Raw genomic sequence first — 144,179 nt, forward strand, 5'->3', positions numbered from 1 at the left:
CCCATCGAAAGCAAAGGCAATGCATGTGCATACAAAATACACCGTACCTTGTTCAATTCTCAACCAATTTTCTTGATGCTGACATTTTTGTCAATGCCTAAACTTGAGCTTCTAATACAGAACATAAATCCTTCATTTTTGTCGTTTTTGTGATGCCAATGAGCAAACAACACTTAGCCAGAACGTTGCAGAAAGTACATTGTGCACAGCAGTGTCATAGCTTGCCACTCGGCTCCCACATTGCGTGGCACAATAGGTTTAATTTATAAAGTTATATGGCTGTTAATGCTTGACATTTGTGTGTTCGCCGTGAATGTATGTCATATTTATTGCTCACATTTCTTTCTTTTTTAATTTTTATTATTTATTTTTTTACAAACAATGACTTTGGGTGCTTTCCAACTGCAATCCTTTGAGCTGACGTTATAATTAAAAGTTTGCATTTACTGCAAATGCTTCGTGTACATCATGGTTCAAAGAACAATTGATCACTTAAGGAGATCGATCAGCCATTAAAGGCTTTGATCAGAGAATACCAAAAATGCTTTTTCCCCACAAATATCAATCGATCATGATTGCTGGCATATATATATATATATATATATATATATATATATATATATATATGTATACATAAGTAAAAGCCACTATGGCCACCTGAATAACTGGCGATAATAACTGTTCATTTATTGTTTTGTTTTTTTCATTAATATCAAAGAGGGCGGCACGGTGGGCGACTGGTTAGCATGTCTGCCTCACTCCAGCCCTTCTGTGTGTGGAGTTTGCATGTTCTCCACGTGCCTGTGTGGGTTTTCTGCGGATGCTCCGGTTTCCTCCCTTATTCCAAGGACATTCATGGTAGGTTGAATGAACGCTCTAAATACTAGATGTGATTGCGAGTGCGAGTGGTTGTTTGTCTTTGTGTGCCCTGCGATTTGCCGGCAACCAGTCCAAGGTGTACCCCTTTTTTGAAAAGTTTTGCATACATCAAATTCTAAATGAATTGAGTATTTGCAAAAAGCCGTTTAATAATTTGGACATTACATATCTTTGTTGTGCATCTGATTTTATATAATGTCGGCCGAAAAGGATTTGCAAATCATTGTATTTTGTTTTATTTCTGATTTACACAACACCCATACTTCACTGGAATCGGGGGGGTTAATATTAAATAATGTATGAATAGTATACATGTTCTTATTGTTATTATATGTTTGTTACATGATTACATTAATTCAGTTATTAATGGAATTAATTTATTATCCATCATCTATGCTCTCACAATACACTTCCCAAATAGGACTTTGTTGAGTCCGGCACCAAATGCCTTTGGATAAACGTTTTTGTACGTTACATAGTCGCATGCGATCTGAACAGAAGCCAAAACCAACATAGATGCAATCTCTGGCATTCAAAGCTTATGGCAAAAACTTGATTCGTGGCTGATCATAATCACGATCAAGCAGACAGATCTCTGCACATATTTCATTGGTGATTAATAAAACATTACTTCAAGACAAAGTCTTTTTTTAAACGCATGAAATGTTGAAACTGAACAGTAGACAGAGTGCACATACAGCAAGAGAATACAAAAGAAGATTTAGCAAGTTGCCTTTAGTTCCTCAGAGATTAGAGGAGAGGGAAGGAAAGGAGATGTGTTGGAGGAAGCTGAAATGAAGAGAAATGAGGAGCAGACGCTTTGGAGAGGCAGCGCGGCAGAGAGAATAAAAGGAGGAGGTGTGGAGACCCATGCTGCTGTGTCTCTGCTCTCAGCATCCAGCATCCCTAAAGTGTGTATGGCTCTCGGCTGGCTGCAGTCCGCTCCGCGTGGACTGGCTGCGGGCCGCCGGAGCGGCTCCGAACGGTGGAGCCAGTAAGAGCGCAAAGCACACCCGCGGCCGCTGAGGGGCTCGCAGCTGATATTTTGGCCATGTCGTGCGGGAGAAGAAAAAGAAGGCAAGCAATCTACCACGCAGGGGAGTGAAGAGAAAGTGGGGGCTATGGACATGCCGGCGGATGGACCGTTGTTGAAGAATCAGACTGAACACGGGCCGGAGCCGAGCCGGGGAGGCGCGCGTCCTGCATGGGCAGTCACGGCGCTGGCCAGCGTGCTGATCTTCACAACTGTGGTGGATGTGTTGGGGAACCTGCTGGTTATAACCTCTGTGGCGAGAAACCGTAAACTCCGAAATGTGGGTAAGAAGCTAAAATCTATTGGTATGCACGTGTGCGCGCGCGTGCGCTCGTATCAACAAACAGCCTCGCGCCTGAGAGACTGAGAGACGAGCGTAACGTTTTTTTATTATTATGTGAATCAACCTTGACTGAGTGGATGACACTACGGACTTTATAGGAGTCAGTCGAAACGAATGGATTTGAATTCATTCACGTGCTTAACTGAATAGGGTTGCTCTAACAGATTAATTCATTTGAGACTAATTAAGTCTTACTTAACTTGTCTTGTCATGGAGCTATTTGCATTACACACTGCCTGGAACTTGACTCTTGCAGGGTGAAAGTGTCACTTATTTATGGTTTGGTCATGTAAAGTGGCCGTAATGGGATAATGAGGAGCTATGTATCCGATATGTACCACATAATCATGTGGACTTTATTCCATCGACTCGGTTAAAAAGCACATAGAAATTGTGTGATAATATGTATGTACGACAATGGGGGGGGGGGATATTTTCTAATCATAGGAAGTGACAACATTAAACAAGTACCTAGGCTCTCATATACCTGAAGCTGTTGTTCATTGATTGTGTGCATATTTATTTTATGACCACTGACAGCATGTGTTTTTGTGTTAAGCTTTATTTTCTGTCGATGAGGTATACTCATAGGAACTGTACTGGAATAGTGCCTGGATTTTTACTGAAGCAAAGCCATTTCAAATTTCTGTGGATTCAAATAATAAACAACAGCTCCGATTTAACGTTTTCCTGCAAAGTATATAGTATAATATAGTAACTCTAATCAATAAAAGTTGATCAATAACAAAACAAGCACCCAACGTCTATTTAGGCCATGAGATCATCCACACCTGTCTTTTCTTTTTATTCTCCTGTGGCGGTGCTGGAGCATTTCAGATGATTTTAGGGGAGAGGCAGACAGAGAATATTCATTGAATCAAACATGTTTTTGTGTACCAGAACAGAAACCGCTTTGGCACTGTGAAAAAGCACAAAGAGATATACAACCTTGGTTCATACAAGAACAAAGAAACCATAACGGTACATTTTGTAAGGTACCCAATATATTGGTTCACATGGCTGATCTTTGTGCATGGGACCAATTCTTACTCAATGTCCCATTGAGAAGCGCCCAACAATTGAATGTCAACCATGCAGCGCAGTTTGCCTTTTGTCTTATGTCACCAGGGACCGCCTCCATCCATCCCCTGCCATGAACCTGAACTAGATAAGTAGTGTAGAATATTAAAGGGGGGATGGGATGGATATTGAATAAAATCTTTGTTACACTAGTTATAATAATAATAACTGAGATGAATGAAATAAAAATTCCCAATCATGTTGAAGTGACAGATTTCATCATGCTGTGTGAATGATGGTCAGGCTAAAGTAGCACCTGATACATGGCTTGGGTTCCTATACACATCCAGAAGCAAAATCTCATATATATATATATATATATATATATATATATATATATATATATATATATATATATATATATATATATATATATATATATATATATAAATAAAAAATCAGTAGTTGAGGATTAATTCATCCATCCATCCATTATCCGCTTCTCCTCCCTAGGGTCAGATGAGATTCATTTCTTTCAATTTGATTCATTACAATGAATTGCTGGTCAATAAAAACAAACATTAATTTATATTATGCCAGGAAAACAATGCAGAAGATTTTCACAAATGTTCCCTTCTGTCTGTAACGGTCTGGTGGAACCATAGTGGTGAGAAAAGGACCCAAGAGCAATCGGAATTGGAGTTAGAATTAACAAGGTGTTTATTTTTGGGGAAGCAAGTAAAGGCTGCGGGTCCGGAGTTCGGAAGGCCAAGCGGGTGTAGTAGATGTAATCCGAGTTTCTTCAAGGGCAGGTGGAGGTGACACTGGGCTTGGGTGGACAGGCAGAAGAAGCACACAAGAACACAGGGACTATGGTTACACACAAGGCCAGAGGTAAACGCAGAGCAAAGTTCACAGGTCGCTGGTATGAGACAAAGTACCACGGTTAACGGGATAATTCGGCACCTCACTCCTGGCTGCATTGAGCTTTTATCCTGCTGTTGATGACGCTGATGAGCAGCAGGTGCGCAGCGGCCACCGCCTGACATGGGGGCGTGACTAGGAAGGGAACGAGGAAGCCGCCCAAGTCTATGCCAGTGCTTCTCAATTATTTTCAGTTACACCCCCCTAGCAAGAGGAAAATAATTCACGCCCCCCACCCCAACCATCCACTCTCCGCCACGACTATAAATAATACCATTTTTGTTGCAAAACAAACGTGCACCGTAGAGTTAATACTCGCTGCGCGCAATGGGAAAGGAGAGCACCACTGCCAACTACTGGAGTGGATGTGCAATAGCACTTTATTGTAGTACGGCGGGAAAAAAAGCATATTCCCCAGCTTCACATGTGCCCACCTCAGCCTCTCACCGCGCCACTATTTGAGAAGCACTGGTCTATTCATACTTAACATTGGTGTGAAAAAAAATTTACTTTTCTCAGCAACTTCAGTTATATGTACTTTAAAGATGTTTTAAGTTCCGTCATTGTCCTTTATTGATATGACCACACCATAATTAGCAGCCTGTGAGAAGATAAGAGAAAGCTTGTAAATAGTGTTTCATTCGGGCGTAGTATGTGTGTAAGTCAAAATATGACCTTAAACTTTAAAAAAAAAAAAAAAAAAAACATAGCAACGGCAGAATAGTGCCACAGATGGTGGAGTCAGATATATTGCCAAGAATGAAAAAGACCACATCAGTTGTACAATGCTTCTACTAATATATCTAATGAAAAAAGACAATGATCTTATGACTGATCCAGAATAGGTTGTAGTTTAAATTGATTTATTCCATACACTCAAGAAGGTAAGAGGATCAGAAAATCTGTTATGGTTCCTAATTTTCACTACCGACATTGAATGAGCGTGGTGAATGTAAAGCCACGTGCAAGTTTCAGTTAAACAGGCAAAGCTGCTGAAAGACCAACATCAGCATCCTCAGGCCAGAGTGAGGAGAAAGGGAATTTTTATTCCAGCGCTTCTGAAGCACTAATTAGAAATGCCAGATTAGATATGCTCCATGAAGATTCACTTTCCTCTGCTGTGTTCACATCGTTTGCTTGTGCACCAAAGTAAAGAACCTTGGGATTCCTCCCCCTCATAATACCACAAATTTAACTCTTGTTTAACTGTTCAGCAAAGCAGAGTACAGACACAACAGCAATTTGGCATCATCCGCAAATCATTCCAACTGGAGTTCAAATTATGGTAAAGAAACAGACATTTGTAGTATTTCCCCTGTTTGCAGCTATAGCATCTTCAACTCCTCTAGAAAGGCTTCCCACACTGTCACTGTCCCACTTCATTAAAAAGAATTTCAATGGACCAAATGCAAATCGGATAGCGGTGTCAAATCCAGATCCAGTAAGTATGCCGTGCCACAGTGTGTCTTTGGCCACAGGTGCTTCTACACAAGAGCTCGTTTACCTGCTGTTAAGTCAAAGCACCTGGGCAAAAGACAAACTGTGGCTGTTTACTTTCTGGACATGGATTTGACACCATGCATTTTGGCTGTCAGTCTGTAAGAATGAGAGGGGCTCACAAATTCAGTTCTAGAATACAGAAAATGTGAGATAATGGCATTTATGGCACCAGTCAATCAAATTGATCACAAATCAAAGCATTGGACACAGAATTCTACAAAACAATTGTGTCCAAATTAGTCAATGCAAATTGCAGTTTCCACAATAATAAAACATATTTAAAACAATAACACGACGAAAGGATATTGCTATTATTGTTTTTTTGCACTTTGTCCATAGTAGATTCCAGGGAACCTGTCATGTATTTTGTCTGTGGGAACCGGGGTCTAGTTGAGGTCTTGCGTAATTGTCTGAACCCCACAACACAATTTGATGGAGGTGCAGGCTGATGTTGAGCTCTGTTGATATGTGTGGTGGATGTCAAGGGATTTTATTTATATATATAACAACAGTGTGCATCAAATTCTCTGACTCATTATCGAAATAAAGTAATTGAAACTTTATTAGGATTTTGGTCACGTTCCTTTTATTGTCCAATCCCTCAAGCAGCAGCTTCGTTGGAACTCACATGTAAGTCAAATTTCAACTTGTAACATAATGCAAAAAAATTAAATAAAATCAACCTACCGACAATTTATAAATTGAAAAAAATCAGTTGGAGCACTTATTGTGTCAAAACATTATTCAAGACTCAGAATAAATGTTCTCTTCTGTGTCGTTTGTGGAAAGTAGGCAAGGATGTATAATTCATTAGAGTGTGACTGTGACAGTATTTGTTTAACTTTTTAACCATAAGTTACGTTTTAAAAAATATATTTGAGATAACGTATAAAACGGTTTTCAACTGAATCATTTCAAAAGTAGTGACACAAGAGCTCTTTCCCCTAGACAGCTGTGGGGGTCTCCTTTTATTGTGGAAAGTCGACCACCGCAAAGCCAACTGAGGGCCAAGCATGACTGTTGCAAAGTAGTAGAGGTCTGAATAAGAATGATCTTGTTGCATTGTTGGGAATTCTTGGGCAAGAGAAGAAGCAACTAAGCAGTAGTAATGTGTAATTAGATATAAGCAAGTCTAAAAAATACCAACTGTAATAGTAGTTACTTAAAGTTTGTGGAATGTTAATCAGTTGTTTTGAAAACTCCCCAATAATATGATTTCATGAGCTGCATTAATTCATTATTACCGTTGTATGACCCAGGATAAGCCCAAGTCAGCTGTAACTACAAACGTTATTAAAGAGGCTTGATTTTCACTCCCCGACAGAAACTGAGAGGTGCTTCCAAAAGATAGGCGCCAGATAGTCAAAGGCTCCACTTCTTGTTTTGCTTTTTTTTTTTTTTTTTTAATTCTGAGAAGCACATGTCAATATGAACTCTGCTAGTGTTGTGCTTTAGTGCTGGTGTGACCACAGGGTTGCAACCGAGTACCGTGTGGCATTTGGTATTGAGCTGCAGAGAAAGTAGAAAAGTGGATTAGGAGCAGAGGGACACATCAGCCACGCCCGACACACTGAGGGAACATTAACCAAACAGACACAACAACAGTGTCTGTACAGTTAATAAAGTGTTCATTCTTGTGACTGTATGGTCATTGAACAAAATGAACAAAATTGTGAGCCCGATGAATCCTCCACTGATAGATTACAGGCATGGAACTCTGACTTTGAAGAAGTTGTGACAGAGTAAGAATGGCACAGGGCGTGCCTTAAAGCCTAGAAACAAACTGTTATCACGAGAATGAGATTATTGGAACATAAATGGTTGATGAGAACGTACATCACGCCTGTAAAATTGAACAGCTGGTCTCCTGATATACCAGACACCTATATTAAATGTTTAAAGGGACAAGGCTTCCGCTTTCATTGCGTCTGGGAATGTTCGAAATTGCAAAAGTATTGGAGAGGACTAGGACAGATTTTGTCAATTATTGTTGGAATACATTTTTCCCACACCGTAAAACTTTTTTTGCTAGGCGTCTACCCCAAAGACTTTGTGGCTTGTAAAACTATTTTGATTGACTTTGGACAAAAAATGGATGCACCTTCATTGAATTATTTGATAAAAGAACTGACCAATAATCTACTTATGTCATCGGAGGGAGAGCAGAGGAGTTTGAGGAAATGTGGAAACCTTTACTGAACTTTGTTGGCCAGTGGGATGCACAGCCACCTTCTGTGCTATTATATACCATGAAGTTGACTGTTTGATCTTTTTTGTTTTGTCTGTTCCGTTAGCTGTTCGTCTTTTTAATTTGTTGTTGCCATGCATATAATGTGTGAAAAAGCAATTACATTTACAGGCCCCGTATCATACAGACACATTATAGGGGTTTGAAGGCGGTCTTTAAGTGGCCAACTTTACATCGTCTACAAGTGGAGATCGGATTGCAGTTCCTTAAAAACCTACTCTCTACGTGGGCCGTTGATCTATCCGGTGCGGAATTGAAAGTGAATTAGGGCAGCCTCTTTGATTGGCAAGGAATCAAGTCGGTAGGGTTCAGTTCCACAACGGCGCAAACGCCCATTTCTGCGCCTTTCAATGAAAATGACAAAAGAAAGAAAACTCCACCCATGGAGTTAGACTGCGCTTTGGGTTTGTCTTGCGCTGGGCCTGAAAATAGATCCTCATAGTTTTCATCTTTAAGTAGATTGTGGAACCCACAAATCAATCTCACTACTTTCTGCATGGGTCAGCATTCCCTCTATTCTCATGGTCGGATTCAGATATCAGAAGACTGCAGTGGGGCCTTCATTTGATATGGAGAAGAAATGCCACATGCTTTGACTTAAACTGTGCATATTAAGCCTGAAGAGAAAGTTAGGAAGAAAGAAGCTTCAGCCATCTTTCATTTTTCTTTTGTTTTTGTATTCGTTTTTGTTTTTTTTTTTGCTCCAAAGATAGTTTGTAGGGAGGCGGAGTGTGCTTGTTTATTTTGGGCCAAATCCCAAAGCAGGTTAGGTGTGATGAACACACAAATAAACGTTAATAAACAGACACACAGGGCAGACTGAAACTAAGGGCGGTTGTTCTTCTTCCATGTACTGTTTGGTGTGATACATTTCAAAATATATATATATATTTTAGGCAAAAGCAGAATCACCATACTAAGCAAAGTTTGAAACAGATGCATACTGCGCGCTCTCAGTCTGCCGGAATACCCAACAAATGAAGAGAGCCAGTTTTTGCACCGGGTGCACGTATGCTGTCTATGAAAATAAAACCCTATCAATTAAAGTTAAGCAATAAGACCTGCAAAATTCATGAGCCCCCCAAAAACTCAGGCAGGATATATTTCCAGGTCTGTTAGGCTTTTCATGACAGACACAAAGCAGCATACTGCTGCTCTGAGGGGAGAACTTAACAGAACTCAGTTGGTGACACATGAATAATTCCAAACAGGTCTGGCCACCACCTCTAACCCTGGGCAAGTATGTGGAAAAGAATCAAATCGCTTTCTTTGTGCGTCATTGGCTATGTGGGTGTGGGGAGAGCAGAGCTTTGGAAATGCATACGCCTTCCAAATAACCCCCAAACCCCCCACCCTCACCCCAAAGGATGTAGCAAATTTAGTTACGGGAGTAAAAATAATGAAATGAGTCAAATGAGACCATCATTGTCCAAGCCAAATAAAAGCATATGTGAGGTTCAAACTTGAGCATATTGGTCACGTTTATCTCTCTTTCTGGCTGTTTGCATCCAATTCTTTTCCATGTACAGGCCAAATTGGTTCAGTGGCTAACAAATCTTTTTATGGATGGTGGGACAAAGAGAGTCGTACTTACTGCATGCAAATCTACTGGGAGCAACTGCATGAACAATAATTTCTACAGCTAAATATCAAGCTAAGAATTATTGACTAACTGCATATCAACAATGTCTTCAAGAACAGTAAAAAGCATTCCAAGGTGAAATTGAAGTGACTTAGTCATCAGAGTTACTTGCCAGTGTATTCTACAACACATGAAAAGCGTAGACCATTTATTAGTGTTGAGTGCGGATATATTGAGCTCACAGCCTGAGTCCAGAAGTTTGGAAAACAGATTACTTTTGTTCTACCAGGAGAGAGTACAAGCTGGCTGAATGACATTTTACACCATTTTCATGAGACAAACTTCGTTCCATTTTGTTCCGCTTATCCGGGGTCGGGATGCAGGGGCAGCAGCCGAAACAGGGGGGTACCCCAGACTGATTTTCCCTTCCAGCTCTTCCGGTGCAATCCAGAGGCGTTCCCAAGCCAATCAGGAATCACAGGCTGTGTCCAAATTCACAAGCCACCGAAGGCTGAATTTGTCGGCCACACAACGTAGCTTTCAGTGCGACTCGACCACACTAAATTCTTGCAACCTTCAAATCCAGCTTTAATTTCCATGGGGACCACAAGGATTTAAATATGAATGGGCTCAATAGGCCCCTTGCAGCTGAAGCCGGAGGGCAGCCATCGTATGTTACCACTGTTAATGACAACCAAAAACAAAAACTAACTGAAACTCCATTTTATGTTTATAAAACTAACTAAAACTAAATATAATTGCAGTGATAATGTATTTTGTTTTAATCTGTGGCAATTAATTTAATATACAAGCCTTTAGGGTTGATGTTAGATGTATTTATTTCGATATTAATGCACAATCATTAGCCGGAAAAAGGCAAGGTTGTCTGGGAGTTGTAGTTCTCTGAATGTGTGTCGCACAAACCGTCATCAATACAAGCAGCACCCCATAAGATAGAAACCTGCAGACGGAGATTGGTTTGCGTGTGTGTTTTGGGTTGAATGGCTCACCTGAACTCATCCCAAAAAACAACGCTATAATAATGTAAAAAGGGCTTTCCTTTTTCTGTTTCATATATGAAAAATATGTAGACACAAAAAATAGTGCACTGTACAGCTTTAATAAATCTCAACAAGAATTCAATCCACTTTAGAATTTGGAAACTTGGCAAACAAGACATCCTAGCTTCATTTAATTAGGGTGCATGCATTTAATTTTAGAAGCAGTATCATGTTCCGCGCTGATTGTAATTCAACTATACCCTGTATTATCAAAATGTTTTAAAAATATTTATTGTGGAATTTTTACGATTGAATACTAAGTGTGCTTCTAATCTTGCACACAAGCACAACACCAATTTCTTTAAAAATGAAAACTAATACTAAAATTGTTTCTGAAAAAAATTCTAACTAATAAAAACTAAGAAAGTTGCCTTGAAAAATAAAACTAAATTTGAAAAGAAAATCAAAACAAAATAAAAACTAACTCTAATTAGAATTCCAATCCTATAATAACCCTGCTGACAACTTCTGTTATCTTTTTGGGTGAAAACACTGTTCAAGGTGTGTATTTTAGGCGAGGATGCCTGTTTGGAGTAATAAGAGCCTCTCAAAGAACCAACTTCACTCTTTTCATCGACCACTCATAATATATTATCTCAATTTCATGAAATCCGACCTCCATTTGTTAGGTTTACATTTTGCAGAAAATTTTGGCATAATGGACTTTGCTTTTATTTCATTGTTGATGTAGACTAAGTTTAATTTTTAAATTTAAATCGCACTCAGAGACATACCTTATAAAAGAACATTTTAAACACCGAACAACTGTCTACCCAGTGTTAATCAACAACTCTGATGTAATTTTCTTTTGACAGCAAGTGGCAAAATGGCCGCCGCCTGAGTTGAATAAAACCATGTGGCTTTGCTGCTAAATTCATATTCCACAAACGCAATATTAATCAAAATTCTGTGTTTAGACTAGTACAGCCACGTAGCAAATATTATTGTAAAGAAGTTTTTCTTTTGACTCTCCCTGTAAGTGTAAGGAACACGATTTTTTTGAAATGTTCATATGTTGCATTAAACTATTAAATATCCCTGTTGCCATGATGGACGGCTTCGCAAATTGATACACATTAACCGCGTATTTAATGGACTTAGCGTTACGCTTTGAAACACTTCCGGGTGGGGATAGCGCCACAGCGAAATCGTGAAGGTGCCGCATATGACATAATCGAGCCACATCTATGACTTGCTGGCAGTGAAGTGTTTTTCTTCTGATGCGTTTTTTTTTTATTTGTTTCACTTGGATTATGCCACCACGTAGCGTTGCTGGCTTTTGTTTGAACCGACAGTAGGACTATATGAGCCTGTTTTGGTTCCCCAAAGCTACGGTCTTAAACAAAAAAAGCAGTGGACATGTAGCTGCACTGGCTGGGCAGAAGCATTGATTGTAAGCCATTCGAAAAAGAGAAAGAAAAGAGGTAACAACTAAAAATCTAGTGACACATACACAGTCGTCCACTCATAGTCACCATCATCCAAGAGAGAACGTATGCAGTACATGAGCAAATAACTGCAAATGTAAAATTAATATAGTGTAGCTGACTTGTAAAAAAAAAAAAAAAAAAAAAAAGGAAAACATGCAAGTCCCATTTAGTAATTTTTCTAAAATTCTCACATTAATGGGATGTCTGTAACGCAGAAACCCCTTTCATGTAAAAATAGCAAATCGGAAGAAAATGGATGTAAATGTTTTTCACAGGGTAGCAGCGATGGGCTACCGTCTGAGCATTAATGAAAACGTACTGTGTTTGCTTTGCTGATGTGTACCGAACGGTTTTCAATAACTGACAGTATTTCTGTAATGAAGGTTTTAAAGGATTTGTGAAAAATAATTAGCTCATCACCTTGTTTTCAAATTTTTCATGTGCATTTACCATCGACATATTTACAAATTAAATTGTATATTTTTAATAATTAAAAGTTATCAATCAGTGGAAATGTCCTTAATTCTGACAACTTACAATAAGAATTTACACATTACACACATCGATCAAATTACAAGGCATGTTTTGCGTGTTTTCTGCATTAAACACTCCTATGACCTTGGTATTTTTCGTGCTGTGAGTCTCCTATAATTTGAACAATAAAAACAGAGCAACCTGACTGACAACTTGTCGTTAGCATCTTCAGAGTCTGAGGAAAAACCCGTTGCGCCAGTGGTATCACATACACACTCGATTGTGTGTGATATATCTAGATTCTTGAACCCACCCAAGATTCCCACATTCGTTCTATTCTTCATTCAATCTGCTGCTATAACTAATAACCTACTCATTTTGGTACTTGCTTATTATAATTGATGATACTGATGCTAATCATAATAAAAAAAATAAATTTAATGACATAAGTACCCTGAGCTGCTGGTACTTATGCCATTAACTTTATTCAAGAGCCTTGTACAGAAAGAAGACAAGATCCAAGATGGCCCATTTTGCACTAACCAGCTCAGTTAATAAAATGTTATTGAACAGTAAACTGAAATTAGTTATTTTCTTTTTGGATCTATTCATTTTGGCGAAATTAGGAAAGAAGTGATGACTTGAAAAACACATCCTTTAAATGAGGTATATGGCCGCGCCCCCCTCCGCTCTCCCCATGTTACCACTAGAGTCATAAGGGACCGATTACAAACCCTCCATTGTAAATCATTGTACTTTAATTGCTTATAACGTCCACAAACAGTGATCAATTGGCCCCATGATTCAGGCGGACATCCCTACCTATGACCACTTCAACATATCAAAGGGATTAACCCCAATTTGACTGATTTATATCAGAAGGAGGAACTGTGGAAGTGAGCAGAGGTACATAGATCATGCTGTTAGGACGCGCGCACTGCTTCCTTGTGGGTCATGGTGAGGATACGCGGCATAAAAGAACCAGTCGGGATATTTACAGAAACTGCAGTGGGAATGAGGAGACTGTACATTTATTTAGATGAGGATTTGCTCCAGTGTAACTACCATACGCCTTCTTATTCTTTGGAACGTAAGCGCTGCGGGCCACGTGGACACTAAATGTAGCGTTCCAATGCGGCCACACTTGACTGTAGAGTCAGTCTCCTTGCTGGAACTTTTTGTTCGCTTAACATCAGGGCCGGTCCTGCCTATATGCCAATAACGCAGCCGCTTAGGGCCCCAACTTCAAAGGGCCCCAATCTGGCAACCCATTGCAGACACATCCTCTTACTAATGCGTATGCACAACGTGCGCTCCATTTATGGCAAACCAATGAATGATGCTACATCTCACTTTGCTATGATTAGACCGCGAGACAACGTGCAATTGTGTGGAAACAAGGGCACCAAGCAAAATGTCAAAAAGAGTGATCGGTACGGAAAAAGAAAAGAAAAAAAGAAAAGATGAAGAACAAATTCGAGGTAAGTGCGGATAATGTTAGGGCCTTGTGTTTAAATTGAGAATAGCAACTTACATTGTCTACGTTGTCATGACACGACCTAACTTAATTTATTTTAACCGATATTTCAAAAGGAAAAAAGCTTGAATTGTGTCTGTGCGCTGTGCCTATTCATTTTATTTTCGGGAACGTTAGAGTTCACTAGCATTAACTAAAGATGTCCTGAACTCAACGGTAGAACTTGCATTAGGCTTGTTTGGCCATGTCTGTGTTATTTACTTCTGTGTTTATTTTTTGTTTTATATTTCAAAAAAATTGGTTGGCACCAATGTGCTTACAATATTAGACATTTAATAATTTGGCAGCCACAATAATAATAATAATGCAACTCCAATGATACATGGTAAATTTGATTTTATACCATGAAGAAAGAAAGAAAAAATGTGTACATAATTAGGTATGGGTTCTCATTTTGGTACTTCAATACTAATTTACTGTCATGACCCGTGTCGGTCATGTCAGGGTTTTTTGTTGTCATTTTCACGTCCCATGCCTTGTCTTTGTTTTTGTTTACCTTTGTCAGCTGAGTGGGGGCGTTTCCTTCTGCGCTCCTTCCCCACCAGCCACACACCGGTTCTCCGTTAGCCTCACACACCTGACTCCCATCTGCTCCCCTAATCAATGGACTATTTAAGCACCCCTTGCCGACGGTTCGGCGTCGGTGCATTGCCCCATTTTGCGGACTTCACTGTGCCCTTACGTTGCCTTGTCCTCATGTCATTGTTGCTCGTTACCCCCGTTCATGCTCATAGTATTTGTTACTGTCCCCGTTTCTTAGTCAAGTTTAGTCTCCCACAGCCGCGTTTTGTTCGTCTTCCTTGGTTTGCACTTGGTCACGTTTATTTATTCAGAGTCCCTTGTTTGTCTTTCGGTTTTGGTTTTGTTAATTAAATTCCCTTTTAATTACCCTTACCTTGGCTTCCCTGCGTTTCTTCGGTCCTCCTCCACCTCGCCTACCAGCGAGCCAAACATTTACCTCAGATACTTTCCATGGGCTTGTTTATCGTACAATTCATAAATGCATTAATTCTCACTCTTATCTGATATTAGGTTAAAACCATTTTGTTTGTGTATAAATATTAATCATCAGTCTATTGCATTAACGTGTAAATTCAATGACTTAACTCAGTGCTTCTCAAATAGTGGGGCGGCCCACCTTTGGGGGGACACGGTGCGATGCTGAGGGGGGCGCGCGTGAATCAGGGTAACATGCTTTTATTTCCACCGTACTACAATAAAGTGTAATTGCACATCCACTCCAGTAGTTAGCAGTGGCGCTCTCATTGCCTATTGTGCGCAGCGAGTATTAACACTACGGTGTAGGTTTGTCTTGCAACGAAAATGCTAATGTTTATAGTTGCGGCGGAGAGTGGGAGGTGGTGGGGGGGCGCAAATTGTTTTCTTCTTGCTGGAGGGGGGGGGGGCATAACAGAATATTGATTAATTGAGAAGCACTGACATAACTCAACTGGATCAAATTAAAAAACATTAGCAGATAGGAAAATGTCAATTTTTCTGGGGCGTAGTCCTGACTTGACTTGTCCAGTGGTAGCTGATTATAAAGGCTCCAATGTAATGACAAAAAGTATAAATGAAGAGATTGCTGCAGTCTCATTGACATGATAGGTTTTAGAGCGGCTCGATTGGTGCGGTGGATCAGTTAGAGGGCCCACAAAGGAAACTTTGCTTTGGGCCCCCAAAAGTCCAAGAGTTTTCAATTTTGTTGTGCTAACGTCTTTTGGTTTTACAGCCTCAAGCTAATTGTTGTTATTAGCCATGCCGTTATCCTACTGTTAACCGGGGAAGGAACACAACTTTAGCTTAGCTAAATATCCGAAATATAACCCGGTTTGTGTGCACATTCTTGCTTTTGTCCGCTTCAGCCTGTGTAAGTGAAGATCGGCATGGTATTTTTGATCGTGTGGAGGTGATCACATGAGCTCACGTTTGATGTCAATAAATCCAAACTATTGTGCAGAACACTTTTATACTTTCAGAGGTTGAAGTGGACAAGGGAAGTTAATAAGAGTAATAATGGGCATTTGCATTTGGGTGGTGATCGGTCGCCGTTTTAGACAACCGTTCTGACAAAGCGAGCAATATTACCTTGCTTGCCTCCCTGATGTGATGTGGATGCTGAAAGCGGAAAAAATAACAAAAGGGGACGTGCCAATTTCTTGTAAATCTCATCACACACATACACAAAAACTTAAATCACTACAGAGTCTTTGAGTGGGGGGCATTTTAGTAATTATGTCATTTTTATATGCATATCTATTATATAAGTGCCAAAGTTAACGCCAATGAAGCGTCCCTTTAACAATTTTAGTTAACCTGTAGGAAGGACTTCATAATAGGTGCACTATACTTTGGTGTCATTAATAGGCATGCTCAAACTCAAAACAAAACAATTCACGATCCATACATAATACAACTCCGGGATGGACTGCAATGTGTGTGTGGGTGTGCGCACGTGTGCGTGTGTGAATGTCAGGTGGGGGCAGCGGGCCCTCAGGAAGCGGTGTATATCTGCCCAGAATTTGATGTTACACCCCTGGCTACAACATACAGACTTGGGTAATAATGTACACTAAAAAATCATGAGCAACGTTCCCTCGCACTGCTTTCACCCTCTGCGTGCACAGCAAATGTATATAAAAATAATAATGAAAAAAAAAAAAGCAAACCTCAGCTGTATTAGCATTTTGCATTTTCATATTTGTCTCATACAAAGAAATTGAAAAGTTGATTTGGCGCATATGATGACATAGCGGGATGAAAGATGCATTACAACAGACAGAAAAGGGTGGCAAAGTGGGAATATTTGATATTAATGTGAAATGACAATCGTGGAGTTGTGGCTTGTTTATTTCCATGTTGACAAGTGCAACATACACTTCATGTTACGTTTGTAACCCTTGCTCAGAATATTAAGAAAACAAAAATTAATTGTGATGTATTTGGCCTTATTCAGCATAAGTGCCGTGCATCTGTCAGGTCACCAATTCCCTCATAGCTGACTGGCAAAAAGACCTTGAGTGAGATTACGGCTGCAAAATTGAAGCATATTACCACAACGTATGTTTGAATAAAGCCAAACGTGTTGTGCAATTCCCATCAGTTCTTGCGGTTCCAAGCTGCACCCTGTACTTCAGCTCATTTTGGACAAAATGTGAGTTATGTAACTTTGTCCCATTTTTTGTGTGTACAAATTACTAATAATTACCCCCCCCCCTTAAAAAAAAATCACATTTTTACTGTTCAAGGTAAAGTCCTGAAGGTCCTACTTGAGGATTATCATCTAACAAGTGTCGCATCTCAAGACGACTACAATAATTAAAATGACCAGGAAAAAAGGATGACCACTTGAATCGGTCCGATATCAGTAAATTAGGCCGACGTTGAACACCACCTCAAATATACCGCTGGTCTGGATCGTGTCACTTTAGGAGTCCAAGCATCTGCTGCATGACGTAGGAGGTAACATGGCGCCACTGCACTGGACTTCAGAAGTAAGAGTGAGCCATTTGTTAATGCAGCTTTAACTGTCGCAGAGTGGTTTATTTAAAACAGGACTCTCTAGGATGCGTCCAAATTTCATGATATGGCGACTGAAAAAAATTATAGGTCGTACATGTCCTCAACTCTCAAAACAATATTTATCATAAATGTTTGAATTAGGGGTGCAAATGTTGGCATCAGACGGCCCGTGGCACTGCCATGGGGGTGGACTTTATAAATATTGGACAAAGTGTTCAAATTGACAAGTACAAGTGACTTTCCACCACACTTTCTACATCCCAGAAGAAAGAGTAGAACATCCATGGATTGTTGATGAGTCTCATTGGCGACGTAGGCGGCAGAGGCTACCTAATTAAAAGTGAGGAAGCCAAGCCAAGGTGCGGCTAAGCTAATCGCTAATAATGAGAATAAGTGCTTTGGAAAAAGGATGGATGGTTAGCAAACATTATGCCACTACATTGTGTCCTAAGGTACTTCTTGGAATAGAAACCTCCACGGCTCGAAGTGAATCTACGGTGAGTAACATCTGTAATCATGCCTTTATTTAGAAATATTTGTGTTACAATGTGGAAATGTCACTGTTAAATAAACAACTATTATTATTCAATGCACATAAAACACTTGTAGGGGTGATAGAATGCGAGGAACTTGAATGAAAGGTACTAATACGCATCAGAGATTTTGAGATAGCTCATCGCCTCACCATCTGAAGTCTTTGAAGAGTTTACAAAGTAGCAAAACGTGCGACTGAATGTTTTCTCTGACTACTTTTTTTTTTATATCATCCTACGACCCTAAATTCCGAAGCGGGAATAAAATGTTTTATTATTTTAAGTTGCAACAACAGATACATTTGTACTACAGAAGGGAAGAAAATGATCAATGTTGGTTTGGGGAAGCAGGAAATGATCGTTCGTCTGTATTGGTGAAAAACAAAATCCCAAATAATTACTAATATACAGAAAGTTGTTTTTTTTTTGTTTTTTTAAAATCTCAATGTCTGAGCTTGATCTGTTTGCTCTTAAATTGATATCAACCCTGCAATTGGTCATGACTCATTGAGGTTAAATCCTAAAGTGTGACTGACTGACTGAATCCCTAATGATGCTCCAGTTGGCCAATGGGTAAAAATTTGACACTCATTGATATGCCAGCATAGTAGCCACGATGCTCTTAAATCCCAGAAATAATGAGGGAGCCAATTACAGAGCAGCACATTGGGAATAGTGGCGATTCCTGAGCCATACTGAGATACCTTTAGATACATCTACTGAGAAAAGAGAAAAATTTGCAATTGCCTCATTCTTTCCCTTGGTAATCTGTCCCCTTCACTCTCTCTGCCTCTGTCCTTGTGTCCCACTTTGTTTTCCCCCTTTGGAGATGTGCTAACATAAACAAATGAACCATTCCGCTATCAAGCATGGCCAAGATGCAAGTTTGCTAAGTTTTCTGCTGTTTTAACTAAGCTTTATGCAATCAGGGTTTTCTCAGCGAGCTTGAAAAAGCCAATACACATCACCGTTTCAATGAGATGATGGAGCAGGATACTGTATCTATTTAAATAACTGGTATATTATTTACTCTACAGTCGACCTCCACCATAGTGAAAATGCATTGAAAAAAGAAAAACTTTAAAGAAATACTGATAAACTCTATGACATGAAATGTACACGTTTACAACCTGAAAAAAAACAAAAAAACATTGCCAGGCATTCAGGTGGCCAGGGCTTTTGGTTAAACTATTGCTATCTCGGTTCAACAGCTGTAGACAAGTCCATATATTTATTGTCCCGACTAGCATGCTCCATTTTGGCTCATATTGGAAGCTGGCTGTGTTGAACAAGTCCTGGTGGCCACAGATGGCAATGATTGTTTGGCCTACATTATTTGTCCTCTTTTTAGCTGGCATATATGTGCCGTGTCTGTGATGAAGTAAACACAGACAACTGTACAGATTCGGCCCCATCTATGGCAAATGTATTGACTTTTTATGAAATTGTGTCACAGGAATAGCTCAACGCACATTCGGTATGACTACAGCATATCTCGTATCAAAAGTTTAGTGTATCTGTCACCAACGGAGATATTTACATTTCTTCAAACACGGCCTGTCTCCTGGTTATGTCTGTGATTGGGTGAATGTCCGTGGCCAAATTTTTGAGCAAGATGAGTGATGGAAAATATTTTGAATTAAAGAGATTAAGTAAAAAGTACTGTAGCTATTTTTTTTAAACGCAAAATAGATTTCGGACTAGCAGTTTAAAAAAAAACAAAAAAAAAACAATATGAGCGCTATTAGTTTCGAGGAACTTTCGTCTCCCTGCGAAAAAGCACTCAACAAGGGTAAAATTTAGCATTCAGGCTCAACTTATCAGGTTGTGGTTGAGTTTGAGGAGGACCCAAACGCAGGTAAGCGAGGCAGGGGTAACTTAAATGGTATTTAATTGAAAATAAAAAGCCAAACAAGGGACTGAGAAAAACAAAAAGATCAAAGTGCAAAATAACCAGGATCACCAAAACAAGGATTTGAAAAGAACTAAATAACTGTGACTATGACTGTGACTGTGAGTATGACTAAGAAAACTGAAAGACTCGAAGAAACAGGAGACAGGACACCTTGACATGAATAACATCTGACCGGGACAACGACAAGGGCAACTGACAAAAACCATGCGCCAACAAGAACTGAACGTAAAGAGGGAACTAAATGCAAACAAATTGACAAGACAACGAGGAGCACCTGGACAAGACGCAAAGGGTTGGAAGGACCTGATTGATTAACACTGGGTAGACAAACACAGTTGGACACAATGAACAATGACGAGACACACCAAACACAAGGAAAAAACATGAAACTAAATATGAAACCAACAACCACAAAGACAGATCATGAAACATCTACTGTATACACTATGGCAGCACAGAAGAACCCAGGAGTGAACAATGTTGTAGTGCTTTGACGTTCTGCTTGTCTTCTTATTAGTTGAAATAGGTTTATGGTTTCTTGTTTTCAGACAATGTTCTATTTTCCGTCAAGAGAAAATTTCTTGCCTTGCTGACAGTTTTGTCTTATGACATTACAGTCTATCAGCAATTTTGCATAAAATGCTAAATATTGACCAATATTGATCCAGTTGATCAGTTTGGTATAAAGTTTAGCTTTAGGACAGGTTGGAGAAATTTGAATATTTCTAAAATTAATAAAAGAAGCGAACATTAACGTGAGAACACACCTTCGTTCCCATACAGATGGAGGATGACACTGTGGCCACATTTTCTCCAACATTAACAATTTGGGTAACAAGATTTTGGGTGCTCTGATTTTCTCCTTCATTCCAAAACAATGCATATTATTAAAGGGAAAGTCAACCCCCCAAAAAATCTTTACAAGAATAGACAATATTGTGATTAATTTTGTGAGTTAAGCAGTAAAATCCACCATTTTGTGACTTCAATCGATTGAAAATGACATCAAAGTTGCGTAAGGCTCAACTAATGACCAATTATCGCTCAGCTTCAGAAAACATGTGAGCTATGATTGGTCGTGACCGGAACCTTGAGCAGCTGTGATGTCATTTACAGTTGACAGAGGTGACAAAATGAGATCGCTAAAAATGGGTGGATTTTGCTGCTTACCTCATATTCCACAAACGCAACATTAATCCGAAAGACTACTGAAGGCACACATTTTATTGCAAAGAATTTTTGGCAGTTGAATTCCCCTTTACATATTCATAGGACCAAAATTTCCAAATAAATAGTACTGTAATACATATATTTTAGTCTTCATTAGCAAATTTGGTATTGGAGTAATATGAAGTAACCATGTTACATTTTTTAAATTATGGTGCTTGGATTCCATCATTTTTAAAGCAACCCTGTGCGCTTGTCATGCTTGCTTCAGCTGTCAAACACTGGTTTGTGAATCATTGTTGTCGGGTCGCCCCACTTGTGAGTCTTGGTCTGATGTTTCACAATAAACTTTGCCAAGTTTATGTAAGAGAAAAGAATAGTTTAGTCCGACTTGTCACCTGCCACTTGGACCTAAGATCCAGCGGCACTGTGGTGTGGCTTCATCTTTATTCAGCATGACTATAAAATTTAAAATATTTAAAATTATAGAACATTATTCATCTTCCTTTTCACCTTTCATTTTTCATATGCATCTGAATATCCAGCCTAACATGTATTTCTTAGGAAATAATAACAACAAGAAAATTGTGTACGGTAAGGTTTGCATTTTCAGACTTTGTAGATAACACATTTCCCTTTATTTTCAGTTTAAAAAATTCTCATGGTTCAGTTTTTTTAGGTCATTTACTAGTAAGTAAACCGTGTGCATTATGATTTTTTTTTTACTTATTAAAATTTGCCAGACGAACTCTCAGTAGGATTTATTTTTTTATTATTTTTTTATTTATATTTATTTATTTGGCAATTTTCATTTATTTGGCTTTTCTGTAATAACTTCTGCCTCTGCTCATCTTCCTTTAATGGATTTATTCCCGCTCCTGCCTGTCTTGCAGTCTCTTATCATCTTTATGGACTCACTTCCTTTGTCCTTTCCTACTCACTGCCAAGGTCACTCTTCACTTTGCTTTCTCATTGACCCGGACTCTCTGCGGAATCTCAGAGTTGCTCTTTTAGCAAAATAAGGTTGGAGGTTATACTGGCGCTGCATATATCACCTGAAACTGCAGATGGAAAGCACACAGACAATATATTGTTACGACATGATAAATACATAATTTAACTCTTTGACAGCTGCTGAAGAAATTAAAAAGGGTGTCCTAAATTCTCTTCATCAATATTTAATTAAAATCTTTAATCAATATCTATGTCAAATTAGCTAAGACTTCACTCCATCAGGCAATTATGTCCTCTATGTTTTCAGATCATACATCAGATCCACACGCTTGTTTTCAACTACTTTGAGGGACTTTGCAGACCAGGATTTGTAATTTACAAGATCCCTTGCAAAAAACAAAATACCCCTGAATTCTATCCTTGCTTTGCAAGTCTATATTTAAGCATGGAATGAATTGACATACTGTAGTAGCTTTCTATTAATACCTGAGAGGCTGTCAGCAACCATCTATAATTAATACAACTACTCCTAGGGTTGCCCCCCGCCCCCTTCCAGAAAAAAAAAAACTCCCCCACCCCCTACATGGTGTACTGTGTGTTTTCAGGTCACACACACACAGTTATGGAAGGTGGAAACATGTTGTTCCGGGAGCATTCAGTCTTCTCTCAGTCCCATTACATAAGCATCATCCACAGATAAGATTGTGTGTGTACGCCTCTAAGAGATGTCCACCTCAAATGATCTCTCTTTGAGTCTCTGTTGTGCTACAAAGCTCCTTGCTTATCACTATTCAGTTTCTCTTGGTCTGCTTCATCTGCAGCATCCTATTCTGATTGACCCCTTAGACTGTATAAAAGACCTAGTGTGAAGTAATTAAAAAAGAATGCCAAATAAAGTCAAAGCAAAGTATTTTAACATCATACAAAAACTAAAACATGAAAAAAATATTCTATATACGACAAAAAAAAAATCACTTACCCGAAGTGAGATTGAGATCCTGGCAAGGAACAAATCCTGATATATATATATATATATATATATATATATATATATATATATATAGATGTAGCCTCACCGATGATACAATGAGAGCACGTCATAGTGGGTGGGTGTCCTACATTGTCAAATTAGCTTTATTTTTTAGTGATATTTTGATGTTTAATACATCATAAAATACAAGCAATTTCTCAGTAAGATAGACTCACAAATGGCAGCTATTCAAGAGGATGTGGCATGTTCATCAAACAAATTGAAATTCTATGACACCACAGTTTTCAAAATTAATTTTTCTCACCAGAGATGGCATTTTATCCCTGGGGCGGAATCATCCCAGACGGACGCCGATTTTTGAGACGTAGGATGAGAATATTTTTAAAATGACGGACTAAGTAAGACCGGAAGTGGATTTTTGTATGTCCCTTTAATAGTCCCTAAATGGGTAAAGTACCACGAGAGAGAAAGAGAGTGAGAGAGAGAGCAAGAGAAAGAAAGAGAGTTTACTTGACATAAGGTTTTCAAGTGTATCAGGCCTGTGACCCACAGAATTTTATCAACTGTTGCATTCTTTGTTTGGGATGCTTTCCCAGCCTTTCACCACTGCCTCCTTCAGTTTTCTTAGTTTTTTCTTTCAGATGAAATGTATGTGATATAGTATTTGAGTCCGGAGATTTACTTGGCAAGCCCATGTCATTTCAACTTCATGCCCCTGCGGAGGTTCTTTGTTCATTTGCTTTCTGATGAATGCTCGCCCAATCAGTTTGATTGTTTCATTTGGCAGAGAAAATGTTTCTTTTCAATTCATTTTGTGCTGTCGTCATGTTGTTCATCATTGAGTCTATACCAGAAGTGTCATGATCCGTTTTTGCCATGCTTCATGTTTTGTTATTGTCTGCCCAGCTGACGTGGGGGCGTTCACTCCAGCACCTGTTTCCTGTCTTGTCGTCACGGCTGGAGAGACGCGCCCACCTGCCACGCACCTGTTACCCATCAATGATTATGATTACCACGCTATTTAAACGCGCCACGCTGACAGCTCAGCGTCGGATTATTCCTTGTGCTCATGTTCATGTCCCAAGTGTCTATTCTCGCCATTCTTGTTATGTGCTTCACGTGTTTCTCGACCTCGTTTCCGTCCATTGACTCCGCATCTAGCCTTTGTCCTTCTTGGCCGTGTTTGCTCGCCAATTGGCTCAACTTACCCTTTCGTGGTAAGCTATTTTCATTCGCTTTATGTTTCTTGCCTTTTGCAAGCACTTTCTGTTTTTCGCGTTGTTTTCCTGGTGTGAGTTTTCCACCAGCACTTTCTGTTGTACTTTCGGCACCGCGTGATGATTTGTATAGTTCTGTTTTTGTAAATAGTTTGTCCAGTCAGAATAATAAATTCCTTGTCAACGCATCTTGTTTCTCTGTTTCTGCGTTGCCGGAAAAGCAATCCTTACAGAATAATCCGACCATGGACTCTGCAGACTCAGAAAAGATTTATAGAGCTCTGGCCAGCCAAGGACGGCTGGTGGGACAGCAGTCGACGGAGCTCGCGGACCTCCGCAACGCCGTCGGCCAGCTGGCCCACCGCCTTGAGAATCTGGACGCCCACCTTGGTAGTCTCCTGGCGAGCAATGCCCCGGGTTCCGACCCGATGGTCGCTACGACCAGTACTTCCCTGCCCGTTTTCCACAGACGGGAACCAAATTTGCCGCCCCCGCCCCGCTATGGAGGTGAACCCGGCCTTTGCGGGCAGTTCACTCATCAGTGTCGCCTAATTTTCGACCAACAGCCACTCACGTATGCTCACGACAGTTCCAAGGTGGCGTTCATGATGAGTCTTTTGACTGGCCAAGCTAGCGCTTGGGCCATGGCCGTGAGCAACGCCCGACCGGACCTCCGGTCGTCATTTCCGGCGTTCTTGACGGAGTTTGAGCGAGTGTTTCATCACCCGGTTCAGGGGAAGGAGGCGGGGGGTGAACTACTCGACTGCACTCAAGGCAATCGATCGGTGGCCGACTACTTGTAAGTTGACTGCCGACCACCTCGACCCTCCCGATTCCAGTGAGGAGGGCTCCGACGTCGAGATCCAGGTTCTCGGGGACATTCAAACCGAGGAACCGAAAAGACTCAAGGTAGACGGCGAGATAATTGGGACGGGGGGGCAGTATCCGAATACGGGCCCTGGTCGATTCGGGGGCTGACGATTGTTTCATCGATCCCGGGCTGATCGCCAAGTTAGGTTGCATAGTTGAGGAGCTAGAGAAGTCTGAGAGAGTTTGCGATTTAGACGGGCGGCTCCTGGCGGACGTTAAACGGGTTACGCAACCCCTAACCTTAAAGTTATCGGGAAACCACGTGGAGAAACGGTCGTTTTTTTGTCATGCCCTCACGAGCAGCTCCGATCGTTCTTGGGCTACCCTGGTTGAGGTGTCATCAACCGGCGATCGACTGGGGCAGGTTATCCATAGATAATTGGAGTTCTCATTGTTACGCGCATTGCCTACGCTCGGCCGAAGAAGGGCTAAGTCGCCCCGCCCGAACAGATTTGTTTAGACAATGTCCCCAAAGATTATCATGACCTCCGTGCTCTGTTCAGCAAAGATAGGGCTCAGTCCCTACCGCCACACCGTCCCTACAATTGCGCCATCGAGCTAATTCCGGGTTCGACCCCGCCAGCTGTCTTTTATTGTAGAGGTGGACGCATCCGATTCAGGAGTGGGGGCGGTGCTGTCCCAGCGTTCCCCAGTCGACCAGAAGCTCCATCCCTTTTTCTCCCGCCGCCTCACTCCGGCCGAGGCCAACTAACGACGTGGGAAATCGGCAACTGCTGGCCGTAGTCCTCGCCCTTCAAGAATGGAGACACTGGTTGGAGGGCGCCCGCGAACCGTTCACCGTGTACACTGACCACAAGAACCTTGCATACATCCGGACTGTAAAGAGACTGAACCCACGACTGGCACGATGGTCCTTGCTCCTCAGCCGGTTTAACTACACGCTAACATATCGACCGGGGTCCAAGAACACCAAGCCCGACGCGCTGTCACGCATCCATGACCCGGTCGAGGAGGGACCAGGACTCGACAGCGTAATTCCAGACCACCGCCTGGTAGGATCCGTGTGGTGGGAGATCGAGCAGCGGATCCAGGGGGCACAGGATGAGGCCGGCACTCCGTCCGGCGGTCCTGAGGGCTAGTTGTGTGTGCCGGTCCAGTTGCGCTCCGAAGTGCTGAAATGGGGCCACTCCTCCAGAGTGGCATGCCATCCCGACGTCCGCCGTACCCTCGGACTCATCGCTCAACGCTTCTGGTGGCCAGAGATGACAAAGGACATCACCGACCTCGTCAAGGCATGCCTCGCCTGCGCGTCAAGTAAAGCTTCGCATTAACCTCCAGCTGGACTCCTGCATCCCTTGCCGATACCACCACGACCCTGGTCTCACAACAAGCCCTGGACTTCGTCACGGGTCTGCCTGTCTCTAGGGGCAACTCCGTCATACTCACCGTTGTTGATCGCTTCTCCAAGTCTGCCCATTTCATTGCCCTACCTAAACTTCCGTCAGCCCTAGAGACTGCCAACCTGCTTGTGCTTCATGTTTTCAGGCTTCACGGAATTCCCATCGACATGGTGTCCGACCGAGGGCCGCAATTCGTGTCACGGGTATGGAAGCGCTTCTGCCGGTCCCTGGGGGCCATGTCAAGCCTGTCCTCCGGTTACCACCCTCAGTCCAACGGACAGTCCGAAAGGACCAACCAGGACTTGGAGGCCACCTTACGGTGCGTGTGCCTCGATCGACCGTCTTCCTGGGCCGACCATCTACCATGGGTGGAATACAAGCACAACACGCTGGTCTCGTCGGCCACGGGGCGTTCGCCTTTCATGACCGCCTACGGCTACCAGCCGCCGCTGTTCCCATCTCAGGAGGGGATGGTTGAGGTCCCTTCCGTCCAGCTACACCTGAAGCGGGCGCATCGCGTTTGGCGGGAGGTCAGGTCGGCCTTGTCCCGCACCTCCGAACGCAATCGGCGGATCGCTGATTGCCGTCGACGTCCGGCCCCGACGTACAAGGCCGGAGTTAAGGTATGGCTATCTACCCGCGACCTCAACTTGGCGGGAACGTTCCGCAAACTGGGTCCACGCTTTGTGGGTCCGCTGGAGGTGGACTCTGTCATTAATCCCGTTGCATTCAAGCTCAAGCTCCCCCCAACCATGAAGATTCATCCAGTCTTCCACGTGTCCCTGCTCAAGCCGGTCTCATCATCCCCTCTGGTTCCTCCATCCACCCCACCTCCGCCACCGAGAATCATCGAGGGCGGTCCTGTTCAGCAGGAGATCCTGGACTCTAGGCGCAGGCGCAGGGGCAGGGGATTCCAGTACCTGGTCGACTGGGAGGGCAATTCTTACAAGAAGAAGCCACGACATGACATTACTTGCTTGTTTGTTTGGTATTCCGAGCAGATTATTTCTTTCTCAACACTTTCCTCAAGGCTAAAGCTTTTCTTCGCTCAATAACATTCCAATTCTCCTTCTGAACTTTTGTTCATGAAGTCTTCTGTAAAAGATAGATTGTATACTTTCACTTCTGCTCTCTTGAAGTTGCTATTAATGTCACAGGCGCTGAATTTCTCTCCTGTACACTAGTGGTTTTGTTCTTCACACATTTTTAATTGTTGTATTGGCTTCGGTCATTGCTTGTGCAATGGGTGGATGTTCCATCATTTCCTTGATTCAAAATAGCTAGTTTTTACACCCTTTGACTTTCTGGATTTTATACTGATTATAACAAACAAAAAATATACACTTCAGAGCCAAAATCCAAATTTAAAAGTGAGAGCAGACCTTTAACAGTATATGTTGTTTGAATAATCATTGTAATAGGACACACCTAGACAATAAACATACACTCACTAAGGACACCTGCACTCTAAAATGGTTTATTATTGCATCTCTACTAAACAGTGGTGTGTGGCAGATTTGTATCAAACTAAGAATTCCTTCTCATTGGTTGCTACTCTTATAGAGTTCAACACAAAAACAAGACAGCCCCAAGAATAATTAAGTCATCCAAAATACAAATTAATTGAATGTCACTTTCACTTTGCCAGTGGAATGTGTTGTGAGTCCGTACGCATACAGGTCACCTAGAAGCAGTTAAAGAGGTTGATGGAGCAGTTCTGCTTTCCTGTTCAGCATTACAAACCACAGGGCTAAACAAATAATATGCACTGAAACTTATCTTAGTTTATAATATTCTCACTCTTACTTCATTTGGACTTAAGCAGAACATACACAGTACAATATTGTGTAGCCTGCTTATTGATTTTTTTCATTCTGATGCAGACATCGCATTCACATTACCCATTCAACATTGAATAATGAAAGTTTGTTTTTATACAGAACATCTGATTTACGACTTGAAGGCATTATGTTGTTGAATGGGTTGATGTCAATAGAGTCATGTGAACATTGAATGATCCTTTCCACAATGCCCTTGTTCTTACCGTTTCCCCTCACATTTATCTTTCTGCTCTACAGTTTTGCAATTCATTTATCTCTGCCTGGTCTGTATAAGCAGGTCAGATAAGAGTGGAGTGGAGGTTTATTGAGAGAAGAGGGCAGTTTCAGTCTTGACCTGCAGGAGTTGATGAGACGTTTGACTTTTAATGGGCGGATGTATCTGGGCACTATCCTTTGAGAACTGATTGGCAAATCTTAGTCATGGGTCCTCTCTCTGGGTCTATAGTCTTGAGCAGGAGTCAGCAAGCGTTGTGGGTGACAAGCGGTAATGTGTGGAACAGGTGAGATGCCATACACACGGCAGAAATGAGCCTGAACTGAGCTCCAGCCCCATGGGTTCATTGCAGTCCAATTCAGTGTCCAGCAGAGCGCTGGGGTGATGTTATCCTTTGGCAGGTAACAGTGGTGTTAGTTACCCACTCTGTAACACTTGCTGTGAAACGTTAACTTTGCTTGTCCAGATGAATAGCCAGCAGGATGAGATTTTCTAGTCAAGAACTTCCATCCCGATTTGAACGTTAATCTTTAAGGATTGAGGTTAGCCGTGATCACACCATGCCTAATCATACCATCCGCTTTCTGCCGATAAAATGTAAGCATTGGGAGCATATTTTGCGACTGATTATGTTCCGTTTCTTAGGCTCAACACCTGCCTCCTGAGCCTGAAGCGGTTGGTCACTATCCACCTTGTCCTCTCCACAAAAAAATAAAAAATTTAAGAGAAGAGAGCATCTTCGTTGCCATGGCTATGCGGCGGCTTGACCGAACAGGAATCACTAAGAACAAAATATTTAGTGACCTTTTTTAATCTTGCGCTTGACAAATACAGAATATAAAATATTTTTAAAAAATGCTAATGAAAAAAAACCTAAAACTATAATTTTTAGAAAAAGATGAAATAAAAAAAACCCAACTGAATTTAAATAAATCAGGCATGAAAAATCCCAAATTATTAATATTCCTGCTACTGATGAATAGGGAATAGATAGAATAGATGGCAAGGCATCTTTACTTACAAAGCACATTTCATCCACAAGTTAACTCAATTTGCTTCACTCAAGTTAAGACACAATTCCTAAAAGCATTGACAAACACAACAGTTAATGACATTCAAAAGCAAAGCTGCGAAAAGAAAAGTATCTTACAAAAATTACCAAACAAATGTACTGGTCAATTGGCAATTTTTAAAGTGTCACGATCTGTCTGTTGTTTTTTTTCTTGTGTTTGGTGTGACTCGTCATTTTCATTGTGTCCACATGTGGTCGTTGACCCAAGCCCCAGTGTTAACCAATCAGATCCTTCCAACCCTTTGTGTCTTGTCCATGTGCGCCTCGTTTTCTCGTTAATTTGTTTGTATTTAGTTCACTGCTCGCTTTCAGTTTTTGTCGGTTCATTGTCCCTGCCGATGTCAGAGTCTATGCCAGGTGTCCGTCTGCCCTTGCCATGTCTCGTTGTGTTTGTTTTTTTGTTTGTTTTTGGGGGTCAAGTTAAGTTGTTGTAGTTTTTTTTTTTTTGTTACGTTGATCCCAGTTCTTTTGAACTATTTGTTTGCATTATTGGCCTTTCTAATTAAATACCCCTTTTAGTTTCTCCGGCCTCACTTCCCTGCATTTTGGGTAGTGATGGGTCCAGCGACACTGAGGCGTCGATGCGCGCGCCGAGCTTCCAGGGCAAACCCCGTGTCGGTGCGCGTACCGCTTTAAGAAAGTCACGTGACCACTACCGGAATCGTGTCGACACAGCGGTCGCGCGCCAAACTGTGTTCATAAGGAAGCGCATCTGTCAACAGGATGGACGCTCAAAACAAGCATCGAGTTATTGGCGCGTTACTTTGCGTTAAATATCCGCAAGATGGAAGACGTCACTGTTAATGCGCACTCAGAGGTGCAGCGCTATATGTCCGCAGGACACGTTGCACGTACGGAAGACCCGCTCTTATACTGGAAGTCCATGAAGGCAACGTTCCCTCACCTATTTATATTAGCCACACAGGCGTTGTGCACACCGGCCTCTTCGGTGCCTTGTGAGAGGATCTTCTCAAAGGCGGGGGAAATTGCCTCAAAAAAAGAAATAGACTGAATAACAAAACGCTGGAGAAACTAATTTTTTGGAATAAAAATCTTTAATTACAATGAGTCCATTGTCATTCACAACACTTTTACTTGGGCATTCAGACAGATGTTCTCTTAATTTATCAACTGCGTCTCGAATATCAAAGTTTTTTTTTTATGAAATTGCGTGTATGTAAAAATAATGTGAAAGCAAATGCCTAATCAGAATCAGAAATCCCTTTGTCATTGTACTCAAGTGTGCAACGAGATTAGAGAGCTCCCCTCTCCAGTGCAATACAACAATAATTCAGTTAAATATATAAATTAGATAAATAAGAGAATAATTAGTGCGATGGAAAGTAATACGAAATAGGATATATAAAAACACATCACGTCGCTAATCAATGGAATTGGATAAAATTAGTTTGACAGATCAGTGTCAGATGACCCTGTCAAATGTTTCCTGCAAGTCCACCAGGTGTCAATATTCAGCAACACAGTGTCAATACATTGTGTCACTGTGTCGAAACGATACAGGATGCCTCATCTACCCATCACTAATTTTGGGTCCTCCTCTTCCTCAACCTCCACAAAAACCTGATATAAACACATGAACAAAGACAATTAAAGTAGGTTTCTAAAGTAATATGTACATTTGAAATGTTTTGAAAACCTAGGTATAGGGGGGGGAACGTTTTTAACCTGGATTTGAAATCATTTACAACCAGAGCTTGACTTCCCCTTGGTTGGCAGCTCATTTTATTTGTATGCGGCATAACAGCTAAATGCCACTTCACCATGTTTGTTTTGAACTCTGGGCTCCATTAATTGGCCCAAGACTTCAGACCTCAGAGGACTCCTGGGTTTATATTTAATAAGTATTTCTTTAATGCATTCATGACCCAAACTATTCAGTGTTTTATAGAGCATATTTTTAAAATCTATTTTATAGCTGAGTGGGACCCAGTGTAAAGCCTTCAGGGCTTGAGTGATATGTTCTGATCGGTTTGTTCTGGACAGAATTCGAGCAGCCTTTCGGAATAAACTGCAGCTATATGATGATCTTAGAGTTGAGTGCAGTATGAAGACAGTTAAAATAACCAAGTCTACTGAAGGTAAAAGCATGGATAAGTTTCTCTTGTAGTGCTTCGAACATGCAACTCTTTAGTCTGGATGTTTTTCAGCTGGTAAAAGGCTGTTTTTGTGACCGATTTGATGTTAGAAGTGTAACGATGTTTTTTGTTTGTTTGTTTTTTTAACCGATAAAATACATATCGCTTTATCACTTTTTTGTGAATGATACAATTTGATATGAGGAAGTCAATTACCATTTCAAAACTGTAACAATGAATTTTTTTGGTCAATAAACCTAACTCAAATAAATAATGCCATTTCCTTGGATTTTATTTTAAAATCAACTCAGGTTTATTGATTCCAATATGTAAAAAAGACATTACAATCAGAACAAGCTAGTTTTCGTAATAATCTAGCATAAACAAAGAGAAAAAGAACAAGCCATTTCTTTTTAGATATACTAATTACCTCATTAACAGGATAAGATGGCTCTTTTTATAAATTAAAACATCAATGGAAAACAACTTTTGGATAGAAGTGCTTCATATATCTGAACAATTTTCAACATTCTCTTTTTGTGGAACATTAAAATATAGTCAAATACAAAACTTGTATACTTTCACATTAAATTACCCGACTGTTGTGATTTATCTGTTTAAAGAATAACGATAAGAATAATGGTAGGAACCGTAAACAATTTCGCCAAATGCTTTGCATATTCTTCAAAAACATCAGCTGGTCTGGCAGATACTTCTTTGCCTGCTTTGCAATAAAAAGTAATTCTTTGAGCACAAGGACTTTTACGAATGACATTTAGAATAAATAAGGTAGCAACACCTTTTCGGTCTGTGCCACTACCTTGTACTGTTGCTGCTGCCGCTATTGATTCATGACAGGTTTGTTACTGTTTTTGATGGCATGGCCATGGCCTAAATGCATCCCATTAGGGTTGGGTGATATTTTGGTGATATGGCCCACGGTGTCTAAAAATAGCAAAGTTGTCACACTCAACACCGTCATATGTGAGTGTGTGCGTGCATGCGCGAGTGCGTGTGAGAGAGAGAGAGAGCTTGATTAAAAGTAAAAAGTTGACTACCATCCCGCAGGATTCTCGAAAAAATGGTCACCCTCTACTGCAGCAGCAATAATATACATATTTTACACCCTCGCTGTACCAAAGAGAGATTTCGCCGCTCCTTCCTGCCGACTGCTGTCAGACTTTTTAACAAGAACATTGGGTCAGGCCTACAAACAGGAGGGCATTAGTGCAACTGTGCAGTCCTAGGATGCAATATTAACTACTACTGTACTTTCAGCCAAGGGTGTACTTAAACATCGACCAATGATGTATTTTGTTTACCATTACAGTATTCTTATTACGATACTTCTATCACTGTAGTATTTCTACCACTGCAGGATGTTCACTATTACAGTACTTTTATCATTGCAGTACTTTTATAATTACTGTATTTCCTATCATTGCGGTACTTTTACTATTACAGTACTTTTATCATTGCAGTACTTTACCATTACAGTACTTTTATCATTGCAGTATTTTCTATCATTGCAGTACTTTCCTGTCATTTCAGTACTCTCACCATTACAGTACTTTTATCATTGTAATATCTTTATCATTGCAGTATTTTCAATCATTCAGTAGTTTTTATCATTACAGTATTTCCCCCTCTGTATAATGGACAGGCATTAGGAGTGTTTCCTTACACTAGATACGTTTATACTGTGTATATTTGCATGCTTTTTATGAATGTCTGCTGCTAATGTTATACATTAACGGCTACATTACGCCGCCGACTCTGTGTGATCTATATCTTTGCTGCTGTAACACTTCAAATTTCCCCATTGTGGGACTAATAAAGGACATCTTTATCTTTATATTGTTAAATTAATTACGTTTTCTGACACTGTCAATCAAAACAGATTATTGTCAATATATTTTGTCTCTGCAATTTTTGATACAGCTCTTGTAATGGAACTCAATAGATTGCAGATTTTCCCAATATTATGACTGGTTGGTGTGGGAAATACCACTAACCTTGTTACTAACGTTGTTATTGGAGCCTGATTGTTGTGTTTAACAGTTTTTGTGGTGCATTCAGATAGAATCAAACACATCTGCGATGGTGTGATCCGACGTGACCATGCAATAATCGGAAAGACAGGCACAGAATTGATGCAAATAGAGTGAAATTTCACCCTGCTGGGGCTTTCTCTCTCTGCTTAGTCAGACCAATTAATTTTTTAAAAAATTAATGTGATCAAATTTCCTAATAAGAATGACTGAATTATGTGCTGTTGGCCTTCAACACACTGCTCGGCAGCAAGACGTCACACATGGATGCATGGAGCCCTATTATAACAAGTACAAGTGGTTCAAATTCACAACACATGAAACAGATGACAGGGGGGGATTCTATGATCAGAAGTCACCTCCCCACCGCCAGACAAGATAGATTTCTCTGTTTTGTATATTTAAAGCATTTTCAACCTCACATTTCCTGTATCAAAGGAAGTATATCTTTTTGGACAAGTCTGTGATGTATAATTAAAGTCCAGTGATTCCCAACCTTTATTTAGCCAAGACATATTTTGAATATAAAAAAAAACTCACCACCAAACAAAAAAACGTGACGAACCGACAAAATAGGATAAAATGCCCATCTATGCGTATTATCTTTTCAACTGGTGACATCGCTGGTCAACATTTTGAAAGAAAGGGGATGGTCTTGACGAGACAATTGTCGTGTATAGCCTTTGCAAATACAGATTGAAATAGATTCAGATTTTAACACTGTTTCACTGTCTCCTCATTAATCTGTGATATAGGGTAATAGGTTGCTAATTTTAGACTAATTTTGTACCTTGCATCGACATCCATGAGTCTGTCTGGGCCCATAACCCAAATCCGCAATCAATCTTCATTTACCTTTTTACAGGTTACTTATTGTTTTTTGCTGAAAAATATGTATTCGTCCCCCCAAAAAATACAAAAATCTGATTTTATCATGATAGTAACTGGTAAATGAAGTGCAGTTATTGTGCTTTATCTACACTATTGTAGATGTATATGTTGTGCTGTCGGCATTTGAACTAAAAACAGAAAAAAACATTCCAAATTCCATTGGTTCACAGCGAGCAGTTGAAAACTAATTGCGTTCCTTAAATTTGTCGTTCAATTATTCAAAGTGCACCAAAAATGGAATACCAGTTGCGAAATTAATGTACTTGTACTTAATGTAATTGGAGCGCACTCCGAACACTCCAAATCTCAACAGACTCGTGCACATGAGTCGGAGTGAATTTCCGAATGCGTCCCTTGTCTCATCTTGCTTTATGGGCAGTCACGTGAGGAATGGAATGGCAATCACCATGCAGTTACAAGAAACATTATAGTTTAGTTTAGTTTAGTGTTAATCATGGAATTGGAAGAGTATAGGATAAAAGAGTTCATGGTAGCAGTCTGGAGCGGGCTGGTCCGTGACTGGGATTGGATTTTTTTCTTTTTTCTCTTTTTTTTGTGGGAGTGAGATTGTCACGATCTGTATTTGTGGTTTTTGTTTTTGCATCTAGTTTCATGTTTTTTCCTTGTGTTTGGTGTGTCTCGTCATGTTTATTGTGTCCACCTGTGTTTGCCTACCCTTGCCCCAGTGTTAACCAATCAGGTCCTTCCAACCCTTTGTGTTTCGTCCAGGTGCTCCTCGTTGTCTCGTCAATTTGTTTCTATTTAGTCTCCAGGTTACTTTCAGTTCCTGTCGGTGCGTTGTCCTTTTCAGCTATCCGTGTCAGTGTCTGTCCGTTGTCCTCTGACCTGTCTCGCTTTATTTTCAGTTAAGTCAAGTCCTTGTGTTTTGTTGCTCCCATTTGTTTTGTACTTTTGTATTTATTTATTCATTTACTTATTTTTTTAATTAAATGGCATTTAAGTTACCCCTGCCTCGCTTCCCTGCACTTTTGGGTCCTCCTCTTCCTCAACCTTCCACCACAACCTGACAGAGATGGTACGAGAGTGAAAATCCACTCCCATGTCACAGTGGTGTCTACTGCATCAAACTGAGTTACTTTCATTATTTTGACTTTCCATGTCGCTCAATGATGCAACTAGAATATTACTGACACTGATTGCTCAAATGAAATCATGAAGCATCTTTAATGATCTGAAGAAGAAAAAAGTACATTTTGTGTGACCCATATTCAGAGAAACACATTACAGAATGATAAGGGAACTGTATGCTGACTAATCACGACAGGCTGAGGAAGACAGGACAAGGGAAGAGTTGATTGGGTAATAACACAGGGAACAAAGCAGATGAGGGAAATGATGACGACACAGGCAGCATGGACAAAAAGGAACACATGAACACAGTCTAACCCAAATAGAAGTCCAACACAAGTCCAAAAACTACCAATCAAACCACAATCCTATGAGAGCTGGATGCAAATGGATGACAATGGATTCCACAGGTTTCCGCAGCAGGGACATCATTTGCCATTGAAGTATATGCAACTTGATGCGGCATTAGCTCTCACAAAAGTACTATACCTGGTGCATTCAAAGATATGGGAGCAGGAAATGCTCCGACATATCCGCTTGAATGTATTAAACAAAAAGGTTGAGGTCAATGCTAGCGCCTTTAATTTTCAGAACGCTAACATATGTTGTAGATAAGGAGCAGTGTTCACATTAACACCCCTAGGAAGCGAGCAGCAATCAAACTAACCTACTAGTTTCTTTCATCAACGCTTCCATTATGTCTTTTAAAGGGACGGTTTATTGACCTTAACATTGGCCCTTAGATAACAAGTTAGCATGTAAAAATGACATCAGTACTAAAATGCTCCCACCTAAAACATTCTGTAGTGATTTAAGGTTTTTTTTTGTGATGAGATTCACGACAAATTAGCACGCCATTTTTTGGAGCACGGCTTGTTATTTTTTTCTGGTGTCAGCGTCTACGTCACAGCAGGCAGACAAATGAGGTAACATCGCTCAAATTGTCAGTTCTGTTGTCTAAAACACCAACCGATTGCCACCATAATGCAAATGCAAATTACTACACTTGTCCACTTCAACCTGTGAAAGTATAAAAGCGTTCAGCACAATAGTTTGGATTTAATGACATCAAACGTTAGCTCATGTGATCACCTCCGAAAAATCAAAAATACTGTGATGATCTCTTCACTAACACAGACTGAAGCGGACAAAAGCATGAAGGTGCTCACAAACCCCGACTGGTTATATTTTGGACATTTAGCTATGCTAAAGTCGTGCCCATAAGCGCCACACTCCAGCTGTGTTGGTTTGCAAGGCCCAGTGACAGGTGTTCAGCTAATATGGTACAATATTTGCAAAGTGTGCAAATTATTTTTTAAGTAAATCTGAGTTAAAATTTATTAATCTCCAGAGTTAACAGTTTAATTTTGACAGCCCTAATATATATATATATATATATATATATATATATATATATTAGGTATACAGGAGGTCCTCCGATAACTTACTTATGCTGTTTATGATGCCTGAGTCTCGTCCACCATTTTAGGTTCAGCCTGCAGGCTTTTGTATCATATAAACGTGACTCAAATAGTCTGTATAGACATGTATCTGTATTTTTGTCCGTTTGTTTGTTTGTTTTTTGTCTGACAGTCTATTTGGCTCAATACTTAGTTTTATCAAATCCGACCTGGGCCACCTTCATATGTGGTACTACATCAGATTCAACATGACATTGTCTTAAAATAGAAATGTATTATTCACGTTAATTTATGTTCGTGTGTAAGATTTTAGTTACCGTTAAGTGTATACTGTGTGTTATGTCAGTGAGTGACATCAACCATATCCTAATATCCATGACTGACTAATTCTTGTTAGAATGTCTAAATAAAACATTAAAAAGATTAAATTATATTAATTGAAGCAGACACATTGTCAGCAAATGTAGCTACAATATATTGTTTGGTGTCATTACATCTCTCCATCCATTTTTCCTGATTTGGTGATACTAAAATACCAAACTGTTCTTATTTGTGCGCCCAATTTCCAAACTGCTGCCATGAATATATTTCATGATTGACGAAATCTAACAATACATTGCATTTTTTTTAAATTTAGATTCTTTTCAAGCAAGCACAAACATTTTTAACTCATCTATGTTTGTGAACTGTGATGTCATTTCAAATTTGTTTTTACAAATGGGAATCTTTTAAATGGCCTTAAATTCCATGGAAAGATGTTTGTACTCTATTTATGGCCACTGTTCAGTGAGGCACTCAAGTAACTTGTCTCTGCTTCCAAAGATGAATTGGTTATATCATGGAATAAATTCAGTTGAGGGATCGCTGTGTGTATGAATGCCAAATAATTCAACTGGAGGTGTGAGAAGCTCACTTTTGGGCAGTATTTTGATGTGGAAACTGCATGACCAAATGACTATTGATGGAGTCTGGAACATGTACTCCATGTTCAATGACAATTTCCTACTGTAAATGTAGCTCCAACATCTATGTCCAGGTGTTGGAATAATGCCAGTCCTTGCACATCCCTTTGCCCACTTTCCATTTTCCTCGCTGTACTTGAATGCCACCATCAATCACTGCTGACCTTCATCATTCTAAAGTTGTTCCCGCCAGCTAAAGTGAGCAGAAGCTCATCTCCCGAACAACCGGCTTCCATTTCAGCAAAATGGTCCCTAGGTCGTAGGTCTAAATGGAGGAATAGGACGGGAGGGAGTGTAATAAAGAACATGATAGAGAGAGTGAAGGATGTGAAAAGATAGATGAGATGATGGATGAGGGAATTGAAATCCATGTAATCTGTGTGAAAAGGGAAAGACAGTGGAATAGTAGGGGATTTATAGTCATGCAAAAGGAGGGGCCTTGGAGCTGGGAGAAGGACACGCTAGGTCGTTCAGACATTCATGTGCCTTAATCGGCAGAACATCAATAGCAAAGCTTAGCATGTCACTGGTTCACTCTCCCCACGGGCTTGTCTGGGATGGCTCCACTCAGGCCGATTATACTCATGAGTGTGCTAAAATCAAGTTTGGTTCCACTGAGGTATAACTTTCTTGTAATGACCCTGGCACATTTCCTGGGCGTACTGATGAACGACTCAAATAAACTCTGTGCTCGGTGAATGTTTTTCTAATTTATTCTTATTGTAGAATTATTGCTATTTTATGTTATATTGTATGTAAAGTGCTTTGCTAAAGCTGTAACGGTTGTGAAGTGTGCTCTATGAATAAAGTTGTGTTGCTTTGTATATGAATGAAACATTTTCGTTTTTTTTTTGTTTTTTTTTTTTTAAACCTACCACCCAGTTTATGCTGCGGTTCTCAAATGCGACAATCGTGTCTCTGGAAGACTAAAACAACCAATTACCGACTAATAATGAAGTTGTGAATGACTTTGTGTCATCCAAATTAACTCACCTTTATATAGATCGTGCTTTCACAACATCTGAAACTGTAACAAAGCACACTATATAGAACAAATGACATTAAAAAGAAACCAAATTAAATGTATACAATCATGGACTAAAGGACTGAAGTGTATAATCTGCATGTTACCAATTATACCAGAGAGAGAGAGAGAGAGAGAGAGAGAGAGAGAGAGAGAGAGAGAGAGAGAGAGAGAGAGAGAGAGAGAGAGAGAGAGAGAGAGAGAGAGAGAGAGAGAGAGAGAGAGAGAGAGATCTCTCCATTGAAGAAGCAGTCCAACACTGGCACACCCGGGTTTACTCTGCAGTTTTTACTACTATGCTATTTTTGGCTAACGATAAAAACAAAACAACAGTTCACGTGTATTTAATCTTTTTTTATCAGCAAGACGAATGTCACTGAAAAGAGCTTGAAAAGAAGGCAGAAAACGGTGTTTCCGCTTTGTCAATATGTTGGGAATAAAGAAAATGAGGACATTTTTATTACGGTTCTGCTGAGACATTTTTTTTTGTCTCACAAAAATCTAATAACACCACGCTGTCATGCTGCTACTCTGGGGAAACCAGGATACGCTGAAGAAAAAGCTTGAAAGTAGCAAATATCTTTCAAGCGAAAGTGGAGAAAATGCCAAAGAAAACTAATACTGCTGCGATTTGGAGGCGATACGTCGATGGCTAAACTATGTCTGATGAGTTAAGTAAGGTGACAAAGCAGCAGGCTGCTCTTATTGAGCTCATGAGAGAAGTTAGACAAATAAAAGCTTTGGTGAAAGAGAAGGACAAGAGAATTGATATTTTGGAATGCAAGATTGAAGACATGGAATGGTACTCTCAAATGGAGGATGTTATCATCACCCGACTGAAAACAAGACATCGGACCAAAGTCGGAGCAACTGCAAGTGGTCTAAATGATGGAGAAGACGCATTAACAGAAGAAAATTTCACATTGCAGTGGCACGTTATTGATTATTTTTTTTTTCCCCATGGTGCAAAATATAACAATTTGCAATGATACCATCGCTGCTTGTCAAAAACAACAAAGCCAAACCTGCCATTGCGATCAGTTTTTTAAGCCGTAAATATAAAAACAAGGTGCTGATGCAGGGATGAAAGTCGATGCTTACATAAATGAGCATCTAACAAGAAAGAACGCCGATATTTCCCGCCAGGCACAAAATCTGCAAAAGCAGAACAAGCTAAAAGTAACATGGACAAGAAATTGCAAAGTAATGATACGTTTAAACGAAGAAACTGCAGAAGAAGCAGTTGTATTTTTTTTTAATTGTACCTCAGGCCTGAGATGACAAAAATATTTACATACCTGGCTGAACATTCTTTTGTCTTTCTATCTGAAGTTTGCAGTGTATCATGTAAATATGTTGTCTGTACTCGTGAATATTATACAGGTGATCAGTTTAAAAAATGCATCACTTGTGACAACTCATTATGAATTATAAACTTTAATTGTAGAAGTTTCAATAATAATGTTTCAGCCATTGGGGATTATTTGAGTAAAATCATTTTAATCTCTGAGATTTGGCTTGATGGGCAAAAAAAGAAGAGATTGAATCAAATGCATGTTTTGTTCACGACCAATAGAGGACAAAAAGTGGGGGAGAAGTTATTATTTTTGTTAAACGTGAATTCAACTGCAAAATTGGTAAGGAAATGTCAAAAACGATAAAGGGTGAGACAGAAAATCTAGAATGATCGTAAGATGTTTATAAAAAAAAATAGGTTCTAATATTTTTAATGAAATGATGGTTAATATGTATGAACAAATGAATTATATGAAAGGAGTCTACATTTGTGGAGACGTCAATGTAAATTTGTGGAATCAAAATTAACAAAAGGTAAATAAGGATGTAAGTGACAAAATGTAGTCTTGGTTCATGGCCCACTCTTTTAAAAAAGGGAAGCAAGGCAAGTTTATTGTACAGTACATTTCATGCACAGCCAATTCAAAGTGATTTGCATAAAACATTAAAAGTATGACAGAAAGAGAGAAAAAAAAAAGACAACATTTAGCAAAAATGTTATACATTAAAATGATTCAGACCAAGTACCAACTTAGATCAATTAAAAGATAGCATGCAAATGGGGATTAAAACAAGAGAATAACGGATCAATTCATGAGAATACTGTGGCGGTTCGGTGAACCGTGAGGCGGGAAAATAGGACCCAAGAGCAACCGGGGTGAGGTGAACAGGGTTTATTGAATAAGGAGGCAAGGGAGCAGCACGATCGGGACCCGGGACTGGGGAGCTGGGAGTGGAGCGGCGCGGCGGGTCGGACGGGGCTGCGGAAGCGGGGAGCGGCTGGCAGGCGGCGAGACGGCGGGAGCCGGATGTGGGAGGCGAGCTGGTGGTGAAGCAGCGGGAGCGGCGCGGGCAAGGCAGGTAAGCCGCGTAGCGGAGGGAGTGCAGGCGAGGTGAACGCTGGACCGGAAAGCGGTGGTGGGCACTGGGAGCTCTGGTTCGGACGGGCACTGGACGGCTGGAGGGGGAACAAGAAGACATAGAAGTCAGACCGGAGCGAGCGTCGACGCGATCGAGCGAGCATGAAGCGTGCAGCGACATGAGCCAGTACCACGTAAGGTCACGGGATAATCCGGCGTTTGGCTCCAAGCGACGCTGGGACTTGTACCGGTGGTAATTGGTGCTGATGCGTAGCAGGTGCGCCGGAGCCGACGCCTTCTTGAGCCGGAGGCGTGCCTGGACGGAAGACGCCTGACCTGAAAACAACAACTCGCCACGCCCCCAAGCCCGAACCACCACAAATACTGCAATAAACAATAATGTTTTGAGACCTGACTTAAATGAACTGACAGTTTCAACAGACTTCAGCAAATTGGGAAGTTTGTAATGCTGCTTCACTTTGTTTGGATCAGGGTCTGGGAACACATAAGAGACTTGTCCCAGACGACCCGAGGGCTCTGGAGGCTTCCGATGGTATGAGTAATTCTTGCATGTATTTTGGTCCAAGACCATTTTGAGATTTATAGACCAGCAGAAAGATTTTAAAACCCATTCTAACCAAAGCTAATGTCAAACAGAGATCAACTCTGTCAAAAATGTCAACCTGTGGAATAACGTAGACTGTGAATTATTAATTCAGGAAAGATGCTTAAATATAGGCGGCACGGTGTCCGACTGGTTAGCATGATGAACTCACAGTGCAGAGGTCGTGGGTTCGATTCTGGCTCCGGCCTTCCTGCGTTTGGAGTTTGCATGTTCTCCCGTGCCTGTGTGGGTTTCCTCCGGGTACTCCGGTTTCCTCCCACATTCCAAAAACATGCATGGCAGCCCGATTGAACACTCTAAATTGCCCCTAGGTATGAGTGTGAGCGCGGATGGTTGTTCGTCTATGGGTGCCCTGCAATTGGCTGGCAACCAGTTTAGGGTTTACCCCGCCTACTGCCCGAAGATAGCTGGGATAGGCTCCAGCACCCCCCGCGACCCTAGTGAGGACAAGCGGTACAGATAATCAATGGATGGATGTTTAAATACATCTCCAAAACACGTTTATGGATGGTTATAAAAAGGAACATTTACACAAGCTGAGTAATGATAATCATAATTAATGAATTAATCACATTAAATATGACTTCAGAATGATCAAACATTTTGGCGCTGTGCCGTATTTTCATCTTTGGCATCCTTCAAATTGAATGTAACTTCAATTGCCTGACCTCAAAATTAGGTGAGCTATGTCGATTAAAAAAAAAAAAAAAAAAAAGGAAGCTACCTTTCAACAGTTGTTGTTTAGTTATGCTGCAATGCCTGTGAGAAACATTAAGGGCATGAAAATCATCCCATCTAAAATGAGGTGATTCCACTGTATGTCATATCTCAAAAACAAATGCAGAAACACCATTTTAACCTAGCCAGAGTGTATTTTTCTGAGAGGAGCCCAAACACACCTGAAGTTACGTGATCACACAAAATGGGGTCACGAGTAATGGAGGAACTGACTCCATTGTCACAAACGGGGTAGTGCCAACTACTGTCTAAAACAGGGGTGGGAAAACATTTTGATTGGTGGGCCACAAAGGGTTCTAAAATTTGACAGAGGGGCTGGACCAGGAGCAGATGGATGGAGTGTTTTCGTAACCTCACCTCATCGGAGAAAAAAAAATACATTTAATTGTAAATGAAAATTAACAAAAGCATTCCAACAAAATATCTGTCTTTGACACACCACAGTATTTAGAAAATCAAACATTAACAAGGTTTATTCATTTCATTTTTTTCAAGTTCGGCGGGCCAGATTAAAATGTTTAATGGGCCGCATGTGGTGCCCAAGCCGTAGTTTGCCCACGCCTGGTCTAAAAGAAATTTAATTTTTAATATTTGATGTGTTTTCTCAATACAGGTTGACCAGATTGACTTTATATTTGTTCAAAATAGATTTTAGGCGTTCAACAAATTGCAACACAAACTTACAATAAACATCTAACTTGAATTAATGCTGAAGTTGTGTTTTTGCGATATTATGAATTTGGCTTTCTGTCCTATGATTGGACTAACAGGGAATCCTGATGTCACTTCTTGACGTAATCGCTCTGCCGCATACAGGCGGCTTAGTCTCGTACACGCCTCTGTAAAGAGTTGGAGTTGTACTTGTAGCGTTTGAAAACATCATATATATATTTTCAGGTTAGTGACTTATTTGCATAGCATTTGGTCTGTTTATTTAGCGTAGCTTGTCATAGTATAGAAAGTCATTATGTTGTAGTTTTGTCTTGGTATTAGGTTTGTCACAGCCAGACCATACGCAACCATCTCACTCCTCGCAAACTCCTTCATGTGACGCTCCTTTAGAGCGCCTTTAATAAGGGTCTGGTAGGGGGGTGAGTACCCCTTTAAAAAGGTAGGACTTGAGCCTTTTCTTAAAAACAGAAACTCTCTCTGTAGCCGTCGTTGTTCAGTCTTTGTGAGAGCTCTTATAACATCAGTGGTATGGCCAATCACAAAGCTACCTTTCTCTATATGAGGGCCAGTCTATACGCATCTTTTGGCCATAAAAATACGGTACTGTTCAACACTTGTTGGGGGGGGTCAAACAATAGTTGTTCCACCATGCCTGAGATGACAATAATCTATCTGACTAGTAATAAAAGTATGCATTAAGGTCACTGTGCTGACCCTTGAGAGAATGGAGCAGACTGGCTAATTTCTTGCACAACCAATCATCACAAACCAGCAAAACTATAAAAATGATAAAAAAATGCAGCACTTTAGTTTTAGTATTAGTTTTAATGTTTTTATTTCTGTTTTTTGCTTTAGTGCAAGATTAGAAAAACACCATCGTAAGTATTCCACACTGAGGATTTAACACAAATATTAGTGTTAACAAAAATTCGGACCATACAGGGTGCATTTGAACAGTCCTCAGACTTTGAATTTCAACAAGTAGAGTGCATGAAACCACATCCGAAGTGAGATTCATGCATGCATGCCCCCTCATTAAATAATGTAAGGATGCCTTGTTTGGCAATTAAGTTGGCACTTTTTACTGTGCGTTCCATTTCGGGCTGAGTTAATTGACTAAAGCAGGGGAACCATTTCAACCAAAGTGAAACAAGTCTCAGAGGAGCAACAACATCTGCTGGTTCTATTTTCATTGGCTGTTGCTTGATTACATGACTTATGTGTGATGCCTAATAAGAGGAATATGTACTCTCAGACAACTGTTCGGCTGACTTCCAACTTCCGGCCGGACACTAATACAGAAATAAATCCATTTAAATTTAACCTCAAAGACTCCTGTATTAAATTGTTAGTTTTAGTGTTATAAAAATAAAATGTAGTTTAAGTTAGTTTTCATTTTTTAAAAAGCCTTTTCAGTTTTATTTTTTTTATTTTCAATTTTCGTTAAATTTTAGTTGTAATGATCTCGTTGGCTTTCGTTAACTAAAATATCCTTGCACACGCAATAAAACATCTTAAGCACACAAATAATAGAGATCTGGTGCCCTCTATTGACAACATGACAATGCACATTATGGTAAACACAATTACAAAATATCATCCAGTTATAAACATAGCGTACAATACATAACTTGGTCACTCCACTAATAATTTTGGCTTTCTTTTAAAGCTTGACATGATCACATTCCTGCCAACACACCTTTGTATTTTTTCAACAGGATCAGCTGAATGACACAGGCCTTGTTTTGAATGTACACATCAGACCATTTCCCAACTTGAATATTCCCAGTGGTTGGAAACAGATGACAGAACAAGAGACTAACCTTCCGCCAGTTGACAATGATAACGGGCAAGTGTGTAGAACTAGATGGACATTTTGCTAATCAATTCAGTACCTAATAAGACAGATGTAAATTGTACATGAACTGACTGTTCAACATCCCGATGAAAGAGATCAACTTGTCTTATACCATCTGAGATATATCAAGCCCTGGACATGGCTATGTGTATGAAAGTATCTTAAAGAATCATTGCACAATAGAACACTTTGTACTGAAGGATTTAAGATGTATATATATTGTTTGAAAACGTATAGAATAAATATTTTTTTCAAAATGTGTTTTCAAGAATGTTAACATTTTCTTTAATAGTGATCAGAACACAGATAAAATTCTCAGACAAAATCAGTGAACGTGAAATATGCAAAAAGTGCAACCTACAATTCTGGCAAAGACATTTATTTTTTATCAAATGTAACATGGAGACTAAACGGTGCCTTTTACATACTGCATTAAATTGTAAAGGATTGCTGTTTAAAAAAAATAGCATTTTTTATTCTAAAGTTCTAAAATGTTCCTTTTAGAAAAAGTAAATGAGACAACAGAGCCAAACCCCTTAAGTCCCAAAGATTTTGGATTAGTGTTCAGTTTCTATCAATGAATACCCTGAGGTGTCAAACTGGCTCTGGTAATACTCTTTTGCGGTCCTGCATAAACATCGCCATATCTGCTGTTTACACAAAGGCCATTTAAAAAAAATTGCTGGCTAACTAATTCTGGATAAGCGCTCTTTGTACACGTTACAGTTCATGCTGCATCACAGGTGTGACTTGTCATCTGAATCTGTTTGCTTATTAATTGAGAAAGTTCTTGCTTGGTTATATATCTCCAAAGACCAAGCGAATCTCCACACATCCACAAATAGCTTCACTTTGCCACATCCATACTCAACTTTTGTCATCATCTCTCCGTACTTATAAATAATTGGCCTCCATTAACATCGTTCCTCATTCTACAGCACTTATGTCCTTGCATTTCACCAGACCATCCCTCCAGCCCATAAAAAAAAAAAGAAAATACGTAATTCATAAACATTCTTCAAACCTCATTTTCTGGCTAATTTCCTATTCACATCCACTTACCGTAATTTCCGGACTACAATACACAAATGATTAAAAGCCCCAATAGCTAAATTAAGCCATAAAAACAGAGTTGTACATACATTAGCCGCATCGGACTAGTTGCTACTGGTCTCCTCGTTATTAAATGGGGTGTTATCTATACAATAAACACAGAGAAATATGTTTTACCCCTGAAACAACGCCATACACAGCTATATTACTGGAACCTTTCTCAGACTCTAGTTGTCACACGAGGCAAATTTACAGATGAGTTCGGACAGAGGTCACACTGTCATGACGGCTGTAATAATTGCACTGATGCAATACAATACAGCTTTATTTATATAGCGCATTTCACAACAGCTGTAACAAAGCGTTTTCCATGTGATGGAATAAATTAATTAACAGCTAAAATTAAAATTGTGACGTTGTCAGTAATACCAATAATATATGTACAGATCATGCGTCTTGTACATGTTGATCACTTTGCTTAAATTAAACGCAACTCAGAATGCTTATTTTAGCTCTCAATTGCTTCTTCATACAGCAGTGCGTATCGCTTCAATGATTGTCCCTCTCCCTCTCTTTCACGGTCTCTCTCTCTCTCTCTCTCTCTGTCCCTCTCTCTCTAAGTCAGTGCTTCTCAATTATTTTCTGTTACGCTACCCCCGCCCCCTAGCAAAAAGAAAACAATTCACGCCCCCTCCACCACCGCCCAACTATAAATAATAAATATAAATATAAATCGTTGCGAAACAAATCTACACCATAGAGTTAATACTTGCTGTGCTCAATGGGCAAGGAAAGTGCCACTGACAACTACTGGAGTGGAGGTGCAAATACACTTTATTGGAGTACAGTGGAAAAAAAGCCTGTTCCCAAGGGTCAAACGCGCCCCCCTTAGCATCGCACCACGCCCACCCAGGGGGGCCCCGCCCCACTATTTGAGAAGCACTGCTCTAAGTGAACTCTTTGAAGGGCCAGTTCATGCTGTTGCATTACAAGCATTATCAAATCAAAAAGAGAAACGAGTTGAACCTATTTTTCAATAGGTTTGATCAAATGCCTGACCCCGCTCAGGCTCCCTTGCTGCAGCCCCCACCAACCCCTCCTGCCACTGCGAACGAGACCCTCTCTCCCCTTCTCTCTCCCCTCTCTTTCTCCACAGGCTCCAGTTCCCAGCCTCATCAGACAACCACCACTTCCTCCTGCTCAGCCTTGTTCCTCACAACATCTCAGGTGAAGAACCAGCTGAGGAAGATGAAGGCGAGGAAGGCAGCAGGCCCAGATGGGATTAGCTCCCAGCTCCTCAAATCCTGCGCAGACCAGCTGTGTGGAATCGTCCAGCACATGTTCAACCTGAGCCTGAAGCTGGGCAGAGTCCCCCAGCTGTGGAAAACATCCTGCCTGGTTCCGGTTCCAAAGACACCCCATCCGAAGGAGCTCAACAACTTCAGACCAGTGGCGCTGACGTCTCATCTGATGAAGACCCTGGAGAGACTGGTCCTCGTCCATCTGCGCCCCCTGGTCAGCTCCTCAATGGACCCACTCCAGTTTGCATACCAGCGTGGCATCAGTGTGGATGATGCCATCATCTACCTGCTCCACACTTCACTCTCCCACTTGGAGAAGGCGGGGGGCACGGTGAGGATCATGTTCTTTGATTTCTCAAGTGCTTTCAACACCATCCAGCCCGCCTTATTGGGAGACAAGCTGGAGCAGGCGGAAGTGGCCCACCACCTCATCACATGGATCCACGACTACCTCACAAACCGGCCACAGTACATGAGGACACAGGACTGTGTGTCTGACGTGCTCCTCTGCAGCACGGAAGCGCCGCAGGGAACTGTTCTGGCTCCCTACCTGTTCACCCTCTACACCTCGGACTACAAATACAATTCCACAACCTGTCACCTGCAGAAGTTCTCTGATGACTCTGCGATTGTCGGCCTCATCACTGACGGAGACGATCGGGAGTACAGAGGGGTTACGCAGGGGTTCGTGGACTGGTGTCAGCAGAACCGCCTCCAAATCAACGCTGGGAAATCCAAAGAGCTGGTGGTGGATTTCCGCAAGCGTCGGCACTCTCCACCTGCACCAGTGAATATCCAGGGAACAGACGTTGATAGGGTCTCAACTTACAAGTACCTGAGTGTTCATCTGAACAATAAACTGGACTGGAGCGACAACACAGACGCTCTCTATAGGAAGGGTCAGAGCAGACTCTTCCTACTCAGGAGGCTGAGGTCCTTTGGCGTTCGGGGAACACTCCTCAGGAACTTCTATGACTCGGTGGTTTCATCAGTCATCTTCTATGGAGTGGTCTCCTGGGCAGGAGGCATCTCGGGCCGGGACAAGAAGAGACTGGACAAACTAGTGAGGAGGGCCAGCTCTGTCCTGGGCTGCTCCCTGGACTCTGTGGACTCAGTGAGGGGCAGGAGGATGACGGCAAAACTGTCATCAATGCTGGACAACCCAGCCCACCCACTCAATGACATTCTGAGAACACTCCACAGCTCCTTAAGTGATAGACTGTTACACCCTCGCTGTACCAAAGAGAGATTTCGCCGCTCCTTCCTGCCGACTGCTGTCAGACTTTTTAACAAGAACATTGGGTCAGGCCTACAAACGGGAGGGCATTAGTGCAATTGTGCAGTCCTAGGATGCAATATATACTACTACTGTACTTTCAGCCAATGGTGTACTTAAATATTGACCAATGATGTATTTTGTTTACCATTACAGTATTCTTATAACAGTACTTCTATCACTGCAGCATTTCTACCATTGCAGGACGTTCACTATTACAGTACTTTTATCATTGCAGTATTTTTCTATCGTTGCAGTACTTTTACTATTACAGTACTTTTACCATTGCAGTATATTTTATCATTGCAGTACTTTTTACCATTACAGTACTTTTATCATTGCAGTATTTTCTATCATGCAGTACTTTTCTATCATTTCAGTACTCTTACCATTACAGTACTTTTATCATTGCAATATTTTTATGATTGCAGTATTTTCAATCATTCAGTAGTTTTTATCATTACAGCGTTTTCCCCTCTGTATAATGGACAGGCATTAGGAGTGTTTCCTTACACTTAGATACGTTTATACTGTGTATATTTGCATGCTTTTTATGAATGTCTGCTGCTAATGTTATACATTAACGGCTACATTACGCCGCCGACTCTGTGTGATCTATATCTTTGCTGCTGTAACACCTCAAATTTCCCCATTGTGGGACTAATAAAGGACATCGTATCTTAAAAATGTTAATACGTTAATATTATTAATATTAATATTGTATGGTAACCTATTCATGTTCGTTTTGCAAAAATGTCCCTTTCAATTCTTAATATAACAAGGACTTTGGCACAAGTATCCTCCCAAGAGAGTGCCCTTCTATTTTCGTCTTCTTCCAATTTCCAAGCTCACTTCTGTGTCTCCTTTAACTGACACTCTCTTGGGTCAGATTGCTGAGTCTGTAATTTCCCTGTCACATGAAAACAGATTAGAGATGAGTGATTACCCCGGCTTTGTTTGGCTTTTTTACATTCACTCACGTTTAAGGTTTTTACTGATGATGAATATTTTCCCCTTGGGACTACGTGACGCACACTAGTCTCAAGTCTCTTGCTGACCTAATAAAGTTGTGCTGATACTCCAGTAATTTCATTGTATCCCTTGATTTCAGAGTTTACATTATAAGATGTAAATACATTTTCTCATTGTAAAAAATGTTCTAAAGCACAGGTGTCAAACTCAAGGCCCGGGGGCCAGGTCTGCCTGCAACCTCATTTTATGTGGCCCGCAAAAGACAAGATCATGTGCGTCAACTTTCTGTTTCTAGCACATTTTCTTCACTTTTAACAACATTAAGGTATGAGATATTGCCATTTATTTGTTACCAATCCTACCCTTTTAAAATAAATGGAAACTTTGTTGAACAAACAATTACTGACTGGCTTCTGATTTCCAAACTGGCTTTCCATCAGTTCGCTGTATGTATGTGATAACGTAAAGTGATCGTACATTTATATGCGTTCACGGTCATAACGGCCCTCTGAGGGAAACCCGAACTACGATGTGGCCCGTCCACAAACATTTGTGGCTTTGATTAATCTAATTTAGAGAGGTAGGCACGTTGGTCCGTCAGTCCTCCTTCATTCATTTGGAAGTATGTCTAACAGACTGCCTTACCCACCTCTCCTTATGCTTCTAAATCACATACAGAAACTGCAAGCATTATCTGTTTTCAGTGGTTGCTTTATTACACATATACTGGGATTTGACAGTTTAGTTATGGACCAATGCAACAGTAGAAGTAGAGGTAGGAGAAAGAAGGAATGTAGGAACGTAGAGCCAAAGGCTGATTAATAAACAGTCAGGAGTGCAGACTTGTGGACAACCAAAAAAACAATGCATAGCTCATAAAAATGGAGAACAATTTGAAAGGGGCAAACGTCGCTGGGACACAGATTAAAGTGTTAAAGTGATGTGGACTCTTTGTGCCTCTGTGCAGCAAAAATGCAGAGAAGCCTGTAAAAGCTGTGCAATAAATGTTTGGTGGTATAGTATTATGAAGTCCTGTAAAAGGTAAAGCATTATTGCATCAATATTTTAGGATAATAGTAACTTTACCCCAAGCTATGTTGTGGTGTGTAGTCTGCGTTAAATAATAGTTGTTGTTAAATATAAAACTTACACAATGCATAATGGTACATGCATACACTTTTTCGACTGCAAATGTGAGTATAACCCAAATGAAAACCAGGAAATTAAGATAGTTCTTAAATGTGTTAATGTTTTTGTCATTAATTACCACTGTATCATGATTACAAGCATGCAGCTGCACACGTTAAAAGACTCACCATGATGATGCTTTTTTTTTTCATTTGCCTTTAACAGGAAATGCCTTTGTGGTGAGCCTAGCCTTCGCCGACTTGATGGTCGCATTCTACCCCTATCCTCTGGTGTTGTATGCCATTTTTCATGATGGCTGGTCATTGGGAGAGACCCAGTGCAAGGTACGCAATTGTTAGACTTACTGTAAGGAGATCTTGGCTTCAGTAATTGATGCATGATTGCAAATTTGCAAATTTTCCTCAAATTCTAGACTTTTGACACACTTCTCAAAATCATGTTAAAAGGTTTATATTGATGCCAAGCGCAGGGTTGGGAACCTATTCAATAGAAGGATGGAAGTTAGCCCTTAGTTCCCCCTGCATTGTAAAATGTCTACTGTGATCATGGCCACAAAAACAAACTGTATTTTTTAAAACATAGCTTTCTGGCACAAGTTTTGACACCCTCTTAAAACTAAGGATGCACCTGGTTCATAATTCAAACACATAAATATACATTTTTATAACCGTGCATTTCACACGTAAGCCTTCAGTGAAGTCCTCCATAGCCCGACTTGAATAAATCCCCCTCATATTACCATCATGGCAGCCCGGTGGCCGACTGGTTAACACGATGGCCTCACAGTGAAGAGGTTGCGGGTTTGATTCTGGCTCTTTGCATGTTCTCCCCGCGCTTGCTGGGTTTCCCCGGGTACTCCGGTTTCCTCCCACATTCCTAAACTATGCATGGCCGGTTGATTGGGCACTGTAAAATTGCAATTGGCTGGCAACTAGTTCAGGGTGTACCCCGCCTACTGCCTGAAGATAGCTGGGATAGGCTTTGAGGAGCAGTGGTACAGATAATGGATGGATAGTACCATCATTTATGGCACCACGGCTGGACAAATAATTTACTGAAACACACTTACACAACACTGAGTGAGTGTTGAACAACTTAGCTTCTCTTTAAAGGTCCGTCTTGAAAATGGCCTCGCAAGTGTATCTGCAATTAAATCCACACTTTTCCCTCCTTTGGACATTGTGGTTTAAGAAAGAAAGAATATATCTTAGATTTTCAAACGGTCGCAAGTTATGACTTCCGGGTGTGTTGATTCCGCATAGCGATGCCCCCTCACAAGTACGTATCCAATCACAAGATGCGTTCATCACCTTCAATGTAAGGCCTGCGATAAGGCCTTACTGTCATCAACTCGTGATCTGATTGGCTATTGCACCTATCAACTCTGAAAGCTCATTGACTGACCGAAACATGCCCGCACGATTGTATCTGAAGGCCTCGGACGAATAGTGCATGCTACTGGTATTGTGAAATCTGCCTGGCAACACAAGCTAGCTGAATTCTGATTGGATAAAAACTCCAACCTAAAAATTAAACAAAAGGATATAATATGAGATCAATGTGAAGAATATGATCATGATTTATTGATTATTTATTGATAAGGCCTTCACCCGCCCACCGCTGCTTATAACACATTAAAACTCACGCTAAATGAGAGTCAACAGATGTTCAGTGGAACTGTTCTAGTAGGCTTTTCCCGACAAACTGTTTTCCTTTTTTTTTTTTTTGGTATATTTCTTTCGCTTTCTTGAAGAAGCCAAACAATTTTACGCGGACATTGACTGGTACTTGTAAGTGGTCATAATTCCCTCCACCAATAACAAAGCCCTGGTTCCAGCTGAAGAAATACAGCCCCAAAGCAAGATGCAACCACCACCACGCTTCACTGTCGGTGGGGTGCTCTTTTGGTGGTGAGCAGTATTGCGTTTGGCCAAACATAAATTTTATAACTATGGCCAAAAAGTTCAACCTTGGTTTTATCGGACTATAATTTTCCCACATTCTTTAAGGACATTTCAAATGTGTTTTTTTTCCTTTGCAAGAAAATGCTTCTGTCTTGCCACCCTACACCAGCCATATGAAGAAGACAGAAGATTGCTGTCACATTCCTCAAAACAACAAATACCTGTCAGGCATTCCTGCAGCTCCTTTATTGATGCTGGCAGCCTTTTGGCAGCCTCTCTGAGCAGTTTCCCTTTTTGCCTTTTCAGCAATTTTGCAAGGATGTCCAGAACTCGGTAATGTCGCTGTTGTGCTGTATTTTCCCTGCGTTCCATGGGATATTGAATGCGTTGGAAATTATTTAGTAAAATTCTCCTGACTAAGGTGTTTCAATAATGAGACCCCTCTGATGCCATGTAAGCTATCTGTGGAAGATAGCTTGTGCTGTAAGATGCAAGAACAAAAAATGGCAGAAATAGGTGACTTGAACATCTGAACTTTGGTGGCAGAGGTGTGCTAAATCTATCTAACCTGATTTTGATTGTGATTGTCTAATTCTGAAGACAACCACATCCAAAGCTAGAAGGGGGGGTGCACACTTTTGCAGCCATATTATTTAATGTTTTCAAATCACCTCTATTGTGGAAAAAGTTTCAAAACATTTTTTGGGAGATACAACTTGGCATTTTAACAGGGCTGTGTAGACTTTTCATGTGAATCTGTCCATCCATTTTCTGAAGCGCTCATCCTCACCAAAGTTGCGAGTGTGCTGGAGCCTGCTATCACTGCAGATAAAAATCTGTGTGAAGTTATTGATTTTCTTTCCTCTAGTAATGCTTTTGTTTTGTTCTTTTGTTTCCAAATACAATTTTAATACAAACTGCAACAAAGGGAGTATGTCGAACGTTCTGCCTTATGTGGTTTAGTCTGTCTTCACATATTTTTGTTATACTTCACTAAGTATGCGTGTTGTCTCATGATGATATCGCCTTGAATAACCCAGTGTTATTTCAATGTATGCAAGTTTTATAAAACAGGTATTTAAAGAGCGTTTAACATATACAGCGCTAATGTGACAGGCACAGAATGTGCGAGGAGAGAGGTTTCTGTACTTTTTCAGTGTTTTGATGGGCTAGAAATCACTTGACTGATAGCAAAAGTGTGACCCATATTTCATTAAAATGTGTCTGTTTTTAAATATGATTATCTAAAATGCAGAATGAATCTTACATTTTGTCTAACTTATTCATTTTTGATGGACTACCCCCCCTTTTCCCCACAGACAGCTGCAAATAACATGTCAACGTCAAATTTCAGTTCATTAGTCCATCCACAAAGTGGATTGAAGGTAATGCAAAAATCACTGGAGTAAATAATTTGATAGAACTGCAACATAGTGTTTTTTCATTTCATATTTATTTATTACTTAATTCTTTAATCTTTAATTTAATTGATCTATTTAATTAAATTATTTCGTATATTTGCACTGGAGAGGGGAGCTCTTCAATCTCGTTGCACACTGAAAACAATGTCAATAAAGGGCATTCTGATAAGTGAACCAGAATCAGATTCTGATTCTCTTTTGGACCCATGCACAGTATATTTCTATTTAGTCTAAGCTGTCATTTATGTGTGCAAATGTCCACTTCTTTCAGATAAGCGGCTTCCTGATGGGTTTGAGCGTGATTGGCTCCATCTTCAACATCACAGGCATCGCCATCAACCGCTACTGTTACATCTGCCACAACTTCAGCTATGACAAGTTGTACAGCAACAGGAACACACTGCTGCTGGTCGCACTCATCTGGTTCTTGACAGTCATGGCCATTGTGCCAAATCTGTTTTTTGGCTCCCTGCAGTATGATGCCCGCGTCTACTCATGCACATTTGCACAGACTGTTAGTACTTCCTATACCATCACAGTCGTGGTCATCCATTTCTTTGTGCCAATTTCTGTGGTCACTTTCTGCTACATGAGGATATGGATCTTGGTCATTCAGGTAAGGCGCAAGGTGAAATCTGAGGTACGTCCTCGCATCAAGCCCAGCGACCTAAGGAACTTCATCACTATGTTTGTAGTGTTTGTGCTCTTTGCGATTTGTTGGGCACCACTTAACTTCATTGGGCTTGCTGTTGCCATTAACCCAGAACAAGTGGCACCTCGCATCCCGGAGTGGCTCTTTGTCGTCAGCTATTTCATGGCTTACTTCAACAGTTGCCTTAATGCCATCATCTATGGCCTACTCAACCAGAACTTCCGCAGGGAGTACAAACGTATTGTCATGTCCGTGTGGTGGCCACACCTCTTCTTCCAAGAAACATCACGAGGAGGGACTGAGGGCATGAGGAGCAAACCATCACCGGGACTCAATAATAATGATCAAGTAAAAGCAGAAACTCTGTGACGCAGTTTGTCAGTTTGTCTCTACTCTGCCAAAGCCTCAACAAGTGCACCACAGTAAATTGAAAGGATAAAAAAATAACGAGTGCCATTCATAACACTTAAAGCTCATCAATTTAGTTTTTTATCTTTTTTTTTTACTGATTTCACCAGCAGTCTTGGGGCATGATTGGAAATGAAAGGCAGCATGTAAACATTTTTGAAATGCCAGAAACAAAAATGATTGCAGCTGAAGCAATGCAATTTGCAGTTTTTAAATGAACCAAGGGCTCACTTAGGTTACGTTCACACTGCAAGGTGTGATGCCCAATTTGGATTTTTTTGGTGAATTTGAGGGGCAGCACGGTAATCGACTGGTTAGTACGTCCGCCTCACCGTTCATGTGGTTCGATTCCAGGCTCTGGCCTTCCTGTGAGGGGTTTGCGTGTTGTCCCCATGCCTGCGTGGGTTTTCTCCGGGTACTTTGCTTTCCTGCCATATTCTGAAAACATGCATGAATTCTAAATTGTTCCAAGGTGTGATTTTAAGCGCGAGTGGTTGTGTGTCGTTGTGTGCCCTGCTGGCTGGCAATCAGTTTAGGGTGCCCCAAAACTAGCGTTAGATGGGCTCCAGTACGTCCGGGACTCTCGTGAGGATGAGCGGCTCAGATAATGGATGTTGAATCCGATTTTTTATTTGTTTTTATGTACTCGTTCATATTAAGAAAATAAATGTGACTTCTAAAGTAAACAGAATACGTCCCGCACAAAGCTCGACGTCGAGTGATGGGCACAAAAAAAACAAATAATGTGGCATGTGGCACAGTCTTTTCCGAAGTAAATACTGTCCTGCATGCTGGGGCTCATTTGATCACCTCATATCGACAGAGTTGCAAGGTGGAAGGTGGTTGAGATATTTTGCGGATATGAGTTGAGGCTCGTCGGTCAGCTCGTTATATCGAGGCGTTCTACTAAAGCTAAACTCACATCTGTGTGGATGAAATATAACTGTGGCCAAAAATGTCAACTTCACGCTTCCTGTTTCAAGCGCGATTAAACTCAAGTCAAATATAAAGTCAACACTGTTACGCTAAACATCTTTTCTGACTCACTAATGTTATTAGTTTCTTGAGCACACTTTCACGCCTGCACATAGATCACGTTGGGCTTTTGAGGACTTGTGAGGTTCAACGGTGATCTGCATCATCCATGATTAACAGGTGATCAATCCAGGTGGTTCACTAAATTGATGAGCTTTTAATGTGCTATGTTTTAACGTACACTCAGGGTGCCGGTGTTGTTTTGGCAATATATATTTTAAAACCGTGGCACCAAAATACAGTTGTAGGCTGACAAAAATTCTGACAATTTTATGACAGACAGTAGATTCTTCATCTCCTTCCTCGTAATATTATATTAGTAATGTACAACTGTGCAAGGTGTTTGGCGTCACCAACTGTTTCTAAAGTTATATTGGATATCAAATTATTATATCACATTTTTCCTTGTCACTTTATGACTACCATGCCTGAAACGTGATATATTATTAACTTTGCTGGTAGTTGATACCTCAAATTTTTAATCATCATAAAAGGTGCCTGTACCGATTATCTTATTTTTCACTTGACCAAATAATAATCACTTGCAACAGACTCTATATGGGCATCCTGCTCTCAGATTGTTTTCACTCTGTTTCGTTAGGTGGAACTATCGAAAAAAAAAAAGCTGGCAATGATTCATTTTTGTCAATGTAGTTTTAATGAACAAATGAATATGTGAGCAGAATTTAGTGGTCTTATCTGAAAAATGTTTTGAGATCACTCAAAGTAGTTGGCCTACTATATGACTTAATGGACAACAATGCACTCAAGGCTGTTTTTTATGTTATCATGCAGCATTTTTATGGCTCCCAGATTTTTTTCATCCATTTTATAGGACATGCTGGCATAGATATAAAGCTGCCGTAAAAAGAATTGAGGAAATTACTCCCCCCAACCCCACCACCAAGCACTAAAAAGGTGCACATTCCTTAAATTTATCTCTGATGAAAACATAAAGGACATTTGATACATTGGTCATAACAGCTGCTTTCAGAAAAAAAAATGTCCATATGGGGGTTTATTAAATGTTGAGCTGTTGACTGCAAATGCAATGCTGCTGACTTTAATTTCCTCGAAAGTGCTGCCTCATGAAAGAAGGAAATGATATGTGTGTAGGAGTTCAGTTAACTCTTGGGCATTTGAGCCAGTAGCTGAGAGTCAAGAATAATCCCAAAGATGGACGGAACACGTTTAAAAAAAAAAAAACACCTTAAAACCACAAAATGCTGCCTATTAAAACCAGATAAACATCCTGCATGTTAAAATAAAACCAACAATTGTATCCACTTAGTTTACGTTGATGCGCTTCACTCAACCACAAACTACTCCTAAAATACCACATATAATAGGTCACTATGTCTTGAGCAGTCCTCCAATGTTTTTTTTTTCTCTAGAAATAGGACCACATAAAGGGATGTGAAACAAATACTAAAGGTCTTTAAAAGCACAATGATTTAATACAACCCGGGTCACAGTGTACTTATGCAGTTTACAGTTTGGAATCTTAGTAACATTGTAATCTTAGTAATGATAAGAATCAATACTTTCTCTATGCATTTTAGTCCTTATTTGAATCCAAGTGCACATGAAAAGTAAACAGGTCATCTACCCTTTTTAATGAATCTATCTTAGTAAAAAATAAATAAAAATGATGGCTCAGCTGTCTCAGTATGAAGTACAGGCACTGTATGTATATTGTGCATGTTTTTTGAAAGGATGTTTCTGTTATTTTATTGAATGTAAATTATCATATCCAATAATGCTTTTTTTACTTTTGCTCTGTGTCAAATTATCCCAGCTTGTGGTTGATTGACAACTGTGCTAATGATGTTGATAAATCAAAGCATAATTAAACTGTAATAATGAATTTAATTCATTTAAGTTGAACTTATCAATGTTTTGGACTTTTTTCCTATTCATCCACATCCCAAATTTTGTCACACTATATGCAGCAGTCCCAATTTGTTTTTTTATTGACTCGTGTTTGTACTTACTGTATATAGACACCATATTTTAAAAGAGTAGATTTTGTAATTACCACTCGGTTGCTGATTTTCAATGTCAACCTTGGCCAAAATTCTGTGATAAGTTGAAAGTAGTTGAACAATTACATCAATATGTACCACATACTGTGATATTTGATCCCAGGTAATTCAAACATTTTTTATTATTAAAATGGGTCTGTGGCACAGAACATTTACTAGGGTGCTTGTTGAGCATAGAAACAAAAAAGTGCAAATAGCATGTTGCAAGCATGCTAGCATATTATTGATATCTACACTAATATTTGAGTTTCATTTCTCCCCATACTTGCCTCTCTCAAGGTTACCATTCATATTAGGAGGTTGGTTGAAAACACTAAATTGCTTTTAGTTGTGAGGGTTAATGATTGTCTATACTGTATCTACTACAATAAATGTGTTTGACTGGCAAGCAGTTTCAAAATCACTCGGGATAGCATTCATCAGATATGTGACCGAGAACACTTGGATGCATCAGAAGTGAAACATCATCTCATTTGAAGGAAATGGTATTTTGTATGTGTATGTTTCTCCCAAATTATCGTAAGAATTCCAATTATTTTGTATTAAGCCCAACACAATGTAATGAAAGGTGGTTTCATGGTTGAATTTCTCAACAGCACTCTAACAGATCTTTTTCTGATGATGACAAGATGATTGATTTAAATTATAGCCATGGTAGCGTATTGGTTAGTACACTTGCATCACTGTCCAAAAGTTCTGGATTCAAAACTCCCGTTTAGACTTCTCTTGCATGTTCTCGGTTGAATTTCTCAACAGCACTCTAACAGATCTTTTTCTGATGATGACAAGATGATTGATTTAAATTATAGCCATGGTAGCGTATTGGTTAGTACACTTGCATCACTGTCCAAAAGTTCTGGATTCAAAACTCCCGTTTAGACTTCTCTTGCATGTTCTCTTTGTCCTTGTGTGGGTTTTCTCACAGTACATGTCTTCACACGTTCCAAAAATATGTTCTGCTCATTGAAGACTCTAAGGCTGTGTCCAAATTCGTAGGCTGCGTCCTCCAAAGGCCGTGTCACACAACTCCCAGCGCGCCTCGACCGCACGCCAGCGTCCAAATTCACGCAGCCTTTGAATGTAGCCTTTAAATCTGGCCTTTGCCTCCCTGGAGGCCCAAGGAAAGGCTGCTTCAGAGATTTGCTACATTCCGCCGCTCTTCTTCCATGCAACTTTTCTCCGATACTGCAACGTCTCTCCTACCAACCAAGCAAATTGCTGCCATCTTGCAGTGGTACAGTCGCAAATTTGCTTTATGTGGTCCACGGAGGTTGACATGAGGAATGAAGAGGCGCCTTCGATGGACCCAGCCTGTGAAGGGTTCTTTGCAGGATGCAGTTTACATATTTGGACACAGTTTAAATTGGCCACGGGTGTGAATAGAAGTGAAAATGGCTGTTTATCTAGATGTAAAATTGATCTGCTTTTCCCTCTTGGTATGCACAAATGCAAGAATGTTTCTCTTAATCGTGCATACTGATACGATTTCCATAGAAGCATATTCGAGGTAACTAATGCGCTTTTGGTGGAGATACTGAAAACAGAAGATTTGTGAAGGTTACAATAATGTGTTCAGTGTGCATTGTGGCCACTTATTATTAAACAGCCTGTAAGAACTATAATTTTCAAAATAATACTTTATTCTGTTGTGCTACTTTACGAAGTACATTTTTTTTTATCTATTTTCTAAATTTGATTTCAGTGGTTATGAAGTGAATAATCATGAAACCTTTAATCAAGTACTTCCAAAATTTGGTAGTGTTGTCTATGACTTACAGTGCTTGACTTCTGGTTGGTTACCCCATGAACTGTTCATGAAAAATGTGGACTTTATCGGTTTTACTGTCAACCAACATGGTACTTACTTTGTATATTATCTTCATTCAATAGCCTTTCCCCTTCCACGCTATACAATTTTTGCCGATATATAAAGATGATATGGACTTGGAGCAGTTGCACCAGATATGACAAACGCTGTCCTTCACATGCTTACGACTGACTGCACTTTGTGTGGGAAAACAACAACAATGCACCATAGTGTTATAAGGAAAGAAAGGTTTTTTTTCTTTCATCAAGGAATATATGCTGCTTACTGATTGTGACAAACATTCAGTTGGATTGACTGTGAGGACATTAAGAGTGATTGTTTCATAGTGTTTGGTTTGAGGTAGAGAGGGTTCATGAACTCATTTTAGGTTACCAATAAAACAAATAAGTTTTGGCAGTAATTTGCTATTGAAAACTGCAAACTCCCAAACAGAGCTAACAAGTGGCTGCTGGGCAGTGATTAGCTCAACAACAACGTCTCAGATTTCCAAACAGCAAGTTTGTTTGACTGTTTTTCTGCCCAGAAAATATGACAATAAAGGGATTTCTAATTCTAATACATGCAGATTTAAATCCTGATTTTCTTATATACAAACTTTGGGGGAATTTGTGAGATTTCATCATGCACTTGTCAGTGTTTCCATTTTTGGAAAATAAAAGTGCCAGTTACGGAGGAAATTATTCTTTAAGTGATAAACATAAAAATATACTGCATTGAGTACTGTGACACATGAGACTCATGTGTGCCATTGTTCAAGATTATTACATGTCAATTAAATATTTATGATTCTCTTTAAGATGTGTCCATTTTCTCTTTTTACTGCAGTGTTTTAAAAGTGAGTGGAATCATTTTTGCGACACAGATGGATACAGAAATAGGTTCACATAGCATTTACTCTCTGATCGGGTTCACCTCGTACAGTACAGGTACGTTTCCAACAACAGCAGGAACGGAGACGGACCACTCAAAAGTGTGGAAATTTCATTCAACAATTATACTGGGTAAAAACGGACAAGCCTGGCTAAGGTTGAGTTTTAAGGCTAAGCAGCTAGACAAATAGCGAGCTTAATGTAGTGCCGCACAACACTATAAAAATATGCGCCATTTAGTTTTTTCAGCATAATCTGTGTTTGATTCATTTGAAAATACATAATTTAGAATAACCATCTATATTGAAATACACAACTTACAACAATGACCATTCAAGGCTCAGCCTCTTCCTTCTACAGAAAAAAACTCAAGACTCCCCCACCGCACACTCACACGCACGTCACTTTAGGTGGCCTGCGAGAGATTAAATTAAAGAGTAATGCTCGTTTAAAGCATACATTAACCCTAAACAACATCTTCCAAAATTCACTTTGATTTTGTGACACTGCATTCATTATACATTAGGAAACTAAATAATAGTAATAATAAAAAATGATTATACATTCAATTTGCAAGCACCTTTCAAGACCCTCAAGGACACTGTACATCAATAAAAGCAATAAAAACCAAACTGTTAAAAGTAAGAATGATTAACTTTTAAAAATAAAAAATAAGAAGAAAATGAATTAATAAAATAGATAAGAATTAAATTTATTTGGTACTGTCAGAGTGAGTAGGCGATCTTAAAGAGGTGAGTTTTGAGTTTTGAAGATGATAAGTGACGATGTGTCAGGCGGCAGAGAGCGACTAAAGGCTCTGCTCCCCATGCTGCTGAGACGGACAGGTGGAACAGTCAGGTGAATGGAGGAGGATGATCGGAGGGCACGGACTGGAGTGATGATGTTTCGTAGGTTGGACAGGTAGGGAGGGTTAAGGTTATGGATGGCTTTGAAGGTATAAAGGAGCAGTTTGAATTGTATACGGAATTTGACAGGAAGCCAGTGTAGTTACTGGAGAACAGGGGTGATGTGATGGGATGAGGGTGTAATTGTGATGAGACGAGCGGCAGAGTTGTGTACCAGTTGAAGTTTACGGATGGACTTGTGGGGACGCCGAATTGCAATAATGAAGACGGGATGTGACAAGGCTTTGGATCAGTATAGAAGCGCATGAGGGGAAAATTGAGGGGCAAAGTTGACTGATGTTGCGCAGATGGAAGTCGGATGACTGGGTTATGTTATTGATATGCTCATGGAAAGATAGAGTGCTGTCGAGGATGACACCCAGACTCTTGACCTGAGGGGAGGGGTAAACAATGGAGTGGCCACCGGGAATGGGAAAACTTCCAACTTTGGATAGTAATGATTTTGCAGCAAAATGAAGAACTTCGGTTTTGTCGCTGTTAAGCCTCATGACATTATTAGTGAACCAGTCATAGATTTCGGACAAACAAGAGGTGACAGAGGAGGGAGGGAGTGATATGCTGGATTTGCAGGAGAAATAGAGCTGGGTGTCACCCGCGAAGCAATGAAAAGAGATATTGAATTTTCGGAAGATAGTGCCAAGGGGAAGGAGGTAGGAGACAGTACGTGTTTTCAGAGGGGCTAGGAAGTTGAGGATGTTGATAACTTCATTGTTATACTGGGCTGCAAGTGTATCGGGCTTGGAGGAATGTTCAGGAATGATGATTTTATCGATGTTGGAGCAAAGTATTTCGGTGTTGATGTTCTTTATATTACGGAATGAGATTGTGCGAGGGGACTTAATGGCTGACAAGCAGAGCGCGACATTGAATGTGATGTGGAAGTGATCAGTTATAGTGAGTTCATCTGAAAAAACAGTTTGAGGGAGTGAAACCAGAACAGCAGATGAGATCAAGTGTATGGCCTTTGGAGTGAGTAGGAAAATCAAGAAAATGACTGAGGCCATAGCTGTCCAGGCATGTTAAGAAGTTTTGGTGAGGGCCACGTTATCGTTTCCAATGTGAATATTAAATTCTCTTAATAGAAGCATTAGGAGAGAGAGTAGACAGCTGGGTGTGCAGAGTGGAGAAGTCCTCAAAAAAGTCGCTGCGTGATTTGGGGGGCGGTACAAGCAACAATGATGGGGGTGGGGCCAGGTAGTGACAAAGCCACACATTCAAATGATTTAAATACTGGCACTGTTACTGGAAAAAAAGACGTAAAAATAAAATAAAAACGATATATTTTTTATATGTAGACTATCAATACATTATTTGGAGGAATGTCACACTTTTATTTAAAACTTTTAATAAACCTATCATTGAGCCATATGTGGCTCTTACTACACTGACTCATCACATATCTGTCTTAAACACTTTGAAAAATTGGTTTCACGCCTGCATAATCTTTCCCCTCTCCCTCATTCTTTTTCATTTTTGTGTCCCTGAGCACTTTCTATTTTGCTTCTCCAACTTTGGCATCATCAGACGTTTGAATTGTAAACACTCGCCGCTCGCGTACTCTAGTGCGCGCAGGGGTGGGCGTCGGTGACAGTCACAGAGAAGAGGGGCGCCTATGAGTGAGATAAGTATTAGTGATTAGATCAGTGCATGATAAATACAATAATTAATACATAAAATGGCCACTCGAAAATTATTTTCTTCCCATCGCTTTGCGCTGCATATGCCGCATACATACTTTTTGGGTCTTAACGTTATTGTCCCTTTTGTTCTAGGTGCTTCTATAAACGTTTCTCTGTTCGTTTTATTTTTTTTTTTACAATTAAAAATCATCTTTCGCAGGTGTGCATGCATACCTGTCAACCTCGGACAGTGACTCCCCTTATAAACCAGTGTAGTTCCCCTTATAAATGGATAAAAAACCTTATAAACACAATCGCGGCGTTTTTTAATTATATTTTATTATCACTATTAAGTATTTAGCAAGAAAGACAATGTAATGGAAAATAATAAAGGCAGTATGCATAACATTCTTGCTTGCCCAGCATGTATTCAAATAAACAATTTCACCTTTATTTTCATAGTCAGTGTTAACGTTTAATGTTTTTTATTATATTCCGATGTGCATGATTTTGCTGACATAATCTGCTCCCGAGATGGTTTAACTTTGAAGCATAGGTCATCACAGTTTAACTTCACCTGGAGTAGAGCTGTAAGAGTGTCAGTGCCCATTGTCTTTCTATATTCGGGGTGAATCTTTCTGACGTTGCTGAACACACGCTCACTGTCAGCATTGCTATGAGGCAGGCACAGGAGCACTTGGTAGAGCTGTCGGATGAGGGGGAAACGCTCTTGGCCAAATCCAGTTTTCAGCTCAAAGATTTTAGGCCAAAATTCTTTGGGAATTGACCTTTGATCCTGAGAAGTCTGGGGCAAGAGAGCATCAGGCAATAACTGGTACTCTTCCCATTCGTCCTTCAGTTCCTCTTGGTCCAGTTCTGGCTTGAATCGTTCGGCCAGTCTGACAATGGGGGTGTAGTCCAGCTGATCTCTTTTCCTCGGATCCAGAACAACCAAATCTTTGAGGACGTTAGATTCGAATGGGAATTTCTTTAACATTTTGGTTACTACTGCCTCATAGAAATTCCGTATACTATTGTAGAACACAGCCTCAGTTGCTGGTGTGATGGTTGGCTGGCTTTCTTCTTCATCGCTGAAAAGACTTCTTGTGGTGAGGCCCACTGCGATCCTGCTGTCGTCATGCTGCAAGGATCTGTCTTTGTATTCTACTTTGCACAAGGAGGTGGCAGATTTTACGTTCTCCATGCGCACAAATTTGACCAGCAGTTTGCCTAACAGTCTCTCCATTTCTGGCAGAAGGTACCCGATCATACAGTCTTCTGTCTGGAAGAGAACGTTAAATTGGTTGATTTGTGGCAGAATAAAGTCGAGGAAATGTAGTGTGAGAAGAGTAAGTGGATCTTGCAGTCTGGCATTGATGGCCTTTACTTTTCCTGTTTTTTCGACATCTTTGTGGCTTGCAAAGTAACTCTTCAGTGCTACGAATTGGGAAAGAGTTCTCTTCACTACTTTCCCCAGAGAGAGCCAACGTGTCGGACAGTGTTTGAGTATTTGTTCATTATCAGTCTCTGTAAAATCCTGGAAAGCTTGAAACTCCTCAATTCTTTTGGAGCTGTGTTTGAAATAATAAAATATATCCACGAGCAAATCATCAATATTCACTGGCAACGATTTCAAACCATCTTTCACGCAGAGATTACCTAGGTGACAGATGCATCCAATGCTGAAGACGGCTTCGTTTTTTTCAATGATACGCGAAAGAACGGAATTATTCTTGCCAAGCATTGTGTTGCAGTTGTCGCTCGCAAAGCCCACAACGTTTCTCCATGGGATTTCTTTCGCTTTGAACAACTCATCAATGACGTCAAAGATGGATGCTGCTGTGCCAGATTTCAACTCTGGTAAATCTAGCAATCGTGTTTTTGTGTTGTCACCATCCAAGAAGTGAGCCAATATAACGAGTCGTTTCTTTGTTGTCCTGTCGTTGCTCTCATCGATCATCAGTGTAAATGGGTTGATTCTGCAGTGCTCGATGATGCGTTCTGTGTAGTTGGGTGCCAGGCTCTCCTTGATCATCGTAGCCTTGGTCCTCCGACAAGCAAACTCCTGCAAAAATACACACCATGTATTAGAAATAAAATATAGTTCAATAATTTTTTATTTCAGACAAAGTTTACAAATTTTATTATCTTAAATCCACATGCTCCAGATATTTAATCTTATCTACAATTTAGAAATTAATACCAGGGACAAAACTTTCAAGCAGAAACGAGATTAACATTTGAAAATTGAATAAGCAATAAAAAAAAATATTTACCTTTGCTGTCTGTGAATCTGGGAACATGGATTTTACCAAGTCCGAGAAGTGATCCGCAGCAGTGAATGGAATGTTATGCTCCGCAAGAAAGTAGCAGAACAGAATCTCTGCATTCGTCGCTTTCTGGGATGCAGCTGGATTGGCGGCAGAGACGAAATGCTTGGTCATCAAGACGTGTGATTTGGACCTCGCTACACTGTCCACATGGCCTGCAGTTTTAAAGTGGCTTTTCAGGTCGTAAAAACCACTAGCAGCTACTTTTACATCTTTCTTGCAAGGGACGCAGAATGAGAATTGAGGGCCTTTGAGCGACGATCGAATCCAACCAGCATATTCTCCTTGAAGAGACTCCCATTCCTTGTGATGGCGGCCAAATCCCTTGCTTTGTAACTTTTTCTTCTTACTAGGTGTTTCTTCCATGCTTACACTTCTAAAACTTTTCTCTTTGACGATTGCAAAATAAACACGGAAAGTGAAACGCAGTACAATACACGTGCGCTCAAAATAATCGTCAGAAATCTGACGAAAAACCGTTCAATCTGGCCGTATCGAAAAAATAAACGCGCGGCTGAGCATAACTTTCGCTAGTTCGCTGCGCCAATCGTCGTCAGGGACCAGCGAGACGAGACGAGACGAGACATTTTTTATCCGAAAAGCGTCAGTCGATACCGGTTGGATCCGAATGGCGAGTCGATATCGGTCTGGACTGAAACGTCATTGGGATTTTTTTTCGTTTAACTTTTTTGTGGTTTCCCGTATAAAAGTCGTTATACGCCGTATGTGATTAGAAATTGTCAAAAAACGTATAAAATACGGGGAAACCGTATAAGTTGACATAATCGGATGTCGCCATGGTAATTGTTTTCCAATAGCGCCACGCCATTCTATTCCTATTTATATAACACCTTATGGAAAGCGCTTTGTTACAGCTCCAGCTGTTGTGAAATGCGCTATATAAATAAAGTTGTATTGCATTTTTTTTTACCCCACATCTGAGTTTCCGTTGGACTGTAAACACCCAATCAGAATCAGCCCTAGTGTCCGACTCCTGATTGTTGAAGAATTGTGGCACAATTGTCATGCCTGCATCGCAAGCGTGAATCAGCGTTTCGTATGCCTAGAGGAGAGAGAAGCGGTAAGCGTACACTTGGAGGGTCTTTAACACGCAAAACACATTTTTGTACGCACAAAACTTTCGTAGACGGTATTTGACATTATGCTTATGTAGTTGTGGCATAAATCTAAAATAGGTCGATCATATCACCAAGGCCCACTGCGCGACACTGTCATGTCGTATTGGGAACGCCCCAGTTCTAACTGGATCCTTCTCATTGGTCGACTAAACGTTGACAGGAACGCCCAGTGGCCGTTCTTGTGTCCTAACAGTAACGCCCTGGCTGCAGCCGAACCCTTCTCTTTTTGACAGGTAAGATAACTTTTAACCACCCGAACAGGAGACACATCGGTAATTCTACAATCAATGGGTGGACTGGATGAGAAAGGGGCTAACTCAACACACAGATGGCAATAAGTAAAAAGCGCGGTAATTGGAGCGATTGTGAACCGATAGTGCAGGTACAACAAACGGGTCCAATAATTCAAAGTTACCGGTGAGCAGCGGCAGCCAATTGTGTCAGCGTCCACCCAACGAAAGTTAAGTTTGCAGCAAATGGTAATATGCAAAGAAAATTGACAACAAATCAAGGTGGATGTGAAAGGGTACATTGCTCAAAACATTTCTTTTTAGCTTAAGGAACGAATGGGTCTTTTCAAGGAAGATAAAGGAAAACCCTTGTCTGAAATGTCAGATCCAACCTGACTTTGAGATTAATAACTAATAAAATGCAAGGACCTAGTTCGAAGCACGCGCACTACGGTGCCTCAGAGAGAGCACACTGTTACGGGTGGGGGTAGAGGAGGACCCAAAATGCAGGGAAGCCAGGCAAGGGTAACTTAAAGGGAATTTAATTAACGAAATAATAGGCAAACAAGGTACTAGGAACAAACGAACGTAACAAAGTGCAAAACAACGACAACTAACAAAACGCGCCTGGGCAGAACTAAACTGGACTAGGACACCGGGACAGGAACATGGGATAAGCGACCGTGACAATGAAAAAAGAACAATGAGCATGGACGATGAACAAGGGCAACAGTGACATCCAATGAAGGGCAATGCACCGACGCAGAGTAGTCAGCGCGGGGTGTTTAAGTAACGACGTAATCAAGGAGTCAACGAGTAACAGGTGCGTGCGCTGGAAGGAAACGCCCCCACGCCAGTTGAGCAAACTTAAACAAAAACAAGACATGACGGAAACGGACCATGACAGTACCCCCCCCCCCCTTAAAGGACGGATCCCAGATGTCCCAAAACGTAAACAAAAGGAAAAATATCCAAAATGAGGGTGGGCGGAAGGGGGCTGGGACGCGGGACCAGCAAGTCCAGCCGTGGCCATTCAGGCGGGCGTCCGGGAGGCCAAGGCAGCTGCATGGAGGGCGCCGTCGAGACAGGGTGGCGGCGGGCCGGGAGCCTGCGAGGAGCCGGAACGGGGCTCGGGAGCCGGAGCGGGCCTCGGGAGCCGGAACGGGGCTCGGGAGCCGGAACGGGGCTCGGGAGCCGGCGAGGAGCCGGAACGGGGCTCTGGAGACGGCGAGGAGCCGGAACGGGGCTCTGGAGCCGGAACGGGGCTCCGGAGCCGGAACGGGGCTCCGGAGCCGGAACGGGACTCCGGAACAAAACAACGATAACGACTAACAAAACACGGCTGGGCAGAACTAAACTGGACTAGGACACCGGAACAGCGGTGAACATGGACGATGACCAAGGGCAACAGTGACATCCAATGAAGGGCAATGCACCGACGCCGAGTAGTCAGCGCGGGGTGTTTAAGTAACGACGTAATCAAGGAGTCAACGAGTAACAGGTGCGTGGCTGGTGGGCTCGTCTCTCCAGCAGCGAGGTAATCAAGGAGTCAACGAGTAACAGGTGCGTGGCTGGTGGGCGCGTCTCTCCAGCCAAAACGACACGACAGGACACGCGCTGGAAGGAAACGCCCCCACGCCAGTTGAGCAAACGTAAACAAAAACAAGACATGACGGAAACGGACCATGACACACACTTCACAAGCCTACCACCAATTTATACAGCAAAGGTGCAACCAAATGTCAACTACTTTTCTGATTCCCTCAAATGACCTAGTGAGCGCATTATATTTATTTCACATTCTCTACTCATTGATGCAGCAAATTTGTCTCCTAAATATGGTAGCCTCTTGTAGGAGAGGTGCACCCCATCTAATTAGCGATTATTACACCTACTAATATATGAAAAAAAGTATGGTGATGTGCTCGAACATTTTTTGCATATTACTGACATTGATAGTGAGTTTTTAGAATGAGTGAACATTGAAAAATAAAATTTGTGTGTAAAAACAGAATAATGTCAGGATAAAACTGCACAGTTAAACAGCCACTTAATATTTACTTTATAATGTAACGTGAACAAAATGATGTACCTCTATGAGATTATGCCGAGATCTTCCCTGCTCAGAGGATATTTTTACATTTCATTATCAGCTGTTGGCAAGTGTGCTTCGCCCCTGCAAGATTGCGCCAAAAGTAATTCAATTAACACGCTTCCGGTTAAGAAATGTGCTGTCATGATTTGTATTTATTTTTGGTTCAGTATTTAGTTTGATGTTTTGGCCTTGTGTTCCTGTGTCTTGTCTCGTCTTGTCTATTGTGTCCACCTGTGTTCGTTTACCCAAGCCCTTGTGTTAACCAATCCGGTCTTTCCAACCCTCCGTGTCTTGTCCAGGTGCTCCTCGTTGTCTCGTCAATTTGTGTGTATTTAGTTCCCTGGTTACTTTCAGTTCTTGTTGGTCCATTGTCATTGTCACTGTCGCTTGTCCCTGTTGCCTGTCCCTATCGCCTGTCCCTGTCGTTGGTTTCCTGTCGTTGTCCAGTTTTTCCAAGTTCCTCGTTTGCCTTTTGTTTTCTGTTTATTAAATGCCCTTTAAGTTACCCCTGCCTGGCTTCCCTGCGTTTGGGTCCTCACCTACCTCAACCCATTACGTGACATGTGCTCCCTAGTTTTATTATAGTGATTGCACAGAACAACATTGAAACTTACGCATTGACTCGAGCAGCAATGTTCTCCCATGCCGTCTCGCTCTGTTCTTCCTAAAAATGTGTTCAAACTCGTCGGTATGAATGCAATAATACTTCAAGTTCTCGTGGGGGAAAAAAAAAAAACGCAGCCCCTTCTATCATCTTCCTCGTTGCCATGGTGACTCGTCAAATCTAGACTCCATTGATTCTGGCTTTTCATTGATGTGGTGCACGCTTAACCCGAGGTGAAGATACTCTGAGTTCATTAAACTGATTCAAATCAGCTGGAACCCGAAACTCTGAGTTTCCTGTATGAGAGGAGATGAACCCCGTCGCTCCTTTTTTCAAGAACGTCTGTCTTTTGCAGGACAACATGCCTGACGACGCTTCTTGGACAGAAGCGCTTCGCTGAAGTGCCTGTGACTATTGTAGCTGTAACCAGGGAATTGGATCGTAACTCCCAGTTGCTGAGAGACCACATTTGCTTTCTCCTTTTGATGGATGCCTCATAATGACACTTCAACTCAAAGATCCCTACAGTGAATTGCAACAAGATAATGAAAAGTTTAAGTGACAAATTTGTACAAGAACCCAAAAAGGACCTCTTAAGACAATAAGATACAAGTAAGTTTTCATGAAAAAGGAGGTCTTGTTATGCAAAGAAGTAGCTTAGCTTTTCCCTTTCAGAACTGGCCCGTCCTATCATTTTATGTGTCCTGCAAAAGCAAATCAAGCGTGTCAACAATGCTTGCTAAAATCTGCAGCACATTTTCAATTTGTTATACGTAAAAAATAACTGACATATTGCAAGTATTTTCTTGTTTCGTAATTAGAGTATAGTTTAAAGATCTATTCTTCTCGCCTTCTGATTTCAAAACTAGTAACTCTTCAATTAATTGGTGAACTGTATATAAAGATAGGAGACTGGAGTCAGGTGGGAGTTGCCATTTTACGACTTGCGACTTGCTTGCAATAAACTTGTTAATGACTTCACTTGATTTGGGACTTGGTATCATAGCGACTCTACTTGACTTAGACTTTAACAACATTACTGGACAAGTAATCTTGTTTATTCATAGTTTGAAATGTGTTTTTAGGAAAGAAAGCAAGAAAAAATAAAAAGAGGGTTTTTGTTTCATCCACACAAGCCTGGCAACTCAGTCGCTTGTTGGTGTGAAGTGGTGACCTAACATCAACAGCGATGGGAGCAACTTTGAGGATTATTAATTTGAATATTAATTCATGTCATATGTTTTGTTGCTGATGTCTTATTGTTAATGTTTTATCTCATGTGTTCTGTTTTATTATTATTACATGTGAGGTGTTCTGTAAAGCACTTTGTTACAGCTGCTGCTGTTGTGAAAGCACAAAATGAATAAAGATGTATTGTATAGTATGACCTTGGCAAAAATTGGATGGCAAAATGCTTCCTTTGTAACTGTAAAATATTTGCTTGTAGGACTGATTTTCATGAGCTTATGAGAGTGATAACCGCTGCAGTATGTCCAGTTAGAACACAATATTGTCCAGATGAGGAATAATCAAACCAGTTGGTCCATGTAATCTTTAATTTGGTTAGATATGGATGTGTGTGTGGTTTCTGTAGAACAAATAAAAGAAAACATGAGCGGATGCAATGGAAAGCCTCGTCGACACAAGATTAATTTGCCGCAGTCATAACCATAACAAATAAAAAAAAACAGCACAAGCAACATTAGCTGAAATGTCCACAAACAAATCGTGATCCAACAAAAAAAGGATATTGTATGTTGAGTCACTTACATGCTCATGCACGCACACCTTGTGGTTGGATGACTTCGGAGAGAATAACTGTTATGATGACTTTTGTCTGTTAGTTATCGTGGGTCCTAAAATAGGCGGCTAAAAACATGCCCAACTAAAATTCAATTATATGAACAGGTGAGCCACCAGAGGGTGCTACAACGGCATACTAGAAGCCAACCTGACCTTTTTAACAGTAACTCTATATACAGGAGGAGAAAAACATTCATATGGTTTCACACTCCGAGAGAAATTGTAACTACATTGTGGCCTGTGACAAAAAATGTGTTTGTCCCCGTGAAATAAAGGGTATTTTCCGAGGTATTACCCATTGAGCCATCCAACTGTCAAGAAGAATGTAAAAGACCCACAAAAAAAGTAAAAATACATATTATATTTCCAATTATTTTTGTTAAACCTCAATGCAAAGGCCTCGAAAAAGATGCAGAAAATTATATATTTTTGTGAGTCGGTAATGCACACTAGCCACCCGGCAAGTATGACCCAGTGCGTGCGTGACGTCACTGGCCCAACGGCGGTCGTCTTCAGACTCTGAAAATGGCAATGACAAGGGGTCGCTCAGTTTTTAATACAATACAATACAATACAACTTTGTTTGTATAGCGCATTTCACAACAGCAGGAGCTGTAAACAAAGCACTTTCCATATGGTGTAATTAATCAATTAAAGGAGACGCACAGCACAAAAATGCCAAGGACATGGGAGTGTTTAATGTAGAAAACGCGCAAAACATGCCTTGTAATTGATTAACCTTGGAGACATTTTACTGTTTGTTTAACTGCCAGCTTGCCTCTATTAAAAACTACGAGTGAGGTTTAACGTCTTCCAAACACATTTTATTGATTGTCATTGTCCTCATGATTTTGTGGTAGAAATGTTATTCACAAGCATATTATGCTTGTTGGTGTCATGACCTGTGTCGGTCAAGTCAGGTTTTTGTTATCATTTGTCACCTTCCATGCCATGTCCTTGTTTTGCTTGTTTGGTCAGCTGAGAGGGGTGTTTCCTTCAGCGATCGTTCCCCACCAACCACACACCGGTTCCCCATTAGCCTTCACACCTGACTCCCATTTGCTCCCCTAATGAACCCGCTATTTAAACACGCCATGCAGACAACTCAGTGTCGGTGCATTGCTCCATTTCGGACTGTCACGGCCGCTCCCTGATCTCGTTCTTGCTCTCGTTCACGTTCATAGTAATTTGTCACTGTTCCTGTTTCCCCGTCAAGTTTAGTTCTGTTAGTCACGTTTTGTTCATCCTCATTGTTTTGGCCCTTCGTTACGTTTGTTCCCCCTAGTTCATTGTTTGATTTAATAAATTCCCTTTAAATTACCCTTTTCCCTGGTTCTTTGCATTTTGGGTCCTTCCCCACCTCGCCGACCGGCGAAACCTGACAGAATGCACCGACCAGACCCGGACCCAGCGAGAAGCTCTCGGCGGCGTCGTTGTCGTCGCCGCTCGGACTACCCCCCTCAGCCTGCCGACCAACCCCGTGTCCTTCATGTAGGTTCCATTTTTCGTTCTACATCTGTTTCTCCCCTTTCGTTCCACGATCACGGTATTGATTACCAACCTGTCATACCTCCCCATCTAATCATTGATTCGGATTACAAAGATGATTTTGAGCACCATGCCATTTCACCCCCTCACATTTTGGTTGACTCTGATCATGAGGATGATTACGAACACATATACAACCTGTTATATGCCCAGCGCGACACAGATTTGGTTCGGACCCGTCACTTTCCTCCCCCCGAATAACTTCCGTCACCTTTTTCTTTTGACCGTTTTGAGACCACCTCTCACGTTACCTCGCGTCGTTCATCTCGTCCAAAGTCACGTAGATCACGGCCACATCGTTCACCTCGTCCACTGTCGGTTTCCGCACCTTGTCACGTCCCCCTTGCGTCTCATAGCTCACGTTCACCGGCACCAGTAGTCTCGGTCCCTCGTGTCTCCCGTTCCCCTGAATCCCTATGGCGGCAGGCTGATAGGGATCAGGTCCCCCGTCTCGGCTGCGCCCGGTCCGCTGACGCCTCCACATCAGCTGCACAGACCTTGCCGCCTCCACGTCAGCTGCAGCAACCCACGCCGCCTCCAAGTCGGCTGCGGCGACCCACGCCGCCTCCACGTCGGCTGCGGCGACCCACGCCGCCTCCACGTCGACTGCGGCGACCCACGCCGCCTCCACGTCGGCTGCGGCGACCCACTCCGCCTCCACGTCGGCTGCGGCGACCCACTCCGCCTACACGTCGGCTGCGGCGACCCACGCCGCCTACACGTCGGCTGCGGCGACCCACGCCGCCTACACGTCGGCTGCGGCGACCCACGCCGCCTCCACGTCGGCTGCGGCGACCCACGACGCCTCCACGTCGGCTGAGGCAACCCATGCCGCCTCCACGTCAGCGGCAGCCTCCAGTGCCGGTTCCTCATCAGCTGCAGCCTCCAGAGTCCCACTCCGGCTCACTGCCAGCTGCTGAGCCCCGTCCCGGCTCCTCGCCAGCTGCTGAGCCCCGTCCCGTCTCCTCGCCAGCTGCTGAGCCCCGTCCCGTCTCCTCGCCAGCTGCTGAGCCCCGTCCCGGCTCCTCGCCAGCTGCTGAGCCCCGTCCCGGCGCCTCGCCAGCGCCCCAAATCCATGTCCCAGCGGAGCACGTCCCGCGTCCGTCTCAAGTTCATGTTCCGGCGGAGCACGTCCCGCGTCCGTCTCAAGTTCATGTTCCGGCGGAGCACGTCTTGCGTCCGCCCCAAGTTCACGTTCCGGCGGAGCACGTCTTGCGTCCGCCCCAAGTTCACGTTCCAGCGGAGCACGCCCTGCGTCCGCCCCAAGTTCACGTTCCGGCGGAGCACGCCCTGCGTCCGCCCCAAGTCCATGTTGCGGCGGAGCACGCCTCGCGTCCGCCCCAAGTCCATGTTGTGGCGGAGCACGTCCTGCGCCCGCCCCAAGTCCATGTTGCGGCAGAGCACGCCGCGCGTCCGCCCCAAGTCCATGTTGCGGCGGAGCACGTCTCGCGTCCGCCCCATGTCCACGTTCCGGCGGAGCACGCCCTGCGTCCGCCCCATGTCCACGTTCCGGCGGAGCACGCCCTGCGTCCGCCCCAAGTCCATGTTCCGGCGGTGCACGTCCTGCGACCGCCCCAAGTCCATGTTCCGGCGAAGCACGTCCCGCGTCCACCCCAAGTCCATGTTCCGGCGGAGCACGTCCCGCGTCCACCTCCAGCCCATGTTTCCGCAGCGCACGTCCTGCGTCCGCCTCTCGCTCATGTTCTGGCGGAGCACGTCCCGCGTCCGCCCCAAGTCCATGTTCCGGCGGAGCCCGCCCCGTGTCCGCCCCAAGTCCTTGTTCCGGCGGAGCACGTCCAGCGTCCGCTCCAGGTTCCTGCCCCGGCGGGGGACGACGACCCGCCGCCGCTCCAGGTTCCTGCCTCGGCGATGGACGACAATCCACCGCCGCGTCTCGTCTCTGCCCCGGCGGCGCCCGATGAACCGTCGACGCACCAGGTCCCCGCCTCGGTGGTGGCCGATGACCCGCCGCCGCTCCAGGCTCCTGCCTCGGCGGCAGTCGACGACCCGCCGTCGCGCCTCGTTCCTGCCTCGGCGGCGCCCGACGAACCGCCGCCACTCTTCGTCTCGGCCTCGGCTGCGCCCGGCCCGCCGCCGCCCCAAGTTCCTGTCACGGCTGCGCCCGGCCTGCCGCCGCTCCAAGCTCCTGTCTCGGCTGCGCCCGGTCCGCCGCCGCTCCAAGTTCCTGTATCGGCTGCGCCCGGTTCGCCGCCGCTCCAAGTTTCTGTCTCGGCTGTGTCTGGACCGTCGCCGCTCCAAGTTCCTGTCTCGGCTGCGCCCGGTCTGCCGCCGCTCCAAGATCCTTTCTCGGTTGCGCCCGGTCTGCCGCCGCTCCAAGATCCTGTCTCGGTTGCGCCCGGCCCGCCGCCGCCCGAAGTTCCTGTCTTGGCTGCGCCCGGCCTGCCGCCGCTCCAAGCTCCCGTCTCGGCTGCGCCCGGTCCGCCGCCGCTCCAAGTTCCTGTCTCGGCTGCGCCCGGTTCGCCGCCGCTCCAAGTTCCTGTCTCGGCTGCGTCTGGACCGTCGCCGCTCCAAGTTCCTGTCTCGGCTGCGCCCGGTCCGCCGCCGCTCCAAGTTTCTGTATCGGCTGCACCCGGTTCGCCGCCGCTCCAAGTTCCTGTCTCGGCTGCGTCTGGACCGTCGCCGCTCCAAGTTCCTGTCTCAGCTGCGCCCGGTCCGCCGCCGCTCCAAGTTCCTGTCTCGGCTGAGCCCGACGACCCGCCGCCGCTTTTCATCTCAGCCTCGGCGGCGTACTCCATGGGGCGATCTGGGCCTCCCGGACGTCCGCCCGAACGGCCACAGCTGGACGTGCAGGGTTGGCCACCCGGACGGCCGCCTGAAGGGCCACGAAAGGACTCGCTGGTCTGGCCTCCCGGACATCCGCCAGACCGGCCTCGAACACGGTGACAGTAGGTAGGAGTATTTATACAATCAGATTACCGTTTGTCAATATTTTATTCTGGGCCATCTTGAGTCTTAACAAAAAGCATTTTGTTGCTTTATAATAATTCTATATTTAAAAAACAAACATGTTGAAACACTACTGCAATTTCATTTTTTAAAATGTGCAGACAAAATTTCATGTATGTGAAAAATTTGAAAGTAAGATGCAAGCCTAAGGGCGTTGTAAACTGGTATGTTTTCATTGAATGTCAGACAGTAGCCTATCATCGTTGTCCTGTGAAAAACATGTCATTCTTTTTTATTTGTATGTCAGTGGCAGTTACAAAAGTCATTGATTCATAGAACTGCTCACCAAAGTAAAAAAATATATAGAGCCTTATGTGTGTGTGTGTGTGTGTGTGTGTGTGTGCCTCTCTCTCTCTTTTTGCTTCTATGCAAATGAGAATAGAATCATTTAGAAATTGCTGGATGCATTCAGCTGAACATCTAAATGTCAACATCAATCTGCAATCACTCCACACCAGCTGTGTCACTCTGTCAATATTCTTCGCCAGAAAAAAGGAGCAGCTCCAAGAATGTATTCGTTGTCAGTCAATATGGCATCCACGGACAGTCCACCCTCCAGAATCATCACGGCTCTAGAAAGTAACATTTTAACTAACAGCTCGACTAACAAAGATAACACGATGCTCCATGATATTTATAGTCTGTTAACACTGAATTGGTTGTTGGTGGCGTGAACTGCACTTATACTCTCTAGTACTATGGTCAACACAGATCTGGTAAAACAGCCAAAGTATTGGTGTATGACTTTTATAGTACAGTAATACCTCGCTACTTCGCGGTTCACCTTTCGCGGGTTCAGTGCTTCGCGGGTCTAAAAAATATTCAAAAATTAAAAACGTTTTGCCCGGGCACGATCGGGGCTCTCCATTCGCTCCGCTCCGCGGGGGCATTTTAGTTTCGCCGAGCGGCACGACGGGGCGCTGGAGCGTTTAGACGGCCGGCGTGTGCCGAAGAAGAGCGTGGGGGAAGAGGAGAGTGGACGAAGAAGAGCACGTTCCCCCGGGCACGAGCGGGGCGAAATGAAACCGAGTTCAACTGAACGGAGACACGCTTCGAGGGAGCAGGTCCGGCGTGCGTGACAATTAAGCCAAAGAGGAGCACCTCTTCCGCCCGGGCACGAGCGGAGCGCGAGGCTGTCAGTTATGAATGAATAAATAAATAAATGAAGAATGCCACCTTTCATTTCACAGGGCACACCGGACGGCGTACCAGCAGGTAAAAGTCGAAGTAATTAAACAAATACAAAAAGAAGTAATTGAATAAATACAAAAATAATGGCTGGGGAATAAAAAAATAAGTTTTAAAAATAATTTGGTTTTTTTTGTTATAACATGAATTTCACTCTCTCTCTCTACCCGTATTCTATATGGTGTACTATATAAAGGGGGGTATACTGTACACCTGTATAGGTTTTTTTAAGCATTCTTGAAGGGGCGCCGCTACTTAGCGGATTTTCAGTTTTCGCGGGTGGTCTCGGTCCCCATTAACCGCGATAACCGGGGTATTACTGTATATTTGTATTTTATTTTTATTGGACTCATGATTCCTGAGAAGAATTCCATTTACACAGTGCGCGTGTTAGTGAGTTATTTTTGTGTTTGCCTGAATCTCTCTTTCCATCTTTGTCAGTCAGCTCCTGTCCATGCTTATCAGCAGCCGTTGCGTCTAAAAGATTTCAGGGACATAATGGATTTATCCATGTAAACTGTTTTGGTCACACTGAGCATAATTTAACTTCTCCGGTGTCTGTCATTGCAGTAGAGGAGTCTAATAAATGCTGACAAGAGCTTTGGTGTCTCTGGGCATGAAAAAGTGGGAAAATGAATGGGGAAATAAATTCCAAATCTATGTTTGCAAAGAACTACAAGTCAAGACTCACAAAAATAATTTATTCCAAGCCACAATGTAAAAAAAAAAATAAAAAAAAGCTGAAAGCTGCACTTTTATTTATTTATATATAGATTGCTAGCTAGATAGATAAAATATTTTGTGAGGGTCATTAAAAGCAACTCTCCATTTTTAAGTACTTGTAATTTATTCCTGAGCAATAATTCATACACAGAATGAACGTAAGAAGAATGTGTACAGGATGTTTTAGTTTTGTTTGAAATTTAATACGGGCAACAGCATTCGCCACCGGCTTTTCAAGCCGCATGAGAACCGCATCAACTGATTTCACAAGGAACTCTTGTGGGAAGGAAGTCATACTATAGCTCAACTTTTTGTCGCCCTTCAAGTTCTTCCATAGTTGTTGGTTTGCTGGAGGCGTCGTGTTCCGTTAACAAACTCCAAAGAAAAAAGTTACAGGGTGTTAAATCAGGACTTCTGATTAGCCGCGACGACTCAACCATGTCCCAGGAAGTGGACATTCAGCCATCCATGAACCTCAATGGCAAAATGTGAGGAGCGCCAACTTACATGAAAGGCAAATCTTCAATATTTACCAAAACCAATTAGTTTTAACGGAATTAGTTTCAGAGGTTGATCAGACGATCTTCTCCCAAAAGGACAACAAGGAACTCTTAAGCAGCCACATGCTGACAGTCAAGTTGAGCTATTTTTACTTGTACCTCCCTCATTGCCCTTCCACGAAAACCTGCGAAATGTCCATGCACCCCTGACAATAAGGCGCTCTAAGGCAACGACACCAGTGGTCTATTCCAGTGGAAGATAGATTTTGAGTTGGACGCATCGCTAGCTAGCAAGCTGCACGTCGAAATTGCTTCACATGCGAACGCAGGTGCTCAAGTTCTTATATCAAGCTGTCGAACTCCGCAGGTTAGACAGAGCGTTGGTATTTTCGTGGCTGGAGAAGCGTGTTGCATTAAAAAAAGGGTAGTCTGAGCTGATGTGAGTGTGAACACAGCAAACTTGAGACGCTTAAAAAGCTGTCCGCACATTTCTGGTCAGGAATTGAACATACCTCTGAATTCACTTCAAACAAACACATATTTGAAGAGAGTTAGAGTAAAATCCAAATGTGGTGCTGAAACATCAGAGAGTTTTTAGAGAAAGATTCTATTTACAAAGGCATTCCAAAGTTTGACAGGGGCACATCTGTAATAAACAAAATGTTTATTTCACATATACTACGAAACATTACTTGTGATGGTTCGCCCTCTCAACCAACGGATATAAATAAACTTACTGATTGTTTTAAATACTAGAATATTTAATATAGTCAGGAAAACACCCAGGACGCATGAACAGTACACCTTCACTTTTTATCTGTACATTTGCTTCGTCGTCCTGAACTACAATATTAAGACAGAATCAAGTGGTGGTCAATTGAGCGCATAGGATTTGATGTTGATTTCACAAATAATCAGCATCAAGTCCAATGAGCTCAACTTGTATAATGCAGACTTATGCCCAATTTTGAACACAACTTCATTGAAGTCGTACTACAGATTCGAGTTTAAATGACAAATAAATAAAACCTCAGATGCTCGCTGAGGTATCATCTCACAAGAAACAATGACATCACAGGAATGTTTGACTTTTAAGACAATACTTAAAACAAAATACTTTTTTTTTCTGTTGCCATCCCTGTGCAAGCGAGACCAACCAGAGAAAATTCTTTCAAGAAACAATATTCAAACTTTTAAAACACAATCGTGCTCAATGCACACCGGGCTCATAGGTGGACTTTGTAACTTAGCATACAGCAGGTTGGTCACTTGACGTCTCTCAACACGAGAACTCTGATGCCACCTGGTGGACAGCTAACGTTGGCAAATTTCACTCTGATGACTGTCATTCCAGACTGCATGCAGTTGTCTCTCCCCACCTTCCTTTCTTATGAGCTCGGGTGAGATGATGGAAGACTAACTTAAACAGTAGTTAGTCATTATTCGGTAAATATAGTTACAAGGCCAATCACCACCTACTTCTGTATAGACATTAAGTTTTAACCATTGATTAAAGTTTTGTGACATTTTTTTAACAAATTACATTCTTCACGATAGTCTAATTCTAGGCTAAATAGTCAAGACAAATAAGAACATGATAAATTTACTTCAGCTCACGTCACCTATTAAGACCTATAGAATAATATGCAGTGGTTCGCCGCAATCAGAAAATACACAAACACACATCAACATTTCCAAGTTTAATAGTTAAAAAACGGAAAAAGAACTTTTGCTCGTCTTTTGGCACGCACTCTCAAACAATTTGTCAATTACCATCTTCACAGAGGCACTTCCCTAGCAAACAGGCCAAATGTGAGCCAGCGAGCTGGTAAACAAACTGTTGACGTCCACAGTTAATGTGGGCATTTCTTTGCTCTTGACTTCAAACCACCTCAGCCACCCAAAAAGCAAACGTAGGTATCAACATGGCCAGTTGACAATCATGTTTTACTGTTTTCTTTTATTTAGACAAACCCAAATAAAAGGCACATAAAACATTGCGCGTATGTTTACATAATTATTCTCAATGAACATACATTTTAAAAAATGTAGGAATGTTTTACCTTTCTGCTAATCAGAAAGCCTAGCCTTCGTATGTACAAAACGTGTTAATGATCTAATACAAAATGTTTTATAAAAAGTTTTTTTTCCTTGCATGTGTCTGTCATAACTATAACTAAGTCCTCTGATCTAAACGGTTTGTACAAAGATATACATTCATTTGCCTTCACAACATTTGCCATATTAAAATTCCCCGCCCCCCTCCCCTCAAAAAAGAACCCATGATTTGGCCAAATATTTTTTTTCCACACAAAGTTAATGATTAAAAAAAAATGTCAGTTTCTTGCACAGTCATGACTCACTCAAGATTTTTCTTTCACTGGAGAAACACCAAAATCATGTTTCATCAAATAAAATGCTAATGCCATAGTTTGGTTGTCAGACATCCACCAACATCTGAAAAAAAAGCTTCCTTCACAGTATATTTCATCAAACAAGACAGCGAGGAAGCATCAGCATGTGGAGAAGTCTTGCAAAGTATTTCAGGCACATTCGTTTACAGCCACTAGAAAAGGACATATGACAGCACATGCTTGATTTTACCCTAGTTTTTTTTTAGTGTTTTGTTTTCCTATAAAGTCACTATCCTTCTTTAAAAAAAAAAAAAAAAAACTTAAACCTATAATGGACAAGTTCAGTCCACATGCAACATTGTAAATAAAAACAATAGCTATAAAAATGAATTTCAAAACTTTCCAAGATCATAATGCCATTCCACATGAGAGCATTTCCCTTGGAGGACAGTGTTGACATGCAGACAATGAAATGAGAACATCTGGGCAACCAAAACACAAAAAAATGTGACCTGGGCAACAACAGACAGGACTCTTATCTCATTCCACCAAACTGAAATGCCCCTTTAAGTACCACTTTGTTGTAGTGTGCACGTCCTAGTTTGCTTCAAGTGCTTCAGAGAGCCTACACTGAAGTAAATCCTCAACCTCAAACAAGCTTCACATTGTCAAATTTGCTTGGACTGAACATCACATAAAGCCACAGAATTATTGAGCCTGGGATTAAAATTAAAAAAAAAACTGCACTGCATTCAGGGTTGTCAACAAATAGGGCTCAAACTTATGTTGGGGGATAATAGAAAAGGATCAACGTGTCAACACAGTAACATCACATGACATTAGATTCCCAAAGAAAATGTAGAAACCAACGTCTGGAAGAAAAGTGGGAGGCTATTATTAATGTGCTAAAAAAAAAAAAAAAAAGGAAAAAAATCCTCTTCTGCCTTGATGTTCAGATCCTAACACTCATTTGACCGGTGGGTTTTCCAACATGGGTAAATAATTCCTGAAATTATAGGGTAAAATTTTATTAAGTTACCTTGAAGCTCTGCTATCTGGACCACGTAGTGCCCGATACCATTTAAAAAGAACTAAGAGATGATTAATCAAGGTAAAAAATAAATTGGCCACTTCACAGGAACAATAAAAATCAATTCTACTTTTACATCACAGCCTCAATTGAAGTTTGCAGGCAACACCCCCCCAAAAAAAATCTAAAAAAACCGAAAAGAACAAACGCAGAATGTAGAAAGGTAATTCACTTACAGTGGCAGCAAAGTCAAAAATACTCTTTGCAATCTGTTCCATGTGCCTCTACTAGTGATTAAGATTACATGGGTGAATTTTCACCTCCTACCGCCCTCTGCCATCGACTGCAACTGACCGCAAAGTGCCCTCGGGTTGGCATTACGCACATCACACCCCGCCTGTTTTCGATTTGGTCATGTGACATTCATTACGCCATCAATTGCAGTCCACAACAGAGTGTGGTATCGGCTTCATTCTTATGCCACCAACAAAATATACTCACAAGACAGTGTTTAGACACAGGACATATAATTGCAAAGAAAATGTTTTGACTTAACTTCCAATTTAAAAATAACGCTGGTGATAATTTTCCCGCCCATTTCCTCATCATTAAAAGTCTTTGGAGAGCTCAAAAATAGAGTATGCTGGCCAAGAGTTGTTTTAACAGTGACAACTTGCCTTTTTGACAATGTTCATCTGAGAATAGGCAATTACCACCACCTCAACCATGTGTGGCATGCACACTGTTTAGCCCAATAGGATTGTTGCCCTGCCATGTGAAAACCACCTCGAGTTGAAAGTCATTTCAGAAGAATCTGGTGCTTTTATGCACTCTGTGGAGAAAGCTTTATCCATTGATCATTGTTTGGCACTCTCGCAAATTGACAGCCATATCATTGCCAGGATTGTTCTTACATTGTAGCGCAGTCGGACTGGCACTTCCACAGGTAAAAGGCAACAAAATAGTGTGTTATATCTACACACAAACACACAAAAAGACCAGTCATTAATATATTATAAAAGACTAATCTCAGTCATCTGAGTTTTACTTGCAGAATTGGGATCCTATGCCTGCTAAAGTAAACATTCAAATCTACCCAACAACTTTAGGCTTGCACAGTCCATGTGCAACTAAGCAAATCTATTGACCTCTACAGTAAAACAAACATAAAACAAAAATGGAATCTTTCCATTTGACCTTTGATAATACTGTCTTTTAAGGGCAAACCCTCGGGAGACTTGCTTTCCGTTGAACAACAAAAAAAAAAAAATATTTTCTTTCTGTACCGTTAACTGTCATGTCCTCATATAAATACATAAAAATAATCCAAAATGGATGACATCACAAAAGTGTGACGGGTATCCAGCAGTGATGACAAGTGACCAGTTTCCAGCCATGTAAGAATAACAAGACGGGAGGAGTTGATTTAAAACAATTGTTCTCGCCAGGCTCGGAAACATCAACGCGATCCGAAATATTGCTCAACACCGCCCTCCTAAATGAAAGCTGTTTTCCACTTAATCCTTTAAAATACAGACACTATTAAATACTGATTAGTCCTCTAAAATACTTTAAAACTAAAAACATTAAAAAGAATCTATTTAGGAAGCATTTTTCACACCCTCGGGCAATACACCTGGGCGTAGGATTTGTTGTAGTAAGGTGTCACATTCATTGACATCAAATGCCCAGCAAATCTTTTCCACGTGTTTGCTAGGAAAGCAGCTAAAATGAGCCAGTTAACAACCACTTATTTCTTAGGTTAAAATAAAAAAATAATAGTTTAGAAAAAAAATACAATTATGGTCGGAAGTGTAACTGCTGACAATGTAATAATTGCTGATTAAACCTTCAATTTTGATGATCATACTAGTGAATATCAGTTTGCAAATACAGTCATGGACTTAAATGTAACGATATAGTTTGGGATTCCACTTAAAATATCTCCAAACTCCCAATTCCAATGACGCGGGGTCATTGTGTAAAACGTAAATAAAAACAGAATACAGTGATTTAGAAATCATTTTCAACCTATATTCCGTTGAATACAAAGACAAGATATTTAATGCTCTGAATTTTTTCCCCAAACATTCTCTCATTTTGAATTTGATGCCTGCAACATGTTCTCGAAAAGCTGGGACAGGGTAAACAAAACACTAGTGAAGTTTAGCAATGGTCGAATAAAAAATAACAAAATAAAAATAATGAAAGAAAATTAAATATTTTGCACCATTCAAGAGGTGAAAATGTTAAGTGGAAAAAGGCGAGTGTCACGATTGGGTATATAAGGAGCATCCCAATAAGACTCAGTTGTACACAAGCAAGGATGGGACAAGGTTCACCACTTCATAAACTACTCCAACAATTGAAGAAAAATTGACCTCATTTACTAATAAATGTGTAGAAAGGTTTGTAATCTGTGCTAAAGTTGCGCACAAAACACAAAACTCAGGAAAGCCGCCAGGTTTTATGGGCCCAAGCTCACCTGAGAAAGACTAATGCAAAGTGGAAAAGAGTGCTGTGGTTTGATGAGTCCACATTTCAAATTGTCATGGGAAAATCGAGCAAATTGTGTTCCTCGGGATAAAGAGGAAAAAGATCATTTGGACTGTTATGGCGCAAAGTTCAAATGCCATAATATGTGATTATTGCTGAAAGGAACATACAGATTTTGGAGCGGCGTATGCGGTCATCCAAGTAATATAATTTTCAGGTATGAGGCAGCGCATTTCTGCAAGACAATTCCAAAATACGTTTTGAATGTCAAACATAAGTTTGCCTTCATAGTAAGTGTATGAGTACTAGACTTGCCTGACAGCAGTCCAGACAAGTCTCAAATTATGAAGCTCAACATATGACAACGGAGAACCCGGACTGTTGGGAAATTGAAGTTGCGCATCAACCAAGAATGGGAACAAATTCCACCGACAATGCATCAACATTTAGAATCCCAAGTTCGTGAACATTAGTTGAGTAAAAGCAAAGGAGTGGTGTGAAATACGCTATGTAAATAAAGTTGGATTGTATTGTATAAACATGTCCAATCACAACTTTTTCTGGGGGGGAGCGTCGTTTTGCAGGCATCAAATTCAAAGTGAGTGGATATATGCAAAAAACAAATTTGAACATTACATATCTTTGTCGCCGTAAAGTATTCAATCTGCTCTAGGTGGACAATGGACTGCAAATCCATGTATTGCACTTTTGTTTTACACAGCATCCCATCTTCATCCGAATCGAGGTTTTTATGATGGAGGCAATGACAGTGGCATACGTTAAAATACATGGTGCAAAATTTTAATTAACTACCTGTAACAGCTTAAAATGTGACGGAGATGTATTTTGGGCTTCCCAAATGTTTCAAATACAAAATTCAAAAGGGAAACATGTTGCTTGGGAAATCTTTGGCATATACGTTTGCTTGCATGCTTGGATTAAAAAATAAAATACAGAGCGTGCTCATTTCAATTAGACGTCAGCCAATCTAAGCGTGGATTTCTACTGTTGTTGGTCCCTTTGAAAGATAGAGGTCAGAACGCCTCTTTATTTTCCAAGGCAGGAATCCACCTGGAAAGTCTTAAACTCCTTACTGATTTTCCTTGTTATGGAGAGGAGTTGTTTTGTCTTAAAAGCGTATGGTGACAGCTTTAGAGGTAATAATTGATTAGCATCATAATGCATCAATGTGATGAATTCATTTGTCAGATACAGTATGTTGATTATTGAGTTCACAATTTACTATTATAACGAGAGTTTTTCCAAGCATTTCCGTCATGTGGCTACAAACAAACAAATTTTAGTGCTGATTTTTGTTATTCAGAATCCATACGGGTTGTTGGGTATCGTTGCATTATTTAGGATGGTATGCCAACTCGAGCGTTTCGCAGATTGCCCATCCATTGAGAACGCTATTATACTAAGATTTGACAGGCTTATCTATTATTAGGCAGTTACATTCTCAACAGTTACGCAGCGGCTAGTTAAACTCTACCAAGGAGGTGAGGATGGCAGAACTTGGGATAGAAAAGGCATGCTCTCCATGGGCCTCATTGCAATGTTAAGTGGGCCGGTGATATTCATGGACATTGGTGTGGTAATGGCAACAGGGTGGGCAATATTCATGTGGGCTGTTGTGGGGATGTTGACAGACGCTAGGTTGACCGGGCCCGTGATGGTGACGGGGTGCGGCAGGTTGACGGGGTTTGTAATGTTGACCGTGCTGGTGGTGATGTTCATCTGAGCAGCAATGGTGACGGGATGGCTGGCATTACCACCGCGGTTCATGGCCGAAGTGATGGCTGCCGAGTTGGTGACTGGCGTTGTGCTGGCGGAATTGTTGTGCACGTTGTTGGCATCTATGATTAAAAAAAAAGAGAAGAAAAGAAAAAGATAAAAGCCCAGTCACCTTGATATGAATTTTCAGAACTTTAACACAGTAAAGCCAACAGTCCAATCAGCTCCATCAGTCATTACCCGCATCACTGAAAATATAAATACATCATTTGAACATTATGCCAACAGTGGTGATATTGGTGGAGAAACCTACCTTTGTGAGAGTTGTCAATTAGGACTTGGAAGGAGTTATTTAAAATCTCTCCTACCGTCAAATCACCTAAGGGGTAAATTCAAAAAGCAGGATCAATAGACTAAACGGCTAACTGTCTGATTGTTTAAAAGCTGTAATTTTGAACATTAACACATTGTATAAAACATCCTCAGATCTATGTGCAGGAGGCTAGATGAACACAACAGAGCATGGAGCAGGGTAATCGGACTGCCTGATTGGTTTAGGACAAGGACATTGTCAAAGCATAGTCATTGTCACAAGTCAGGCCCAAGCAGCATTGATTGTTAGCTAGTGGGGCATTTGTGTCCCAGTTTCATCTTGGATATATAAAATTTCCATTATATTTATTGATCTATTTTTTAAGCATACGCCAATCACTTCAAAGGATAACAGCTCGGTCGTGTGCATCTAGCCTGCATGATGGTCCAGTTTGTTGTTAATTCAAATAATCTACTGATCCTGCTTCATGAACTTGAACCTAAAACTGACTAAATCATACAGACTACAAAACTAGAAACCTTAATTTCACCAGTCCTCAGAGAAAACAAGTCTTCATGGGGAAATGGTGTAACATGACTAAAAACTGGCCACTTGAGTTGAGTAGACTTTAGTAGAATTGAATGTTTAAGAGTTTCTGCTACCAACTACAGGGCTGGATTACCTTTTCGTGGCCCTGAGTGGTTCCACTGCCAGTCATTTATGCCTATTCAAAAATACAGACACATGAGGGGTTACAAAAAAAAATACAGGGCGACATTGCCATCATCTGGGGGCTTTGGGTGGCATGGTTAAAGTTCCTTGTTTTGTTTTCCCAATCATTTAAAAATAAAACAATACATGTATAAATATATATATATAATCTTTGATATCATTTCATTGGGTTTGCAAAAATAATGTGGGTCGGAAATGAGCAGGCTGCTCTTTGTTCATGCTATATTCGTTGGTCAGAAGTGACTGATTTTAAACAGTGCGTTCCTTCATTAACGTTCATAAATATTCAATATCGACAAGCGTTATTCCGACTTGGGCTGCTGCTCACCTTAATTTGGTATGAAAACAATTTTCCACTGTTTGTGGGTGACTTGTGGCCACGGTGTATCTGCAATGTATCGTCTACATTAAAATTTAGTTGAACGTGAGCAGAATTGTACCCGGTGTCAATGAACCCCAAAAATACCACGGCAGGGCAACAGCTCGGTCACCCTGGAGGAAATTTTTTCCACTTGCGTGGTGATGCTGAGCAAACTTTAGTTCTTCAAAGGTGTGAATTCAAATTAGACCTTCCTTCTTCATATGCATTCTTAATTCTCTGCTGATTTTTTTTTTTTTTTAATCAAGGCTTGTCAAATGCTTTTAAGAAGAGTGTTTGATTCATAAGTGTCTTGAGCTTGGAATAGAAAAGGTTCCTTCTGTTCATTTTTTATTAGATTTGTTGAACACTTCGAAGGCCTGGTGCATGGAAAGATCTAAATCTTCAAAGATTTTTTTTCCCCTTGTGACAGACCCCACACAAAGCTTGAAACACTTTTGGTTGAACTGTGTGTGGTCTGCTCCGATAAACTCAACACCCAATAACACATTTTTATTCTTTGACTTTCGACTCAGCATTGTATTAGTGTTTTATTGTATTTACTGGTATTCTGTTAACTATCTTTATTTTTATTTCGGATTTTCACATTATGTCCAACACTTTGTATGTAGCTATGGTTGTTTTTGAAGTGCTCTATAAAAAATGTTGAGTTGAGACAGAACCCGGTCAAGATTCAAGTCCTCTGAGGTGGAGCTCTCGCAGGATCTCACAAAGGCGAAGACGAGGAGTTGCAAAATGGTTCATAAGTGGACGTGAGGCACGAGAGTTGTAAAGTGGCAATGTCGGCAAGAAAAGACATGTTTGGAAAATACTTCATGCCGTCTGGGTAACCCACTTTTATACCAAAAAAAAAACCGACTGACATTTTGTTTTATTTACTGCCGCGTCCTTGTTTGTCAATCAGAGCACTTCTTTGATTGGCTACATTCCATTCACATCACTAGAGATTTTAACAGATTTGGTTTAAATTATTGATACCTGGGAATCAATACGGGAGCTCAACTGTACCAATTTTCTTTTTTAGGGGGGGGGTTATTTGTGGTAGTAAATGATTTGTTTTACAATAAATATAAAATATCAGATTTCTCAGAGCTTGTTGATGCGCTATTATTTGAAATCGGGTGTGTTTGAGGAGCCAGATATCGAAAATAGGCTGGATAAGAGATCTCGAGGACCGGACTTGAATGTAGACTGGCTCGCCGCCGCTTTCGCTCACCATAAGTGAGGCTCTGCTGTGCAGGAGCAAATTTAGTGATAGCGATACTTTGTGGAAGTGTAGCCAGGATGATGAATCAGAAGTGAGGCTCTGCATATAACAACTCAGAGCTAGTTCACATAGACATGGTGCACAGTACGTTAGCTTAGCGTCCCCGCTTATTTGCCAGCAGCTGGGAAAGCAGGCAATCAGGGATAACGGTGACTATGATGTGGTTAGAAGACGGCACTTTTTAAAATTTTATTTTAAACAACTTGGAGTTAATTGGTTAGCATGGCGTGTCGTGTACGTCGAGCACTGGAAAAAATAAACGCAGCTTTGGTGATCACATGGTCTGAAATCACAATTTTGATGTAAAACTAAATCATTCAGCCCTACTACTATAAAGGGCACATCACAAAATGCAAACTACTCAGTAGCATGAAGAATAGAAAGGAAAGACTAGAATTTTCCAAAAAGTAGAGACATGCCTTAGAAAATTTTATGGGCTGAAGAGGCAACTTTGAAGGGGGTTAAAATATCTGTTCAGGATTCTAAACAAAACAGCTAATCCGTGAAACCCAGTGAAGCTATGTCATGGCTTGGGCTTGCTTGCATGGCTTCTTCTGCTACGGCACATTAATCCTCATTCTTGTGGCAGCAGCCAATTGAACTGAGAAATCTACAAAAACATTTTGTCTTCAATTTAAGGAAAGATACAACTGAACTGATTGGGGGGGTCTTTAATTGTCTAGCAACCCGAAACACGCTAACAAAATACGTTTGTCAGGGGAAGTGAGTAATTTTAGACTAACCAAGTAAGTCTCCAGATCTACGGCCAATAGAGCATACAATATATCTGCTGAAGAAGAGACTGAAGGGCATAACAACCAAAACAACAACAATTTAAAAAAAAAAATAGGGTAAAAGCCTAGAAAAGCATCACAAATGAAGAACGCAAAGGTTTCTTGATTAGATCAATCATCTTCTATACCGCTAATGCTCAACTAGGGCCGCAGATGTGTTGGACCTCATCCCAGTCTTCTCCAAGACAAGATGCGGGGTGCACCCGGGACTGGTCTCCAGCCAATCATTCACACTCACTTTCTGGCTAACAGATAACAGAGTCAAAATAACTACTGGAATGCGAGCGCAATGCAGCATACTTGAACTAAACAAATTTTGTTCTATGTTAACTCATTCAAATACAACTATTTAGGGGAGAAAATGTATTTGTTTTGGTAAAAACAAGGAAAAAAGGTTGGAATTACGTAATTTTATTATCATAAGCAGATGCAGATGTAAGCAACCTAAAATAGAAGCTAAAATGTTGACCTATGATGCATATTCATCATAAATATCACACTGAAGATTTGAGAAGGGCTGCACGATAAATGGAATAATATGCAATATTTAATCAGTGTTGAAAATTGCGATAGATATTGTGATTATAACATACCTAAAGAAATTAAATTTTTTCTAATGAAAAAAACAAGCAGACTCAATGTACTCAATGCTAATTAATTATAATAATTTACAATATTCTATCTAAATATATTGTAAGTTATTTAGTCTTAGTCATTCCTCCTCCCCTGACGTAGTCTTGGAGACTATTGCCATGATACCTATTATTGGTTAGAGTCATTGTTAATGATAGCGATTGTCAATGGTATCATGGCAACTGTCTTTGAAATGTGGCGATTGCTTATGGTATTGAGGCAAAGTGAATTGCCATGGGCTGAGTCAGCGCGAGCAGCCGAGCTATTGCTATGCTAAAAGCAGCTGAGCTAGCGCTTTACAAGGCGGCGCGCCCAATGTGTGCTTCAAAGACAGAAATAGCACCCTCAACAGGTGTTGCGCCCTTTGAGGCAGCGCGTCCTATGACTGCGAAAATACGGTACTTATAAAACGACCAAGTCCAAATTATATAGCTACTTTCTTTTAAAAAATACACTGAGAATTCCTTATAGGTACAATATTTAATAATACCTACATGAACCCAAATTACACAATACAATTAGTGTACATTTTTTGTTCTTACTTTACTCAGATGACTAGCGCTGAACGGAATTAGACAGGGAGTCCGGACAGGAGCTGCTGATAGCAAGTAATGTTTTTATCTATGGCCCGAAAAGGCCCCTCCAGTTTCCCTACTCCAGCCAGCCAGCAAGCAACCTGGGTTGATCGACTGGTGTGACGCACCAGTCTGCTGGTCACTCGGTCCCTAACACCACGACACCAACAAGCAGCAGCAACACACCTTTGGAGGGCGTTACATTTTATATCGTTGCCCTGTGAAAAAGATATACATCTAATTTTGCCAGGTTTAATTTTTATTTTTTATTTTTACGTTGATGGCATGGATGTAACTTTGGAAACACCATTAACAAAATAATTTACATATTTACACATGACATTGAAAACATTGTAAAAAATAAAATTACCTAATTTCAACCTTATTTCAACCTTATTTTCCCGTGTTCAAAAGTAAAAAATGAATAAATAAAAAAAATTCAATATACAGCGGTATTGACCAATATGAAATAATTATATCGTGATATACTTTTCAGCCATACCGCCCAGGCCCATTGTATAGTTTTAATAAGCTGTCATTGTGTAGCCCTAATGTTTGCTGTTGTAATTAAGAACTAAAAACAGTTATCAGTTATACTGAAATAACATATCTACATATATCAATTATAAACCCTTGAACAAATATGACTTAAGTCATGAAGTTCATCCATGAGGTTGGTGTCTGGAAAAAGAATTTGCCCCAAACAACCTCTGGTGCTCATTTCAGCACGCCGGCAAAGTTTTTAGGTACACCCCTAATTATATCATGTTATAAAAATAGCGTATGAAATTGACAGAATATTTATAACAATAATGGAAATTAAACAGGTAGGAACAGACAAAGGTCTACTTCTTTCTACTCTTTTTAGAACATTCGAATGTAAGCACGTAATTACAAATGACTAGGTTGACTACTGTGTAACCTTCTCTTGTGTTGCGTTCATTGATCCTTTGTTTCAGCTGTTTGTTTTGTATTTTGTCTGAACTTGTATTATTAACAGAAAGTTGCTTTTATTTTATACACAGATATTTTTTTAAATATTATTTACCAATTTTAATAAGTTGATTTTATTTCTCCAGTTAAACAGTAAGGGAAACAGATTTGTTATTTTGCTAATGATTCACACTAACATTATTGACAAATACTATACCACAAGTGTCAGGCTGCATCTTCAACCTAATTTGGAACAGCAATCATACTGGCTCACCCTGGTGAATTTGTATGCGAAGGAGCTGCATTGTTATTGGTCTTTTTTTTTGTTCTACAGCTACACTGCCGCCCCAAGGTGTTACAGTTGAGTACTGCAAGTGGATTCAAATTGCAACCCTCTTTTTTGCATAATTTTCAGAGACAAATCTAACCAAATGCATACTTGTAGTATGCCACAGCAAACGCAGAATGTTTTTTTAGCGGGGGAGAGGAAAAAAAAAACATATGTAGTAATATTACAATAATATTGCAACATATGCATGCCACACTTATTTTATTGCATTATATTATGGTAACTTTATATCACCAATCCATATCTCCAAAGAAAAATGCATGGGATGTGAAGACTGGATTGTATTTGAGATAGTGAGACAAGTCGGAATGATATTGTGACTGCCTACCTTTATTGTTACATTGGTTGCTGAAGCTGGCCTGACCATGAGTCTTGAGGTGACTTGTAATATAGGCAGCACTTAGCATTTTGCCGCAGATGTTACAGGTGACTTTGCCTTCATGTCTGATCATGTGAGAGCGTAGACGGTCTTTGGTAGCGAAAGCAGATGTACAGGCCTAAAAAAAAGAAAAAACACCCAAAAGAGACCCCCCCCCATTATTACTTAATCAGAAAGTTGTGGAAGGTCTGTACATGCAACAACATTAACACAAACTTATTTTCAAAGGAAACCTTGAATAAGTTGTTTAATATTTAGTATTTTAAAACATAAGAAAACAAAGTGTTGAGCATGTAAGTACACAACCTTTGAAAAATGTTAAGCTTTTATTCAATATCTCATTGAAAAAAAGAACAATTTCCAAAATACTGACAAAATTGCAGAATGTTTAACACAACATGAACGTAAGGTTGAAAATAGAATGTATAGATTAGAAAATCTTCAGTTTAATTAAATTAACTGATGCAAAAAATGAATACATCCCACCAAAAAAACGACTATTTTGTATGATTTCCTTTGATGATAGTAACACGTCAGTTCGGTCTTTTTCTCTGGGTCAACATGGTCTTGAATAAATTTAAGAAAACTACTTTTTTGTGTTCACAAATTAACAACTCATTAATTAACAATGATTAACTCAACGGATTCTGAAAGAAAAATAAAGGTGTTCTTACAAACCTGCTGGGTGTACTCATTAAAGACGAGCACTGTACATTATTTGTAAAGAGAAGGGGTGAAAAAAATTAACAGATACAAGATAAATCAAGATTAGGGATGAGAATGATCGTCCCAATATTGAGGGAGAAAAAAAGAAAGACATTGCTCGTATTGGTCTGATATCAGTGGATTAGGCTGATATTGAAAGCCGCCTCAAATACACTAAGTTGGTCTGGATACTGTCAGTTGAAGACTCGAAGCATCTGTCTGCCGCATGATAGAGGACGTACCACAATACGCCAACGTAGTACGCGACTTCACAAATAATAGTTTGTTGACACGGCTTTGGTTTCCCAGGGCGGTTTGTTTGAGCCAGAGCTCTCGGCTGCGATTAAATTTCACAATCGAGCAATTGAAAAAAATATATACTTTGTATGCGCAAAACAAGCCAAAGTCTCCTTGAGTCTAAAACAATATTATAAATATTAATACTTGGCGTAAACATTTTTGCGAGCGCCCACACCGCTTGTGTGTTCCATTTACTAAATTGAGAGCTGCAACTACCTTCACTGGCCTGACAGTCGCGACACCACTTTAGATGTGTCCCTTCTATGGCGGCTGGCGAAGTGCTCGGATGCCGGAGAGTGATGACAACAGGGCCGAGCCTTTTCCTTTTAATTGTGTGGGTTTGGTCAACACAGAATTACAACGTGACCTCCAATAACATGGTATTGCTATGAAGGACGCACAGAAATTGGCACAAGACCGCCAATTTTGGAATAACTTGGTTCAACTGGTCGGCTCGACGTACCGGGACGGGACTCCCCTCCCACCGCAGGAGAATTAAAGAAAAGAAGAGGTATTACAGAACCAATTGACAAGTTCCAGCGACTTTTCAAGCACTTTGAACATCCCGACATCCTTCCAACTTGGATGCTAATGTGCTTGTAAAATACACCGAACAGACCTAAGGCATATTAACAGAGGTAAAACAATGAATGACAATATGCACTTTCAATTCAGAGCCAGTAAATGCAGTTAGTGCACATCCATCGGTAGCAGCAGAAGGTATTTAACTTAATCAATAAATCAACACTATACATTAAGAAGCAATGTCTGTTTGGGGGCACACTGGAAAAGGCTCTCTCACTCTCACTCTCTCCCACTCCCTCCCGCCCTCTCACTCACTCAACACCAAGAGCCATCTCCCCCCCCCCGAAAATTTCTCAATGGATTTGCACTTATCTTGACAAAGTAATTTTAGGCCGAAAAAGTCAGAAATTCTCAGACTTGAGCAAAAATCTATTTATTTAGTTAAAAATAATACAAATAAAAATAATAGTTAGGGTATCGATTTAGAGAACCAGGAAGTTATCGGTGGGAACAAAACCGTTATCGGTCATCCCTAATCTAGATGTACTAAAAATTGGTAAAATCGTGAAAGCCAAGACTTCTCAATTGTAGCCAAATTGAATCAAGGTGACTGAAGATTAATACTCTAAATGTAAATTTTCAATTCCTTATACAGCGCCAATTAAATTGTCCAGGTGGTCATTATACATGCAGAAATTTCCATTCACTATATTTTGGATACTTTCTCATCCCATTAATTAAGGAAACACAGCTATATATACAAACACATCTAAACACACAGGTCTCATTCAATCTGATTTAGTTTGACATCATTACCGTTACTTGGCACTTGAAAGGCCTCTCTGAGGAGTGGACATGCTTGACGTGGCAGCTTAGGTGATCAGGCCTGCAGAGAATGATGGAGACACCGAACACAATTAAAGGGGATCTGCGCAATTACTTCTTCACATAGTCCTATCACTATTAAATCCAACACTTTCAACCCTTTTAAGTACATTTCATGTGGATTTGCAATTGAAAATTCACTTTGCGCCTGTTTATAAATTCACTTTTTTCATACATTTTGAAAATTTTAGGAATGCACACCTGTGATTTCGTACCGTCGTTGCCCTACTGATAACTGATGGTTTGAGTCACGATTCTAAATATTCAGATTGTTTCCATTTCTTTTTGCGTGGACCCAAATAGTATTTGTCTGTGCATTATATTAAAACGGTGACCAATTCAATGTACGTGAGTCTTTACTGGCATTTTATATATTTTTATTTCATATGCACAAATGTGTTTGGGTGTTTTATTGACACAAATAAAATTGCATCTACATACCTGGAGAATCCTTTCCCACATACAGAACAAATATAAGGTTTGTGAACGCCACCATCATGGGAGCGTGCGTGATATGTCATTCGATCCTTCCTCTTGAACCTCTGATGGCAGATGGGACACTCAAACGGCTTCTCATCAGAGTGCGACAACTTATGCCGGTTCAGGTGGTAGACATCCCTGAAAGCCTTTCCACACATTTCACAGCCGTGATTCTTTTTCACAGGTTTTGGGGGTTTCTTCGGGATGTTCTGCTGCTGTTGGTGTTGCATCGGGGTCATGATACTCGTGCCCGTTGCTGTTGATGTGGTGGCTGTTGTCAAAATACCAGCTACAGTCGTAATGTATGAAGGGTTTCCACTGTTATCGCGAGGTACAGTGGATATGATTGGCACCATAGTGGGCGCTGTTTGTGTCCTCTTCGGCCGCGAAACCATCTTAATGCCGGTGTGGCACGACTCATGCCGCCGCAGGTGGTAGCTGTCCCGGAAAGCCTTGTTGCAATAGCCACAAATGAATGGCGTCTTTGATTTGGGCTCTTTTTTGACCACAGCAAGTGGAGCTCCTCCGCCTCCTCCTCCCCCAGTCCCGCTGGCCACATTGTCTTTCAGAAGTTCTGCAGCACTGACTGGTGGTTTCTGGTCCAACACTATGGGCAGTACTGGTTTCTGATCAGGCGGCTCTGTTCCAGAAGTGAGCAAAGGCAAGAGGCTGTTCCCGGCTAATTGGTGCTGGTGGTGGAGTGCCTCATTGGCCTGCTACAATGCGGAAAAACAGAGCAAGAGAATGATTTCTGAGTCAAGCAGAATAGAAAAACAAAGACATTTGCATTCAACTGACAAAATTAGCAGAATGTGATCACCGAGCCAAATAAGTGATCCGTGCAATCGCTGCTCAGCTGGGCTCTCAGCTCGACAGCAGCAAAACATGAAAACCACACCACATTGAGCACATTAGTTAGAAATGTTTCATTCAAGAGGAGACTGGGGTAGGAAGAAAACAGACTACTGCTGCCAAGTGGAATCTGGAGCATAATATCGCAACCCTGTACGCTCAAAAGTGGGAAAGTTTTACACTACAAAGTGATAATAGTGATACGTCACAAAAAAAAATAAAGTTTTTGAGACCATTTTATCTCTTTCCGCCTCACGAATCAATTCTAAATGTTCCAAATTAAAAAACCTGGTACATTTACGTAAATAAAGACATCAATTCTTGGATGTGGTTTTGAGATTGATTTTTGGTCAGGTCGTGAGGATGCAGAGAAACGGAAACACTTTTTAAATAAAAAAATAAATAAATAAAAATACTAAAACAAATCAAATAAATTAACTTCCTCAAACTAAAGACCGGGTGAAAAACAAACAGACAAACAAGGCACTTGCAGGGTCGGTCAGCACAACAGGAGCTTTTGAAACAATCTTTATGTACAGAGGACATCTTAAGTCTGCAGCTGCTGGCAGGCATTGTTCAATTGGTCATGGCAGATTCCCAGTGGGATAGACAGAACAGACGGCGGGATCTTGTATGAATATTTTGGCAAGAGGAAAAAAAGAAATTCACATTGTAAATCGCTGGTTTACAACTGGTCAGCTCAGAAACGCGGTGATTGAGAAAGACTCATTTTTTTCTGCAATTACCATAGAGCAGGGTTAAAGACCTGACCCTTGGCTTTTCAGGTTCAGCCAAGCATCGCAACACGGTCAGCCAAGCAGGGGAGATGTAGTTTGAGAGGGGGCAGGACCCAATGTGCTCTGCTTTACCCCACTGTGTTCTTTTATGTACAACACAAATCTGAGCCCTTATGCGCCTGCAGCCTTCGTGGGGTGGGGAACGTTCAGCTGCCACCCGTATCCCTTCTTCGGACAAGGAGCCACGCTATGTCTTTTAGCGTGGCGGAGCAACTTGGGGGCTGTCACACATTGTCAAATCGCTTTTAGAGTTGCCACACTGCAGTACTTTGACTAGAATCATTACTGCAATTAGCATTTTCTGAGCGTATTTATTCAGGACTGAGAGACCCAAAGCCTGCTGTCCCACCAAGCTGCTCTGATGGTTAGGTTTTGATGCAAATTTGACGTGAAGGGTGAAAACCCTCTTTCAAGATAAATGACAGAAAAAAGGAGTAAATGGAATTTAAAGAAGTAACATCATCACTGGCTGTCCAATGATTTATTTGCATCAAAAAAAAGTTTTAAGGCCAAATATTGAAAAAGAAAAAAAGAAAGCAGTTGGCGATACATTCTTATCATTGCATAGTGACGATATGGAACACAAACTTGCACGCACCGACACACACTCAATCATGCTTTCTCCATTGTCTCTGCCTTACTGCCTCATCAGCATTGTTCTTAAATGTCTCTCCACACTAGTTCTTGGCGTTTGTCTTTTTCAGCCAATAAGAAAAAAACGTTCTAACAATAAAAGCGGAAAAAACAATGGTACACAAGTCATGAGACTTTCTATGTAATAATTATAAATACCGTGAAAATTGTATGCACTTTAACCCTATATTAGTTGGAAAATTTGAAAAGATTTCTTGTGATTCATTTCACATACAGGCTGGGACAAGGGATGGTCATTTGACTATGTTCAGTTGCACAATTTAAATATAGGAGTATTTATAAAAATTATTACAAAAAATATTAATGAAGTACGACACCACAATTTTGGAGTGCTCAAAAATGTTCTAAAATTCCAGAAGAACAAGGAGAGATGACAATTATCATGAAGTTGTCCACGCATCGCCGTTTCAAGCGGGTTATTTCAAAATGGGGGGTAACTCTGTCCGTTCAAGTCACGTAAACGGGTTATTTCGAATGACTCTGAAATTGGAATTTTGATCGTAACCCGAATATTGACAGCATGTAAACATAGTCACTGACTCCGTGGGTACTGACAGACGTGTAACGGCAGGTGTAAATACGCACCTCTGGTTGCAATAAAGTAGTGCACCCAATTTTGCTTCAGGAGACAAACAATTAATTCTCTAATATACAGTATTATATTCAATCAACCTAAGGAATATTATTAACAATAGAGGTGCAACAGTAAGTTATCTTACGTATGAAATTCTCTATATAATTAAAGGTACCTTGCCTTGACGCAATAATTGATTATTAAAATAAACTTGAGTTGCAGCTTTAATTTACAATGGGTTTCTCAAACCATTTTTTCTTGTCATAATTGACCAGAGAGGAACAGCATCTGAAATCAAAGCCTCCACGATTCCTAATCACTGCTGACATGTTAGTGTGACAGCCTTCATTCATGTAAATATTGTTTAATTTCGACTCAGCAGTCTATTCATGAGGTAGGTCAATAAATAAATAATTTCCACATATTACATAAATTATTTCTGACTCCAGTTGAGCTCCAAACCATTAAATAAAGGCAAGTCTAAATTAAAATAATGAGATATCGGAACATGTTTGACAATGTGGGGTTGCCGACTACGTCAGTGAGGTGTCAAAAGTAAGTGTGTAATAGATAGATGATAGCACCTAATAGTAAGCAATGCAGATTTAACAATGTAATTGTTTCAACCAAAACAATCAGGTGAAAGGTAACATTGCAAACTTTGAATCTTCCTTTCCTTGAAAGAGGACACATTAGCCACCACTGTTTAGATTTGCACTTGTCACACAACTTATTTTATTGTTCTTTTCAAAAGACAGAATCATGGCAGAGACCAGAGTGTAATTAGCTCTCACCAATTAACTGGCTTGTGTCTGGACACTATAACAAGTTGTAATTTGTTACTCGTCTCTAATTGATAATTAAGGCTCGATGATCCTTCAAAAAAACATAAATATGTACTTATTTTTTTTTTTAAAACATGTTACGTTTGAGGTAATAGCCATCATAATTGAAATTGTTGATTACTCGCGATTAAGGCGATGCACTTGCGGTTTGTGGTAACATCCGAAAGTTGGCAGTGGTTGCGCTAGAGCTTTTCGCAAGAGCTCCGCGTGCTACCTACCATAGCCTTGACTTTACGTTGTTATCAGCTAATGCGGTATGTGGTAAGCCCACTTTCAACTAGGCTTCCTATATGGGCATAGACCCATCAAACGATGCCAAATCACTGACTGAAATCCGTTAAATCAACTGTGAAGCAGATAGCTGCAGTGCTGAGGAGAAATGACGCCTGCTGGGCTAAACCATTAGCCGACACGCTTAGCATGGCTACATGTAAAAGCAATGGCTCGGGCTATTGCGTTAGCGCGCGCGCAACAGTAGCTCAGTGGAGATTTCATGGAAATTCACAGTTTAAAAACAGAGAAATTACGCAAATCTATTGTCATTAAAAGCACTTAAACGAGGTGATTTTAAGGTCATCGTTGAATCGGGCAAATGTAGCTCTCGTTTTCGATAGAGTAGTTTGCTGCTGGGAAAGCTAGCTAGGAAGCTAACGCTAACACCTTTGTTTTGCTGGGCAAACTCTACTTCACTTTCTAAAAGCAATATAAACAACACTACTTGGCTACCATCAATTACGCCGTTCGACGATAAACATGCATTTTCCCAGACACGCCTAAGTGTTGAGTTACTTACTTGAAATAAAAACGTACTCCAGCTCGGTTCCATTGCAACTCTTACGCCAAAACCTGCAGGAAACCAAGAAGGAATCCTCAACAAAGCAGCCAGCTAAACATGGCAGCAACTTCCTGTCATCCCGCGGGCTGACCCAAATAAAATTGTCCAGCTTGTCTGGATCGGACAAATAATGTTATAGATGAAGCATTTCCGTTTAGTAATGTTATTGACGACATTTTTATTTCCAACCTAAAATTAAACGAGCATCATTTTATGGAGGAAATTCTGCACCATATCTATATGGCTATGAAAGTGAGATTTTATTTGAGATTTAAACTTGAAAAGTAAAAACGTGAGAAAAAAATAAATTGTACAGTGTTTGTTTATGCATGTTTCTACTTTGATGTAGTCATATTTGTAGGCACAATTATGAATAATGGAAAAAGAGTATTTGTGCATGAATCTATTTCGTACATTTATACGGTATGTCGGTATATGCAATATGCATGTGAATATGCACACATGCGTTATGTTTTTGCTATAAATAAGAAAATAGTCATATTAAATGATGAGGTACATAACTAACATAATACTGATGAGAAGGTGTGGAATTAAAGAAAATATGTCGATGAAACTGCCTTTCTGTTTTGTTCGTGTTGTTTCTACTGTTGACTATTTTGTGTTAGTATTTTTTGTTTGTTTGATTGCTTTTTGCTTGCTCATGAACGTGTTGTATATGGGTGAAGTGCAAATCGCAAAAATAAATTAAACAACAACAAAAAAAAGGTCATCACGAACACAAATTTTAAAAACATTGAAAATGAACAAAGAAGCTAATCACTAACGCAAATAAAAACACAAAAACAAATAACCAAAAAAAAAAGGTAATCGCGAACAAAAAATACAAATACAAACAGCAAAACAAACAAAAAAAGGTAATCGGAAAAAAAAACACACAAAAACAAAATGTTTAATTTGGATCGTAAATTTTCAATCTGAATCTGTTTTTTGTTTGGAACTTTATCCCAATAAACTTTAAAATGAATTTAAGACTTTAAAATGCGTCTTTAATTCCAAAAAAAAAAGTGCACCTCACTAAAAATACAATACTTCATATGCTTACATTCAATTCGCCGAGTAAAAATACAAACCTCAGTGACAGTCATACAGGAACTTTAGGGTGCCTCGAGGAAGAGCAATGGATTCCAGGTACATAGATCTTCTCTTCGGCCAATCAGCACCTTTGTTTCGAAGGCCGTAAACGTGTTACTTTGATTGTGCTTTTGCAGGACTGAAAGAGACCGCTGGAGGGCGCCAAGCGTCGGACACTAGCAAGGCTGGTTGCTTATTTGTTCACCGAAAATTTCTCTGGTGTATCTTATATATTTCATTTATATCTTACATTCCGTGCAATGGAGGCTGGCAATGCTTATTAGCTTTCGTCACATTTAGTCATTCCTATGCGTGATAATTGTATTCTAGTTTTAGTCGACAAAAACCCCCAAAAAGGTTTCAGTCTAGTTTTTGTTCATTTAGGCAATGAAAACTCCGAAAGGTTTTAGTCCGTTTTAGTTCAAAATAGGCATACAAGATTTCTACCCGATAGCAAAGACGTTTTGTTCGACTACTAAGGATTACGCATTACAAAGAGATATATGTGGTAACAGTGGAATCAATGCTCATTGCTCTAACAGCCAAGAACCAAAACATTTTGTTTGGCAACTGTTGTGGATATATATATATATATATATATATATATCTTCGAGCGGTAGGCGGGGGACACCCTGAACTGGTTGCCAGCCAATCGCAGGGCACACAGAGGCGAACAACCATCCGCACTCACACTCATACCTAGGGGCAATTTAGAATGTTCAATCGGCCTGCCATGCATGTTTTTGGAATGTGGAGGAAACCGGAGTACCCGGAGGAAACCCACGCAGGCACGGGGGAGAACATGCAAACTCCACACAGGATGGCCAGGGTTGAACCCACGACTGATGCTGTCTCTCACTGTGAGGCCATATATATATATATATATATATATATATATATATATATATATATATATATATATGCCCTGTGACTGGCTGGTGACCTGTTCAGGGTGTAGTGTGCCTTTCGCCCGTAGTCAGCTGGGATAGGCTCCAGCACCCTCCCGCGGTGTGGATAATGACATGACATATGTATATATATATATTTTTTTTTTTTTTTTTTTTTTTTATTATTTTTTTTTTTTTAAGAACCTCATCATCATTAATTCTTCACACAGTCACTGGAAACAGAAATGTAATTCAGTCTAACAACAGGCGAGCGAGAGTTCAGGATTTCATGACAGTCTGATCTGGCGCTCATAGGAAATGTGGTCGACTTCAGGCAAAACACTACCGCTTTTGGCCGTATGGCGTCGCTATAATCAACGATAACTGAAAATTCCACAGTGCCGCTTTAATAAAATAATGATTACAAAACAATATATAATACCCAAATGAATACAAAAATAAGAAAAGTCGTTGACAAAATCACAGAAAGCAAGGAGAGGACGTGCAAACACCACACAGGTAGGTCGTAGCCTCCGTGGGTTTTAACACACAACCTCACACCACCTGGAGGTGAATGTGATAAACAGTTACCCACCGTGCCACTGAAACGCTTTGTTCCCCTTTGTTTTTTTTGTTTTTTTCATGCAGTTTAAGTACAAATTGACAAATAAAATCGTTGAGGTGCACAATACATTTCACTGGTTGGTGGTTATGTTTTTGGGAAACTTGGTATATGGTTCTGAAAATAAATTGTGTTTTCATAGTGTTTTTTTTTACACAACAACAAAAAAAGAAAAAATGGAAATTAAACATACGGGGAAAAGACTGAAGGCTTTTCATGAAGCATTTACCATCGAACAGACAGCCACTCTGCAGGTCTCTCTTGTTTTTTCTTATTATTTTTCTGTGATGGCCTCATAGATTTTCTCCCCTTATTCTCCATGACGTCATGAGCTACTTGAACTCTAAACCTCTGGGTCCTAACAAGGCTAGGGTAATTTCACAATGTGTACAAATCCCTATGACAGAATAAGGATGCTCCCCTTAACTGAAACTCAACTCTTTTCATATGAATGAAATATAAATCCTTCCGCACTTCTAAGTCGCAACATATACAACAGGTATTTTATTAAACTTGTGCAGCAGTTGTTTATGCAATTGCTGTGTCTGTAAACACACAAATATATAATACTGTACTTCCTAAAAACCCTGTTGTTTCAATATGATTTGATAGTTAAAGTGTGACCTTTATTTGAGCAGCTAAACACAGAGCTTTTACATCAACTGGCATTGTGTCTTTCCAGCTCGTTCCATACACTGTTGAACCGCTTCACCGTTCCCAGCTTTTCAGAAAAGGAACCCCCTCATTGTGTTTTGCACTGTACATTGGCTGCCTTTGCAGCCACACTGCACAATGCCAGTTTCAGACGGACTGGTTCATTATGTGTGGTCAGCCTATTCTCCCTTACCAGGCTCAACGGGATTCATCTCATCCAAACGTGAAGATTTAAAAAGCCATTAAAAAATGCATTGCAAAGCATAGCATTTTCCGGAAAATTCTGCTTTACATGAAGGTAAGTTCAATTTTCATTCTGCTACTCATTTTTCAATTTGCTGAGTTAACTGCTTCTGCATTTAGCAACTGTTGTACATCCTTTGGAGAAAATTATGTAACTTGATTAGTGTAATTTAAACCAAAGAACGCAGAAACCAAATGTTATAAACACTCCTCTATCAAGATTTATTTTTTTTAAAGCTACAATTCCAGAATAAAACAAATATATTACTTATCATGTTCATAACATTAAAAATGAACAATATCTAAGGAACTAATTTATGGATCATACTCTATAGAGTAGAAACAAACCAGACAAACAAGTACATAAGTGCTGTACTCCAGAATCAAGGATGTTTTTTAAGAGAAAAAAAAAACAAACAGTTGAGATATATTTTGTTATCCTTTCTTTTTTTAATCTTAATTTTTTTTCACAAAGGTCAAGTCATGGGCGACTGGTCTATTCTTGGGCGCTTTCTGTCTGAGGTCCAGAATCATTCAACAGTGATAGGCAAGATCTGGCTCACTATGCTGCTCATTTTCCGCATCCTGCTGGTTGCCTTAGTGGGAGACGCCGTCTACAACGATGAGCAGTCCAAATTCACCTGCAATACCCAGCAGCCTGGATGCAACAATGTCTGCTATGACACTTTTGCACCTGTGTCCCATCTGAGGTTCTGGGTTTTTCAAATTGTGCTTGTCTCCACTCCATCCATTTTTTACATAGTATTTGTTTTGCATAAAATTGCCAAAGATGAGAAGCTTGACGGTCAACGGGCGCACGTGCTGAGGCAAAGGCCTTCAAGGCAGGGCACTGGGCAGAAGGACGGCAAGCAGGCGATAAGGATGGGTATGCCTTCTTACTGTCCTCATTATAGGGAGGATTGGGATGAGAGGGAAAGAGTGCAACAAAGCTTCCTGGAGGAGGGTCATGGTGCACTCGCAGAAGATCCCACCAAGCAATCTAACCAGGTTCTGCTCATCTACATTCTTCATGTGTTACTTCGATCAATCATGGAAATCACCTTCCTTGTGGGCCAGTATTTGTTATTTGGCTTTGAGGTGCCTCACCTCTACCGCTGTGAGACTTACCCTTGCCCGACTCGCACGGACTGTTTTGTGTCTCGTGCCACAGAGAAAACCATTTTCCTCAACTTTATGTTTAGCATCAGCCTGGGCTGCTTTGTGCTTAACATTGCAGAGCTTCACTACCTCGGCTGGATCTACATTTTCCGTGTGCTCTGCTCGGCCTGCTCCAACTGTTGCAGTCAAGAGAAGGATCCAGATAAATTGTACTCCAAGCAAAACCCCCTCTTGCTTCAACTCAGACATTCACTGAGAGGTCAGCTGGTTCTGCAGACCCGATCGGCCATGGCTCAAGAGAAGACAGGAGGTTTGCTCACACATGCCCCAGCCATCTCTTTTGAGACCGACTCAACTGTAGAATGCACCTCAAAGAGGAATCCAGAGAACGCAGACAAGGTGAAAGTCAAGTTGGCCAACATGGCCAGGTTGGGACGAACTAAGAAGTCTTGGCTGTGACAGCTTTGTGGTCGCTTTGTTTTATGTTTTCATAGGTACTATAGTCATTCACGTACTAAAGTGCTGGCAAAATATGATGAAGATAGTAGTATGCTGGTTTAGCTGAGTAAAACACTTGGGATGGGTATAATAAGAGATGAATTGATTCTATGATTGCAAATAATTGTCTTGATAATGTTGAATTGAGTGTTGATTGAATGTGTCTCAACTTGAGGCACTGCTGAGTCGGTCATTTATTTTTTTTGTCTGCTAAGGTTAATTTTAGATCCAATGTTTAATTGTTAAAACAATTTTGAAATATATACATGTACAGGTATATTGATATGATAAAAACTGAATTTTTCAAGAATTTTACCAGCTAATATTAAGACACATATATTAAATTAATGGCTTGCAAAATTTGTCATTGTGATAAATCAAGGTGAAAAATGTGATTTATATATATATATATATATATATATATATATATATATGTATATATATATATATATATATATATATATATATATATATATATATATATATATATATATATATGTATATGTATATATATATATATATATATATATATATATATATATATATATATATAAATATATATATAAATATATATATATATATATATATATATATATATATATATATATATATATATATATATATAGGCGGCACGGTGACCGACTGGTTAGCACGATGGCCTCACAGTGAGAGACAGCTTCAGGCGTGGGTTCAATCCCAGCTCCGGCCATCCTGTGTGGAGTTTGCATGTTCTCCCCGTGCCTGCGTGGGTTTCCTCTGGGTACTCCGGTTTCCTCCCACATTCCAAAAAAAACATGCATTGTAGGCCGATTGAACACTCTAAATTGCCCCTAGGTATGAGTGTGAGGGCGGATGGTTGTTCGTCTCTGTGTGCCCTGCAATTGGCTGGCAACCAGTTCAGGGTGTACCCCGCCTACTGCCCGAAGATAGCTGGGATAGGCTCCAGCACCCCCTGCGACCCTAGTGAGGAGAAGCGGTACAGATGATGGATGGATGGATATATATATATATATATATATATATATGCATTTTACACAACCTAAAACATAAAACAATGTATTGTAGATTGGTTGATTGGTGAGTGATTACAGTGCCTATATTAGAATAAAAATATTTTCCTTTATTTCTTTATAACTGTTCATTTTGACTGGAATTATGTTTGAACAAATTTCACACTACTGTAAATACAACTTTGAATTTTTACTTTTGCATCCATAGGTGCTGCCAGTTGCTAGTGTACATACTGTTCAAACCAGTACCCTTAATAATGGCAAAGTGTGCGCTTATCTATGTTTAGTTACTCAAAATGTGAGTAAATACAATGTATGTGTACATAAAATCACCTACCCGATGAACGACTGGTATTCTGTGTTGGCTGCAAGGTGACATTTATCCTCTAGGTGGTGATCTTAGCTCCCAGTTCCACCTGGAGGTGGTTTCATTTAGAACAGATCATTTATTAAATTTTTTGTCTAAAATTTAAATACATACTAGGCCACACGCAAACATCCTGCAATAAATTACATATTTACAGTGTTAAAGGAAGCAGGCTGATTAATTATACAATTACAATAACGTTTTGCAGTAGTGTTTTCCTTTCCACACACTTTTGTGTAAATGTCACTGTACATTATGAAGAAAAGCTCAAATCAAATTGAAGGTGCAGTATCTGTCAGGAAAATAATAAATACTAATAAAATAATAATACTAATGAATATACTATTTTTTCCTAAAATCGTTAAGCCTCTCTCTCTCTCTCTCTCTCTCACTCTTTCTCTATACATACACATATACATACACACCGTGTTGCAAATTATTGTGCAAAGTACTTTACTCAAATTCTCAAATTATCTTGAATAATTGATGCAAATGTCAGTCACTATAATTGTCAAGTCATCAGCCGTTAAGAGTTCATCTTAAATGTCATTAAACAAATCTCAAAATGATAACAGTATTTTTACAATAAATAAATACAATAAATAACTCAAGGTATATATTTCAAGATATGTTCAAGACTGTAAAGAATTAAAAATGGTTAAATGTTAAATTTGTAGCATGATATGACCTTATAGAATGAAATATTTTTGATTGAAACAACTTTTGAATAAATGGGCCTTGTTTATGCCAATAAAGGACCCCCTTGCTTGATATCACTTTAATGTGCCTTGCATACATTGAACTTGTGAGCTCATGGACAGTTTTGGGTTTAATTGCTTTGCAAGGTGTTAGAATAGCCTCTCAGAGTTGCTGCTTGGATATGAACTGTCTCCAACCTTCATAGATCTTTTGCTTGATGATGCTCCAGAGGTCCTCAATAGGGGTGAGGTCCGGAGAAGATGGTGCCCACACCATATGTTTCTTTTCTGTTATTCCCATAGCAGCCAGTGACTCAGTGGGGTTCATTACAACATGAAATTAGCCATTGTCATACATGAAGATGATTTTTTTTGGTCGGAAGGTACGGTTGTTCTTTATGTACCATGGAAGAAAGTGGTTAGTCAGAAACTATACATAATTTACAGAGATCATTTTCACACCTCAGGGAACCTAAAGGTACCTTCAATCTCCCGCCCCATGATTACAGCCCAAAACATGACACCCCCATCTCATTGCTGCCATCTCAGCCTTATTAGTACATTGTGGCCAGCACATCAGAAAACAAAACTGTTTGAAAATTAGTCTTCATGTGTTCCGGAGCCAACTGCAAACGTTTCCGTTTTGGAGTGGCTGAATATTAGCTTTAAGCAAACTTCTAGAGGATCCTACACATTGAGGAGGCACCAGTGGCTTCAAATCTCTTTGCTGCTTCTGTCTTGAGCCAATGAAATTGTCTGGCAGAAACCTTTCTTATTTTGCCTTTTTCTGCACACTCGCTTGTAGTATGATTTAACAACCGATTTCTTTACAGTTCGATGATCAGGCATACGTTTTTTGGGGGAAATACCCAATGTTTTCAGACGCTGAGCAAGGTAGTGTTCTACCTTACACTTTCCTTCAGAAAGATAAGCTTTCTTGCCCATATCGCTTGAAACCTGTGGCCTGCTAAATAATGTAGAACATCACTTTTCATCAGTTTCCCTGGGCTCACCTGAGAGACTCTTCATCATAGGTGTCTGAGATTTATGTCAATGATCTACAGAGCCTTGAGACACAAGACCACTAATGGGTTTCATAGAAAAACTAAATCAAAAGCGCTGTAGTTATGATGGAATTATACATTTCTACCACTTGGCCCAAGGTTTTCTCTTTGAATCTAGGAGAAACTGGCTTCTGGGGAATTTTATTTTTACTTAAAAGGGGCATGCTATTGTGTGAATATGGTATTACATTCAGAAAATCTTGGTCGACGCCTCCAAAGTGACTGTGAAGATGAAGAGACGATTTTACTCACGACTTAGTGTTTAGGAAAGTAAACATGGTCCGATGTGTTGAGGTATATATATATATATATATATATATATATATATACACACATATATATAATTATCAGGGGCTGATATTTGGCATTTTGCTGATAATCAGCATTGGACTTTTAAATAACTTTCAAGGCCGATAAATTAAAAAATGGTTTATTTGGGCTCGCTGCAGCACTCTCTCTCTCTCTCTCTCTGTTGAGTTTGTCGCATTGCCAGCAGAAGCAGATTAGCAATCCACAGCACCATCTGATTGTTTGCTTGTGCAATGGGTAGCAGCCAATCAAGGTTAAGCTTCCTGTTTGCGTTTTAACCTCGAGTCACACGTACTACAACAGACTTTGCCGAAATTTTAATAAATGTCAGTCTACTAGAATCCGAAATCAGAATCAGAAATCCCTTTACTGTCCTTGTACAGTGTGCAACGAGATTAGAGAGCTCCCCTCTCCAGTGCAATACAAAAATAATTTAATTAAATATATAAATTAGATTAATTATGGATTAAATTATCTAAATTAGATTAATTAAGGATTATATAATGAAATAGAAAATAAATACAAAATTGGATAAATAAAAACACATTATGTCGCTGTTCTGCAAGGTAAGGGTTGTTGAGTGTGTGTATGAGAGTTCAGCATGGAGATGGCTCTTGGAACGAAACTCTTTTTCAGTCTATTAGTGTTTGATTTGATGCACCTCTAGCGCCTGCCAGAGGGCAACAGGTCGAACAGGTGTGGGTTCGGCTGAGTATTGTCTTTGATGATATTGGCCGTGTCCAAATTAACAGGCTGCGACCTCCGAAGGCCAGTTCGCAGGCTGGGTCCTCGAAGCCTAAGAAGGCTCCTCCTCATGTAGTCTCTATGGACCGCATAACCCGTGGTGAATTTGGACAGGCTCGATAGCTACGTACAAATAAATAGGCTGCGTCCTTCGATGTCCAATATGGCGGACAGAAGACGTCACTTCTGGTGCGACAAGAACGCTTACGCAGGTGTCCAAATTCACGCAGCCTCCGAGAACTAGCCTTATAATCTGTCCTCGTTTCCATGGAGACGGGCCCTGAGTGAAGGCTACGAGAATGCAACCTTCGCAGCCTTAAAAGTCTCGCTCTTGTTCTACGCCGTTCTACACTCTCAAGATGTAAACAAACGAAGCCACGTGTTCCGCCTCATCGGAGTGCACTTTCAGACGTAAGTATAAGTTATTTATATGTAATGTTGAAACATCACTCATCAGAAATATTGGGCAGCAATGTTTGGATATTTAGCTCCAGATTAAGATAATTTTATTAGTTTCGATATCGGCCAAATATAACTAAGGTAGCTCTAGGAACTCTTGCATAGGAGGTACGGCCGAAATATTTGAATTGTCGTAATTCTGCATGTTAGCATTATTTTATTAAATCTTTCCCTTCTGTTTTAGGGAGCAAGGAGATGACCGCGCGGCTGATCAAGCTACGGGGGGAGTACGACAGCCTCTTTACGGGGGCCAAGTTCTCCGCAGCCACAGCATGGAGGTAAAAAAACTATTAATATCGGGAAAAATATTTGACGGGTTATTGTCTTATTTATTTCCATCCATTTACTCAAGATGCGCTACATCAATGGTTCCTAATCTTTCTTGGGTTGTGTACCCGCGTCATACCTCGGGTACCCCCCCCCCCCCCCCTCCGACTCTTATGTGTTGATTATTCACTAAATGTTGTCAGGATCGCCTTGCGGCGAGGAGGGGGGAGGACCCAAGATGCGAGGAAGCAGTGGAAGGTGTAACTTAAAGGGGATTTATTGAAAAGCTCAAACAGGGACAAACAACGTGGCAGGGTGAAAAATAACAAGGCAAACTAAACAAGACTGAACGGGCAAAAGGACAAGGAACAAAACGAGACGGGAACAAACTAAGCGGACAGGGACAGGAGACCAGGGCGGAGAGCATGAACTTGGCAGGGAAACAAACGCGGTCGTGGAAGTCCATGAAGAGCGGCAAATGACCCGACACTGCGTTGTCGGTCTGGGAGGTTTAAATAGACAGAGTGATCAGGGGAGCAGATGGGAATCAGGTGCGTGATGATTAACAGGGAACAGGTGCGTGGCTGGTGAGGACGAAAAGGCTGAGAGGGAAACGCCCCTACACAGCTGACAAAACAATAACAGAAAAGCATATGGCAGGAAGGAGGGAAGAAAATAACAACAAAAACACTGACATGCCCGACATGGGTCATGACAGTACCCCCCCCTCAAGGGACGGATTCCAGACGTCCCAACGAAAACAATCAAAACGAAACAAAGTCCAAGAACGAGGGTGGGCGGAGGGGGTCGGGAGGTGGTTTCACCACCCGAGGTCGAGACCGGTCTGGCGGCCGACCGGGTGGCCAGACCTGTAAGTCCAGCCGTGGCCATTCGGGCGGACGTCCGGAAGGCCAAACCAGGAAGTCCGACTGTGGCCCTTCAGGCGGACGTCCGGGAGGCCCAGATCGCCACATAGAATGCGCCACCGAGGCTGAGACGAGAAGCGGCGGTGGGTCGCGGGGCGCAGCCGAGGCAGGAGCCTGGAGCTGTGGCGAGGCGGGTGCAGCCGAGGCAGGAACTTGGAGCGGTGGCTGGTCGTCGAGCGTCGCCGAGACAGGGACGTGGAGCGGCGGCTGGTCGTCGAGCCCCGCCGAGTCAGGGACGTGGAGCGGCGGCTGGTCGTCGAGCGTCGCCGAGACAGGGACGTGGAGCGGCGGCTGGTCGTTGAGCGCCGCCGAGTCAGGAACGTGGAGCGGTGGCTGGTTGTCGAACCCCGCTGAGACAGGAACGTGGAGCGGCGGCTGGTCGTCGAGCCCCGCCGAGACAGGAACGTGGAGCGGCGGCCGGTCGTCAAACCCCGCCGAGACTGGAACGTGGAGTAGCGGCTGGTCGTCGAACCCCGCCGAGACAGGAATGTGGAACGCCGGCTGGTCGTCGAACCCCGCCGAGACAGGAACGTGGAGCGGCGGCTGGTCGTCGAATCCCGCCGAGACAGGCACCGGGAGCGGCGGCACTTCATCAGGCGCCGCTGAGGCAGAGATGAAAAGCGGCGGTGGTTCGTCGAGCGCCACCGAGGCAGAGACGAGAAGCGATGGCGAGTCGTCGTCCACCGCCGAGGCAGGAACTTGGAGTGGCGGCGGTTCGTCGGGCGCTGCCGGAGCCAAGACGAGCAGTGGCGACGGGTCGTCGGATGCGCCGAAGCAAGGGCGGCAGGCGGCGGCTGGTCATCGTCCACCACCGAGGCAGGAACCTGGAGCGGTAGTGGATCGTCGGACGCCGCCGACACCGAGACGAGAAGTGGCGGTGGTTCATCTGGCACCGCCGGGGCAGAGGCGAGAGGCGGCCACCACCAGTGCAGGAACGGGGGGCGATGGCGGAACGTCGTCCGCTGTGGGCGCCGGAACCGGGAGCGGCGGCTTTTCATCGGGCGCCGCTGAGGCAGGAACCGGGGGCAGGTTCCCCACGTCGTAGTTGGCCTCTGCAGGGGTGAGGCGGCGAGAGAAGAAGGCGCAGGGATGGAGCCTCTGGTCGACCGGGGAACGTTGGGACAGCACCGCCCCCACTCCCGAATCAGAAGCGTCCACTTCTACGGTGAAGGGGAGATCGGTGTTAACATGGCGTAACACGGGGGGTTAGTGAAAACCCTTTTGAGGGCCGAAAACGCCTTCTCGGCCTCCCGATCCCATGCGAAGCGTATCTTGGTGGATGTGAGGCGAGTGAGGGGTAGCGCTCGGCGACTATAGTCCTGAATGAAACGTTGGTAAAAGTTCGCAAACCCGAGAAATCGCTGTAACTGTTTGCGGTTTATGGGTGTCGGCCAATCCACCACAGCGCTTATCTTGGCTGGGTCGGCCTTAAGCTATCCCTCCTCTACTATGAAACCCAAAAATTGGACAGAGCGTGCGTGAAACTCGCACTTCTCCGCTTTAACATATAGGCGATTCTGGAGAAGGCGCTGCAGAACGGCCCGAACGTGCTGCTGGTGCTCCTCGATGGAGCGCGAGAAAATCAGTATATCGTCGAGGTATACAAAGCACGAGATGTTTAGCATGTCGCGGAGCACGTCGTTAATCAGATTTTGGAACACCGCGGGAGCGTTAGTCAACCCAAAAGGCATGACCCGGTACTCGAAATGCCCTATGGGGGTCTTGAACGCGGTCTTCCACTCGTCCCCCTCCCGAATGCGCACTAGGTGATAGGCACTGCGCAGATCTAATTTGATGAAAACGGTGGCGGACTGCAACGGGGCGAAAGCGGAGTCGAGCAGCGGAAGAGGGTAACGGTTCTTGACAGTGATGTTGTTTAACCACTTGTAGTCTACGCATGGACGTAACGTCTTATCTTTCTTCGGCACAAAGAAGAACCCCGAACCTACCGGAGACTTGGACGGCCTAATCAGCCCCGCCGCGAGGGACTCGGAGATATACTCCTTCATGGCTGCTTGCTCCGGCTGAGACAGCTTGTATAGGCGCGCCGACGGGAGGGGCGCGCCGGGCACCAAATCTATGGCGCAATCGTACGAACGGTGGGGAGGCAAGGACTGAGCCCTGTCCTTACTGAAAACCCCCCTGAGGTCGTGGTAGACCCGGGGCACATTATTTAGACAGATCACCTCGGGGTTGAGGAACGGGGACTCGGCCCCTCCTCCGCCGCGCGTGAACAATGGGCGTGACAGTGGGAACTCCAGTTGTCGATCGACAACCTGTCCCAATCTATTACGGGCTGGTGGCACCGTAACCAGGGAAGACCCAGAACGATAGGCGCAGCTCTGGAAGGCATAACAAAAAACGCCCGTCTCTCAACATGGTTGCCTAATAGTCTTAGCATGAGAGGTGGGGTCACCTGCCTGATCTCTGCCAGGAGCCAGCCGTCGAGGTCACAAACCCTCTTGGGCTTCGCGAGAGTGTCGACCGCGCAGCCTAGCTTGGCGACCAACCCGGGGTCAATAAAACAGTCGTCGGCACCGGAGTCCACTAAGGACTGGATGCTGATCCAGGCGCTCGGACCGATTACCTCTCCACTCAGCTCAAGTCTCTTAGCCCCCTCGGCCCCCAGGTCCCCGAGATCAGCAGGCGGGTCGTCGACAACCTCCTCGCGAGAGGAAGGAGGCTCGGGTGGAACGGCGGGTGACTTACATAGTTCGTTGGGAGCTGCTTGAGGGCACCCGCGTGGAGAACGTGCCGGGCAGGAGGACACGCGGTGGCCAGATGCGCCACAGTAGAAGCAGGCCCCTGAACGCAGGCGTCTCTGGCGTTCCGTCGAATCCAGCCGGCCCCCTCCCAGCTGCATCGGCTCGTCGGCAGGGCGGAAGGTGGCGACCGGCTGACGCGCTGACTCGGTGCGTGGCTGCTCCGCTCCCCTTTCCCGGCGCCTCTCTCGCAGGCGATTGTCCAGGCGGATTGCCAGGGTGATGAGCTCCTCCAGGGAAGAGGCATCCTCGCGAACGGCGAGCTCGTCCTTCAGGACCGTACTGCGTCCGCGGCGGAACAAAGTCCGTAAGGCACAGTCATTAAATCCGCTCTCCGCCGCGCAAATGCGGAAAGCGATCGAGTAGTCGGCCACGGCTCGGCTGCCCTGAGTGCAGTCGAGGAGTTTCCCCCCCGCCGCCCTCCCCTGAACCGGGTGGTGGAACACCCGCTGGAATTCCTCCAGGAACGAGGGAAAGGAGGAACGAAGGTCGGAACGGGTGTTGCTCACGGCCACGGCGCGCTGGCTTGGCCGGTCAACAGGCTCATCATGAAGGCCACCTTGGCGCTGTCGTGAGCATAGGTAAGTGGTTGCTGATCGAAGATCAGACGGCACTGGTGAATGAATTGCGCGCAGGTGCCGGGCTACCCTCCGTAGCGAGGGGGATGCGGTAAATTTGGCTCCCGTCCGTAAAAAGCGGTTGGGGAGGCTCCGGTCGCGGGAGCCGTCGGTTCGGGGGTCCCGACGGTCCGCGGCAGGAGACTGCCAAGGTGGGCGTCGAGAATCTCCAGGCGGTGGGCCAGCTGGCCGACGGCGCTGCGGAGCTCCGCAAGTTCCGCCGACTGCTGTCCCACCATCTGTCCTTGACTGGCCAAGGCTCTGTGAACTCTCGCCGCGTCCGCAGAGTCCATGTTGGTCGGATTATTCTGTAAGGGGCCGCTTTTCCAGCCGCGACTGGAAAAGCAGCGATGATGGAACTCTTCAAACGCGGACACGGGAGATGGAGTGCTTAACAGGAAATTTATTATTACAAAAATACTTAAAGAACAAAAGGGCGCGGAGCCGACAAAGTCCAACATAAATCGCTGGATGGAAAATCCGCTCCAGGAAGAAAACAACAACAGGAACGAAAAACGCTTGCCAATGCAAGGGAAAAGAACATGAAACGAAATCGCTTGCCGCGAAAGGGCAAGGGGAAACAAATGAACCGAGCAAAGGAATCCGACAAGTACAAGGCGTGAGGCGTAGTCAATGGGCGAAGCAATGGTCATAACAAATGGGAATCAAGAAAACGAGGAATCAATACAAAACACAGACGTGGTACGTGGCGTGAGCAATGGGAAGGAACAATCCGACGCTGAGGAGTCAGCGTCGGTGGTTTAAATACACAAGGAATCAAGGCTTAACATGAAACAGCTGTGTGGCCGGTGGGCGTGTCTCTGCGGCCGTGAAAACATGACATGACGAGAATGCCGGGAGGCACGCCCACGCGCCAGCTGAGAAAACATAAACAACGGCACGTGGCATGACGGGAACGGATCATGACAGAAATGAACTATAAAGTGAAATAAAATGAAGAAAAGTTCGGATTCCATCGTTCAAAATGAAATCTTGATACAAATATTTTGCTTAGCCGATGCCTTCGGTCTGCAGCTCGTCACAGATTATCCATTGATTATCCTAGCCGTTTATAAATCCACCGCAAATACGTATCACCTGTGTCGAACAGCGGAGCAATGTATGTGGGAGTAACGTAAATGTTGCGCCAAGCGGCCTTGGCTCAGGGGCCGTCTCCATGGAAACCAAGACCGATTCCAAGGCTGGATTTGAAGGTCGCACGTGACAGCATGAATTTGGACACCACACGCGGTCGTGTCGCGCAGAAAGTGACGTCATGCGGCCGAAAAAGCAGCCTTCGGAGGTCGCGGCCTGTTAATTTGGACACAGCCATTGAGAGCTCTGCTGAGGCACCGGGTGGTTTAGATGTCCGACAGGGAGGGGAGAGGGCAGCCAATAATCCTCTGCGCTGTTTTAACTGTCGTCTGAAGCCTCACTCTGTCCGCGTCAGTGCATCTGCTGTACCAGGTGGAGACACAGTACGTCAGCAGGCTCTCGATGGACGAGTGGTAGAAGGCCAGCAGCAGCTTCCTGTCCAGGTTGAATTTCCTGAGGAGCCTCAGGAAATGCATACGCTGATGGACATTCTTTATCACTGCTGTGGTGTTGTGTGTCCAGGAGTGGTCATCGAAGATCTGTACTCCCAGGAACTTAAATGTGTGGACCCTCTCCACACACACGCCTTTGATGTAGAGGGTTGTGGCACAGTCTTGTTCCTCCTGAAGTCGATGACGATCTACTTTGTATTTCCAATGTTGAGCTGTAGTCTGTTGTCCTCACACCAAGCCGTTAGTCTCTGGACCTCGTCCCAGTAAACTGTCTCGTCACCTTTTGAGATCAGACCGAGGACTGTCGTATCGTCAGCAAATTTGACGATGGTGTTGTTTCTGTGGGCCGGGCTGCAGTCATAAGTGTAGAGGGCGTACAGGAGAGGGCTCAGCACGCATCCTTGAAGGGAAACGGTGCTGAGCGTTCGGTTGGAGGACGTGTGGGGGCCGAGTATCACAGTCTGGGGTCTGTTGGTCAGAAAGTCCTTACTGCAACTCACAACTAATAGAAAACTATTTGCCGTAGTAAACTTTAAAGAGATGTTTGTTTTCATTAAACTATAATACATGCAGCTGAGCTCCATGCACTTTTTCCTAGACTTTTAAAACTAAGTTTTCTAAGATCTAAAAAAGCTTTAACACGTTATAAATCACTAATGTTTTTTAATAAACATGTGCTTACAGGCATTTAAACTAAGTCAAGTTTTGGAGTTTTCATTTAACAAAAACTGATAACATTTCCCGCTTCTTTCAACCAATGAATATCGGCTTGAAATATCGGTTATAGGCCTCCATGACTACTAATAACTGGTATCGGTCCATCACTAATATATATATATATATATATATATTTGAATTCTTGGAGACAAACTCGTGAGGAAGGCGAATAATCTGACATCAGGTGTTCGCATGGCAGTCCTTATAGAGTCTGGCCATCATGATGTGTGACAAGTGTGCCGCTGGAGGGAACACCTTCCATTCCAGCTGGGACTGGAAACAACAACAAACCAAAACCATGACAAATACATGATGAATTGTTATTGTGCAAACCCAGTTATAAACGTCCGTACCAAAAATGTTTTGAGTTCATTCACTGGGAGTCTAGTTTTTGGTTCCCAGTCAGCATGACACCAGCCAGAAACATGCAGATGTCTGCTCCCTGCATGACCTATACAATATAGAAATAAAAAAACATTAGAATAGAAATAGAAATAGAAATCCCTTTATTGTCATTGTACTCAAGTGTGCAACGAGATTAGAGGGCTCCCCTCTCCAGTGCAAAACAACAATAATACAGACAAATATATAAATTAGATAAATAAAGAAGACAGTGCAATGGAATTCAGAACTGAATAGGGCATATAGAAACACATCACAATGCTGTTTTGCAAGGTTAGGGTGGTCTCGTGTGTGTGTGAGAGTTCAGTATGGAGATGGCTCTCGGAAAGAAACTGTTTCTCAGTCCATTGGTCCTTGATTTGATGCATCTGTAGCGCCTGCCAGAGGGCAACAGGTCGAACAAGTGTGAGTTTGGGTGGGTATTGTCATTGACGATGTTGAGAGCCCTTCTGAGGCACCGGGCGGTGTAGATGTCCGACAGTGAGGGGAGAGGGCAGCCAATAATCCTTTGCGCTGTTTTGACTGTCCTCTGGAGCCTCACTCTGTCCGCCTCAGTGCAGCCGCCGTACCAGGTGGAGACACAGTACGTCAGCAGGCTCTCAATGGACGAGTGGTAGAAGGCCAGCAGCAGCTCCCTGTCCAGGTTGAATTTCCTGAGGACTCTCAGGAAGTGCAGACGTTGGCGGACCTTCTTTACCACTGCTGTGGTGTTGTGACTCCAAGAAAGGTCATCGGAGATCTGTACTCCCAGGAACTTGAACGTGTGGACCCTCTCCACACACACGCCTTCGATGCAGAGGGGGGGCGGCAGCGTCTTGTTCCTCCTGAAGTCGACGACAATCTCCTTTGTTTTAGCAGTGTTAAGGTGCAGTCTGTTGTCCTTGCACCAAGTTGTCAGTCTCTTTACCTCCTCTCTGTAGGCTGTCTCGTCACCTTCCGAGATCAGACCGACCACTGTCGTGTCGTCAGCAAACTTGACGATGGTGTTGTTGCCGTGGGCCGGGCTGCAGTCGTAGGTGTAGAGGAGGGGGCTCAGCACGCATCCTTGGGGGGAACCGGTGCTCAGCATGAGGGTGGAGGACGTGTAGGGGCCGAGCAACACAGTCTGGGGTCTGTTGGTCAGAAAGTCCTTAATCCAGATGCGTGTGAGGGCAGGGAGGCCGAGAGTGTCCAGTTTGGCGACGAGGATGTCTGGGATGATTGTGTTGAATGCCGAGCTGTAGTCCACAAAGAGCATCCTTGCATAGCTCTGCTGTCGTTCCAGGTGGCCCAGCACAACATGCAGAGCAGTGTCGATGGCGTCCTCAGTGGATCTGTTAGCCCGGTATGCAAACTGGTAGGGGTCCAGAGTGGGAGGAAGGCAGTCCCTGATGTGCTGGAGAACCAGCCTCTCGAAGCACTTCATAATGACTGGTGTGAGAGCAACAGGACGGTAGTCATTCAGGTGGACGGCTGGTGACTTTTTGGGGACAGGAATAATGGTGGAAGTTTTCAAGCAGGAGGGGATGACTGCCTGAGCCAGGGAGCGGTTGAAGATCCTGCAGAAAACATGTGACAGTTGGTGGGCACATGCTCTGAGGACCTTGCCTGGTATTCCGTCGGGTCCAGTAGCTTTCCTGGGGTTGACCGCCAGGAGCGCGCGCCTCACATCGTGTTCCTCTACGATGAGTGGGGGGGAGATGGAGCTTGAAGTGCGGGGGTGTGACGGTTGGGGCGAGTCAAAGCGAGCGAAGAAGCAGTTAAGCTCCTCTGCCAGCGATGCACTCGGGTCTACAGAGGTCGTGCTGCTGCCACGGAAGTTGGTGATGCTCTGTAGACCCTGCCACACCTCCCGTGGTCTGTTACTGGCAAGGTGGGCCTCCAGCCTCCCCTTGTAGGTTGCCTTGGCTAGCTTGATGCCTTTGCTCAGGTCAGCACGAGCCACCCTGTACTGGGCTTTGTCGCCTGACCTGAAGGCAGCGTCACGGGCCTTGAGGAGAGAGCGAACCCTGCTGGACATCCAGGGCTTCGCATTTGGGAAGGTCCGTATAGTCTTATGTTGGGACACAGTTTCCATGCAGAATTTGATGTAGTCCAGTACACAATGCGTGTAGACATCAAGGTCCTGATGATCAAAGAGGTCCCAGTTTGTGTCATAAAAGCAGTCCTGTAATTCACTCATGGCGTCGTCACGCCAGGTTTTCACAGTCTTTGTGGTAGGCCTGAATCTGCGCCTGAGAGGGGTGTACGCAGGTGCGAGCTGCAAGGACAGGTGGTCTGACTGGCCGAGAGGGGCGAGTGGGAGGGCTCTGTATGCGTGCTTGATGTTCGAGTACACATGGTCGAGAGTGTTGTCTCCCCTCGTTGGGCACTTGACATGCTGGTGAAACTCTGGGAGTACAGTCTTCAAATTGGCCTTATTAAAGTCTCCCGCTACAATGTGGACGCCATCAGGGTGCGCCCGCTGATGCTTATTGATGATGCACGCGAGTAGCGAGAGCGCCGTGCTAGTGCTAGCGTCGGGAGGGATGTAAACAGCTGTGACAATCACTACGGTTAGCTCCCTCGGGAGAAAATAAGGCCGGCATTTAACGGACATGAACTCGATGTCGGGGGAAGAGTGCTTCTCGACGATCGTGCTATCGCCGCACCAGTTCTCATGCACGTAAACACAGAGCCCCCCGCCCCTCCTCTTACCGGTGTCCCTCGTCCGATCCGCGCGATGTAGCGAGCGCCCGGCCAGCTGGATGCTAGCGTCGGGGACGTCTGCGTGCAGCCAGGTTTCCGTGACGACGATCACACTGCTATCGCGCACATAGCGGTTTCCCAGGATTTGTAATCCCAGGTCGTCGATTTTGTGGACCACGGATCTGGCGTTGTTGAGGTGCAGACTCGGTAGTGGCTGCCTATGGGGCTGCCGTCGCAGCCGTTGCAAGACACCGGACCTGCAGCCTCGCTTCTGCTTCCTCTCTCTGCGTCGCCTGCGCCGCCTCCCGGCCCCGATGACAAGCCACGGTGAGCCGGGCAGCCTCGCCAGTTCGTTCGGAATTTTGCGATCATAGCAAAATTCCTCTGTGATGGTTATTTCGCATCGATATCCAATGTTCACAATGTCCTGGCGGGTATATCGATGTTGTGCCTCAGTTGATGCCAATAAGAGCAAGCAAACACTAATAAAAAGTAAAAAGGAGCACTGTGAGGGGGAGCTGTTAGCCGCTGCGTCCATGCGCGCCGCCATCTTATGCTGTATTACCTTGAAAATATATTTATTATTGTTGCAAATTAAAGTAAAGAAAATCTATTTTCACCTTTCCTTGCCCTGTCAGCAGGAGGAATGGCTTGAATGAATTCTGCTGCTGGATTCACAAGATCATGGATGGAAATATATCCATTATCCCCAAAAATTATTTTCTGCTGTCGTTGTTGCAGTCACAAATATAGCATTTTCTGCACTTCTGACTTGCATTTAATTAGCCATAGGTCTTCAATCCTGTTCCTCGAGGGCCGGTGTCCTGCCTGTTTTCCAACTTTCCCTGCTGCAACACACTTGATTGAAATGATCAGGATCGTTATCTAGCTTCTGCAGAACTTGCTGATTATCACCGCTTCGCTTCCATCAACAGCGCTTGGCCTCAACGCCTCATCCGATGATTATGGAGGTTCAGGAGAATAACATGTACAAGCATGCTCTCAGCGTCATTGTTATTTTGATCAACTGATGACAATTTTTTTTTGTAGCTTTTAATCCTGAAGATTGTCTTCAAGCGTATTTCTCCATTTTTCAATTGCTCTGCATACCTATACCTTATAACTTTGTCTTAGCTAGGCAGCGTAACTTCCTTCAATGTAGGCTTATTCTACTCTATAGACATTACTGTCTGTGCTCTGATCCAAGGACCTGTTGACATCTGTTGGAGATTGCACATCATTACACGTCTTTGGTGAGGAATTAAATTCTGCCCTTGTATCTTGCATCTGTACTGCGTCTCCTCACGAGGGGCGCGGGGGGGTGCTGGAGCCTATCCCAGCTATTTTCGGGCAATAGGCGGGGTACACCCTGAACTGGTTGCCTGACAATCGCAAGGCACACAAAGAGGACCAACCATCCTCGTTCACACTCATGTCCAATCAACCTGCCATGCATGTTTTTGGAATCTGGGAGGAAACTGGAGTACCCGAAGGAAACCCACGCAGGCATGGGGAGAACGTGCAAACTCCACATAGGCCGGAGCTGGAATCGAAATCACGACCTCTGCACTGTGATTCCATCGTGCTAACCTGTCGTCCACTGTGCCGCCCCCTCTTGTACATCCATTGCATTAAAATAAATAAATAAATAAATAAAAGCTAAACAAAAAAGTAGCACTCAAGTTAAGCCATGGACGGCACTTAACGGTTGGTTTATAAAAATTAGTTAACACAAGGTTGAGAATGAATTTGTTCAAAGCAAATAAGATTTTAAATAAAATCGTAAAATGTATGAAGCCAATGGAGAGATGCCAGTACCCGGGTTATGTACTCTTGTTTTCGTGTACTGGTTAGCAGCCGAGTAGCACAGTTTTGGATCAATTGTAAGCAGGATAATAGGGCCTTACTCACCCCAACATACTGTCCCAAGTGCTAGAGTAGTTGAGGCATGCTGTCATATAAGTAGGTCAAATGCTTTAATAAAGGTTGACCGAAAAAACTTTCTGAGCTGGATAATGCTCTTCCCAATGACATCAATTATCTGTTTGTCAAGAAATGTTAACAGCCTTGAGGCATGCAAACAAATATTGGAAGGACCCAGTCTTATTTCACCAAAAGGACATGTAAATTTGACGTTCGTCTGCATAAAAATGGAAGATGCCGTGTTCTCCAAAAATGGAACCAAGGTGGAGCAAGTACAACGTAAATAAAATTGGTCCCGCAGTTATCGATCCGGGCGGCACGGTGGCCCGACTGGTTAACACGATGGCCTCACAATGCGGGTTTGATTTCAACTCCGGCCTTCCTGTGTGGAGTTTGCATGTTCTCCCCGTGCCTGTGTGGGTTTACTCTGGGTACTCCGGTTTCCTCCCACATTCCAAAAACATGTGTGGCAGATTTATTGGACACTCTAAATTGCCCTTAGGTATTAGTGTGATTGTGGAGGGTTGTTCGTCTATGTGTGCCCTGCAATTGGCTGGCAACCAGTTCAGGGTGTCCCCCGCTTACTGCCCGACGATAGCTGGGATAGGCTCAAGCACCCCTTGCGTCCCTAGTGAGGAGAAGCGGTACGGATAATGGATGGATGGATGGGTTGTCGGTCCACAAAAAAATATGGACTTGTATGAACCTGTCCGCGGTGGAAAAAAGGTTGCCGTCCACTGGGGTACACAACTTCAGGCAAATTCAGAAGCACTGTAAAGACATTGATACTTTGTATAAGGCAGGGAAGACCAATTCATTTTGCAATTTTAATGTTCATGTAATGTCTGCTCTATGTGCCAAGTTATTTTTTGCTGGTTGAAAATCAGCCTCAATGATGTTGACATTTTTTTCTTGAAGCTAGTATGCATGAATTTTCCCTAGACTGCTCTTCTACAACTACCTGGATAAAACAACATAATAGCACTAATTAGTGTAAGAGTGATGAATGTGAAAGCTGAATAACTTGATAACTACTTATTTTCAGCACATTGTGCCTAAATAACAGGTGCTGCATGTAGGTAGGTAAAACAATGACACAATGCAGTGGAACTTGATGTTCAAATTATAAGAGGACTTGGCCATTGCTGTGAGAACCCAGAAGGGCTTTTTTTTCTGGAACTGCAAAACAATGCAAGAGTTATATAACCATGCGATGCATTTTTTTGATGACAATAGAATCAGAGCTACACCAACCCACTGCACTATAATTCACTGTTTACAAGTGCAAAATGACACATTTAGAGGAGCAGAGCTTTTTGGTATATTGCTGAATTCAGGCACAATGTTCGAATGTCTATGGATTGTTTGTATATACACACACACACAGGCGGTCCTCGGGTTAGGCAGTACTCGACCTACCGACTTTACAATGCCCAAGTCTCGCGTGTGTATTACTTTGGTTTGAGCTTTGGGACATGAGAGTTGCAATTGAATCAGTGCATATGAAAAAAGGGAAATTAATAAATGCTGGAGATGTTTGCTTTTCTCTGACCATATGTGACATACAAAAGTTGGATTAAAATTAGATTGCCTTGTTCAAGCGCCATTCATTTGCAGTGTGAACATAGGACATTACGGTATGGGAGAAACATTCTAAAATCTTTTTTTCTGTTATTTTTTTTTCCAAACATAAAATTAATTTCATTCATTTCTTTACTTTACTTTAAAATGTAAAGTTTTCTGATCATGTGTTTAAATGTACATTATTTTTGTTTTTTATATAAGCTGTTTTTGTTTTCTCTGCTTCTGAATGCCGTTTCTGGTTTTGTTTGTAAAAGCATGTAGGTTTCTTTGCTTGCGTGAAGCACATTGAGTTGAATTATGTGTGGAATGTGCTATATAAAGAAAGCTGCCTTGCTTCGCCTAAAATGATTTTCATGAATTACATTTACCACTCTCCAAAATCGTTTTGTTTTCTTTTTTAAACAGTGGGCATTTATTCCCCAAACACATTCACACACCTCACAGGATTCACCCCAACCTTAACGAGTGGCAAATGTGTTTAGCACCTGTGCTAAGCAGACAGGATATTTAATTAAGCAAAATTCTCATAATAATAAAAGTGATCAAAATAATAAAACCACTATACTTGTATTTGTATTTTATTTTTATTGTTTGAATCACCTGACTCCCTTGACTCTGTTTTACAGTGTCGCTGCACTTGACTTTGTGAAAGGAGAAGCCCGCCCCCTTTGCACTCTTGCATGCGCTTAATAATCATTAAGAATGACTGTTGGTATTGGTGGTGGGCGGGTTCCCGAAAACGGAGTGGAAGAAGTAGAACCAGTGACTACAGAGGCGGGACCAACCTGATGTGATCCCACGTGTGACAGAGCGCTTCTCTGCCTCTAGTCAGCCTATCGAGTCAGTATTCCTGGTGTGTCCGTCAGTTGTAGTCCCTTCTTGTAGCGAGGTCAGATATGGAGGGAGACGGCAGCCAAGACACGTCTGCAAACCCGACCGAACTGCAACACGACCCAGGGTAAGCTTACTCGACCAATACTAACTCAATACGTCTCGCTAATGTCACACGATATTTATAAAATTGCTAATTGCACAGATACGCTTTAGTCGGAAACTTTCACCGTGTCGACGCACGGACACCTTTTTGTGCGCAGTCGCTATTTGATGAGAACAACCTCGCGCCGTCCCGCCGTGCAATAAAACAAACTTCCTAAATAAATAAATAAATACAAATAAAATAATAATAATAATAATAATCTGCTACTTCTATGCCATCAATCTGACTGTCGATGAGCAATCAAGACATTTAACAAATATGAAGTTGAACAAGGTCATCATGTCATCCCCATTACCGAACTAGAAACGGATTCGGATTGTGATTGAGCAAACGAACAAACGCTGGAAACACTTTGAATTGTGGTTGTCTCCTTACAGGTAATTAATTGGTAACTACCTATGCCATTCAAATGGTTTTACCGCACAAATAACATTTGCCACGGAGCTGGAGATATTTATGAGGAATTCGGGATGAAGTCTCGCTAACAGCTGGCACTCGACTGCTCATCTGTGGCTCTCTCGCTGGCGGCACTTGCTTCTATTTTCGACTGCAGTTTTTTACTTTACATAGTCAACTGCGCACTCATATTTACTTAGTCATGGCTGACGTGAGACATGTATTGACTTCTCTTTCTCCTCGATAGGAAAATGTTTATCGGTGGCCTCAGCTGGCAAACCTCACCTGGTAAGGCAACGCTCACAACCGGCCAGTCCCCCCATTTGACCCCTATATTAAAAACAAGGGCAGTAAATAATATATAATCTACACGTTCAGCCATTTATGATGACCAATTGTATCTTTGTTTCTCCCCCAGACAGCCTTAAAGATTATTTTAATACATTTGGTGAAATAAGAGAATGTATGGTAATGAGAGACCCAACGACGAAACGCTCCAGGTAAAAAACAAAAACAAAAACAAAAAATATGCACATTCTCTCACACACGTACTGTTATATATTTTTAAATGGCTAACTTGTACTAATAATTATAAGCAGACGAAGAAAGTTGTTTGTAATGTGTGGTGCAATAACAAACAATTACATGATGAACAATCATAGCCTACATATGTTAAATTGCTCTGAAAACAAATAGCGCATAAAAATATAATCATATGTGGTTTTATTTTGTAATAGGGGCTTTGGCTTCGTCACTTTTGCAGATTCTACCAGCGTCGATAACGTCTTGGCACAGCCGCATCATGAGCTTGACTCTAAAATGGTATGTCCACCTCTTTATTTTTTGTTGCATGATTAGACATCGACATGTTTTTCATTCTTGATATGCAAATATCTACTAAACGTACATAGAAATTATTTAAATGACCTCAACAAAAGATTACTTCTGTGGTAGAGTGTGAACTCTCATTGCAATCATACAGTATAACAAATGAACCTATACAGTGCTATTGTGTGTATATATATATATATATTTATATATATATATAGATATATATATATATATATATATATATATAGATATATATATATTTATATTTAAAAATGGGACCTTTTCAGTGCTGTTCTGAATGCGACCTAGATTAATCTATTATTCAGATTTAGTATAATCTCTATATAAGAATACACTGATGATGACGACCGGGCATCTTGGACGTAATTGGCATAGAAACATCCAAGCATACAAACATAGATTAATTCCATTTGATCCTGTAATATTGAAGAGTTTACAAACGACTAATGGTATTATATATTTTTACCTAGCCTGTAGTACAATCAAGTATAGCATCTATAGAGATGCTAATAAACTAATGGTGATGATTTTATTATATTATTGTGTCATTTGTTGCTCTATAATTCATCTAGCAAATTGTCTGAGAGTGATTTCATTGTTATTTTTGAGTTGGGTGTGCTAAGTTTAGTTATAGTGGTCCAAATGTTTTTTGTCACATTCATTCATTATATTTTTGCACATCCTTTGGCAATTAGTTGAACAAATTAGCTCCTCAGGTGTATCAAGCATTATTTTGTTTGAATATGAGCATTTCATGAAGTCCACTTGATTAAAATGTTTTCTGATGCATGCGGTGAGAGTAATACTGAATGAATGGTGATTACCGTATTTTCAGGACCATAGGGCACACTTGAAAGTCCCAAATCTTCCCCAAAACCTACAAGGCACCTTATAATGTGACACGCCTATTATATGGACTAAACATCGCTCCCGACCAGCGATCCATTATCCCATCGAGGAGTTCAGAGTGCATGTTAGCACACCCTGCTGGTCAAAGTCTGAGTTAATACATTATGGGACTATGGTGTTTGGGTGATGGTGTAGGAGAAAGCTGGACAAAAGGGCAGCTGTCCACAATTTCGTAGTCGGTCTTGTCATTCATGTTATTGCAAGCAAGAAACGTCCCAAGTTTAGACAACAGACTGCAAAAATATAAAAGCCCAAAGCACAACACGCACATCTCTTTAAACAGCCATGTGATTGGCTGAGAATGCATGGCTCCCAAGAAGCCATTGCTGTCATTGGCTGAGGCTGAGTGGCTCCCAAGAAGCCATTGCTCTAATCTTTTTGTGTTATTTTTATTTCTTTTGGGGATATAAATGGCAAGACAGATACATGTTTTGTGTTAATCTTATTCCTTTGTTTCATAGTTTGCTTGTATGCTGAGTTTGTTTGGTTTTGATTTGAAACCGTGACTCTAAGGAGTGTGGTGACCAGTGTAGTCCCTCGCCTGACGTGGTCTAGTAGGCACGTTGCTATGACATCTCTCATTGGTTACAGCCAATGCTAGTGACAGTCATACCTGTTGGTTCCATGACTTCGCTCATTGGTTGGTGACGATCCCTCCTACTGTGTTCCGTCTCGGCTGCTCGGGTATGAACACTGGTAAACTCGCATGCATGAGCTAGATTGGTGAGCTGGCTTGCACCTTGTTGTCTCCCGTGCTTAGTACATGTATTAAATACAGAAATAGCACCCTCAAATGGTGTCGGGCCCATTGATCCTGCGTGTCTTATGATTGAAAAAATGTATTTGTTTATTTTAGAAATGCAATGCATTAATAAAATGCTTTCATTATGGAGCATGTTGTTATTGCTGCAATGAAGTAACACTGACAGGTATTACTAATATTAGACCCTTCTTATTCATGGCCAGAGGTGCCACCAGGAATTTGGGGCTCATGTTGAATATTGCCATTTTTAGAGCCCCTGTCAGGCATGGGTCTTTAGAATTGTCAATGAGGTCTTAATCTGTTGCACCATATTTCCATTTTACACTGATATGAACTTATTTTATTCTTTATATGAGTACAGTGTGAGTTCTTTGACCCTCATTGATGCTCAACAAAAATATCTCATCTCATCTGAGTACCCATACAGTATTCGGCTTGCAGCCGCAACAGCTTCCATGCTGATGAGATTTTGCACTTTATCGTTCGGTCCCTTTTCATCCAGAAGAACATTTGTGAGGTCAAAGGTCACCGACGATGCATTGACTGATGGTCGAATTTGAGTCACTGGTGCATCCTATATAAATTAGATTAATAGGAGAATAAATTGTGAGATGAAAAATAATACGGAATCGGGTATATAAAAACACATCACGTCGCTGTTCTGCAAGGTAAGGGTGGTCGTGTGTGTGTGTGAGAGTTTAGAATGGAGATGGCTCTTGGAAAGAAACTGTTTCTCAGTCTATTAGTCCTTGATTTGATGCACCTGTAGCGCCTGCCAGAGGGCATCAGGTCGAACATGTGTGAGTTTGGGTGGATATTGTCTTTGACGATATTGAGAGCCCTGCTGAGGCACCGGGCAGTGTAGATGTCCGACAGTAAGGGGAGAGGGCAGCCAATAATCCTTTGCGCTGTTTTGACCGTCCTCTGAAGCCTCACTCTGTCCGGCTCAGTGCAGCCGCTGTACCAGGTGGAGACACAGTACGTCAGCAGGCTCTCGATGGACGTGTGGTAGAAGGCCAGCAGCAGCTTCCTGTCCAGGTTGAATTTCCTGAGGACTCTCAGGAAGTGCAGACGCTGGTGGACCTTCTTTACCACTGCTGTGGTGTTGTGTGTCCAAGAAAGGTCATCAGAGATTTGTACTCCCAGGAACTTGAATGTGTGGACCCTCTCTACACACACGCCTTCGATGCAGAGGGGGGGCGGCACCGTCTTGTTCCTCCTGAAGTCGATGACGATCTCCTTTGTTTTTGCAATATTGAGTTGCAGTCTGTTGTCCTCGTACCAAGCCGCCAGTCTCTGGACCTCCTCTCTGTAGGCTGTCTCGTCACCTTCCAAGATCAGACGGACCACTGTCGTATCGTCAGCCAACTTGACGATGGTATTGTTACCGTGGGCCGGGCTGCAGTCGTAGGTGTAGAGGGCGTAGGGCTGGGCAATATGACCTAAAATCAATATCGCGATAAATTGGGCAATTTTACCTCGATAACGATAAATGCACGATAAATTCCCCCTGAGGACCAAAATCAAAATAAATCTATCTTTAACTATGTGCTAGGCTATCGCGTCCACCTCTGAGACGGTCTCTTGTATGGTGTTGCCTCCGTTATGGGCTGTTGTCACTTGTCCAACCTTGCTTCTCACTTTGAACTTTTAGCATAAGCTCCAAGTCAACAGCATGGTTGTGTTGTGGGTGGTGAAAAAGAAAAGGTTGGACGCGCCGTTTCAGGTGCTTACGACGCACTTTGTAGTTCATGTTCTTTTGCTCAGACATCGTCTTTATGGAACCCAAAACATTTCCAAACAACAGATGTCAAATTTCTTTTCGGGACAAGCGCGACAGCAACAATTTCAACGAACGTTACTTCGTCTGCAGCCGTGTCAGCCGCTTCAGGATTTGAATCGCCAGCTACGAACGCGTCTTCTGTTTACATTCTTCTACAGCGCATGAGTCACGTGACTACAAGCGCTGTAGCCGTCTTAAAGAGGCATGAACATCGCCGCAGACAGAAAAGACTTTTCTTTTTCTTTTTTTTTTTTTTTAGACACGGAATTTACCGACATGGCCAAAATTATGTCGTCATTGTAATACATTTCGGTAACGGTAAATTTCCGGTTTATCGCCCAGCCCTAAAAGGGCTTTTAGGAGAGGGCTCAGCACGCATCCTTGAGGGGAACCGGTGCTCAGCGTACGGGTGGAGGACGTGTAGGCGCCGAGCAACACAGTCTGGGGTCCTTAATCCAGATGCGTGTGAGGGCAGGGAGGCCGAGAATGTCCAGTTTGGCGACGAGGATGTCCGGGATGATTGTGTTGAATTTGGGCTTGAGTAACTTTCACCTCTTCACGTTCGCTCAGGATTGTTAAAGTGGGCTATTGGGGAGAATCAGCGATGACGTGTTGTGGGTTTCCATCATTTTAATAAGGTTCTACTTGTTTGATTATGTTGTTTGTTGTAAAATTCAGTGTTGGTAATAAGGCCATTTAAACTAACCGCGTTAGATTTTGGGTTTTTTTCATTAAAGGAGGACAAGATCCAAGATAGTCCATGTTTCACGAACAAGATCAGTTTATATATTTTTGGGAAAGTAAAATTAGTTATCATTTTCTTTTTTATCCATTCATTTTGGAGAACTTGGGAAATGAGCGACAACTTAAAAAACGCCTACTTTTAATGAGGAATATGGCCGCGACCCCCTCCGCTCTCCCCATGGCCATGCCACCTTTAGGGCACTAGAAGCATCAGGACTGAATACTCCGATGCTCACAAAGTTCAGGGCCACTTCACCTCCAATGACCCTCAGAGCGTGTGGAAAGACAATAAGTGCATCACAAACTACAACACCAGGGATGCACAATGCCCATAAGACCCCTCCATACCAGATGCTCTTAACCAGTTCTTGACCCGCTTTGAGGAACCCAATAGCAACACCCCCCCACATTAGACTCATACCACCCCCCGATGACATGGCCCTCAACTCATTACCAACATACGCAAGGCGAACCCAATCAAAGGATTAACTAACGAAAATATGCAGGCGCTGACATTATCGCAGGATGCGCCCACCAGCAGACTGAGGTGCTAACAAACATTTTCAAAATCTTGCTCTTTTGTCTAGACTAATGTCTCTCCCAATCTGCCTAACGACTGCCTCCATCATCCATGCACCCAAGAGCTCCACAGTGACAGGTCTGTCATGTGACAATGACTGTCAGCCAGTAACCCTCACTCTGCTTGTCATGAAGTATTTTAACAAGCTGTGACGGTCCATTTCAAAAACTCTGTGAATGTCTCTTCGGACCCTCCTAGGGGGGATGGCATCTCATCACTGCTCCACACAGCCGTCACCCTCCTGGAAAGCAGGTTCTCCTAGGTCAGCCTTTCTTTCTTGGATTTCTCCGCTGCCTTACACAACACAGAACCCGATGCAACAGCTTTACATTGCCGAGTCCACCAATTGGGAACAGGGCATTGGAATTCCTGACCAACAGACCACAGACTGTCAGTTGTCTCTTTACGCATCATTCTCAGCACTGGCACTAGCAAGGCAGTGTGCTGAAATATTTCCTGTTCACACCACTGACTAGGGATGTCCCGATCTGATCACATGATTGGAACTCATTTGATCGAAAATTGCAGCAAAAAGTTTGATATTCTTCATTTTCTGAAATTTTATAGGTCAAAGTGACCAAATAACCAAAAGCTATGAATATTGTGCCAAATGGAGCAGGAATAGATGAATTTTATATTGCACCATGTTCTGTTTTTCTTTTTTTTTTTGAGTGTTAAAGCAGTCAGAGTAGCGGAAAGAGTCACACTCACACACACACACACACATCTCTGACTCCTTGCTGGAGCAGACCTTAAATTGTGGTTGGAGCACACAAACTATGTGAAATCACTCAGGGTAAGCCAAAATATACTTCTAAAAGTTTGCCCATCCTATCACAACAACAATGGGTTGAAACTTTTGGGGGCCCTAAGCAAAGTTTCCTTTGTGGTTCCACAAACTGATCCGCCACACCAATTGTGCCGCTATTGATGACTCTAAACCTCATCATGTTAATGTGACTGGAGCAATCTCTTCATTTATACTTTTTGTCATTGCATTGGAGCCTTTATAATCAGCTACCACTGTACAAGTCAAGTCAGGACTACACCCCAGAAAATTTGACATTTTCCTGTCTCCTAATGATTTTAATTTGGTCCAGTTAAGTTAAGTCAGTGCTTCTCAATTAGTTTCTGTTACGCCCCCCCCCCCTACCAAGAAGAAAACAATTCGCGCCCCCCACCACCACCCACTCTCCGCCGCAACTATAAATAATAGCATTTTCGTTGCATAACAAACCTACACCGTAGAGTTAATACGGGCTGCGCACAATAAGCAATGAGAGCGCCACTGTCAACTACTGGACTGGATGTGCAATTACACTTTATTGAACTACAGTGGAAAAAAAGCATGTTACCCTGATTCACACGCGCCCCCCTCAGCATCGCACCGTGCCCCCCAACGGTGGGCCGCCCCACTATTACGTCCGCAACCCAAGTTAATATTTATTATTGAAATGAATGCTATGTATCAATGCGTTCAAATTACTTTATCAATATGTTTGAACAACATTGCCCCATCAAAATAACCACATACTCTTAATTTTTTGCCACAGGCTCTCTTGCATCAAAAATACCATTCTCGTATGGCACAAAACTGCTGAACAAGAAACCAATATAAAGTGCAAACATTTATTTTGTGTTTTTGGTGTATATCATATCATTCCAAATCCACAAAAAATTCCGAGCACTACTTACTGTTTTTTCCTGACTATAAGCCGGACGAGATCTTTTCTGAACCCCCACCCCCCCCCCCCCCCCCCAAAAAAAAAAAAAAACGATATACAAGCTCATCAGACTATAAGCGCTTTCTATGTTGAAAAAAAAATTTTGTTTACTGCATGTACAGAATGATTTTGTACTGTGAATGTACATAAAGGTACTTAAATAAATTGTCACAACAGTATCTTTTAACATGGCAACTACTTTGCTAATTAAAACAGAACAGACCCAAGAGAAAAAAATATTAAGATTTATTTCGTGTATTCTCTGAACTATAGAGTGCCCCTTATTCTGTCCTCAGTGTGTGTCTGAACACAAATTGACAGATAGCAAACAATCTTCAAGAGAAACACAGGTTACAGGTGCGTGGCTGGAGGGTGCGTCTCTCCAGCCAGTGACGACATGACCCACGAAGTTCTGGAGGGAAACGCCCCCACTCCAGCTCTACAAAGCAAAACATAAACATGACATGGACGAGACAAAAATGGAACTATGACATTAATGCTGCTCTTTTATTTGTTCTTAAAGTCATTGGTTTTAGATCATGAATGTTATTGTATTGTAAGTATGAATATATTATTGCTGTTACATGCTTGTCAAAAAAAAAAAAAAGGAATTAAAATATAATTGGTGTCAATAGGTGAAACCAAACATTGGTGTAAATCATAGGCTTCGTGCAGACAGACATTCAGTCCCAATATTGCCACTTCCCGACCAAGCACTCAAACTGATTACAGTCTTATGTCTTATAAAATTGTTTGATTGAATTGATTGAAGATTATCCTTATTGTGTGATGTGTGCTAAGAGTGGATTTGTTCCAATAATAGTGTGCAGAACGAGTTGGTGCCAATAATCTTAATATTATACATGTTCAGTATTTAGTGTGTGGGGAAAGCAGACTACCCTCAAGACAATGTGACGCGGACGGAATGTAGCCAATCAAAGCATTATTTGAATAAAAGTGGGTTCCCCAGATGGCAGAAAGTATTTTACAAAGCAAGTGTTTTCTTGCTGATATCGCCATCTAAAAACACAACCGCTTCCAGTCCTCTTGAAGCTCACTCGCTTTTTGCTTAATACTAGCAATACAAGTAACATGAGTCAACTCATATAACACAAGTCTCAAAACATAACACCAGCTGAAGCCAGTGAGTAAGTTTTGTAAAAGCTGTTTCCGATTGTACACTTACCTACTGTGTATCGAATCATGCTGGGTGTTTTATGAAAAAATGTGCAAAACACACATGACTTTGGAGGGTTCTGTTACAGGGTAAAGGACACAATTAATAACAATATGTCTTTATGCAAGGACAATGCAATGCTAAATTGAGCATCTGTTTTTGGCTAAAATCTGATAAAGGATTACATAGACATTGCATATTTCAAAAAGAAAAGACAAATTCTCAAAAATCCAAATGGTGCATTACCAGATGCACTATACTTGATGTTGCTCTCACCTTGCTCATCTTTTATTAATCCATGTGCAAAAGGAAGACTGCTTTTAGAAGACAATGGATTAGTCAGTAGTGACTGCTTTTCCATGTTTTGATTTCAGATTTGGGGTACATTTTGATAAGATCCAGGGGAAAAAAAGCATTTGGGCAATTTGCTACACTTCTGTGATGATCTGCCAATGAAGCCTAAACATTAAACACGCTGTCAATAAACATGCCTCATTTTTCTACACCACTGGTCTTCACAAGAGTTGCGGGTGAATTTATTTAATTATTTTTGACCATTTTCATCATATATTATATATTATTATACACATACTATATATATATATATATATATATATATATATATATATATATATATATATATATATATATATATATATATATATATATATATATATATATATATATATATATATATATACACACACACACACCCGCACACCCCCACACCCCCACACACACACGCACACACACTACTAGGCGGCAGGGTGGCTGACTGGTTAGCACAATGGCCTCACAGTGAGAGAGAGAGAGACAGCATCTGCCGTGGGTTCAATCCCGGCCCCGGCCATCCTGTGTGGAGTTTGCGTGTTCTCCCGTGGGTTCCCTCCGGGTAATCCGGTTTCCTGCCACATTCCAAAAACATGCATGGCAGGTTGATTGGACACTCTAAATTGCCCCTAGGTATTAGTGTGAGCGCAGATGGTTGCTCGTTTATGTGTGCCCTGCGATTGGATGGACAACAATTCAGGGTGTACCCACCCTGCCTACTGCCCGAAGATAGCTGAGATAGGCTCCACCACTGCCCGCGACCCTTGTGAGGAGAAGCGGTACAGATGATGGATGGATATACACTACTATATGTCTGTAGTAATGTTTGTGGTTCTCTGTCTTCCCTCCTTCAGATTGACCCAAAAGTTGCCTTTCCTAGACGTACTCAGCCCAAGGTAAGGTGACTTCCACTTGAAGTGTTATATATAGTCCCATATGAAGCTGTCGCTGCTAGATTACATGGGATAATGTAATGGTAATTTTAAATGGCGTGTTTGGAGGCAGTGAATATGAATGGCTGTTGTCCATCCAGCGTTGCAGTTTTATTTTTATATGCATTGAACATACAGTAGATTACAATTCTAAGACTTTTCTTAAATCATAGCTTTTTCATTAATTATAATTTCAATTGAGTTTTATTTGAACTATAGGGGGCAGTAGTGTGGAGATGCAGGGGATATGAACATGGTTGGATTTTCCCTTAAGGGATCATAATCAGTCCAAGTTAGAATGAAATTATAGACTATTTCTCGCCAGAGTACCAATGTGCTCACGCCATCACACCCCATCCAGTGGCGCCAAAGTGCACAGGCACACTGCAAGGATGCTAGTCGCATCGAAAGTTTATTTATTTCCTTTTTAATGCATTTGGGTAAACATTCTGAGTTGGGTCACATGTCATTATCCCATTTATTGGTCAAAAATTCTATCAAAGTTTCTTAAAGGCAATTGCGTTAATACAGTTGTAGAGATTATTGTGGACTTCCTGACCCAGTGTTTTGGTTTTATTCCCCTATGGTGTCATTTGGGAATACTGTACTGCATTCTAATTTAAGCATAATTTTAATTTGAGACCTGCACTGTGCAGCCTCGTGCACTGCCATGCTTCGTGTTAAGCAATGGACAAACATGCATGCTTCACTGATCACAGGACTCGTACTTCAAGCCATTCATTGTCAGTGCCCAAGTAGCATATAGCAACCAGCAGGATTGACCAAGACATAGGGTGGTGCTGTCAGACCACCACTATCCTCTCATGGAGTGACACTAATGAGGAAAACAGTTGAACAAATGAAAAGCCCACTCCCGTTTTTTTCATGGGAAACCCTATCTTTCTGCAATCTTATTCTTTCTGCTTGAGAGAAGACATAACCTCTGCCCCGGTGCTTGTTTCACCCACACACATCATCTGCTGCTTCAGAATGAGCCCGAAGGCAGAGCAGTTTAAGGGCTTCTACACACCAATCTGATATTGGCAGTTGGTGCTGTCTGCTTGTTGTAGAACACACCGTGGTCCGACTTCACCGAGGATAACTTGAAGTAGGGCTGGGCGATATGACCTTAAATCAATATCGCGAAAAATTAAGCAATTTTATCTTGATAACGATAAATGCACAATAAATTTCCGACCGTGGACCAAACTCAAAATAAATGCAGGAAATGCATATTAACAGTTTTTTTATTGACCAACACATTACTTTCAATGAAAAATAAAAGTACCGTATTTTTACGGCCATAAGACGCGCTGCATCAAAGGGCGCAACACCAGTTGAGGGTGATATTTCCGTATTTAATGCATATACTAAGCGCGCCGCACTACAAGGCGCGAGCTCGCCCTGGCTCAGCTGAGCTAGCTCATCAGCTCACCCTGGCTCAGCTGAGCTAGTTCATCAGCTCGCGCGAGCTGTAGCCAGCTCACCAGTACTCGGTCCCTTACAGCTCACCAGGACTCAATCCCTTAAGGGATTGCTGCCAGAGGTATCACCCCAAGTCAATAACAGATATCCTGAAACTTTAAGGAATCACTGCCAATAACAATAAGAGGAGTTATGGCAATACGTCTACTAGACAACGTCAGGGGAGGGACTTCACTGGTCACCACACTCCTTAGAGTCACGGTTTCAAATCAAAACCAAAAAAACTCAGCATACAAGCAAACAATGAAACAAAGAAATAAGATTAACACAAAACATGTATCTCTCATGCCATCTATATACCAAAAGACATAAAAATAACACGAAAAGATTATAGCAATGGCTTCTTGGGAGCCACTCAGCCTTAGCCAATTACAGCAATGGCTTCTTGGGAGCCACTCAGACTCAGCCAATCACATGGCTGTTTAGAGAGATGTGCATGGCTGTTTAGAGAGATGTGCATGGCTGTTTAGAGAGATGTGCATGTTGTGCTTTGGGCTTTTTGCAGTCTGTTGTCTAAACCTGGGATGTTTCTTGCTTGCAATAACATAAATGATAAGACAGACTACAACATTGTGGACAGCTGCCCTTTTGTCCAGCTTTCTCTTACACCATCACCCAAACACGTAATGTATAAGTCACGGTCAATTAGAAGCATAGATGACTCAGACTTTGACCAGCAGGGTGTGCTAACATGCACTCCGAACAGCCCAATGAGTAAAAGGGTTGATGGTCGAGAGTGATGCTCAGTCCATATAATGGGCGCGTCGCTTTACATGGCGCCTCGTTTGTTTTGGGGCAGATTTGGGACTTTAAAGTGCGCCCTATGGTCCGCAAAATACGGTACAAAAATCATTTGATTAAACATTCCAAATAGCTTGCTTTGCATGACTTGAACAATGTCACAAAGAACAGCAGAAAAAGGGTACCTCTCACAAAATCTTTTCTGCAAATAGATTGCACCAAGGAGCTGTAAATGCCATGTGCAAAGGCCTAGATTTGTGTGAAGGTCTCTTGTAAACAATATAAATAATGCCATGTGCAAAAGAGCTAGTGTGGTCGGCAAATAAGATGCTAAATAAAATGGGAAAAAGCCTATGCAAATAAACAAGTGTGCATCATCGGGAAAATGTGCCGTCTCGAGTACTCTGGTGCGCAGCCGCCACTTGTTGTTTATGTAATGCACAGTCAGGCTCAAACAGGGATTCATGTTGCGACTCGACCACAAGTTGGATGTGGATGCAAAATGCTTGACATGGGAAGTACGGTTTGCGACAAATATTTTCGTACCTCATGTCGGCTACTTTCATGAGGCGTTTAAATCCTGTGCGCTCCACTGTAACTAGAGGAGCTAAATCTTTAGCTATGTGCTGGGCTATCGCGTCCACCTCTTAGACGTTCTCTCGTATGGTGTCGCCTCCATTATGGGCTGTTGTCACTGGTCGAACCTTGCTTCTCCCTTTGAACTTTCAGCACAGCAAGGTTGTCTTGTGGCTGGTGAAAAAGAAAAGGTTGGACGCGCTGTTTTGGGAGCTTACGACGCACTTTGTCGTTCGTGTTCTTTTGCTCAAACATCGTCTTCATGGAAACCAAAATATTTCCAAACAACAGATTTCTTTTTGGGACAAGCGCAACAGGAACAACTTCAACTAATGTTACTTCGTCTTCAGTCGTGTCAGCCGCTTCTGAATTTGAATCGCCAGCTACAACCGCGTGGTCAGTTTTCTTTCTTGTTCAGATGAGTGGAGTCACGTGACTACACGCGCTGTAGCCATCCGTCTTAAAGGGACATAAACATAGCCGCAGACAGAAAATACTTCTTTTTTTTTTAAACACAGAATTTACCGACATGGGCAAAATGATGTCGGTCATTGTATTAAATTTCGGTAACGGTAAATTTTCGGTTTATCGTCCAGCCCTAACTTGAAGTCCAGTATACTCCCAGAGAAGAGTCCACCATCCTTGCAAGTCGGAGGAAAATCTCATGAAACCTTATTTCAGAATCAAAGTCAGGAATTCTTTAATTACCTCTCCCTGATTTGTTTTTGTGATTTTTTTTTTTGTCACACTTACATGTTTCCGTCTATCAGATTTAAATATTTCTCAACAACAACACAAGTAAACACAAACTGCAGTTTTTAAATTGAGGCTATCATAAACAGAGACCAAACACACGTCCCCATAATGCCTCCATAGACATGACTGACAGCTGCTTGTTTCGCCTCCCCGATGGACGTGCGGCGATGGACAGAACCTTGACGGAAATGCATTGATGGCCAGTGGCAGACTTGTAATGGCTAATGTGACATCTCGCCCGGTCCAAGACACCGATTGATATTATTTTGTAGTCTGACTGCGCAACCGTGATGAACTACAAATAAGTCGTGTAGTCTGAGAAGGCAATTAGATGGCACAGAACCCTTTTTCGATGATTGGTAAAAACAATTTTTATAACCCCGCTGTTGGGTAACATGACTGAAAGACAAAGACAAAGAGTTGGTGCTCGCAATCAGGTTACCCATCAGATAGCTATTTTGTTAATCTGAAAACTTTCAAATTTCTTTGGAGGAAGTACTTTAATTTCTGGGCTAAAAACATTGTTGGACTCAGTTGAATTTATACACTCCAATGGCCGAGTCCGCGACAAGTCAAATGCCAAGGAGTCTGAGTCAACAAAAAAACCTGTCGAGTCAATTATTACAGACCTGTTACTTGGCTTACCTTGGTCTGATCTACGCATTTGTTTAAAGATCTTAAACAATCAATTGGGGAGACCTTTTTTTTTTGCAAGAAATTTAGAATTTTATAAGGTGGCAAATACTTTCATGGCACTGTATATCACACATACATACAGCTATTTCTCTTTCAAAACTTACTTTAGCAGTATGAAATATTGCTAATTCTCTTCAGAACTGGTATGAAAGGCAACAAACTTTCCCCTGTAAATATTAAAGCAGTTTTCATATTTCAAAACATATCACCCAATTGTTTGTAATTCTCTATTTTATACATCAATAGAGCACTTCACTAAAACTGTAATTTGGTACATCATAATAGGAAAGAATTAAAATTTTTTAAAAAGAGCAAAGCTTAGCCCACAATGCATCACATCAGTCGATATTCCCCCACGGAGATCAATTGTTTTGAGCCTTCTTGCACCTCTGCCGGGGTGGTACTCCTTCCACAAGTGACCAAGTGCAGACAACACCCGTGCCGATTGCAACTTTGTAACAAATACCAGAATGAGTGAAAATTAAGTCCCTTTGCTTTGTTTAAATGTGCCCACGAGCTTCTGGGTTGAAATGAGGACATGACTACCGTCGCTGATGCTATGGAAGTGTATTACTTCAAATGCATGCACAGAAGGTAGGTAGGAGTTGGCATCAGGGCCGGCTTGTTTCAGTGTGTATCGCTTTTCCGGCCTGAGGTGCCGATGTTAAAGCTGACACCTGATTGGAGTGTTGAGGCCCTAAAGCCCTCTTTGATGATGGGGATATTGAGGCCAGGAGGACTGCAGGTATTGATCATTTGAAAAGAAGTGGGTTGTTATCAGTGGGTGGTAAAGATGGACTTATGTTTTTAGTGCCACATATGTTTCATTGTATTTTCCAGAGTAAGCACACTACGCATTAATAGCTAACTGGTATTTGCAGTGTAATCTGGAGCTACATTCTCTTCTAGAAGTATTGGAACCGCCAATTCCATTCCTTTGATTGGAGACTGAAGACATTATGGTTTGACATCAAAAGCTACTATAAATATGGCCTTGTTCAGACTGCGGGCCGAAATCCAATTTTTATCCTGTCCAGATTGAAACTGGATGTCTCATTTGTGGTCTGAACGGTCACAAAGCACATGAAATCCAATTTTGCGAACAGATTGAAACCATATTCAGTAGGTAGTTTCATAGCGCATTTAGACAAGATGCGTCCCAGTCTGAATATCTCCAAACACGCCGATCGGTCCTCTCCACGGGACAGAAGTCCCAATGCGGCAGACCAGACAGCTCCAATCGAAGTGCGGCGTGATAAAAATTGGAGTACACTGAAGAAATTGAAAACATCAGTCCCTGGACGGAGGCGGAAGCACATTGCCTTCTCTGCCTGTAGGGCAGTAAAGTAAAGCTTAAGGGTGTTTATGCATTGTTTTTGTTTATTTTTGATGCCGCTGTTGCAATTGTAACGTCAAACACTACACATGCTGGATGACATCAGGTGCTCAATATTGTGGCACTTTGCTAGGACAGTCAGCCTTAGAAATCCAATTTGAGGAGGAAGCTGATTGGAATCAGATAGTCTGCTGTTTGATCGTGTCAAGGTTCGCCGGTCCGCGAGGAGGGGCAGGACCCAAAATGCGAGGAAGCAGGGAAAAGGGGTAACTTAAAGGGAATTTATTAACTCAATCAAACAAAGACAAACAACGTGGCAGGGTGCAAAAAATAACAAAGGCAAACTAAAACGTGACTAAAACTGGATCAAGGACGAGGAACAAAGATAGTGACAAATACTGAGGGACATGAACGTGAACGAGAGCATGAACGAGATCGGGGAGCGGCCGTGACAGTCCTTAATGGCGCAATGCACCGACAATGGAAAACCACCTGTCCATCCAAAAAAGAATACAACAGACTGTGCACCACTTTTTATAGAATTTTTAAAATAAAAGACGACTTGAAAATGGGTCTTAAATATGACAGCACACCTTTGACCAAAACCAGGTTTCTTGGGCAAGAGTTGCACAACAGCATGTTTAAAATATTGGGGGACTACACCAGAAGACAGACTGGAGATGAAAATGGCCAAACCGGTTCAACTACTTGGGAGAATCTCTCGATTCAAAGAAATGAGGGGGAACAGAGTTATAATGGAAGCCGGAAGATTTAATCTGGTGAGCCACATCCTCTAAAAACCTTAGGGAAACAGTTTCAAAGGAATTTAACACCACCGAACAATGAACATTGACACAGGAGTCAAATGTTCCTCAGTTTGAACATAATATATCTTGTCTTTGGGGTGTATTCAGCTGAATAGTGGTTGAAAATGATTTTCAAATCATTATATTCTGTTTCATTTTACACAATGTCCTAACTTCATTGGATTTGGGATTTGATTTATAGATTATAAAAGAACCAAATTGTGCTTTAATACTGCTCAATTGTTAATGACAATGCAGGATTTATCACTCTCATGTAGCTTAATAAACTCAAAATGAAAGCTAGCACCATTCAGTAACAAACAAATGGTAATGTTTTTTGTGAACGTTGCCAGCCCATTGGGCTCATACTGTCAGTGAGAGTAAGACATTAGTTCTGAGCATGCAGCTAGTGTGATAGACAGCCAAAAATTTGTTAACATTCACACACTAGCGCACCCATGCACCCACAGTCTGTCTCGCTTTCAGAAATGCAGCCTCACTCTTTCTCGAGCTGGCTATCTAGTAAGCTGCAGCCTTCCCTGCTGCATGATAGATCTGATGCTAAATTTAGAGTCAGTTTTTTCGGACAGTGAGGGATTTCTGAGCAGGCGGGAGAATGACGACTGGTAAGCGAGTAAGAAAGTAGCACAGCATGAAGAGTACTATGTGCCAACCCCTGTAAGAGCTTCTAGGCCCATTTTTGTTGTTTTCCTTTTGCGTCTTTTTTATGTGTGCAGCATACTTGCCAAGTGTATGTGCTAGCTGGAGGAAAACCTCTTTGTGAAACCTCAAGTGATGTGGATGTGATGTTGGGCTTTATATGGACACATATTCTAAGATTTATTTTTTTTTTTTACTGTAACCTGCAAGTGTTAGAGGTGCCATGATGCAACACACCTGATTAAAATGATGAGATAATCAGCAAGGTCTGCAGAGCTTGATAACGATCCTGATCATTTAAATCAGTTGTGTTGCAGCAGAGGGAGATGGAAAACAGGCAAGACACCGGCCCTCGAGGAACAGGATTGAAGACCCCTGATCTCTGCTGCTCGACAACAGTATGAACCTTGTAGATAGCGTGCTCATTAAGCTTCCCACAACTCTGAATTGACTTTGTCATCTAAAAAGCTTACTTCTGTAGTGCTGTACCTATATCGATTTAACCCATCCGAGACAAGAGGATTCAAATTCAGTAGGAGCTTTCTGGAAATTAATCTAACCTCCTTTGTAGGGGAAACAAGAGTACTAAATTGTACACTATTTTGTGGGAGCGGATGTTTGTCTTTGTGTGCCTTGGAATTGGCCGGCAACCAGTTCAGGGTGTGCCCCACCTACTGTCATGATCCGTTTCTGTCAAGCCTCATGTTTTTGTTGTTTTCTGCTCAGCTGACGTGGGGGCGTTCACTCCAGCACTTGTTTCCTGTCTTGTCGTCACGGCTGGAGAGACGCACCCACCTGCCACGCACCTGTTGCCCATCGATACCATGATTACCTTGCTATTTAAACGCGCCGCGCTGACGTCTCAGCGTCGGATTATTCCCTTGTGCTCATGTCCATGTTCCAAGTGTTTACTCTCGCCATTCTTGTTAACTGCTTTACGTGTTTCTCGACCTTGTTTCCGCCCATTGACTATGCACCCAGCCTTTGTCCTTCTCGGCCGTGTTTGCTCGCCAATTGGCTCATCTTACCCTTTGGTGGTAAGCGATTTTTGTTCGGTTTTTGTTCCTTGCCTTTTGCAAGTGTTTTCTGTTTTCCGCTTAGTTTTTCTGGTGTGATTTTTCCACCAGCGATTTATGTTCCACTTTCGGTACCGTGTAATTGTTTGTATAGATCTGTTTTTGTATATAGATTTTGCTAATGGAGTCATAGATTCCTTGATCACGAATCTCTCTTCTCTGAGCCTGCGTTTTTAGAGTCCACTCCTGTTTTTACGGCACTGCAAAGCAAACCCAACACCTACTGCCCGAAGATAGCTGGGTCAGGCTCCAGCACGCCCGCGACCCTTATGAGGAAAAGCGTCTCAGATAATGGATGGATGGATATTTTCTTTCGATGCCAGGCTTAGCATTGTATTTTTACAAAGATACAGAAACCAAGGACCATAATAAAAAGTACAAGAACCCTGTTCAATATTAAACAACAAATATTCTTGCGTATAGAGTAAAACAGCAACGTTGATCAACTTAAGCTGAAAACATCTCCCTTTTAAATGTTAATTGAGAATTGTCTTGCGCCATGTCATTGAAATTTTACATTCTAACCTCCTATTTTTCACTTAATAGAATGTCCTCTTTTTAGTTCAGTGTTGTCCCTTAAAAGTAAAAACAAAATATCTGGTTACTTTGATTCTGGTTGTTTTGTACTTTAGTATTAATGTTTATCCGAGTACCCCGTTTGCTTTGTTGTTTTCTTTGAATTAAATCAAGTCCATCCTGCTTCCTAATTTTGGGTCCTTCTTCACACCAATTTTGTGACAGAATGGACTCAAGGGAAACAGGGTACGAAATACAAACAAAGACAACGACAACACCTGCACAAGACGCAAAGGGTTGGTGGGAGCTGATTGAATCTAATTTATATCCATCCATCCATCATCTGTACCGCTTCTCCTCACTAGAGTCGCGGGGGTGCTGGAGCCTATCCCAGCTATCTTCGAGCAGTAGGCGGGGGACACCCTGAACTGGTTGCCAGCCAATTGCAGGGCACACAGAGACGAACAACCATCCGCACTCACACTCATACCTAGGGGCAATTTCGAGTGTTCAATTGGCCTGCCATGCATGTTTTTGGAATGTGGGAGGAAACCGGAGTACCCAGAGGAAACCCACACAAGCACGGGGAGAACATGCAAACTCCACACAGGATGGCCGGAGCCAGGGTTGAACCCACGCCCGATGCTGTCCCTCACTGTGAGGCCATC

The 144,179-nt window shown here is 42.0% G+C and overlaps 4 protein-coding genes across 9 annotated transcripts in view; 3 read left to right on the top strand and 1 right to left on the bottom strand.

The window, feature by feature from the left end:
- The first annotated feature begins 1,650 nt into the window (after window positions 1–1,650).
- On the top strand, window positions 1,651–59,438 carry LOC148333986 (melatonin receptor type 1B-like). The gene is made up of 3 exons (XM_088300462.1): window positions 1,651–2,196; window positions 51,446–51,564; window positions 54,838–59,438. The coding sequence occupies exons 1-3, from the start codon at window positions 2,001–2,003 to the stop codon at window positions 55,585–55,587; spliced, it is 1,065 nt and encodes a 354-aa protein (XP_088156588.1). The 5' UTR covers window positions 1,651–2,000; the 3' UTR covers window positions 55,588–59,438.
- A 22,297-nt stretch (window positions 59,439–81,735) lies between these two features.
- Window positions 81,736–100,591, bottom strand: LOC148333987 (vascular endothelial zinc finger 1-like). 3 transcript variants are annotated; one of them, XM_088300984.1, is made up of 7 exons: window positions 100,457–100,591; window positions 95,903–96,657; window positions 95,393–95,462; window positions 92,996–93,164; window positions 87,688–87,729; window positions 87,006–87,071; window positions 81,736–86,814 (listed from the first exon to the last, which is right to left on the bottom strand). In XM_088300984.1, the coding sequence occupies exons 1-7, from the start codon at window positions 100,487–100,489 to the stop codon at window positions 86,447–86,449; spliced, it is 1,503 nt and encodes a 500-aa protein (XP_088157110.1). In that variant the 5' UTR covers window positions 100,490–100,591; the 3' UTR covers window positions 81,736–86,446. The 3 variants fall into 3 exon arrangements, with proteins under 3 accessions (XP_088157110.1, XP_088157111.1, XP_088157112.1); XM_088300985.1 differs by lacking the exon at window positions 87,006–87,071; XM_088300986.1 differs by lacking the exons at window positions 87,006–87,071; window positions 87,688–87,729.
- Window positions 100,592–103,910: 3,319 nt separating this feature from the next.
- LOC148333988 (gap junction delta-2 protein) lies at window positions 103,911–105,574 on the top strand. The gene is made up of 2 exons (XM_088300609.1): window positions 103,911–104,051; window positions 104,472–105,574. Exon 2 carries the CDS (start codon window positions 104,480–104,482, stop codon window positions 105,572–105,574), a length of 1,095 nt encoding a protein of 364 aa, XP_088156735.1. The 5' UTR covers window positions 103,911–104,051; window positions 104,472–104,479.
- Window positions 105,575–124,438: 18,864 nt separating this feature from the next.
- Window positions 124,439–144,179, top strand: part of LOC148333989 (RNA-binding protein Musashi homolog 2-like) — a 127,668-nt gene continuing 107,927 nt past the window's right edge. For all 4 annotated transcript variants that reach the window (XM_088300025.1, XM_088300027.1, XM_088300024.1 and 1 more), the window contains exons 1-5: window positions 124,439–124,634; window positions 125,317–125,357; window positions 125,488–125,569; window positions 125,807–125,891; window positions 134,786–134,827. In XM_088300025.1, the coding sequence (XP_088156151.1) occupies window positions 124,573–124,634; window positions 125,317–125,357; window positions 125,488–125,569; window positions 125,807–125,891; window positions 134,786–134,827 (312 nt within the window). In that variant the 5' untranslated portion in view covers window positions 124,439–124,572. The remainder of the gene's footprint in view (window positions 124,635–125,316; window positions 125,358–125,487; window positions 125,570–125,806; window positions 125,892–134,785; window positions 134,828–144,179) is intronic.

This window comes from Idiotropiscis lumnitzeri, chromosome 7 (genome assembly GCF_059441095.1).
Source record: "Idiotropiscis lumnitzeri isolate Australia: NSW breed Sydney's pygmy pipehorse chromosome 7, RoL_Ilum_1.0, whole genome shotgun sequence".
Taxonomy (NCBI): Eukaryota; Metazoa; Chordata; class Actinopteri; order Syngnathiformes; family Syngnathidae; genus Idiotropiscis; species Idiotropiscis lumnitzeri.

Excerpts from the sequence above, each read along its gene's own strand:
- LOC148333986 (XM_088300462.1), top strand. The coding sequence starts at position 2,001 with ATGGACATGCCGGCGGATGGACCGTTGTTGAAGAATCAGACTGAACAC. Across the intron at positions 2,197-51,445 it reads CCGTAAACTCCGAAATGTGG|GAAATGCCTTTGTGGTGAGC; the intron begins GTAAGAAGCTAA and ends TGCCTTTAACAG. Across the intron at positions 51,565-54,837 it reads TGGGAGAGACCCAGTGCAAG|ATAAGCGGCTTCCTGATGGG; the intron begins GTACGCAATTGT and ends CACTTCTTTCAG.
- LOC148333987 (XM_088300984.1), bottom strand. The coding sequence starts at position 100,489 with ATGGAACCGAGCTGGAGTACGTTTTTATTTCAA. Across the intron at positions 96,658-100,456 it reads GGAGTACGTTTTTATTTCAA|CAGGCCAATGAGGCACTCCA; the intron begins GTAAGTAACTCA and ends TCCGCATTGTAG. Across the intron at positions 95,463-95,902 it reads TGTGGGAAAGGATTCTCCAG|GCCTGATCACCTAAGCTGCC; the intron begins GTATGTAGATGC and ends CATTCTCTGCAG.
- LOC148333988 (XM_088300609.1), top strand. The coding sequence starts at position 104,480 with ATGGGCGACTGGTCTATTCTTGGGCGCTTTCTGTCTGAGGTCCAGAAT.